Consider the following 144,179-nt stretch of genomic DNA (forward strand, 5'->3'; position numbering starts at 1 on the left):
CTGGGTGTGCTAGCTCTGGGGCAAGGTCTGCCACTGCCTGTATTCTATCTGGGGCCACCCAGCATAAAGTGATCTTCAGATGGCTGCTTCTTGTGCTGGGATTGGAGGTGCCCAGGCAAAGCCAAGTTGTGAACCGGGGCTGGCTGTTTCTAGTGCCAGGCCTAGGGCTACTTAACAAGAGGTATGGGGCTCACCATATGCTGCTTGTTTGAGAGATTTTAGGAAACTCTGAAGCAGGATCCAAAACAGGCAAATCCTGTGGTAAAGCCTTTGGAAACAGCTTGGGTGGGCCCGAATGTTGGTTGGGGCGGGGCCTCAGGGAATCAGTGGGGCAGGGAAAATAGTGCAAGCCAGATTGCTGGAGTTCCAGATATGGCACTGTCTGCTGCCCAGGGAATGGGCTCACCAAAAGAACAAAGGCCTCTGCCAGCGCTCTGTCCAGGAGAAAACTGCCTCTCCAGCCCTCATCCCAAGGCCAAATAGCTCAGTTCTTCCCCGTATGTCTCTGGAGCCCCTCAAGCTGCCTTCCCTCAACGCTTAGAGGGAGCAAGTCTGAGTAAGTTCATGCGGGCCCTTTAAGAGGAACTGTCTGGGGCTCCAGAAGCCTCAGTTTCCCTCAGCCTCTGTTCCTGCTGGTTTTATAGCCAGAAGTTATGGAGACTTCTCTTCCTGGCACTGGAACCCTGAGCTTGGTGTCTAGTGTGGGATAGGGACCCCTCACTCCTTGGGAAGGACCTTCCCAGCAGAGCAAAGTGTCCTCCTGATTTTTATCCACCACACGTGGGTGTGGGATTAGCACGTCCATGCCTCTGCCCCTCCTACCAGTCTTGATTTGCTTCTTTACTTTTATTTTTATTTTTTTCCTCACCCAAGGACATTTTTTGCATTTATCTTCAGATAGAGCGAGAGGGAGAGAGGAGGGAAGAGAGAGAGAGAAACATTGATGTGAGAGGGACACATTGACTGGTTGCCACCCACATGACCCCAACCGGGGCGGGGGACAAACTGCAATCGAGGAACATGCCCTTAGCGGGAACCGAACTCTGCTACCCACATGACCCCAACTGGGGCGGGGGACAAACTGCAACCGAGGAACGTGCCCTTAGTGGGAACCGAACTCGGGACTCTCTGGTCCGCAGGCCGACTCTCTAACTGCTGAGCCAAACTGGCCAAGGCTGTGGCTGTTTCTTTCTTTTTTTTTTTTTTATCCTCACCCGAGGACACCCTTCCATTCTTTGTTCAGATAGAGTGGGAGGGAGAGAGAGGAAGAGAGAGAGAGAGAAACATCGATATGAAAGGGACACATCGAGTGGCTGCCACCCGCACGACCAACCAGGGCCGGGGACAAACTGCAACCGAGGTACATGCCCTTAGCGGGAACCGAACCCGGGTCTCTCTGTACCGCAGGCCTACGCTCCAACCGCTGAGCCAAACCGGCCAGGGCTGTGGCTGTTTCTTTAATTTGTAGTTGTAGGACTTCCATTCAGCTCAATTTCAGGCGGTTCTGAATGATGGTTGTGCTGTAGTTTAGTTGTAAGTTTGATGTGGTTGTGGGAGGAGGCGATATTGTATTTACATATGCCGCCATCTTGACCCAAAGTCTTGTTACCCTCATTTTATAGATGAAACAACCAAGGCACAGAGAGTTTATGAAACTGTCCAGGGTTACACATACGGTATGTGCAGAGCTGTGAGTCAAGACCAGGCAGTTCGGCTCCTGAGTCTGTTCTCTTGACTACTACATTGTTCACTGTGGGACCCAGCTGGGCTGGTGTTCTCTCTAAAACCTTTCTCCTTTTAATGTTTTATGAGATTGTACACTGATGTTTCCTATGTGTTAAAGAAGATCTGCCCTCAATGTTTGTCCCCCTGAAAACTTCATGTGTGGGATGGGGTGGGACATAAAGTTGTCTCTGAGCTCTGGTGGGAACTTTGGGGATGGGGGTGTCATAGAACATTTCCTTCTCATATCTGTGTGCTTAAAAGTTGAGGGCCAAGGTGAGGGGATCACAGGGTTGGTTTGTGTGCACTGCAGAGGTACATTATGGAAACAGTGAGCTTGAGTGGGCATGAAGAATGGGGTGGCAGCATATATTAATAACCTCAAATTTTGAGGTGGGGCCCTATTTTGCATACCCTTACTTCCCTTCTCACTCTCTATACCTATCCCAGGGCTACTTTCTGGAGAGTATCTGGGAGCTTCTCTGATCAATGGAAACCAAAATAAGGCACCAGTGGCTAAATTGGGCATACACCCTTCTGCATTTGGCTTTCCCCTCAACCCACCTGGGCTTTCATTCTTGCCACCACCTTTCCTCTTAGCCTTAGATCTAACAATGTGGGGGTCACTGATGGTTTTAGGTAGCATCTGTCCCCTTCTCTTTTCTGTTTCACATGCCTCTCCTTTGCCACCCTGTAGTAAAAAACTTTATCCTTTCCCTTTCTGTTTGGGCAGTTCCCTGAAATTATATTTTGCATTTTCTTTATCAATGGTTTATAATACAATTATATTCTGAGTCCTACCAAACCCAATTCTCAGTATATAAAGGGGAACAATGTAAAGTTTAGATAACCTTAGTCTTTCAAAACTATTTTATTCTTGGAACACAAAAAGCCTATTTTGAAAGGCCAGAGTTGAATAGTTGAATGTTGACTCCTTTTTTGTTGTTGTTAATCTTCACCTGAGGATATTTTTTCCATTAATTTCTAGAGAAAGTGGAAAGGAGGGGAGAGGGAGAGAAAAACATCGATGTGAAAGAGACATATCAGTTCGTTGCTTCCTGCACCCCCCAACTAGGTCTGGGAATCGAACCTGTAATCCTTCGGTGCATAGGCCAAACTCTAACAACTGAGCCACACCAGCCAGGGTGACTCCTTCTTTTTCTTTACTTCCAATAATAATAATAATAATAATAATAATAATAATAATACTAATAATGTCTTTCTCTTCCAAAGCATTATTTGGTGACTGGATGAAAGGGATAGTTCACATAGAATGAAATGCAATAAAGAAAAAGGGTCAAATGGCAGTTCAATTTTTAAATTTTTGAGGTAACACCATATTGTTTTCCATAGTGGCTGCACCAGTCTGCATTCCCACCAGCAGTGTATTAGAGTCCCCTTTTCTCCACACCCTCGCCAACACTTGTTGCTTGATGATTTGTTGATGGTGGCCATTCTGACAGGTGTGAGGTGATACCTCATTGTTGTTTTAATTTGCATCTCTCTGATGATTAGTGATGTTGAGCATTTCTTCATATGTCTCTTAGCCATTTGTATGTCCTGTTTGGAGAAGTGTCTATTTAGGTCCTCTGCCCATTTTTTAATTGGGTTCTTTGTGTTCCTTTTGTTGAGTTGTATGAGCACTCTCTCTCTATATATTTTGAAAATTAACCTCTTATCTGATGTATCATTGGCAATGATGCTCTCCCATACAGTGGGTTGCCTTTCCATTTTGATGATTGTATCTTTTGCTGTGCAGAAGCTTTTGAATTTGATGTAGTCCCATGTATTTATTTTTTCCTTTGTTTCTGTTGCCTTAGGTGATGTATCAGTGAAAATTCTGCTGTGTGTGATTTCTGAAATTTTGTTGCCTACATTTTTTTTCTAGGATTTTTATGGATTCACGGGTCACATTTAAGCCTTTTATCCATTTTGAGTTTATTCTTCAATAAACTGAACTGCCATTTGACCCAGTGATCCCACTTCTAGGAATATACCCTAAGAAGCCTGAAACACCAATCAGAAAGAATATATGTACCCCCATGTTTGTAGCAGCACCATTTACAATAGCTAAGATCTGGAAACAGCCCAAATGTCCATCAGTAGACAAATGGATAAAAAAGCAGTGGTACATGTACATGATGGAGTACTATGCAGCTGTATGAAAGAAAGATCTCTTATCATTTGAGACGATGACATGTAGGGACCTGGAGAGTATTATCCTAAGCGAAACAAGCCAAGCAGAGAGAGACAAATATCACATGATCTCACTTATTTGTGGAATGTAATGAACATAACAGTCTGAGGAACGGGGAGTCCCAGAGACATGGAAGTGGGATACAGACTGACAATCCCCAGAAGGGCAGGGGGTAGAGATAAACCACAGAACTTATATGCATGTATGCATGAACAATGGACATGGACAACAAAGCTGGGGACAGGGCAGGGAAGGAGGGAATCGGGGGGAGAAAAAGGAGAAACATCTATAACAAAAATAAATTAATTAATAAAAAAAGAAAAAAGAATTTAGCATATTTAAAAAGCCCATTACATAGCTATTGATCCTTCTATTTATCTATCTATATATCAACATTACCACCATCATCAATTTATAATTCCATCTATCTGATTTATTTCTTTAGTGTTTATATTTCTGTTTTCATTAACTGATCTCATAGTTCAAACAATGAAGCTGTAATATATTACTCAGTAGACCATTCTAGGATGTTTACAGATAAAATTGATCTTAATTGTAATTTTAAAAAAGCATACAACTAATTAAATTTTACTTGGCTCCTTTAACTTTTAGGAATTCATCATTCCCAGTTCTGGTATTTTGTGGCAATCCTATAAACTGCACATTTGCAACTGGAACCTCTGATCTCAGACAAGCAGCACCCATGTACAGGCTGATCCTTTCACACATTAGACACGTCCACTGATGCAGTGAGAGGATTACATTTTGACCCTGAACTTTCTTTGTAAAAATCAATCATTTAAGTATTTGGAATTCAGAAATATAGAACTCATCAAGGACTATGTAAAGATCCCATGCCTACGTTAGCTGAGGGCTGGTAGTCAGTGCTACTAATGAGCAAGGGAGAGTTGGGGGAAGTCATCAGCACACAAGCCTCCTTTACCCTGAGCACTCCCCACTCCAGCCACTCGGGAAGAGATAGTTACCTAGACCTGGAGTGGTATGAAGGAGATAGGTTTATTTTTTTTCTTTTCTCTTTCTTCAAGAAGGTTGAGTGACTCAGAGAAAAATGGATAGATTTCCAGGTACAGTACTACATGGCAATATAGTAAAAAGACTTAATATTTTTGCCATTTGACTACTAATAAACTACTTTTTTTTTTTTTATCCTCACCCAAGGATATTTTTCCATTTTTTGTACAGATAGAATGGGAGGGAGAGAGAGGAAGGGAGAGAGAGTGAGAAACATCGACGTGAAGGGACACATCGAGTGGCTGCCACCCGCACAACCGACCAGGGCCAGGGACAAACTGCAACCGAAGTACGTGCCCTTAGCGGGAACCGAACCCGGGTCTCTCCGGACCGCAGGCCAACGCTCTAACCGCTGAGCCAAACTGGCCAGGGCTGACTACTAATAAACTTCTTTTCTGCATATGTAATAACAATTCCCTCTCTGGATATCTAGCACAAGTAAGTAATCTGAACTGCAGACAAAATTTATGTGAAAATATGTATATATTAAAAAATTTTTTTTTAAATCCTCACCTGAGGACATTTCTGCATAGAGCGAGAGGGGGAGAGAGAGGAAGAGAGAGAGAGAGAAACATTTATGTGGGAGAGACACATCGACTGGTTTCCACCCACATGACCCCAACCAGAGCCGGGGACAAACTGCAATCAAGGTACATGCCCTTAGCGGGAACCAAACCCAGGTCTCTCTGGTCTGTGGGCCAACGATCTAACTGCTGAGCCAAACTGGCCTATGTGAAAATATTTTTATGTTAACATTAATTATATATGAAGATGAAGATATGGAATTTTCCTTTCTACCTTTCTCCCTATCCTCATTCTTTTCTTCTTTTTCCTCTATGATAATTATTGATAACTTATTATCATTAAGAAAGCTAACTGTTAATATATATGTTCTTAGTTTCAAAAGAATATGAGATGTCTGCTGATTGCAACTTTTCAGAAAACAATTTAAAATTTAAATCAGAATACCATTTAAAAATGTATTTATTGATTTTTTTAGAGAGAGAGAGAGATAGAAATATTGATGTGAGAGAGAAACATCAATTGGCTGCCTCCTGCATGTGCCCCCCCCCTCCCCCCCCGCACTGGGGACTGAGCCTACAACCCAGGCATATACCCTGAATGGAAATTGAATCAGGACTACTTAGTCCATGGGACAATGCTCAATCCACTGAGCCACATGGGCTGGGCCAGAGTACCATTTAAAAAATGTTTTTATTGATTTTAGAGAGAGCGGAAGGAAGAGGGAGAGAGGGAGAAAAACATCGATGTGAGATAAGAACATGACTGATTGCCATTCTAGGTACCCCAACTGGAGATCAAACCACAACCTGATGTGCCCTGACTGGGAACAAAACTGTGGGCACAGGATGACGCTCAACCAACTGAGCCACACCAGCCGGGGCAGAGAATACCATTTTTATTCATTTACACTGGGAAATACAATTGTCAGATGGGTTGGATATTACTTGAATATAACCAAAGTATCTTTTAATTATAACCCACAAAGGTGATGGAGGAAATGACTGAAAACCTACTTAATAAACAGGCAAAGTTGGATATTTAGTTGGAAGGTTTAATGGCCTTGAACTCTGTAAGCTGATAAGCCCATCCTTGGATGTACCTTCCATTCCAATGAGACACTATCATATGCCTTTCAGGATTCCAGATCATCATATTGGCTAGAAAGGGCATTTTCTGGCTTAAACAATGCTTGCATAGACAGTTTCACTCTTTGTCTTTATAGCTCTTTTATCTTTCTGGAGTATAATGTTAAAACTGAAGTTTCCACCAAGATATCAAAATGTAATAGATATGAAATTCTGAAGCCAGAATAGTAAATACAGAATTTGCAAAGGAAATATGTTAGTCTTGGTTTCATGGCACTTGGCCCCTTTAAACAGATTATGTATATAAAGGGATCATAATATCAAAAGAGGAGGATTTTTTTTCTTTTTAATTTTTAATTTTTTTTGTTCCAGATGTTTCTCTTTTTTTACCCCATTGGCACCCCCCCTCCCCATCTCCCCGCCCCATCCCCGGCTTTGTTGTCCATGTCCATTGGTTATGCATACATGCATATTAAGTTCTGTGGTTTATCTCTTCCCACCCCCTCTTCTGAGGGATGTCAGTCTGTGCCCTACTTCAATGTTTTTGGGTCTACCGTATTGAGGAGGATTTTTTAATTGTTTTTTCCCACTTATTTATTTATTTTTTAATTAATTTATTTTTGTTACAGACGCTTCTCCTCCCCCCCCAAACCCTTCTCCCTATCCTGCCCCCCCCTCCCAACTGCAAGCATTGTTGTCTATGTCCACTGGTTATGCATACATGCATATAAGTTCTTTGTTTTATCTCATCCCTCCTTCCCTTTTTTATTGATATTAGAGAGAGAGAGAGAGAAAGATAGAACATCGATTGGCCATCTCCTCGCATGCCCCCCACTGGGAAGCAGGCCCACAACCTGGGCATGTGCCCTGACCGGAAATCGAACTGGCGACCTCTCGGTAACATGGGCCACTGAGCCACACTGGCCGGGTGAGAGGAGGATTTTTATAAAGGAGATTTGGACACTTTTTGTACCTGAGCGTGAAGCCAGATATTTATCCTCATGTTACTCAGTTCAAGGTAGGTAATTTCTGCCCAGAAATCACTCCAATCCCCTATCGCCTCAGAGAAACTTGAGGTGATGGCTAGGTTTAGAATGTGGCCTTGCTGGGGAGAGCCAGCCTGAGGTCTGCCCTTCTACCCTTCCCATTCCCATACCTTCCACACAGCAAGAGGCCTGGCCTGTAAGCCTGTGTGGCAACCCAGCCTATACGCCCCTGCTCCACATAAGCCAGCACTTCTCAAACCTTGCTGTGCATAAGAGTAACCTGGATAATTTATGACAACACTGATTCAGATTTAGGAGGTCTGGGGTATGACCTGAGAATTTTCATTTCTAACAAGCTTCCAGTTGCTGCTGTCTGTGGATGTACCATGTTTTGAGAAGCCCTGGTCTAAGCCATATTCCTATTTCCACAGAGACAGCAGGCCCTTGGTCACCCTCACCCTGTCCACTGTCAGGAGGTGTGTTGGGAAGATATTTTCAACTTACACTGGGTTTATCTGGATGTAACACCACCATAAAAGGAGGAGCATCTGTATTTGGTCTTTATGCACAGCTCCTGGCTCACAGCTCCCCAAGCTCTTGGGATTTCCTTAGTGTTGAAAGTGATAAAGATGTCCTGTATGTTAATGAGGTGACTTTGAGAAAGCACCAAAGGATGGGGACTGGCTGCCAGTGGAGCCAACCGAGATTAGAGGGACTTTCAGTAATCTACCCCTCTTTCCTACTTCTGAGAAGGAACTGAAGGTTGAATCAATAGCCGATGGCCAATGGTTTAATAAATTATGCCTATGTATTGAAGACTCTATAAAAACCCTAAAGGACTGGGTTCAGAGAACTTCAGGGTTGGCGAACAAGTGGAGGTGCTGGGAGATAGGCCTGCTGTAAGACAGCAGAGAAGCTCTGTACCCCTTCCTCATATTTTGCCTTATGCATCTCTTCCATCTGGCTATTCCTAAAATACTCTTTTATAACAAACTAGTAATCTAGTACATAAAATGTTTTTCTGAGCTGCTCTAGCAGATTAACCAAACCCAAGGAGAAGGTAACCTTCAATCTGTTGCTGGTTGGTCAGAAGCACACAAACAAGTGGGTTTAGGACTGGCATCTAAAGTGTGCATGTGTGTAGGCCCTGGCTGGCTTTGCTCAGTGGTTAGAACATCGGCCTGTGGAACAAAGAGTCCTGGGTTTGATTCTGGCCAAGGGCATGTACCTTGGTTGCGGTTCATCCTGGCCCCTCTTGGGGTTGTGCGGGAGGCAACCAATCGATGTGTCTCTCACATCGATGTCTCTCTCTCTCTCTCTCTTTCTCTCTCTCTCTCCCCCCCCCTCTCCCTCTCCCTTCCTCTCTCCCCACCTCCCACTCTATCTGAAGATAAATGAAAAAATATCCTCAGGTGAGGATTAAAGTGTGTGTGTGTGTGTGTGTGTGTGTGTGTGGGAAGTCTTGTAGGAATTAATCCTTAACCTGTGCAATCTGATGCTATCTCCACGTAGATAGTGTCAGAAGAGCAGAATTCTTGAACACTCTGCTGATGTCAGAGAATTGGTTGGTGTTGAGTGGGAAGACCCCCACCCACTGCACATTGAAATTGGGTTCAGGAGTTCAAAAGGATAACAATATTATTGTGCATAGAATGATCCTGTCCACCCTCTTGTCATTTATTACTACTCTTAACTTGTGGTAATATACTCCAGACTCTGAACACCTGACGCAGGCTCAGCCATACAGAGCAGCTCGTCGTTCTGAGCATAGTTCCTGGTCCAGGGATGGGCACAAGACTCAAGCCAGGCCAGACAGTGTCCTCTTCTGGATTTGTCAATCTGCAGCTAAAAGGAGAGACTCCCCTTTGCCTCTTGGGTGAGAAGGGAATAGAAATGGTCTGCAGTTGAAAAGAATGGAGCTGGGCAAGAACAAAGACAGATGGGGGCACCATTGCAGAGACTCCTGGAAATGGTTGGTCCTAGCTTTCCAACCAAGAAGCTCTTCCTTTGGTTTAATATTTCAATAAATTGCCCCAGGTCTTTCCAATAAATTTTGTATTTGACTGTTTACAGGTGGGTTTTGGGGTTTCTAACTCTGGAAACTCAGACTTCTAACAGATACATTGAATAATGCAATATGGCCCTGGCCGGTTTGGCTCAGCGGTTAGAGCGTCCGCCTGCGGTCCAGAGAGACCCAGGTTCGGTTCCCGCTAAGGGCATGTACCTCGGTTGCAGTTTGTCCCCAGCCCTGGTTGGTCGTGTGGGTGGCAGCCACTCGATGTGTCCCTTTCACATCGATGTTTCCCTTTCTCTCTCTTCCTCTCTCTCCCTCCTACTCTATCTGTACAAAAAATGGAAAAATGTCCTCGGATGAGGATTAAAAAAAAAAAATAATGCAATATGATTTTGTCTCTCATTTCCATCAGGGGAAATTGCAAACTTTGCTTCTTTCTTCGAAGCCTTTATTAATGATTAACTTTTGTATAGTGTCTTTGCCTTATATTTCACTGAGAAGTAAAATTATTAGACAATGATTTAGTAAATTATCTTCTCCCTTCACTACAAAAGCGTTTGCCGCAGCATCAGTACATATTCATCCCTCTCATCCCTGAGAACAATGAATTGTTTTCTTCTAGCTCAAGGCCTGTCTCTCCACTCCCATTTTAGATCTCAATCCTTTGAGTAACTAAATGAGAAAATAGGCCTTACTCAATACCATAAACTCCACAAAAGTAAAGATAGGGCTGTGTGGACTCTATCCCATCGAAGGTGTGGACTGACTCTTTTTTTTTTATCCTCACCTGAGGACATTTTTGCATTTATCTTCAGATAGAGCAGAAGGGAGGGGGGTAAGAGAGAGAGAAACATCAATGTGAGAGAGACACATCGACTGTTTGCCACCCACATGACCCCAACCGGGGCAGGGACAAACTGCAACTGAGGTAGCAGGAACCGAACCTGGGACTCTCTGGTCTTCAGGCTCACGCTCTAACCACTGAACGACCGGCCAGGGCTGGACTGACTCCTAACAGAAATAGTTACAAAGTCCTAAAAACTTTCTTTCTTTCTTTCTTTCTTTCTTTCTTTCTTTCTTTCTTTCTTTCTTTCTTTCTTTCTTTCTTTCTTTCTTTCTTTCTTTCTCTTTTACCACAAAACCTGATGTGGTAGCCTTATCATTTCCCTCTTCTGATTGGATGTGGAGAAAATGACTGCTGAGGAAAAATGGCTGAAGCATGGAAGTGAGTAATTGAAATGTTCTCTGCCTGATGGAAGTGAAGGCCTTAGGGTCCACCCTAAAACTCTGTGAATCAGAGGGAAAGAAAAGGCTATAAAATTGCTGCCTGATTGTCCACGGGGTCTTTCTGCCTTTGACCCATGCTTAAAGCTGGAGTGGGACTGCAGCAGTAGTGGTGCAGGAAGTAACTCCAATTAATCCAGGAAGACGTAGGCTGGGTCTCTGCATTCATCTTCAGATACTGGAGCACAAGAGAACCATCAATGGAGCCCAAGGTTTATAGCTACCTGTGTAGGGGGTACTGAGCTAATGAAACTTGGGACTGAATGTTAAGAGGACTCTGAACAGAATAGATACAATGTCAAGATCCCATGCCTTCACTTCCATCAGGCAGAGAACATTCCAATTACTCTGTGGGTGACAATGAGGACGAAACAATCAATGAAGGGTGAGCTAGAGTAAGAAGCTTGTGTTGTCACCCTGGCCGGTTTGGCTCAGTGGTTAGAGCGTCGGCCTGCGGTCTGGAGAGACCGGGTTCGGTTCCCGCTAAGGGCATGTACCTTGGTTGCAGTTTGTCCCCGGCCCTGGTCGGTCGTGTGGGTGTCAGCCACTCGATGTGTCCCTTCACGTCGATGTTTCTCTCTCTCTCTCTCTGTTCCTCTCTCTCCCTCCCACTCTACCTGAACAAAAAAATGGGAAAATGTCCTGCGGTGAGGATTAAAAAAAAAAAAAAAAAAAGAAGGTTGTGTTGTCAATCTGTTGGCTGGAGGACAAAGATTCTGTGTGATTTTGAAATAGCATCAAATAATCCTGAAAGGAAGAGAAACAGTGAATTTGAAACTTTGCTTGACAGAGAGCTTCCCTTTTTTTTTTTTTTTTTTTTTTTTGATGCCTGCTAAGTGGACAAAGGGACAGCTTCTCGTAATAGTGCACCTATTGACAATGGAAGGTGTCAGTGAATCAGCTTGACCGAGTTCATTCTACTCTTAGTCTACCAGTTGAATAGAGGTAGTGTTTGCAATTTTTCTTCCATCAGATAGATTTCCACTGGTTATGTATTTTTTTTCCTGGTTGGATTGTACAATTTTTATAGCTGTCTTTGTCCTCTGTAGTAGTTTCTGTCTCAACCTGAGAATTTCATGTGTTTTCTCCCTTTTTTTGAGGCTCCTACTGTGTGGAACTTTCTGAATCTCCACTCCCATTACTGCACCAAAGCACTGGTCTATGAGAAGTCATGAATCACAGTGAAAAATGGAAACAGTAGTGATAAAGTAGCACCACTTGTAGCATTTTACATGTGGACGGTGAAGAAGATGGTAGTTTCCCTGTCCCTCTTGCTCACCATTCCCAATAAATTCAACAATGTCAACTCAGTTATTTCAAGCTCTAGACCCTGCCTGAGGGTTGGCTCTAGATAGTTATACCCCAGTGAACTCAAATACATCTCTTGATAACCTAATCTTTATTTCTTTCTTCAATTTTTAGTGCATTCTATCTCAAGCATAGCAAGGGATCCAAGGGAGTACAGGCATTGAAAAGTTGAAGAATAGGTATGGTTAAAATAAGAGAGAGAAGTAGAACAATAGAATTTCAGTATGTAAAAATTTAGAAAAGGAGTTCTTACCAGGGCCTAGGGAGGGGCCATGGTGTGAGTTCATGGTCTTGAGTTTCCTGGTAAACTCCAATTCCATCAGTTATCAGTTTCAATATCCCTTCTCAGAGAAGCCTCCCCTGGCGGGGTTCAACCTCCTTGCAATTTCCCTTCATATTATAACCTCTCTTACTCTTGGTATCTTTTCTTTATAGCCTTTTCATATATGTTGTTAAATATATATATAGTCTTTCACCAGCAGCTAGACTGTGAAATCCATGAGCCCAGGGATATTGTCTGTCTTGCTCACTGTTTTATTTCCAACCATGGCACAGTGCTTAGAGCAATGATGTAGAGAAGATGCTTAGTAAATGCTAGCTGATTGTGTGTTATAAGCTAAGCACAGTAACTCACAAATTTTACTTTAGTAAAATTTATATCTTATGAGCATTTGGTATTTCTATCTCCCCTTGTTCCTTTCTCTGGTGTGACTCACAGTAAAACCATTAATAATGAAAAGAGAATTAGTACATATATCAGGGATAGCAAGAGTAAGATGAACTTCGGGTTAAAATGTATACTACACCAAGCTATGAATTAAGAGAGGTTCCAAACGTGTGGGAGGGTGGATGCAGGAAGAAAAATGGTACAAGTAGATTATCCGATTGGCTGATGAACTCTGACTCCTGAGCACCAGCTCTCAGGGAAGGACTGCAGAGAGAGGAGGAGATCTGTAAATACCCTGTAGACTATAGCTCCTCCTTATCCCTGAGAAGGAAAATTTAGCCCCAGGTGACATGTGTGGGCTAGACAGAGTGGTCTTAGGGGTTAAGAAAGATCTCTGAGGAGGAAAAGTCAGATTCTGTTGAAGCCTCGTTGTCATTATGAGCCCCTCTGTTCCAGGTTCCTAGTCTCCAGATCATTATGAGAAAAAAGAGAGACCAATAATAACCTCCCCCCATTTGATGCTTCCCCCCTTACCCGCTCCACATTCACCTGTGAATACCTGCTGGTCCTCATTTTCTACTGGCCTGATAATTATTCTCATATTTCAAGTCTCCTTGTGGTTCTCTGCTTCAGCCATGAGCTCAGTTGCAGGGAAGAACAACGCTGATTACAACAAAGACATCCTCCCACAGGCCAAAAGGTAACTGATCGAAGCACTATGACCCTGAAAGATCTCACAGTAGGCAGTGATCAGCCAGGACTATTGATGGAAAGAGAGCCACTCATGCTTTCTGATGCAACTTTTCTACCCTAGCGGTGATCACGGGGGCCTGGTTCTCAGGGACCTAAGGAAACATGATGTCAAAGGACCATGTTGCTCATATAAGGAGATACTGAAAATTCAGAATCTAATTGGTGTTTGAGCTTCAGAAGGTGGCAGAAAAAGTCTCCGATAGCATCTGAAATGGTAAAAGCTATCTCTATTGGCTCTCAGTAGAGAGGATGTCAGTATATTTTTCCTCCTTGTTGAAAACCTTTGTCGGTATGCTGATGCCTCCTCACAGGGTTATTTTGCAGCTGGGATTGTGACCTTGATGACATAGGAGTCAAGATGCCTTCGAATGGACATCTCTGTCTTCAGGGAATCTGCTTTCTCCTCCTCAGCACTGTGCTGGATTCTCAAAGTAAGGGTTGCCTTTCTTTCCTGGTATCAACAGTAGTGGACACCTTGGCAAAGGAAAGATCCCAGGAGTTATGGAGCCAAAGCCTCAGGGTAGACCACGTTTTTGACCAAAAAAGGAACCACAGTGATTGTGAATATCAGTTCTCTTGTGGGGTTTCAACTGGTCATAGAGGCAGGTTTTTCAAAGAAATGATACCCAATTGCAGACAGGTGAGTTGGTTTTAGTCCTCTTCTATGTCTCCTTGTTTTTAAGGAGCATCTGTTTTGTCCCATTGGCAACTGACCAGTGTGTGGGAAGGACCAGCAATTAACCTCGGCTGGGTCTCTGGGCTGTTTCTTGGCATACTTCATTTGCCAACTTTGTCTGACTGCCCCATTTGACTGACTGCCCCATGAGGATTTCAGTGTTTTATGTATTTATGCTCTTTTAGGCTGTGCGTGTGTGTGTAGTAGATGTGATGGATGTGTAAGGAGTGCAGAAAGGCTGTCTGTGTGAGAGGAACAGGGATCTGAGAAGTGATTAAGTCAGTTGGTCTGTGGAATACACAGTGCCCACACTTTTGGGGTGTCATGTAAACTCTATGTAACCAGATCATAGATAATCTTGCACCTGCTTGCTTCTCTCTGGCTGCTCTCTTTCAGTCCCACAGCCTCCTCTCTGTTTGACTACAGAGTTTGCCCAGCACTGAGCTCTGTGAGAGGCTTTGCCTCCTGGCTCACCTATTCTTACCAGGTGTCTGATGTAGAGCAGAGGACTCTGCAGCCATGAGAGGGGATCTCTTGTTTATAGAGATTAACTGATACACAGCATCGGTTATATAAAGTTTCCTAAGTTTCTGCTCCAGTTCTTGTGAATTGTTCCCTGCCTTGTTGAGGTCCTGACCGGTCCTTTCCACTCCCTAGGATCTGTTGTGAATTCTGTAGGGTGCCTTTTCTCTCTCATGTGTTCTTTAGTTCCTCCCTGAAAATTGGCTTCCACTGAGCCAGAGGACTGCAGGCATCAGGGATAGGGTTGCAGAAAATGTAGCCTTCAGTGTGGAGGAGGCAGCTCTTTCAAATTTGGGTACTGCTGCAGGTTGAGATGAAATACAGCCCCGTCTTCTCTCAATGCTCATTGTCTTCCTCCCAGAGCTTAGTTTCTTGGTTCTATAACTCTCCTTGGGAAACCTCATCCTTCTAAGTTTCTGCTCCATGAGTGTTGGCCGATGCTAAGATTATTCTCTTGCTGTCTCTGAAGTGCAGAGGTGGGTTTTGGTCCCATGAAGAGGAGACAATGGGTGTTTCAATAAAAGGCCCCCTCTTCTTGCTAGAAGAACTGTAGGAGATTTCCTCAGTGGTTACTTAAGAAGCAAGAACATTTTGCCAAAGGAAGCATTACTTCTTATTTTCCCTGAAACAACATGTTCAGTGCTATTCTACTAACATTTTATTCTTCTACTTTGTATAGCATTGGACTTGCTCTTTGTAAAACAGTAGTCCTGCCTTCTGAGCATTTGATGATTTCTGAGCTGGGCATACTTTACAGGAGTCTCCACAGTGAAATCCATGATGGGCGCTGGCAAACATCTCTTCAAACACACTTTGTGCCATTATACACAAAAACATACACTCTCAAAGACTGGGTAATTTTGTTTACCCCATTTTATAACCTGTTTTTAAAAATTAACAAAATATTTTGGATATTTTTCTATATCGTTAACTATTCTTTGTTTACACAGTAACACATTTTATTGTATTACAAATATAGAATATTACATTTTATTATATTATGAAAATATAGAATATTATAAGGATAATATGGAAAATTTAATTGTTTTCAATTATTTCATTATATCCTGGCTGATTTGGCTCAGCAGTTGGAGCTTCAGCCTGCAGACCAGAGTCCCAAGTTTGGTTCCCGCTAGGGGCACATACCAAAAAAAAAAAAAATTATTTTATTATATGACCAACATGCAATATATCTACCTAATCACTTGTGTTGGGCATTTAGTTGTTTTTGCTATTATGAAAAAAGTTGTTCAACTTCCTTGTATTTAAATATAAGGACTATCCATGATTGTTTCTCTTAATAACATTCTAAAAGTAGAATTGCTGTTCTCTAGGCTGTGAATACCTTGAAGGCTTTTTGATACATAGAGATTAATTGCCTGCCAGAAATGTTTGCACTACATATTAGTCCCACTAATGTTGGATGAGAATGTTAGTTTCCACATACTTTCACCAGAATTGGCTTGTTACCATGTTTTTAAATCTTAGCTCAACTGGCATATGTTAGGCAAAAATTGGTGTATATTAGCTAATTACTGTGAATTACTTGTCATGACATTTGGTCTTTTTATCTTGGGATGTTGGGTCATTTTGGTCACAATTTCTTTCTTTTTTTTTTATCCTCACCCGAGGACATTTTTCCATTTTTTGTACAGATAGAATGGGAGGGAGAGAGAGGAAGGGAGAGTGAGAAACATCGGCGTGAAGGGACACATCGAGTGGCTGCCACCCGCACGACCAACCAGGGCCGGGGACAAACTGCAACCGAAGTACGTGCCCTTAGCGGGAACCAAACCCGGGTCTCTCCGGACCGCAGGCCGACGCTCTAACCGCTGAGCCAAACTGGCCAGGGCTTGGTCACAATTTCTATCAAAGCTCTTTATACTACTACAACTACAGCTACTACCGTCAGATACTTATGCTGCATTCACTTATATGAACTCATTTGAGTGTACAACAATCCTTCAAGTTGGAAACTATATATTTATTTATATAATATATATTTATATTTGACTTGAGCAGATTTTATTTTGAAGTCAAGAATGCAGGAGAGAACATAAGGGTAATCTTAAAACTGAGTTCTCAGTGGTGAGGTGACTCTGGTCTGGAAGAGGTTTGAGGCAACTGAAATTTCAAGAAGTCCAAGTTTAGGTCTTAGAAGGTGTATGTGGTGCAGTCATGATGCTGCTTTAAAAATTCTCTCTTTGTCTTTGATGAAACACTGTTTTAGTATAATGTAATTTGTTGCATAGCAATATATGAATAATTTAGGAGTTCCCTCCAAAGCCAGAAAACAGAAGTTTGGACAAGCTGGAAATTTATATGAGTAGCTTAATTGCTTGATCTAAATAAGACTTCTTCCTGAGTGACCAATTCTGCAACCTTGATTCTACCTGAAACTGGTACCCAAACCATCTCTGTTTTGTCATATCTGTTTCTCATTCAGTAGCTTAGGTTCCTGCTGAACTTGAAAAGAATCCTGGTATATTAGTCTGCTCAGGTGGGCTGCCATAACAAAAAACTATAGACTAGGTGGCAACAAATTACTGCCAAACTTGGCAGCTTAACACAGCAAACAGCTAGAATCTCATAGCTTCTGTGGGCTAGGAATCTAGACATGGCTTATCTGGGTTCTCTGACTTATGCTTTCTCAAGAGGCTACCTTAAGGGTAGACTGTGTATGAATACCACCCAGACTTACTCACCTAGTTAATTGGCAGCATTTAGACCTTGGTGGACAGTTTAATAGTCTCAGTCCCTTGCTGGCTATTGGCTGGAAGCCTTCCTCAGTTCCTTGTCATGTGGGTTTCTCCATACACAGCTCACAGTATGGCAGCTGGCTTCATCACAGCAAGTGAGAGAGCAAGATAGGTCAACAAGAGAGAAACCAGAGTCTTCTTGAAACCTAATTTTTTAAGTGATAGCTCATCACTTTTGTCAAATTCTACTTGTTGAATGCATGTAACTAGGCTCAGCCCACAATCAAGTGTGAGGGAGATTATGTAAGGGTGTGGATACAAGAAAATAGGAATAATCAGGACGTTTTAGAGGCTGCTTAACACAATCCTTTGTTCCAAAGCTAGATGAGAGTGCTCCATATGGGCCAGAGGAGAAGGAAGATTCCTCCAATGGCCTCATGGGCCATGAACTGTAATTGAAATAATGAAGGTTGGCCACTATCAACCTTAGGTATTATCTACTGAGGCAGCAGCATCCTGAGTCCTCTGAAGTCCTGTCCTCATTGGGGTGCCTGGAGCTGGGTACTAGTTTGTGAGAAAAAATTGTGTGCATCTCTTTCCAACTCTGATTTAGTAATGCCCCGTTGATAGCTTAAAATTGGTCACAGTGGGAAGACAGGGTGTGGCTAAAGTAGGTCTACAGTTATGAGTATGCTCAACAGAGTTTATTGTTGTCTTATTATTTATTAATACAAATAACTGTAAACCTACTTTTGCCTCACTCTGTATTTAGAACACAGAAATAAACAAATGCTATACATAGGGATATATTTTTTTGAACCACAGATAACCACTGTTTTTTTTTTTTTCTTAAAATGATTAATTAATTTTTGTTACAGATGTTTCTCCTTTTCCCCCCACTGATTACCCCCTCTCCCTCCCTCACCACCCTGTCCCCAGTTTTGTTGTCCATGACCTTTGTTCATGCATACATGCATATAAGTTCTGTGGTTTATCTTTCCCACACCATCCCCTGTTCTGGGGATTGTCAGTCTGTACCCCACTTCCACGTATCTGGGACTACCCCATTATTCAGACTGTTATGTTAATTATATTCCACAAATAAGTGAGATCATATGATACTTGTCCTTCTCTGTTTGGCTTACCTCACTCAGGATGATACTCTCCAGGTCCCTCCATGTCGTTTCAAAGGATAAGAGATCTTTCTTTCTTACAGCTGCATAGTACTCCATTGTGTATATGTACCACAGCTTTTTTTTTTTATCCTCACCCGAGGATATTTTTCCATTTTTTGTACAGATAGAGTGGGAGGGAGAGAGAGAGAGAGAGAGAAACATCGACATGAAGGGACACATCGAGTGGCTGCCACCCGCACGACCAACCAGGGCCGGGGACAAACTGCAACCGAAGTACGTGCCCTTAGCGGGAACCGAACCCGGGTCTCTCCGGACCGCAGGCCGACGCTCTAACCGCTGAGCCAAACTGGCCAGGGCAGTACCACAGCTTTTTTTAACCATTCGTCAACTGATGGACATTTGGGCTGTTTCCAGATCTTAGCTATTATAAATAGTGCTGCTACGAACATGGGGGTACATATATTCTATCTGATTGGCGTTTGAGGTTTCTTAGGGTATATTCCTAGAAGTGGGATCACTGGGTAAAATGGCAGTTCAATTTTTAATTTTTTGAGGTAACACCATATTGTTTTCTATAGTGGAGGCATCAGTCTGCATTCCCACCAGCAGTGTACTAGAGTACCCTTTTCTCCACACCCTCACCAACACTTGTTGCTTGATAATTTGTTGATGGCGGCCATTCTGACAGGTGTGAGGTGATACCACATTGTTTTTTTTTTTAATTTTTTATACTCACCTGAGGACATATTTCCATTTTTTGTTCAGGTAGAGTGGGAGGGAGAAAGAGGAACAGAGAGAGAGAGAGAGAGAGAGAGAGAAAGAGAAACATCGATGTGAAAGGGACACATTGAGTAGCTGCCACCCGCACGACCAATCAGGGCCGGGGACAAACAGCAACCGAGGTATGTGCCCTTAGCAGGAACCCAACTGGGTCTCTCTGGACCGCAGGCCAACTTTTTAACCGCTGAGCCAAACCAGCCAGGGCCCTCATTGTTGTTTTAATTTACATCTCTCTGATGATTAGTGATGTTGAGCATTTCTTCATATGTCTCTTGGCCATTTGTATGTCCTGTTTGGAGAGGTGTCTATAGATGAGTCAGGCTTTCTTATCCAATCAGCTACTCTGTGTCTTTTTATGGGAGCATTCAATCCATTTACATTTAAGGTGATAATTGATATGTACTTATTTATTGCCATTTTTGTTTAGTGTGGTTCTATTTTTCTTCCCATTTCTCCTGCTAATTACAGCAGTCCTTTTAACAATTCTTGCAGTGCTGGTTCCCTTAGCCTTTTTTTTTTTTTTTTTTTTTTTGTCTGGGAAGCTCTTTATTTGACCTTCTATTTTGAATGATAGTCTTGCTGGGTAGAGTAGTCTTGGATTCAGATCCTTGTTTTTCATGACCTTGATTACTTCATGCCATTCCCTTCTGGCCTGTAGTGTTTCTTGTGAGAAGTCAGCTGAGAGCCTTATGGGGTTTCCTTTGTAGGTAACCTGTTGCTTATCTCTTGCTGCCTAGGATTCTCTCTTTGTCTTTAATTTTTGGCAGTTTGATTACTATGTGTCTTGGTGTGGGCCTGTTTGGGTTCTTCTTACTTGGGGCTCTCTGTTCTTTTTGAACTTGAATACCTTCTTCCTTCACCAAATTAGGAAATTTTTCTGTCACTATTTCTTTGAATATATTCTCTAACCCTTGCTCGTTTTCTTCTTCTTTGGGGACTCCTATGATGGGAATATTATTAGGTTTCCAGTTGTCCCACAGTTCTCTTAAGCCGTCTTCCTGTTTTTTAATCGTTTTTTCCTTTTGGTTTTCTGATTGGTTGATTTTTTTCTACCCTGTCTTCTAATTCATTGATCCAGTCCTCAGCTTCCTCTACTCTGCTTTTTAAACCTTCCAATGTGTTTTTCATTTCTGATATGTCGTTTTTAATTTCCAACTGGTTGATTTTCAACATTTCTATGTCTTTACTCATGGTGCTCATGTCCTTACACATGCTGTTGAGCTTCCTCAAGATCATGGCTCTGAATTCTAGTTCTGTTAACTTGCTTAACTGCACCTCATTTATCTCATCTTTGGTAGAGGTCTCTTGTTTTTTCATTTGGCTTTTGTTTCTGTTTTTTACCATTTTGGCTATCACAGTGGGCTTTGGAGTCTGCCAAATTTTCCCTGTGGGTGTTGGTGTTCTGCTGTTTGTGGCTCCCTCTCCTGGGTTTGGATGAGGTAGGGAGGACCTACTTTAACCACCACTGTCAAGTCTTAACTTTCCTCTAGCTTTTTTTTGCCTGGAGGCTATTAGTAGAGGTCACCTGAAGAACTTTGGTTTCTGAGTTGCCTGAAAAACTCCCTCAGGTGCTCAGTGTAAGAGGATTTCCTGAGGGTGGGGCAGCTGCTGATTGTTAATGGGACTCAATTAGCATTTCAATTGCCACCAGGTGTGGTTGAATCTCTGAGGGAGGGTCCACCCCCTCTCCCCAGGGCCCTGGGAAGGAGTAAGATGACCACAGTCCTGCATGGCTGCACTCAGCAAAAGCTCTGAGCACCCTCCAAATCCTGAGTGTCCCCACACAGTTCTAGTTCAGTCTGCCTTCCCTCTGCCGGAGCCCAAGGTGAGTGGCTGCTGCCAATTTAGCCTCTGTCTAGACTCTGAGTCATGGAGCCACCTGGGACTTTTAACCTGAGGGCTCTGCTCCCAGCTAAGGGCGGCCGAGTCTGCAGCACCAGTCGAGGGCATAGCACTCAGCAGACTTAGCCATGGACTATCACCTCGCAGGACTTAGCCATGGTCGCAGCCAAGGCGGCAGCAGCTTCCTGCTGAGTCCCCTGGTCTCAGCTGAGTCTGTGCGGCACCAGCCGAGGGCTTTGCACGCAGCCGAGGTGGCAGCAGCTTCCCGCCGAGCCCCCTGGTCCCAACTGAGTTTGCTGGTCCCAGCCCAGGCCGCTGGGGACAGTGGGCTCCCAGCCCTCTCTCATGTCCTTGAAAGCCTACCAGGATTGAATCAGTGTGCCTGGTTACGTGGTCCTCCTGGCTGCCTTTCGGTTGCTCCTTCCTGACGATTTGTCTTTATTTTTGTTGTAAATCCATTTTGGTTCTGGGAGATGATCTGTGTAGCTCCATTCACTCTGCCGCCATTTTTTCTGATCCTTTTTTTTTTTTTTTTTTTTAAATCTTTATTGTTGTATGTAGAATGTATTACAGATGTTCCACATTTTTCTCCCATTGACCCCCTCCTCCCCACTCCCGCCCCCCTCCCGCCTTTTCCCACACTATTGTCTGTGTCCATTGGTTATGCATACAAGTTCTTTGGTTTATTTCTTCCCACCCCCCAACCCCTTTCCCTTTGAGGTTTGTCAGTCTAGCAATGAATTTGTACTGCTTAATCCCTTCACCTTTTTCAACCATTCTCCCAACCCCCTCCCATCTGGCAACCAACAAAATGTTCTCTGTATCTATGAGAATGTTTTTGATCCACCTGTTCATTTTGTTTGGAGATTCCATTGTCGATAGATATGTATTCATTGCCATTTGGTTTGTTCATATATTTTATCTTTTTCTTCAAAAAGACCCTTCATCATTTCATATAATAACAGTTTGGTGGTGATGAACTCCTTTAACTTTTCCTTGTCTGGGAAAGTCTTTATATGGCCATCGATTCTAAATGACAGCTTGGGAGGATAGAGTAATCTTGGTTGTAGGTTCTTGCTTTTCATCACTCTGAATATTTCTTGCCACTCCCTTCTGGCCTGCAAAGTTTCTTTTGAGAAATCAGCTGACAGCCTTATGGGAAATCCCTTGTATGTAACTAGCTGCCTTTCTCTTGCTGCTTTTAAGATTCTCTCTTTGTCTTGAACCTTTTGCATTTTGATGATGATGTGTCTTGGTGTGGGCCTCTTGGGGTTCATCTTGTTTGGGACTCTCTGTGCTTCCTGGACTTGTATGTCTGTTTCCTTCACCAAGTTAGGAAAGTTTTCTGCCATTATTGTTTCAAACAGGTTTTCGATTTCTTGTTCTCTCTCTTCTCCTTCGGGCACCCCCAAGATGCGAATGTTGGCACGCTTGAAGTTGTCCCACAGACTCCTTACACTATCCCCATTTTTTTGGATTCTTTTTTCTTTTTGCTGTTCTGATTGGGCATTTTTTTGCTTCCTTATATTTCAAATCGATGGATTTATGCACTCTAGTATTGAAGCTGTGTAAATTATTCTTTATTTCACTTAATGCTTCCTTTAATTCTGACTGGTCCTTTTTATGCTCTTGAGGCCCTCACTAAGTTCACTGAGGTTCTCACTGAGTTCATTGAGTATCCTTATAAGCAGTATTTTGAACTCGGCATCTGTTAGGTTGCTAATCTCCATTTTGCTTAGTTCTTTTCTTGCGGTTTTGTTCTGTTCTTTCATTTGGGACCTATTTCTTTGTCTCCTCATTTTGGCTGCCTCCCTGTGTTTGTTTCTGTGTATTACTTAATGAGCGGTATGGGGCTAGCTGAGACCAGATGCTGCTCGTTTAAAGAATTTAGGAAAAACCTGAAGCAGGATCCAAGACAGGTCAATCCTGTGGTTAAGCAACTGGCAACATCTTGGGCGGGCCTGAAAATTGGGTGGGGCGGGGTGGGGCGGGGCCTCAGGGAGTCACCAGCGCGGGGCTACCACTGTGAGCCAGGTGGCTGGAGTCCCAGATATGGTGGTTGTCTGCCGCCCCAGGGAAGGGCTCACCAAAGGAACAAAGGCCTCTGACAGCACGTTTGTCCAGGAGAAAACCCCCTCTCCAGCCCTCACTCCAGTGCCAAACAGCTCAGTTCTTCTCTGTATGTCTCTGGTGCCCCTTGAGCTGCCCCTCCAGGCTTAGAGGGAGAGAGTCTGATAAGTTCGTGCACAGGCCCTTTAAGGAGCTGCCTGGGGCTCCAGCCGCGTCAGCTTCCCTGAGCCTCAGTTCCTGCTGGTTTTTCCAGTCAGAAGTTATGTGGACTTCTCTTCCTGGCACTGGAACCCTGAGCGGGGCATCTGGTGTGCAACGGGGACCCCTCAGTCCTCAGGAAGGACCTTCCCAGCCGAGGTAGCCTCCTGATTTTTATCCGCCACACATGGGTGTGGGACCAGCCTGTCTCACCACCAGCCCTCACGCCTCCGCCCCTTTTACCAGTCTCGATGTGGCTGCTGCTTTAATTCCGTAGTTGTAGGAGTTCCATTCGGCTTAATTTCAGGCGGTTTTGAATGATGGTTGTTCTGTAGTTTAGTTGTAACTTTGATGTGGTTGTGGGAGGACGAGATACCGCGTTTACCTACGCTGCCATCTTGACCGAGTGCTGATGTCCTTACTCATACTGCTTAGCTTCCTCAAGATTATGGATCTGAACTCTACCTCTGATAATTTGCTTAGCTGCATTTCATTGATTCTAATCTTCGATAGAGTTCTCTTGTTCTTTCATTTGGGATTTGTTTCTTTGTTTCACCATTTTGGCTATCTCAGCGGGTTTTGGAGCCTGCCAAATTTTCCCTGAGGGTGTTGGTGTTCTGCCGTTTGTGGCTCCCTCTACTGGGTTTGGATGAGCCTAGGTGGGCCCATGTTAAACACCACTCTCATGTCTCACTTTTCTGGGTAGATTTACAAGCCCAGTAAAGGTTCAGTTATCCTCTAGTATTTTCCTGGTGACTAGTAGTCTCAGTTACTCAGTGCCTTCTAATGTAGCCCTGGTTCTGCTTAAGAGGATTTCCAGAGGGTGGGTTAGATGCTGGTTATTAATGAGCCTCAATTTGGATTTCTTTGCCTCATGCGGGAAAGGCTGAATCTTCGAGGCGGGGGTGGGTGCTGCTGCTTTTCCCCACAGCTCTGAAAAGGAGCACACTGTTCACTGTCCTTTGTGGCCACAACTCAGGAAAAACTCTGAGTGCCCTCCAAATCCCAGGTGTCCACACAGAGTTCCAGCCTAGTCTGTTCTTCTGCCGTAGCCCCCAGGTGAGTGGCTGTGGTTATTTTAGTGCTCTGTCCTGGCTCTCTGGGCTGTGGAGTGGGCTTGGTCTTTATTTCTCAAGGGTGCTGCACACAGCTAAGACTGTTGCTGTTCTTGGGCTCCCAGTCCACTACCCTCTCGTGCCTCCACAGATCCTACTGGTGTCCCTGGCTATGTGGACCTTTTCTGCTGCTTTTCTGTTGCTTTTTTCCCCAAGGATCTGTCTTTATTTTAGTTGTAATTTCCATTTGGTCCTGGGAGATCGTCTGCGTGGCTTCTATTCACTCTGCCTCCTTTTTCACATCCTCTAAGCCTATCTTGTGCATAGCTGGGTCACCCAGGCCTTTCTGGTTCCCCCACACCCTGCAGGTCCCGTGGGTAACTGGATCGCATAGTCCCTTTGGGGACCCGGCTTTATGCCTATGTTGTGGGCTGCTGGGTCGCACAGGCCTCTCTGGTGCTTCAGCATCCCGCAGGTCCTGTGGGTAACTGGATAGCACAGTCCCTGCTGGGTCGCACAGGCCTCTCTGGTGCTTTAGCACCCCACAGGTCCCATATATAATTGGATGGCACAGTTACTGCTGGGTCACACAGGTCTCTCTGGTGTCCCTGCACCCTGCAGTTCCCATGGGCAGGCAGCTGGATTGCACCAGTCTCTCTAGGGCTGGGGCTTCCCACTGCACTTGTGAGCTACTGGACTGCACAGGCCTCTATGGAGCCCCAGGTCCCGCCGCTGGTGGCTGGGGAGTGCTGCTGCCCAGTGGGGCTTAACTCCTACTCAGCTTTAGCTTTAGCTTTTGGGGATGGGTCTCATCTGCTGGTCTGTGCTTCTGTTGCCTGGGGATGGATTTCTACTCTCCAGCCTCAGTTGCTGGGGTTATATCTGGACTCTGATTGGGCTGCTACCATGGGGGATGGTGCTGGGCTCCAGGCTGTCTGTGGCTGCCCCAACCCAGTGCCTTGGGAGCTCCACTACTGTGAACTGGTCTGTGTTGACACAGAGTGTCCACTGGTCCGATGGTGCCAGGTGTGCTGGTGGGCTCAGGTTGCTGGGCCCTAGCCGCTCCCACTGCCTCCTCCCAGTGAAGACCTGATATCTTCCAAAATGGTGGGACCTCCCCATGGAGCAGGGAGAAGCACCCTGAAGGGCTGTTACCTTGGTAGCCGGCTGCTCTCATCCATAGCACAGGCACTTTCTGCTCCACATTTCTGCTCCAAACTGCAGGGGTTTAGTCGTCCACCTTCACGTCCACTCACACTTTCTCACACACTCGCTCACTCTCTCAGTCACCCTCCCTCCAGTCCTGCCTGCCACCATCTTTTTCTCCCATAACCATTTTTTTCTTGTGAATAATTCTACTTTTATTTAATTTCATATTTTATTTTATTTTTGAATTACTGTTAATATTCAATATTCATTTATATTAGTTTCAAGTGTCTTTAATATCAGTTTCAAGTGTACAGCATAGTGTTTAGACATTTATATAATTTATGAAGTGATGCTCCCAATAATTCGAGTACCCATCTGGCACCATACATAATTATTACAATATTATTGACTATATTTCATGTGCTGTATTTTACATCCCTGTAACTATTTTGTAACTACCATTATGACCTTTTTTTTTTTTTTAATCTTCACCTGAGTATATGTTTACTGATTTTTAGAGAGAGGAAGTGGGGGAGAGAGAGAGAGAAACATTGATTGGTTGCCTTTGTATGCACCTGACTGGGGATTGAACCTGGAACCTAGGTATGTGCCCTGACTGGGAATTGAACCCAAACTTTTTGGTGTACAGGATGACACTCCAACCAACTAGTCACTCAGCCAGGGCATGAACTTTTTAATATCTTCACATTTTCCACCTAGCTCACTTAATAATTTCCCTTCCATCTGGCCACCATCAACTTGTAATCTGTATCTATCAGTGTGTTTCTGTTTTGTTTATTGGTTAGTTTTGTTCTTTTGATTCCACATATAAGTGAAATCACATGGTATTTGTCTTTCTAACTTACTTATTTCACTTAGCATAGTACCCTCTAGGTCCATCCATGTTGTCCCAAATGGCAAGATTGCATTCTTTTCCATGGCTGAGTAATATTCCATTGTATGTATGTGCCACTTTTTATCCAGTTGTCTATTGATAGGCTCTTTGGGTGCTTCCATAGCTTGGCTATTGTAACTAAAGCTGCAGTGAACATAGGGATGCATATATTATTTTAAATTAGTGTTTTGGATTTCTTTGAATAAATACCCAGAATTGTAATTGCTGGATCGTAAGGTAGTTCTATTTTTAATTTTCCTAGCAACCTCCATATTTTTTCCATAGTGGCTGTACCAATTTGCATTCCCATCAACAGTGCACAAGGGATCCTTTCTTTCCACATCCTCACCAACCCTTGTTGTTTGTTCATTAATTGATAATAGCCATTCTGACAGGTGGGAGGTGACATCTTATTGTGGTTTTAATTGGCATTTCTTTAATGATTAATGACATTGAGCATCTTTTCATATGTCTCAGCCATCTGTATATTCTCTTTGGAGAAATGTCTATTCAGGTCCTTTGACAGTTTTTAAATTAGATTGTTTTTTTTTTTTTTTTTTTTTTTTGGTGAGTTGTGAGTTTTTAAAAAAATGTTTTTATTGATTTAGAGAGAGGAAGGGGGGGAGAGAGAAACATTGACATGAGAGAGAAATATCTATCTGTTGCCTCCCATATGTACCTGACTGGGAATCAAACCTGCAACCAGGGCATGTGTCCTGACCAGGAATCGAACCAGTGACCTTTCAGTGCATGGAAATTTGCTCAACCAACTGAGCCACACAGGCCAGGGCAAGTTGTATGAGTTCTTTATAAATTTTGGATATTAAGCCCTTATCAGATATATCATTGGTAAATATTATCTCCCAATCAAAAGGTGTCTCTGTTTCGTTGATAGTTTTCTTTGTTGTGAAAAATTTTTTTAGTTTAATGTAGTCTGATTTGTCAATATTTTCTTTTGTTTCCCCTGCATGAGATGATATATCAGAAAAAATATTACTAAGAGAAATGTCAGAGAGTTTACTGCCTCTTTATGTTTTCTTCTAGGAATTTTATGGTTTTAGGTCTTACATTTAAGTCTTCAATCCATTTTGAGTTTATTCTTGTATATGGTATAGGAGGATGGTCTAATTTCATTTATTTGGCATGTATCTGTCCAGTTTTCCCAACACCATTTATTGAATAGACTGTTTTTATCCTATAGTATATTCTTACTTCCTTTGCTGTAGATTAACTGACCATTTAGGCATGGGTTTATTTCTGGGCTCTATATTCTGTTCCATTGATCTACATATGTGTTTTTATGCCATTACCACGCTGTTTTATTTACTATAGCCTTGTAGTATAGGTTGATATTAGGTAATGTTACACCTCCAAGTATGTTCTTCTTTCTCAAGATTGCTTTGGCTATTTGGGGGTCTTTTGTTTTTCCATATAAATTTTAGGATTATATGTTCTACCTCTATAAATAATTTTATTGGTATTTTGATAGGGATGCATTGAACCTATAGATTGCTTTGAGTAGTATGGACATTTTAACAATGTAAATTCTTTTTATCCATGAACACAGTATAGGCTTCCATCTATTTGTATCTTCTTTAATTTTTTTCTTCAATGTCTTATAATTTTTTTTTATTTCTTTATTTTTTTTAAATTTTATTTTTGTTATAGATGTTTCTCCTTTTTTACCCCATTGACATCCTCCTCCCCATCCCCCCTCACCCCATCTCCGACTTTGTTGTCCATGTCCATTGGTTATGCATACATGCATATATGTTCTGTGGTTTATCTCTCCTACCACCCCCTCTTCTGAGTCTGTACCCTACTTCCATGTTTCTGGGTCTACCCTATTCCTCAGACTGTTATGTTCATTATATTCCATATATAAGTGAGATCATGTGGTATTTGTCTTTTTCTGCTTGGCTTATTTCACTTAGGATAATACTTTCCAGGTCCCTCCATGTCATCTCAAAGATAAGAGATCTTTTTTTCTTACAGCTGCATAGTACTCCATTGTGTATATGTACCACAGCTCTTATAATTTTTTTAAGTACAGGTTTCTTATCTCCTTGGTTAAATTTACTTCTAGCTATTTTATTTTATATTTTGATGTAATTGTAAATGGGATTGTTTCTTAATTTATTTTTCTGATAGTTCATTATAGGTTTATAAAAATGCAATAAATTTCTGAAGATTAATTTTGTATCCTACTGCTTTACTGAATTCCTTTATCAGTTCTAGTAGTTTTTTTGGTGGTAGTTTTAGAGTTCTCTACACAAAGCATCGTATAATTTGCAAATAATGACAGTTTTACTTCCTTTCCAATTAGGAAACATTTTATTTCTTTTAATTGTCTGATTACTGTGGTTAGGACTTTCCATACTATGCTGAATAGAAGTGGTGAAAATGGACAACCTTATCTTGTTCCTGATCTTAAGAAAAATGCTTTTACCCTTTCTCCATTTAGTATAATGTTAGCTGTGGGTTTGTTATATATTGTTTTTATTATATTAAGGCATGTTCCCTTTTCCCCCTTTTGGTGAGAGTTTTTATCATAAATGGATGCTGGATTTTGTCAAATGCTTTTCCCACATCTATTAGTATAATCATATGTTTTATATCCATTTTATTTATGTGGTATATCATGTTAATTGATTCATGAATATAGAGCCAAACTTCCATGCCAGGAATAAATCCTAATTGAGCACAGTGTATAATCTTCTAAATGAATTTATTGCTAATGTGATTTGCTAATTTTTTTTTTGCTTTCAGGAATTTATTTATTTATTTATTTTCATTTTATTTTTGTTACACATGTTTCTCCCTTTTTTCCCCATTGACACCCTCTTCCCCCATCCTGCCTCCCCTCCTGCCTTTCCCACACTATTGTTTGTACCCATTTGTTATGCATATAAGTTCTTTGGTTTATCTCTTCCCAACCTCCCCCCCCCCCCTTACCTCTGAGGTTTGTCAGTTTGTTCTCTACTTTCATGTCTCTGGATCTATTTTGATCATCAGCTTATTTTGTTCATGATATTCCATAAATAAGTGAGATCATGTGCTATTTTTCTTTCCCAAAGCGTGGGATTCAACCTTGATGCCTGCTGAGACCACCCTTTGGGTGTGCCATTATTTAATTGGGTGATGCCTGTTGTGGTCTGAAACTGCCATTATATGTGTTGGTTCTGGGGCCTTACAGGAGGAGCTCTGGTGCAGGCCAAGGTCAGCTGCTGCCTATAACCTGCCCAGGTCTACCTGGTAGGAGTTGCAAAATGATCATGGTTGGTAGCTGCCTGTGTTGGGCCTAGAGGCAAGTGGGAGAGGCCACACTGTGAACCAAGGCTGCTGCCACCAGTATTGGGCCTGGGGTGCTTAGCATAAGAACAGGGCACCCCAAGGCCTGTCACTGCCTGCTGGCTACCCATAGATTTATCCTGAAAGATGCTTAGATAGTACAAAAATTGGGTTAGATGGGGTCTCAGTGAGTCACTAGAGTGGGGAAAATTGTGCTCACCAGGTTAATGCAGGTACCACTCAGCAAAAGGCACAGGGTACACCAAGGCCAGCTGCCACCTGCCTGAGCCCTGCAGACCTTTGAGAGTTATTAAGAAAGATTGCAGCCTGGCCAAGGCTGGCTTTCTGCCACTAAAAGAGCCACTGGTGATGTTTGAGTTGGGTGGGATCTCAGGGATTTGTCAGGGTGGAGTGTTCACCTGTCTAATGCAGATTTAGATTTGGCTTTGTGGGAGGAGCACTCAACACAGGGACAATGGCAGCTGTTCCTCCAATCATCACTCTGAAGCCACACGCCTCATTTTCTCCCTGTATGTCTCTGATGCCCCCTGAGCTGATGTCCCTCTGCTGGAGCCCAGGGTTAGTAGCTGCAAGCAAGTCTGTGAGTGGACCCTTTTAGAGGACACCTAGGCATCTGTCCATCATTCCTCCATCTCATCCAGACAAACTGAATCCCCACTAATTTTATACAGCCAGATGTTATGGGAGTTTCTCTTCCTGGCACTGGTGATTTGAGTTGGGAAGCCAGTGTAGGGCTGGGGCCTTTCGCTTCTTAGGGGGAAATCTCTGCAGAGAAATATCTCTCCCAATTCTTAACTACCATGCCATGGGTGTGGGACTAGCTTGTCACGTGTCTCCACCCCTCCTATCAGTCACAATGTGGCTTCTCTTTATGTCCTTAGTTATAGGACTTCTGTTCAGATAGTCTTCATATGGTTATCCAGGTTGATTATTCTACAATTTAATTGTAATTTTGATGTTGTCATGGGAGCTGGTAAGAATAGCATTTACACACTCTGCCATCTTGACCTTTGGAACCCTCCCACAGGCCTAGTTTTTAAATGCTTAACTGTGTACCACTGTATGGTCTCCTAAAATCTCTCCTGTGTTATGTGTTCTGTCTATGTCTCTCTTGCAGTTCTAGGCCCGAGGCTGAAGAATGGAGGCCACCGCTGTGAGGGGAGAGTGGAAGTGAAGTTCCAAGGAGTATGGGGCACAGTGCATGCTTTTGACTGGGGCTTGGAGGATGCAGCTGTGGTGTGCAGACAGCTGGAATGTGGAGTTGCTACTGATATTTCCATAGGGGCTTATTTTGGCTCACAGGCTGAACCCATTTGGATTTCATATCTTTATTGCGAAGGGACAGAATTGACAATCAATGACTGTAGGTATTCTGCGGTTGAAAACTATCATAATCTTGGCTTTTCCCATAACTTTGATGCTGGAGTAATCTGCTCAGGTAAGGCCTGAACAGGGGATCCCCAGTAGGAATAGCCCCAGTCTCATTCCCAGAATAACTGAGAATACAGAATCACAATCTTTAGATCATATATGGATGAAGACTCCAGTTGCACAGTGATTCATAGAGCATTAGGCATTCAAGGAAGCATAAGGATCCATACCTATGGACCACTGAACTTTTCATCTCTATGGTGTGTTATGGGAGGTAGGGAGGTGGGGTCAAAAGATTCATATAGGTACAACTGCTGCGTTGTACTTGTATGAATTCATTTTATCATGGTAGCTGTTTGTATTCTTTCATGAGATGGTCAGTCAGATGCAGCCACAAGAGGGGACATGCAAGAGGCACAGGAAAACAGTTTATCATACTTATAAGTCTTAAAGAGACAGAGTCATTTAATTCCATAAGAGGGCCGCATGGGAAAAATACCAAGGAAATCGGCTGGCTAAACAGATGGGGAGTGGAGAGAGAGAAGACCTGTAGACAAATGACTTATATTGGGAGTCAGGGTGGAGTACACAAGCAAAAGGCATAAGGGGATTTCATTGGTGCCTTTGAATGTTACTAGGTCACAATCAGGGGAGGGCAAAAAGGGAGACCTGTGGCAAGGATTAGCCTTATCATGTTGGTGCACCTGGTCACCAGGGTGGGGTGCTCACAGCCTGTTTGTGGGGATGTTGAGGCAACAGGAAAATATCAAGTTTTAAAACTTACAATACAGTAGTTGGAATGAAGCAAGTAATAGACAGTGAGGCCAAGAGACCTTGAAGTGGCACATAAGAAGTGTTCAGTACTAAGTGTATTTGACCGGCCAGGTTGCTAATCAACTATTTTGTATTATACATGGGGAAGATCAGTGGAAAAGTAGTCTTTTTAAATTTCACCTTCAGCAGATTTTTGATGACACTAACCAGGCCTCGAAAAACACACACAATTATTTTCATTTTAAAAGCTACATTTTTGTATGATTGACATACAAAAAGATATACATGTTTAATGCATACAAATTGATGACTTTAAACCATTACCACAATCTATGTTATAAACCTATCTATTATCTCAAAAGAACTGGCTTCAACAACTAACTTCCAACCTCCAACCACTATGGAGGATCAGCTGTGCTTGGGCCCACCCTACATAGCAGGACTTACTTCAGTGGGGCTCTGGTGCCCACTGCGTCTACTCCTGAAATGTATCATTTATGGAGGTGGTTGGGTGGTGATACTTTGACATTGTCTGAAGCTGTCTACTGGGTGCACTGGCTCTGGGTCCTCCTGGGAAGTGCAGGTCAAGGTCAGCTGCTGCCTGTGTTCTGCCTGGGGCCACCTGGCATGAGCTACAAATCAATCTGCAGATGGTTACTACCTGTGCTGAGCTTGAAGGTGCTCAGGCAAGGTGAAGTTGTGAACCAAGGCTGGCTGCTGCTAGTGCTGGGCCTGGGGTCACTTAGTGAGAGGTATGGAGCTCGCTGAGGCCAGATGCTACTTGTTTGATAGATTTTAGGAAAATCTGAAGCAAAAGATAAGACAGGCCATTCATATGGAAAAGTCACCAGAAACAGCTTGGGTTGTCCTAAAAGTTGGATGAGGTGAGGCCACAGGGAATCACCAGGGTGGGGCAGTGTGAACCAGGTTGATGAAGTCTCAGATATGGTGAATGTCTGCCAGTTTTGCGGGGAGAGGGCTCATCAAAGAAACAATGGCCTTAAATATTAATTGTGGAGGCAAGAGCATACAATGGAGAAAAGACAGTCTCTTCAATAAATGGTGTTAGGAAAATTGGATAGCTATATGCAAACAAATGAAACTAGACCACTAGCTTACACCATACACAAGAATAAACTCAAAATGGATAAAAGACTTAAATATAACTCATGAAACCATAAAAATTCTAGAAGAAAATGTACAGTCGTCCCTCACCACTTTGAGCTTCGACTTTCACAACTTCACTCTATTGCGGTTTTTTCAAATATATTCATTAAAAAGTTGATCGAGATAGCGAAAATGATACAGCACCCACTCGGTTGTCTCAGTCAATTATACACCCTTGTATTACAATTACAATTAAAAGTATATATGGACTGTAGGCCTATGTATTTCAGCACCCCTGCAAATCCTTCAACACCAGGTGCAACCACTCGACCACTCCTTGTATGTGGGCAATAACTTTTAAAAAAATTATTTATTTATTTATTAAAAAATTTTAATATTCATTTTAATATCTATACACAATGTGGATTTTCTTCTTCCTATTTTTAAAATTAATTTATTTTTGTTATAGATGTTTCTCTTTTTTCTCCCCCCGACTCCCCCCTCTGCCTCCTTCCCCGCCCTGTCCCCAGCTTTGTTGTCCATGTCCATTGTTCATGCATACATGCATATAAGTTCTGTGGTTTATCTCTACCTCCTGCCCTTCTGGGGATTGTCAGTCTGTATCCCACTTCCATGTCTCTGGGACTCCTCGTTCCTCAGACTGTTATGTTCATTACATTCCACAAATAAGTGAGATCATGTGATATTTGTCTTTATCTGCTTGGCTTGTTTTGCATAGGATAATACTCTCCAGGTCCCTCCATGTTGTCTCAAAGGATAAGAGATCTTTCTTTCTTACAGCTGCATAGTACTCCATTGTGTATATGTACCACTGCTTTTTTATCCATGTATCTACTGATGGACACTTGGCGTGTTTCCAGATCTTAGCTATTGTAAATAGTGCTGCTGCTATAAACATGGGGGTACATATATTCTTTCTGATTGGTGTTTCAGGCTTCTTACGGTATATTCCTAGGAGTGGGATCACTGGGTCAAATGGCAGATCAATTTTTAATTTTTTGAGGTAACACCATATTGTTTTCCATAGTGGCGGCACCAGTCTGCATTCCCACCAGCAGTGTACTAGAGTCCCCTTTTCTCCACAACCTCACCAACACTTGTTTGATGATTTGTTGATGGCGGCCATTCTGACAGGTGTGAGGTAATACCTCATTGTTGTTTTAATTTGCATCTCTCTGATGATTAGTGATGTTGAGCATTTTTTCATCTGTCTCTTGGCCATTTGTATGTCCTGTTTGGAGAGGTGTCTATTCAGCTCCTCTGCCCATTTTTTAATTGGGTTCTTTGTCTTTCTTTTGTTGAACTGTATGGGCACTTTATATATATATTGGAAATTAACCCCTTATCTGATATATCATTGGCAATTATGCTCTCCCATAGAGTGGGTTGTCTTTCCAGTTTGGTGGTGGTTTCTTTTGCTGTGCAGAAGCTTTTGAGTTTGAAATAGTCCCATGTGTTCATTTTTTCCTTTGTTTCTGTTGCTTTAGGTGATGTATCAGTGAAAATTTTGCTGCGTATGATGTCCAAAATTTTGTTGCCTACATTTTCTTCTAGGATTTTTATGGATTCATGAGTCACATTTAAGTTTTTGTTTTTTATCTATCTTCACGCAGGGACATTTTTTCCCCCATTTTTTTGTTCCGATAGAGCAGAAGAAAGAGAGAGGAAGAGAGAGAGAGAAACATCGACGTGAAAGAGACACATTGAATGGCTGCCACCTGCACGACCAACCAGGGCTGGGGTCAAACTGCATCCAAGGTATGCGCCCCCAGTGGGAAACAAACCCAGGTCTCTCTGGACCACAGGCCAACGCTCTAACCACCGAGTCAAACTGGTCAGGGCTCATTTAAGTCTTTTATGCATTTTGAGTTTATTCTTGTGTTTGTTGTAAATTGATGGTCTAGTTTCATTTTTTTTTTTTGCATGTAGCTGTCCAATTTCCCCAACACCATTTATTAAAGAGGTTGTCCTTACTCCACTGTATGCTCTTGCCCCCTTTGTCAAATATTAATTGAGTGTATTGTCTTGGGTCCATTTCTGGGTTCTCTATTCTATTTCATTGATCTGTCTGCCTGTTCTTGTGCCAGGACCAGGCTGTTTTGATTACAGTGGCTTTGTAGTATAACCTGAAATCTGGTAATGTGATCCCTCCAATTTTGTTCTTCTTTTTCAAGATTGCTGTGGCTATTCGGGGTCTTTTTTGGTTCCATGTGAACTTTTGAAGTATTTGTTTTAGTTTTGTGAAGAATGTCATTGGTATTTTGATGGGGATTGCCTTGAATCTATAGATTGCTTTGGGTAGTATGGACATTTTAAGGATGTTAATTCTTTTAGTCCATGAACAAGGTATGTGCTTCCACTTTTCTATATCTTCCTCTAATTTTTTTTTCAATGAGAAATAACTTTTGTTCCAAAAAATCGAGTGTGGTGAAACCAAGTCAATCAGAGTGTGCTGTTCATTGATTGGCTATCCTATAGTCTTCCTATCCTGCCTACTGATTGGCTCAGCCTTATGCAAGTTTGTTTCTCTCATACATGCTTCTACACTGCTGCATATCTGAAACATCTTTGCTCTTGTGTTTGCAATTTTTGAGAACTTTTATCTAAGCTCCACGATGGATCATAAACATGCTGCTTCTTCTAAGCCTCTGATGATGAAACTAAGCACCGGAGAAAGATGCTTACCATCCAGGAAAAGGTGAAACTCTTGGACATGATCAAAGATGGCAAGAAAATCATGGAGTTTGTCCACCATTACAACTTGAATGAGTCTACCGTTTGCTCTATCCATAGAGATGAAAAGAACATCCGTGCAATGGCTACTGTCTCTTTCAACAGTAGCAAAGTGCGTTGTGACAAGTCATAATAAGTTCATAGTGAAAACAGAGTCTGCCCTAACCATTTGGATCAGTGACAGCCACAAGAAAAACATTCCATTGGATTCTCTAGCCATCTAGGAGAAGGCACAGTAGCTCTATCAGTACTTTACAGCAGACAAACCTCAACCAGGACCCTTTTCTGCAATGTTCATGGATTTCACAGCAAGCAAGGGTTGGTTTGAGAAGTTCCAGAAGAGGTATCATCTGAAGAGTGTTGTTCTCCACGAAGAAGCTGCCTCTGCTGATCAGCCTGCAGCAGAGGATTATGTAAACAACATGTTTGAGAAGATCCTTGAGGAGGGTATCATCCAGAACAGGTGTCCTTAACTGATGAGGGTCTGGTGGAGATGACTAAGTCTGCAAGTAAGGAGGAGGAAGAGTAGCCAGAGGCTCTTGGGGGTTAGGAGGAGGAAGTTGGCCTTATATTTGAGCATCTCTCGCAAGTCATGAGAAATATTAAAGTAGTACAGGACATGATTGGTGAATGAAACCCACATTTGATGTGTGGATTGCAGTTCCGGAATGCACTTGATGGAGTGATATAACCCTACAAAAGCCTCCTCATGCATATGAAAAGACAGCACCAGAAACTTTCTATCATGATGATCTTCAGCTGCGCACCCAGACACCCACTGCCTACTCCTAGTACTCCTTCAGCAGAGATGACAATGTACCTGCTGAAGATACTGCACTACCTGAAGACTCTCCTACTGAGGTTATGCCTTCAGAAGAGCAGTAACCTTGCTCTTCTTTGCTGTGCAGTACATCTCGTCATCTTCATTGCTTCATCATCAAACAAGTTGCACTATTTTCATAGGTTAGTGGTTGTGTGTAAGAACTGTGTGTGTGTTAATGGAGTACTACGCAGCTGTAAGAGAGAAAGATCTCTTATCCTTTGAGACTACATGGAGGGACCTGGAAAGTATCATCCTAAGTGAAACAAGCCAAACAGAGAAAGACAAGTTTCATATGATCTCACTTATTTGTGGAATATAATGAACATAACAGTCTGAGGAAGGGGGTAGTCCCAGAGACGCGGAAGTGGGATACAGACTGACAATCCCCTAAATAGGGGGGTGGTGGGGAAGAGATAAACCACAGAATTTGTATGCATGTATGCATGAACTGTGGACATGGACAACAAACTGGGGTAAGGGCAGGGAGGGAGGGGGAGGGGGGAATCAGTGGGGGAAAAAGGAGAAACTTCTGTAACAAAAATTAATTAATAAAAAATAAAAAAACAAACAAACAAACAAACAAAAGAACTGTGTGTGTGTGTAATTAAACATACAATAATATGATATTTGTAATGTCTAATATGTCTTATTTTCCCTTATTTTGTCGAATATATTGGGTAATATGAGTGTAATGGTGACTAAAGGGTGTTATTTCAAGTCTAGAGGATGCTAATAATGTTAAAAAACATGTTTAGAAGGTTGTAAACAGGTTTTCTATGCTGTAACTGTGAAAATATTTCAGTTATCAATAAAGAATCCTACTTTTCAGAAATTCATTTATTGCGGTAGATTCTGGAACTGATTAACCATGATAAATGAGGGCCGACTCTACATCAAACTTAGAAGTTTATGCACAGCAAAAGAAACCAGCATCAAAATGAAAGTGTAACCCACTCTCTGGGAGAACATATTTGCCAAAGATACATTGAATAAGGGGCTAATATCCAAAATATATAAAGTACTCATACAACTCAACAAAAGGAAGACTAATAATCCAATTAAAAGTAGGCGGAGGACCTGAATAGACATTTCTCCAAACATATAAATGGCCAGACGCCATGAAAAAATATTCAACATCTCTAATCATTAGAGAGATGCAAATTAAAATGACCATGAAGTATTACCTTTCATCTCCCAGAATGGCTGCCATCAACAAATCCTCAAACAACAAGTGCTGTCAAGGATGTGGAGAAAAGGATAGCCTTGCACATTGCTGGTGGGAATGCAGACTGGTGCAGCCACTATGGAACACAATACAGTGTTTCCCCAAACAATTAAAAATAGAACTGCCATTTGACCCAGTGATCCCATTTCTGGGAATATATCCTAAGAAGCCTGAAACACCAATCAGGAAGAATATATGCAACCCAAAGATTCCTAAATGGTGGTGGAGTGAATGGAAGCTAAACAAACTGTTTCCCAGGACCAAATTGGAATTATAACTAAAATAAGAACAAATCGTCGGGAAAAAGCAAAAAAAAAAAAAGTAGCTTGCAAAGATCATATAACCAGGGACACTGACTTGATCCTGGTAGAATTGTGGAGGTGCGAGAGAGGGGGGCTTGGAGCCCACAGACAGCAGTGGCCTTAGCTGTGAGCAGTGCCATGGGTTTAAACTTCCAAGCAGCTCCATAGCGCAGAGCTGGGACAGATGCTAATATAGCCACAGCCCCTCACCCCGGGCATGGCAGAGGGAGGGTGGACTGAACTGGAACTGTGTGGGGACACTCGGGATTGGGAGGGCGCTCAGAGCTTTTGCTGAGTTGCAGCCACGCAGGACAGTGGCCATCTTACACCTTCTCAGGGCTCTGGGGAGAGGCAGCAACACCTCCCTGGGAGATTCAACCACACCAAGGTAGGCCACTGAAATGCAAATTGAGGCTCATTAACAACCAACATCAGCCCCACGCTGCGGAAATTCCTTTATGCTGAGCACCGGAGGGAGTTTTTCATTCAAGTTGTCACCCAAGGTGCTTCAAGTAACTGCTACTGGGAGCCTCCAGGCAAAAAGCTAGAGGATAACTGAACCATTCCTGGGCTAGCAACTCTAACCAGGAAAGTAAAACTTGACAGTGGTGTTTAACTGAGGTCCTTCCTTGCTCATTTAAACCCAGGAGAGGGAGTCACAAATAGCAGAATAGCAACATCCACAGAAAAAATTTGGCAGGCTCCAAAACTCATTGTGATAGCCAAAATGGTGAAACAAAGAAACAAAAGCCAAAAGAAAGAACAAAAGACCTCTACAAAAGATGACTATGTGGATCAGTTAAACAAGTTAACAGAGCTAGAATTCAGAGCCATGATCTTGAGGAAGCTCAACAGCATGAGTAAGGACATCAACACCATGAGTAAAGACATAGAAATGTGAATAATCAACCAATTGGAAATCAAAAACCACTCAGAAGAAATGAAGAATGACATATCAGAAATAAAGAACACATTGGAAGGTCTAAACAGCAGAGTAGAGGAAGCTGAGGACTGGATCAGTGAATTAGAAGACAGGGTAGAAAAAAATCAACCAATAAGAAAACCAAAAGGAAACAATTAAAAAACAGGAAGACAGCTTAAGAGAACTGTGAGAGAACCAAAAATGTAATAATATTCGCATCATAGGAGTCCCTGAAGAAGAAGAAAATGAGCAAGGGTTAGAGAATATATTTGAAGAAATAGTGACAGAAAACTTCCCTAATTTGGTGAAGGAAGAAGGCATTCATGTTCAAGAAGCACAGAGAGCCCCAAGTAAGAAGAACACAGAAAGGCCCACATCAAGACACATAGCAATTAAAATGCCAAAAATTAAAGACAGAGAGAATCCTAAAAGCAGCAAGAGATAAGCAGCAGGTTACCTACAAAGAAAACCCCATAAGGCCCTCAGCTGACTTCTCAACAGAAACACTACAGGCCAGAAGGGAATGGCACAAAGAAATCAAGGTTATGAAAAACAAGGATCTGAATCCAAGACTACTCTACCCAGCAAGGCTATCATTCAAAATAGAAGGTCAAATAAAGAGCTTCTCAGACGAAAAAAGGCAAGGGAATACATTAGCACCAAACCAGCACTGCAAGAAATGTTAAAAGGACTGCTGTAATTAGTAGAAGAAATAGGAAGAAAAATAGAACCACACTAAACAAAAATGGCAATAACTAAGTACATATCAATAATCACCTTAAATGTAAATGGATTGAATGCTCCTATAAAAAGACAGAGTAACTGATTGGATAAGAAAGCATGACTCATCTATATGTTGTTTACAAGAGACCCACCTCACAACAAGACTCACATAGGTTGAAAGTGAAAGGATGGAAAAAAATCTTGCAAGCAAATGTAAAGGGAAAAAAAAAAAGCTGGGGTAGCAATACTCATATCTGATAAAATAGCTTTCAAAGTGAAGGCAATACAAAGAGCAAAGAAGGCCACTACATAATATTAAAAGAATCTATCCAACAGAAGATATAACCTTGATAAACATATATGCAACCAATATAGGAGCACCAAAATATATTTTGAAGTCTGGAGGACTTCAAAAGAGAAATCGACAGCAATACAATCATAGCAGGGGACTTCAACACCCCGCTGACATCATGGGATAGATCCTCTAGACAAAAATTTAGCAAGGAAACAGAGACTCTAGACACTAGACCAAATGAATTTAATAGATATCTACAGAGAATTACACCCCAAAACTACAGAATACACATTCTTCTCAAGTGCACATGGGACATTCTCAAAGACAGACCACATGATAGGACACAAACTAAATCTCTACAAGTTCAAGAAGACTGAAATCATATCAAGCATCTTCTCAGATCACAATGGCATAAAACTAGAAATGAATTGCAACAAGAACATGCAAAGACATTTCAACACATGGAGGCTAAGTAGCATGTTATTAAACAATGAATGGGTTACCTAGGAGATCAAGGATGAAATTAAAAACTTCCTGGAAACCAATAAAAATGAACACACAACAACACAAAATCTATGGGATGCAGCGAAAGCAGTTCTGAGAGGGAAGTTCATAGCAATACAGGCCTACCTCAAGAAACAAGAAAAATTTCTAATTGACTGTCTAGCCTCACAACTTAAAGAATTAGAAAGCAAACAAAAATAAAACCTCAGAGCAAGTAGAAGGAAGGAAATAGTAAAGATCAGAGCAGAAATAAATGACATAGAGACCAAAAAAAACAATTCAAAGGATCAATGAAACAAAGAGCTGGTTTTTCGAAAAGATAAACAAGATTGATGGACCCTTAGCTAGACTCACCAAGAAACAAAGAGAGAGAACCCAAATGCACAAAATCAGAAATGAAAGAGGAGAAGTAATAACCGACACCACTGAAATACAAAAGATTGTTAACAGCTACTATGAACAACTATATGGCAACAAATTCGACAATTAAGCGAAATGGACAAATTTCTAGAAACACACAGTCTCCCAAAACTGGACCAGGAAGAGATAGAAAACTTGAACAGACCAATAACAACTAAGGAAATTGAATAGGTAATCAAGACTCTCCCAGCAAACAAAAGCGCAGGCCCAGATGGCTTCACGGGGGAGTTTTGCCGAACATTCAAAAAAGAACTAACACCCATTCTCCACAACTATTTCAAAAAATTGAAGAAGAAGGAAGACTTCCAAACATGTTCTATGAAGCCAGCATAATTCTAATTCCAAAACCAGAAAAAGACACTACAAAGAAAGAAAACTACAGGCCAATATCTCTGATGAACATAGACGCCAAAATCCTGATTAAAATACTAGCAAATCGGATCCGGCAATACATCAAAAAAATTATTCACCATGACCAAGTGGGATTCATTCCAGGGATGCAAGGCTGGTACAATATTCGCAAATCAATAAATGTGGTACACCACATAAACAAAATGAAGAATAAAAACCACATGATCATATCAATAGATGCTGAAAAAGCATTCGACAAAATCCAGCATCCATTTCTGATAAAAACGCTGAGCAATGTGGGAATAGAGGGATCATATCTCAACATAATAAAGGCCATATATGAAAGACCTACAGCCAACATCATACTTAATGGGCAGAAACTAAAAACATTTCCATTAATAACAGGAACAAGACAGGGATGTCCACTTTCGCCACTCCTATTTAACACAGTACTGGAAGTCTTAGCCACAGCAATCAGACATGAGGAAAAAATAAAAGGAATCCAAATTTGAAAGGAGGAAGTGAAACTGTCATTATTTGCAGATGACATGATATTGTACATAGAAAACCCTAAAGACTCCATCAAATATCTACTAGACTTAATAAATGAATTTGGAAAAGTAGCAGGATACAAAATTAACGTCAAGAAATCGATGACATTCTTATACACCAATGATGAACTCACAGAAAGAGAAACTAAGAAAGCAATCCCATTTACCATTGCAGCAAAAAAAATTAAGATACCTAGGAATAAACTTAACCAAAGAAATAAGGGATCTCTTTGCAGAAAACTACAGGTCATTGAAAAAAGAAATAGAGGAAGATATAAAAAAGTGGAAGCACTCATGGATTGGGAGAAATAACATCATTAAAATGTCCATATTACCCAAAGCAATCTATAGATTCAACGCAATCCCCATCAAAATACCAACGGCATACTTCACAGAATTAGAACAGTTATTTCAAAAGTTCATATGGAACCAAAAAAGCCCTTGAATAGCCACAGCAATCTTGAAAAGGAAGAACAAAGTTGGAGGGATCACAATACCAGATTTTAGGTTATACTACAAAGCCACTGTAATCAAAACAGTCTGGTACTGGCACAAGAACAGGCATATAGACCAGTGGAACAGAACTGAGAACCCAGAAATAGACCCAAGGCAATATGCTCAATTAATATTTGACAAAGGTGGCAAGAGCATACAGTGGAGTAAGGACAGCCTCATTAATAAATGGTGTTGGGAAAATTGGACAGCTACTTGCAGAAAAATGAAACTAGACCATCAACTTACACCCTACACGAGAATAAACTCAAAATGGATAAAAGACTTAAATGTGACTCATGAATCCATAAACATCCTAGAAGAGACTGTAGGCAACAAAATTTCAGACATCATACGCAGCAGAATTTTTACTGACACATCACCTAAGACAATAGAAACAAATGAGAAAATGAACACATGGGACTACATCAAACTCAAAAGCTTCTGCACAGCGAAAGATACAATCATCAAAAGGGAAAGGCTACCCACTGTATGGGAGAGCATAATTGCCAATGATATATCAGATAAGGGGTTAATTTCCAATACATATAGAGTGCTCATAGAACTCAACAAAAGGAAGACAAAGAATCCAATTAAAAAATGGGCAGAGGAACTAAATAGACACCTCTCCAAACAGGACATACAGATGGCTAAGAACATATGAAGAAATGCTCAACATCACTAAACATCAGAGAGATGCAAATTAAAACAACAATGAGGTATCACCTCACACCTGTCAGAATGGCCACCATCGACAAATCATCAAACAATAAGTGTTGGCGAGGGTGTGGAGAAAAGGGGACTCTAGTGCACTGCTGGTGGGAATGCAGACTGGTGCAGCCAGTATGGAAAACTATATGGTGTTACCTCAAAAAATTAAAAATTGAACTTCCATTTGACCCAGTGATCCCGCTCTAGGAATATACCCTGAGAAGCCTGAAACACCAATCAGAAAGAATATATGTACCCCCATGTTTGTAGCAGCACTATTTACAATAGCTAAGATCTGGAAACAGGCCAAGTGTCCATCAGTAGATACATGGATAAAAAAGCAGTGGTACATATACACAGTGGAGTACTATGCAGCTGTAAGAAAGAAAGATCTCTTATCCTTTGAGATGACATGGAGGGACCTGGGAAGTATTATCCTAAGTGAAATAAGCCAAGCAGAAAAAGACAAATATCACATAATCTCTCTTATATATGGAATATAATGAACATAACAGTCTGAGGAATACGGTAGACCCAGAAACATGGAAGTAGGGTACAGACTGACATCCATCAGAAGAGGGGGTAGGGGTGGGCAAAGAGATTAACCACAGAATTTATATGCATGTATACATAACCGATAGACATGGACAACAAAGCCGGGGACAAGGCTGGTGTTGGGTGGGGAGGGGGATGCCAATGGGGTAAAAAAGGCGAAACATCTGTAACAAAAAAATAAAAAATAAATAAAAGAAAAGAGATTTATGTGTTGTCATTACAGTACTACAATATTCTGTATTTATCTTCATGTTTACCTTTACCAGTGAGATTTATACTTTCATACATGGAAGTATATACTTTCTTGTTGTTTAGCATCTTTTCATTCCATCTTGAAGGTTTAGCATCTTTTCATTTCAACTTGAAGAACTCCTTTCAGCTCTTCTATTTGGGAATGCTTGTCAGGGAAATTTTGAACTTCTCCTTAATTCATTTAAATATATATTAAAATACATTTTTTATTGATCTTTTTAGAGAGAGAGGAGGGGGGAGAGAGAGAGAGAGAAACATTGATGTGAGAGAGATACATCAATTGGCTGCCTCCTGCCTCCCACTCAATGGGGATTGAGCCTGCAACCTGGGCATATGCTCTGACCAGGACTCAAACTAGGACATTTCAGTTCATGGGATGATGCTCAATCTACTGAGCCACACTGGCTAGGCTATTTCTCCTTAATTCTTAAAGGACAGTTTTGTTGTTCATGGTTGGCAGTTTTTTCTTTCAGTACTCTGACTACATTATGTTGCTCTCTTCTAGCCTGCAAGGCTTCTCCTGAGAAATCCTCTATTAATCTTGTAGGGACTCCCTTGCATGTTACAGGTTCCTTTTCTTTTGCTACTTCCAAAATTATCACCTTGTCTATGAATTTTGATAATTGAATTATAATGTGTCTTGGTGTAGACCCCTTTGATTCTATCTATTTGTGAACTTTTGGGCTTCATAAATTAATATATTTATTTCTATCTTTAAATTTGAGAAGTTCTCAACCATTATTTGTTTATTTGACTTTTCTGTTCCTTTCTTTTTCTCTTTCCCTTCTGGGATTCTCAAATGCATATATTATTTTGCTGGACTGTGGCCTGTATGCTTTCCTCTCTTTTTCATTCTTTTTTCTTTTTGTCCCTCTACCATGATAATGTCAAAATGACCTGTCTTTGAGTTTGTTGATTTATTTCTTCTGCATAATCAAGTCTTGTTGGAAGCTCTCTATTACTTTTTTTTTTTCATTTTAGTCATTGTATCCTTGAGCTCCAGAATTTTTGTTTTGTTCTTTTTCTATTTCTTTATTAAACTTTTCATTTTGTTCATGTATTGTTTTTATTATTTTGGTTAGTTGTCTATCTATGCTCTCTTGTAGCTCATTGAGCCTCATTAAGACAATTATATTGAATTATTTGTTCATAGATATTCTTTTCTTTAGTGTCAGTTACTGGAGCATTATTATTTTCCTTTGATGACATCATCTTTGCCAGATTCTTCATGGATACAGCCTTCATGATTTTTCATGATCTGTGCCTGCATTTGAAGGCACAGGCACCTGCTCCAGTCTTTCTGATTGTTTTTTTTTTTTTTAGAGGTGAAGATCTTCTACTACATCCCTTGACTGCTAGGGCTACTGTAGGGGTCTGTGGTCAGTGGGCCTGGTAGCAGGGCATGGTTAGATATATTTTCTGCTGGGCTACTGTGTGGGCAGGACTGCCTCCTGAATGTGGTAGAATGGGGCTGGAGCCAGGTCATAGGGATGCTGCAGGTCTATAGTCAGGTTCACATTTGGCCTTCATGTTACTTGGGCATGGTTCCTTTTGGGTCCCTGAGTGGACAGGTTTCCTCCAGGACCACAGTGGTGCAGGGTTGTATCCAGGTGATGGAGCTGCTTCTGGGTTCACAGTCATGTCTATGGTTGTCAGACCTCTTACTGGGGGCATGTATTTTCTGGGGTTCTTTGGTGGATGAGATGGGAGCAGGATCATGGACAAGCTAGGCTGAAGCCAAATCTACAGGTGGATGGAGCTGCTTTCAGGTCTGTAGCTGGGAGCACAGTCAGAAGGCCTGCCACTGGGGCTGGGGCATGACTTCTCTTATTGGCCCTCCTCAGTCTTTGGCTTCACCAGGGTTTTGCTACCTCTCATCTGGATCCTAAGACTTCCACAAGGGCACCTGTGTGTATAGATGGTTGCCGATTCATTGTTTCTGTGAGAAAGCAAAGGTTAAGAACCTGTTATTCTGCCATATTGTTTATGCCATATAGGAATAGAGTTAGCATAATGACAGGATAAAAATCAGTTATATCTCCCCTTTAACATTTTCTAAGACTCCTGAATCTCAGAAGAAAAACCTCTAGTAGGACGTGATCACACACTGTAAACTCGCCCTAAGAACTCACTCTCACCCAAGCTAATCAACAAATCCTAGGGTTTCAAGAGATATGGCTAAGACCAGCCCCTCCCTCTGCTATGACTCTCTGACCTTTCTTTATATATATATATAAAATTTAAAAAATCCTCAACCAATGAATATTTTTCCATTGATTTTCAAATACAGTGGGAGGGAGGGAGGGAGAAAGAGAGAGAGAAACATTAATGTGAGAGAGACACATCAATTGGTTGCCTCCTGCACAACCCCTACCAGGGTCAGGGAATCAAACAGCAACCGAGGTACGTGCCCTTGATCAGGATCGAACCCGTTGATGCTTTGGTCCATGGGCTAATTCTCTAACCACTGAGCCAAACCAGCCAGGGCTCTTTGAGCTTTCTTTCTTTTTTATTTTTTATAATTTTTTTCTTTTTTATTGATTTTAGAGGGAGAGAAAGTGAGAGGGAGAGAGAGATAGAAGCATCAATGAGAGAGAACATTGATTGGTCGCCTCCTGCATGCCCCCCAACTGGGGATTTGGCCTACAACCTGGACATGTGCCCTGACCAGGAATTGAACCGGCGACCTCTTGGTGCATGGGTTGACGCTCAACTGCTGAGCCACACTGGCCGGGTTCTTTGAGCTTTCTTAACATCCAAATTTATCTTTCCCATTAAGATATTTTTGAAAATTTTTGCTATAAAAATTATCAGAAAAATAAAATGTGAAACCATATAGTGGATTTATTATAATGTCTAACTTTCTAATCTTCAGCCATCAGTGTGTGTATAGGTTGACATTGCATTCATGGATACAACCCTCATGATTTTTCCTCTACTCAGTCATTTGAGGATTGGCTTCTGAGAAAGAAGCTAATCAGAGTTTGAGCCCCACAAGTCTCAGGGTGGCTTTATTTTTTTTATCCTCACCCGAGGATATTTTTCCATTTTTTGTACAGATAGAGTGGGAGGGAGAGAGAGGGAGAAACATCGATGTGAAGGGACACATCGAGTGGCTGCCACCCGCACGACCAACCAGGGCCGGGAACAAACTGCAACCAAAGTACATGCCCTTAGCGGGAACTGAACCCGGGTCTCTCCGGACCGCAGGCCGACGCTCTAACCGCTGAGCCAAACTGGCCAGGGCTCAGGGTGGCTTTATATTCTTTTTTGACTGATAGGTCTCTACCCTTTCATAGCCCTTGTTCCTTTAGATTGGTTCTCTTTGTCATAGTTTTTCACAAAATTTTGAATACTTATGTGTTGTGCAGTTTCCTTGGATGCTATAGTTCCAAGTCCCTTAGATGAGGACTTCACTTCTCTAATCAACCCCAAAATATATGTTTCAGCTATTACAAATGATTTGTGTTCAGAAAAACACACATGGAGGTCCAATTCTGACACTGATTGTTAAATCCTCTCCCCATTTCCCATTCCTTGGAAAAGGAAAACTTTAACACCACTGTTTATGACACATCACTTGCAATTGTCAACCTGTGATTATGAACACTCACTGGGTTTGTTTTTTTCTCTTAGGATTCGTGCGTCTGGCTGGAGGAAATGGACCCTGCTCAGGGAGAGTAGAGGTGAATTCAGGAAGAGACTGGAATTCAGTGTCTGGTGGGAATTTTACATTCCGCACTGCCCAAGTCATCTGTACAGAGCTGGGGTGTGGCAAAGCTGTGTCTCTTATGGTGGATGTGCCCTTTAGAGAGTCAGATAGACAGGTCTGGGCTGAAGAGTTCTGGTGTGAGGGGCAGGAGCCTGAGCTCAGGGTTTGCCCCAGAGTTCCCTGTCCAGGAGGCATTTGCCAGCACAATGGGGCTGTTCAAGTTGTCTGTTCAGGTGAGTTGCAGAGTAGGACTTTAACATCCCTACATACTCTGCTGGGGTGAGAAAAACATGAGATTTTGCTAAATTCCTGTTTTCTCCTACCAGCATACACAGAAGTGCGGCTCATGAAAAATGGCACCTCTCAGTGTGAAGGACAAGTGGAAATGAATATTTCTGGAGAATGGAGAATGCTCTGTGCCTCCCACTGGGATATGGCCAATGCCAATGTTGTCTGTCATCATATTGGCTGTGGAGTTGCCATCTCAACCCCAAAAGGAGCATACTTTGTGGAAAGAGATGATCAGATCTGGAAAGCCCAATTTCACTGCTCAGGGACTGAGTCCTTCTTATGGAATTGCCCTATGACTGCCTTGGGCATTCCTGACTGTACCCATGGAAACATAGCCTCTGTGATCTGCTCAGGTAAGAGAAAGGGAAGGCCTAACTGGTACTAAGGATGTTTTTTGAGTAATGTCCCCAAGAGCAGAAAGTATGGAAAAACTGTCTTAAAAATAAGGTATTTTGCTCTGGCCAGTTTGGCTCAGCGGTTGGAGCGTAGGCCAGTGGACCAGAGAATCCTGGGTTTGTTTCCTGCTAAGGGCACGTACCTTGGTTGCAGTTTGTCCCCAGCACCAGTTGGGGTGGTGTGGGTGGCGGCCACTCAGTGTGTCTCCTCACATCGATCTCTCTCTCTCTCTCTTCCTCCCTCTATCCCTCCTGCTGTATCTGAAGATAAATGCAAAAAAAAAAAAAAAATGTCCTCAGGTGAGGATAAAAAAAAAAATAAGGTATATTGTTTTTCTCATTCTTTATTCATTTTTCAGGTCAGGGCAAGAAGTGTTGATAAATAATATTTTTAAAGTAAACAATATAAGCATAATCATAGAGAACAATGTGTAAGTAATAAGTGTATACTTCAGTCATGTACCCCAACCCAGATTAATAAAGAGAATATTAATTGCACCCAAGAAGTCATCTTCCCTTCTCACCAATCACTGTGCCCTCCCTCCTCTCCAAAGAACTAGAAAAGGAAGAACAAACTAAGCCCAAAATTAGTAGAAGGAAGTAACAATGATCAGAGCAGAAAGAAATGAAATAGAGCCTAAAAATGATAATAGAAAATATTAATGAAACTATGAGCTGTTTTTTTTAAAAATATGTTTTTATTGATTTTCCAGAGAGAGAGAAAGGGAGAGAGAGATAGAAACATCAATGTGAGAGAGTAACATTGATTGGCTGCCTCCTGCACACCCCCCACTGGGGATGAACCCACAACCTGGGCACGTGCCCTGACAAGAAATAGAACTGGGACCTTTCAGTCCTTGGGATGGCGCTCAATCCACTGAGCCACACTCACTAGGCAAGAGCTGTTTTATTTTTAATTCTAACTTGTGGATATGTTTTTTAAAATTGATTTTTAGAGAGTGGAAGTGTGTGTGTGTGTGTGTGTGTGTGTGTGTGTGTGTGTGTGTGGTGGGGGAATGAGAGAGGGAGAGAGAGGGAGAGAGAGAGAAACATTGATATAAGAGAGAAACGCCAATCAATTGCCTCCCATATGTACACCCCCCTGATCAGAGATTGAACCCAAAATCTAGGTATGTGCCCTGACTGGGAATCTATTCATGTACAGGATGACATACCAACAAACCGAGCCACCTGGACAGGGCAAGGGCTGGTTTTTTATTTTTATATTTTAATTATTTTTTTATCCTAACCCAAGGACATTTTTGCATTTATCTTCAGATAGTGCGGGAGGGAGAGAGGGGGGAAGAGAGAAAAACATCAATGTGAGAGAGACACATCGACTGGCTGCCACCCACACGACCCAATCAGGGTGGGGACAAACTGCAACCGAGGTAGTGTCCTTAGCCGGAACCGACCCTGAGACTCTCTGGTCCGCAGGCTGACCCTCTAACCACTGAGCCAAACCGGCCAGGGGGCTTTTTAGACAAGATAAACAAAATAGAAAAACTTTTAGCTAGACTAAAAGTGAGAAAAAACAAACAAACAAAAAGGGCTCAAATATAATAAAAAAATGAAAGAAGAGACATTACAGCAGATACAACAGAAATACAAAGGATCGTAAGAGACCATTATAAATAATTATATGCCAACAAATTGAATAACATAGGTGAAATGGATTAATTGCTAGAAACACTACCTACCAAGACCGAATCATGAAAAAATAGAAAATCTGAACAGACCAATAACAAGTAAGGAGGTTAAATCAATTCTCAAAAAACTTCCAACATAGAAAAGTCCAGGAGAGGTAATTTCATTTGTGAATTCTACCAGAAACCTAAGGACAATTAACACCAGTCTTTTTCAGTCTCTTTCAAAAAATAGAAGAGGAGAAAAATACTTTCAAATTTATCTGATAAGGCCAGCATTAACCTGGTAGTAAAGCCAGATAATGACACTAAAAGAAAACTATAAACCCTTATCCTTGATGAATAAAGATGCAAAGTTTATCAATAAAATAATAGCAAATTGAATTCAACAACACATTCAAAATATCATACCCCATGACCAAGTGGGATTTATCCTTGGGATGTAAAGATGGTTCAACACATGTAAATTAATATGTGATGCACCACATTACTAGAATAAAAGATAAAAATCATATGATTATCTCCATTAATGCATAAAAAGCATTTGACAGAATACAACATCCTTTCATTATAAAACACTCAACAAACTGGGAATAGAAGGAACATAAAAAACAACAACCATATATTACAGATGCATAACTATCATTATATTCAAGTGTGAACAGTTGAAAGATTTTCCTCTAAGATCAGAAAAACTACAAGGGTGCCTACTTTTACCATTTTTATTCAGCATAGTACTGTAAGTTCTAACTAGAGCAATCAGAGAAGATAAAGAAATAAAAACATCCAAATGGGAAATAAAGAAGTAAAATTGTCATTATTTGCATATGCTATGATGTTATATATTGGAAATCCTAAAGACTACTCAAAACAGAAGTACTCAACAAATTAAGTTGAACTGTAGGATATAAAATCAACCACCCCATTCATAATAGTATCAAAAGATCAAAATACTGTAGAGTAAATTTAACCAAGGGTATGAAAGATCTGTACAATAAAAACTATAAGAGTTTGATGAAAGAATTTGAATAAGACCCAAATAAATGTAAAGAGACCACATGTTTATGGATCAGAAAATTTTTATGGAACTATGAAAAACCCAATTAGCCAAAGCAATCTTGGGAAAGAATAAAGCTGTAAGCATCACTCTTCTTGATTTCAAAGTATATTACAAAGCTATGGAAATCAAAACAGCATTATATTGTTATAAATACAGACACATAGATAAATGGAACAGAATAGAGAGGCCAGAACAAAACCCATGCATATATGGTCAATTAGTTTACAAAAAAAGAGCCAAGAATATATGGAAAGGATAATCTCTTTTTCTTTATTGACTTTAGAGAGAAAGGAAAAGAGAGGGAGAGAGAGATGGAAAGGAAGGGGGAGGGAGAGAGAGATGGAAACATTGATAAGAGAGAACATTGATTGGCCACCTCCTACATGCCTTACACTGGGAATTTGGCCCACAACTTGGGCATATGCCCTGATTGGGAATCGAACCAGCGACCTCTTGGTGCATGGGTAAATGCTCAAACACTGAGCCACACTGGCCAGGCAGAGACAATTCTAAGTTTTGACAAGGATGTAGATTAACTAGAGATCTCATATATTGTTGGTGGTAATGTAAAAGAAAATGATCTATTGAAAAATTAGTTTTTTAAAATAAGGTTAACATACACTTACTAGGCTACCCCAAAATTCTACTACTAGGTATTTGCCAAAGAGAAATGAAAACATATATCCACAAAAAATCTAGGCAAGAAAGTTTATAGCATTTTTATTCATTAGAGCAAAAATTTATACACCAAACGAATATTCATTAACAGAAGAATAGATAAACAAATTATGGCATATTCATACAATGGAAGACTTTTTAGCAATAAGAAGAGTAAACTACTAGTAAATAAAACTACACAGATAAACCTTAAAACATGTTGAGTGAAAGAAGCCGTACAAAAAGGAGTGCATATTGTATGATTTTATTAAATTCTAGAAAACATAAAACTAATTTATTGTGATAGAAGCTGTCAATGTTTGTCTGGGGCTGGGTTTGTAGGGGTTTTTATTGGCTGCAAAAGGCACATGGAAACTTTTTAGGGTCATGCATCTATTTTATATTTTAGTTGTGCTGACAGTTGTTAAAACTTATGAAAATATACTCTTAAAATTTTTTTTTTCTTTACTGATTTTAGAGAGAGAGGAAGGGAGAGAGATAGAAACATCGATGAGAGAGAGAACATCAATTGACCACCACCTGTATGTCCCCTCACCAGGAATCAAACTGGCGACCTCTTAGTGCATGGGGTGATACTCAATCATTGAGCCACACCAGTTGGGCAAAAATATACATTTTTAAAAATTTTGAATTATAGTTTACATTTAATATTATTTTCTATTAGTTTTAGGTGTACAGCATAGTGATTAGACAATTATATACTTTACAAAGTGTTCCTTTTGATGTTTCTAGTACTCACCTTGCACCATAAATAGACATTACTATATTACTGACTGTATTCCCTATGCTGTAGTTTATATCCCTGTGACTATTTTGTAAACACCAATTTATACTTTTATTTATTAAAATTTTTTTTCTTTATTGATTTTTATTTATTTTTTATCCTCACCTGAGGACATTTTTCCATTTTTTGTTCAGATAGAATGGGAAGGAGAGAGAGAGAGAGCGAAAGAGAGAAACATTGACGTGAAAGGGACACGCCGAGTGGCTGCCACCTGCATGACCCAACTAGGGCCGGGGACAAACTGCAACCAAGGTACATGCCCTTAGCGGGAACCAAACCTGGGTCTTCCTGGACTGCAGGTCAGCGCTCTAACTGCTGAGACAAATCGGCCAGGGCTCTTTATTGATTTTTAGAGAGAGAAAAAGAGATGGAGAGAGAGAGAGAGAGAGAGAGAGAGAGTGAGAGAGAGAGAGAGAGAGAGAGAGAGAAACATCAATGAGAGAGAACATTGACTAGCTGCCTCCTTCATGCCCCCACTGGGGACTGGGCCCACAACCTGGGCATGTGCCCTGACTAGGAATCAAAATGGCAAACTCTTGGTGCATGGATTGATGCTCAGCCATTGAGCCACATCAGTCACGCCCATTTTTAGTTGTTTGAGGACCCTCCATACTGTTTGCCATAGTGCTGTACCAATCTGCATTCCCACCAGCAGTGCATGAGGGTTTCCTTTTCTCCATATACTTGCCAGAATTTGTTGCATGTGGATTTATTGATGATAGTCATTCTGACAGGTGTGAGGTGATATCTAATTGTGGTTTTAATTGTCATTTTTCTGGTGATTAATGACATAGAACATATTTTTATTTATTTTTTTAAATCCTCACCTGAGGTTATTTTTCCACTTATCTTCAGATAGAGCAGGAGAGATATAGAGAGGAAGAGAGAGAGAGAAACATCGTTGTGAGAGAGACACATCAATTGGTTGCCACCCACACGACCCCAACTGGGGCTGGGGACAAACCGCAACGGAGGTACACGCCCTGAGCTGGAATCGAACCTGGGACTCTTTGGTCCACGGGCTGATGTAGAGCATCTTTTTATATGTCTATCGCCATCTGTACGTCCTCTTTAGAGAAGTGTGTATTCAAGTCCTCTGCCCATTTTTTAATCAGATAGTTTGTTTCTCTGGTGTTAAGTTGTGTGTGTTATTTATACTTTTTGGATACTAAGTCTTTATCAGATTTATCACTGGTGAATATTTTTTCCATTTAGTAAGTTGTCTTTTCATTTTGTTGATCATTTCCTTTGGTTTGCTAAAACGTTTTAGTTTGATGTAGTCGCATTTGTTTATTTTTTTTTCTTTTGTTTTCGTTGGCTGAAGAGGCATATCAGACAAAAAGAAATATTGTTACAAGAAATGTCTGAGCCCTGGCCGGTTTGGCTCAGTGGTTGGAGCGTCGGCCTGTGGACCAGAAAGTCCCGGGTTCGGTTCCCACTAGGGGTATGTACCAAAAAAAACCAAAAAACAAAAAAAACAAAAAACAAAAAAACAAAAAAAAAAAAAAAAAAAAAACAAAAAAAAAAAAAAGAAAAGAAAAGAAAAGAAGAGAAATGTCTGAGATTTTATTGCTTATGTTTTCCTCTAGGAGTTTTATGGTTTTAAGTTTTACATTTAAGTCTTTAATTCATTTTGAGTTTATTGTACATGGTGTAAGAAGGTGGTCTAGTTTCATTTTTTTTTAATTGTATGTCTAATTTTCTCAACAGTATTTATTGAATAGATAGTCTTTACCCCATTGTATGTTCTTGCCTCCTTTGACAAATATTAATTGATCATATAGGCATGATTTTATTCCTGGGCTCTTTATTCTGTTCTATTGATCTACATGTCTGTTTTTATGCCTTGCTGTTTTGATTATAATGGCCTTATAATATAGTTTTATATCAGGTAGCATGATTCTTCCAATTTTGTTCTTATTTTTCAAGATTGCTATGGCTCTTTGGGGTCTTTTGTGGTTCCATATAAACTTGTTCTACCTCTGTGATATATGCCATTTTTATACTAATAGGAAATGTGCTGAATCTATATTGCTTTGAATAGTATGGACATTTTTTTTTTTTTTTGTTAATCCTCACCTGAGGATTTTTCCCCCCCATTGATTCTTAGAGAGGTTGGAATGGAGGGAGGAAAGGAGAGAGAGGTAGAGAGAAACATCAGTGTAGGAGAGACACATCAATTGGTTATCTGTATGCCCCTGACCATGGCCAGGGATCTAACATGCAACCCAGGTAAGTGCCCTTGACCAGAATCAAACCTGCAACCATCTGGTGCATGGGCTGATGCTCTAACCATTGAGAAACGCTGGCCAGGGCAATAGTATGGACATTTTAATGATGTTAATTGTTCCTATCCATGAACACAGAATATGCTTCTACTTATTTTATCTTCTTCAATTTCTTTCTTTAGGGTCTTATAATTTTCTGAGTACACATCTTTTACATCCTTGGTTATATTTATTTTTAGGTATTTTATTTTATTGATACAATTGTAAAATGAGATTTTTTTTTTTTTAGTTTCGCCTCTGATAGTTCATTATTGGTGTATAAAAATCAAACTATTTCTGGATATTTATTTTGTACCCTGCTACTTTTCTGAATTCATTTATCAGTTCTAGTAGTTTTGGGGGGAATCTTTAGGGTTCTTTATATACAGTATCATGTCATCTGTAACTAATGACAGTTTTACTTCTTTCTTTTCAATTTGGATGCCTTTTAATTCTTTTTCTTGTCTGATTCTTGTGCTAGGACTGCAGTCCTATATTGAATAAGACTGGTAAAAGCTGAAATCCCTGTTGTATTCCTGATCTTAAGGGAAACACTGTTAGTTTTTGCTTATTGAGCATCAGTTTGGCCGTATGTTTGTCATATGTGGCCTTTATTATGTTGATATGTTCCCTGTTCCTACTTTGCTGAGAGTTTTTATCATAAATTGGTACTGAATGTTATCAAATGCTTTTTCTGTATCTGTTGATGTGGATTGTGTGATTAAAAAGATGTATTTTTAATCCTCACCTGAGGATATTTTTCCATTTATCTTCAGATAGAGTGGGAGGGAGGAAGAGAGAGAAACATTGACATGATAGGGACACATTGACTGGTTGCCTCCCACACGACCTGGACCAGGGCCGGGCACCGAACCACAACCAAGGTATGTGACCTTGACCAGAATTGAACTGACGACTCACTGGTCCGGGGGCCAACGCTCTAACCAATGAGCCAAACTGACCAGGGTTGAATCATGTGATTTATATCCTTGATTTTGTTTATGTAGTGTATCACATTTAATGATTTGTGGATGTGCCAACCTTGCATCCCAGGAATAAATTCCACTTGTTCATGGTGTATAATCTTTTTCATCTATTGCTGGATTCAGTTTGCTAATATTTTGTTGAGGATTTATGCATATATGTTCATCAGGGATAATGGCCTATAATTTTCTTTCTTTCTATGTCTTTATCTGGGTTTAGAGTTAGGATAATGCTGGTATTTTAAAATGAGCTTGGAACTCTTTCCTGTACTTAATTTTTTTGTAATAATTTGAGAAAAATAGGTGTCAGTTCTTTTTTGAATGTCTGGTGAAATTTACCTGCGAAGTCATCTGGTCCAGAATTTCTATTCGTTGGGAATTTTATACTCACTGCTTTGATTTCATTAGTTTTAATGTCTTTTTAGATTTTCTGATTTTTCCCAATTCAGTTTTGGAATATTATGTGTTTCTAGGAATTCATCTATTTTCTCCAGATTGTCTAATTTGTTGGCATATAGTTGTTCACAATATTTTCTTACAATCCTTTATATTTCTGTGGTGTCAGTTGTTAATTCTCCTCTTTCATATCTGATTTTATCTATTTGGATTTTATATCTTTTTCTTAATGAGTGTGGTTAGTATGTCAATCTTGTTTATTATTTTTAAAAAACAGCTCTTGGTTTTATTAATCTTTTGTAATATTTTTAGACTATTTTCTTTATTTCTGTCTTGATTTTTAAAAATTTTTATTATTCTTATTTTTTTTATTTTCACCTGAGGACATTTTTTTTTTCACTTTTTGTTCAGATAGAGTGGGAGGGAGAGAGAGGAAGAGAGAGAGAGAGAGAAAGACATTGATGTGAAAGGGACACATTGAGTGGCTGCCACCTGCACGACCCAACCAGGGCCGGGGACAAACTGCAACTTAGATATGTGCCCTTAGTGGGACTGAACCCTGGTCTTTCTGGACCACAGGCTCTAACCACTGAGCAAAAAAGGCCAGGGCGATTTCTGCCTTGACCTTTATTATTTTATTTCTTCTATTCACTTTGGGTTTTGTTTGACGTTCTTTTTCTAGTTCCTTTAAGTGTAAAGTTAGATTGTTTATTTGAGATCTTTCTTGTTTTTTTTTGAAGTAGACTGTAATGCTATGAATTTCCCTCTTAGGACTGCTTTTGTTGTGTCTCATAGATTTTGGGTTGTTGTGTTCTAATTTTTTTTTTTTGTCTCAAAGCATCCTTTGATTTCTTCCTTGCTCTTATTGTTAACCCATTGATTAGAAACATACTGTTTAGCTTCCACGTGTTTGTCTGTTGTTTTTTTTTCTCTTGTGACTGATTTCTAGTTTCATACCATTATGGTGAGAGACGTTGCTTTATATGATTTTAATCTTCTGAAGTTTATTGAGACTTGTTCCAGGTAATAACATAAGATCTATCCTAGAAAATTTTCTATGTGCACTCAAAAAGGATGTATAGGCTGCTGTTTTGGGTAAAATGTTCTGAAGGTATCAATTAAAACCATCTGAGCTGGTGTGTCATATAAGGCTGTTTTCTTACTGATTTTCTGTCTGGATGATCTATCATTGATGTCAGTGGGGTGTTAAAATCCCCTACGATACCTGGTTGATGTGCTCAGTTGGTTGAGCAACATCCCATGTACCAAGAGGTCATCATTATGATTCCTGGTCAGGGCACATGCCTGGGTTGCTGGCTTAATCTCCAGTAGAGGGTGTGCAGGAGGCAGCCAATTGATGTTTCTCTCTCATTGATGTTTCTATCTATCTCTCCATCTCCTGTTCTCTCTCTCTCTCTCTCAAATAAATAAAAAAAAATTATAAAAAAAACCTACCATGACTGTATTACTGTCAGTTTCTTTCTTTATGTTCATCAATATTTGCTTTGTATATTTAGGTGCTCCTATGTTGGCTACATAAATATTTACAAGGGTTGCATCTGTTGCTGGATTGCTCTTTTTATTATTATGCAGTGTCCTTCTTTGTCTCTTATTATAGCCTTGTTTTACAGTCTATTTTATCTGATATAAGTATTGCTACCCTAGCTTTTTAAAAATTTCCATTGGCATGAAATATTTTTTTTTTGTCCCTTTACTTTTAGTCTGTGTGTATCTTTCATTCTCAAGTGGATGTCTTGTAGATAATGTATATAGGTCTTTTTATTTTATTTATTTAAAAATGTTTTTTTAAAAAATTTTTAAGAGAGAGAGAAAGGGAGAGGTAATTGAAACATCAATGTAAGAGAGAAACATCGATCAGCTGTCTCCTGCATGCCCTCTACTGCAGATTGAGCCCACAACCCAGGCATGTGCCTTGACTGGGAATTGAACCAGGACCTCTCAGTCCATGGGACAATGCTTAATCCACTGGACTTTACCAACTGGGCTATATGGGTCTTTAAAAAAATCTATTCAGCTACCCTATGTCTTTTTATTTATTTATTTTTTATTATTGATAGTATTATAGATGTCTCCCATTTTCTCCCTTTTTACCCCCCTCCACCCAAACCCTATCCCACCCCAGGCCTTCCCCATGCTATTGTCTGTGTTCATGGGTTATTCATATATACATATATGTTCTTTGGTTAATCTTTTTCTGTTCCCTTCCCCCCCCCCCAAGATCTGTTATTCTATTCCATGCATCCATAATCCATACCTCTGGACATATTTTGTTCATTATTTTGTTCTTTAGATATCACTTATAAGTGAGATTATTTGGTATTTGTTTTTCTCTAACTGGCTTAGTTCATGTAGCATAATTGTCCATCCATGCTGTTTCAACGGGTAAGAGATTTTTCTTTCTTCTCTTTTTAAAAAAATTCTCACTCAAGGATATTTTTCCATTTATTTTCAGACAGAGTGTGAGGAAGGGAGGGAGGGAGAAAGGGAGAGAGAGAGAGAGAGAGAGAGAGAGAGAGAGAGAGAAACAGAGAAACATCTATATGAAAGAGATACATTGACTGGTTGCTTCCTGCACAACTCCAACCAGGGCTGGGAACCGAACTGCAACTAAGGTATCTTCCCTTGACCCAAATCAAACCTGTGACTCTTTGGTCTGCAGGCCCATGCTCTAACTGCTGAGCCAAACTGGCCAGGATGCATTTTAAGTCTTTTAATCTTCAGGTTCCCTCTCAATCGTCTTCTTTTCCTTAGAGTGTATCTAGTGCAGAGCCAGGCAGATTTAAACTATAGAGTTTCCCACAGTCTAAGTTTTTGCTGACTGCATATTCAACATTCAACTCACATTCAGCATGTTCCTCTGTCTTTTCTCTTTCATGCAAATTGTCACCTGTATCTAGAGACTTGATCAGACACAGGTTTAGATCCCTTTGACAAGACGAGATGGTAGTGTGCTCTCTCAACAGAGGGTGTCTGGTTGTCTTAGTATGGTTTTAGTAGCCAATTATATATAATGCCTATATCTGTTTACTGTAAGGTGCAGCTTTTTTACAGTTGTGACCCTACGTTTTTTGATTGGAGCATTTAAGCCTTTTACATTTAAAGTGTCTATTGACAGGTATATATTTATTGCCATTTAATTTTTTTTTATAACTATGTTTCTCTGTTTTTTTTTTTTTTTTTCTTCTTAGAGAAGTCCATTAACATTTAATGTAATATTGGTTTGGTGGTAATGTACTCTTTTAGCTTTTTCTTGTCTGGGAAGCTCTTTATTTCTCCTTCAATTATTTTTTATTTTTTAATTTTTTATCCTCACCCGAGGACATTTTTCCACTTTTTTTGTTAAGATAGAGTGGGAGGGAGAAAGAAGAAGAAGAGAGAGAGAGAAACATCGATGTGAAAGGGACACATGGAGTGGCTGCCACCCGCACGACCAGCCAGGGCTGGGGACAAACTGCAACCGAGGTACGTGCCCTTAGCGGAAACCGAACCCGGGTCTCTCTGGACCGCAGGCCGACGCTCTAACCACTGAGCAAAACCGGCCAGGGCTCCTTCAATTTTATTTATTTAAAATATATTTTTAATTGTGGTAAATGTACAGAATATAAAATTTACCCCCTAATCATTTTTCTTTTCCTTTTTTTTTATTTATCCTGAGGACATTTTTTTTGATATTTTGTTCAGATAGAGTGGGAGGGAAAGAGAGAGAGAGAAACATTGGCATGAAAGGGACACATTGAGTGGTTGCCACCTGCATGACCCAACCAGGGCTGGGAACAAACTGCAACCAAAGTATGTGCCCTTAGCAGGAACCGAACCCGTGTTTCTCCAGACTGCAGGCCGACGCTCTAACCACTGAGCCAAACCGGCCAGGGCTCTTTTCCTTTTTCTTTAATGAAGCTTAATGTTTACTAGTCTTATAATCTTTAAAAAAATTTTATTTATTGTTTGATTTTAGAGAGAGAGAGAGAGAGAGAGAGAGAGAGAGAGAGAGAGAGACATCAATTTGTTGTTCCACTTATTCATGCATTTATTGGTTGCTTCTTGTATGTGCTCTGACTAGAGATCAAACCCCACCTTAACCATTTTTTAAATGTATGGTTCTGTAGTGTTAAGTATATTCAAATTCCTTCTGTCTTTTAAAATTACTTGAATCTCGCACTAGTGAGATTTGGGCAGTACAAATGATATTTTGGTGACTCTGGAAAAGAGTTCTAAGATGACTATACTATTATTTTTTATTTTTGAAAATCTTTATTGTTGAAAGTATTATAGATGTGTCCCCACCCCATTGACCTCCTCCTTCCCATTACCAACCCCTTCCTGCTTTGCCCTAAGTATTATTTGTGTCTATTGGTTATGCATATATGCATATAAGTTCTTTGGTTTATCTATTCCCACCCTCCTACCCTTTGCTGTGTAAAGTAGTCTTAATTGTAGGTCTTTGCTTTTCATCAATATGAATATTTTATGCCAATTTCTTCTGGATTGAAATATTTTTGTTGAGATTTCAGCTGACAGTCTTAGTTGAGCTCCCTTGCAGGTAACTAATTAACTGTCCTTATTTTGCTGCTTATAAGATTTCTTCTTTGTCTTTAACTTTTGCCATTTTAATTATGATATGTCTTAGTTTGGGCCTCTTTGCATTCAGCATTCATCTTGTTTGGGACTCTCTGTGCTTCCTTGACTTGTGTTTCTTTTTCCTTCACCAGGTTAGTGAAGTTTTTAGTCATTATTTTAAATAGGTTCTTGATTCCTTGCTTTCTCTCTTCTCCTTTTGGTACCCATATGATGCGGATGTTGTTATGCTTCATGTTATCCCCAAGGTTCCTTAAATTTCCTCATTTAAAATAATTCTTTTTACTTTTTGTTGTTCTGAATAGGTGTTTTCTGCTACCTTGTCTTTCAGATCACTGATTTGATCCTCTGCCTCATCTAATCTGCTATTGATTCTTTCTAGTGTATTCTTTATTTCAGTTATTGTATTTTTTATTTCAGACTGGTACTTTTTTATGGGTTCTGTGTCATTTTTTATGCTGTTGAAGTTCTCACTAAGTTCCTTGAAGTTCTTACTAAGTTCTTTAGTAACAATATTTTGGAACTCTATATCAGGTAAATTGCTTGCCTCCATTTCATTTAGTTCTTTTTCTGAATATTTCTCCTATTCTTTCATTTGGGTCCTATTTTTTTTTTTATCCTCACCCAAGAACATTTTTTTTTGCATTTATCTTCAGATAGAGTAGGAGGAAGAGAGGGAGGAAAAGAAAGAGAGAAACATTGATGTGAGAGATACACATCAACTGATTGCCACCTACACAACCCCAACCGGGGCCGGAGACAAACTGCAACCTAGGTATATGCCCTTAGAGGGAACCAAACCTGGGACTCTCTGGTCCGTGGGCCAATGCTCTAATTGCTGAGCCAAACTGGCCAGGTTTGGGTCTTGTTTATTTATCTCCCCATTTTGTCTGCCTCTTTGTGTTTGTTTCTATGTATTAGGTAGATCTGCTATGTATTCCAGTCTTGATAGGGTGGCCTTATGTAGTAGGTGTCCTGTGGAACATCTAATCACCTGAGCTGGGTGCTCCAGGAATGTCTCTTGTGTGGGTTATGTGAGCCCTTCTGTTGTAATTGAGTATTGATTGGTATTGGCTTCTCTGTGTGTGGGGTTGACCCTGAGGCTGTCTGATTATGAGGTTCAACTCTGACCACAGTGCATGAGCTGCTGTATAGGTACTGACCACATGAAGAGGCGTTTACCTCCACAGGGTCTGGTGCCTACTGTAATCTGCCTTTTCCACTGGTAATCTGTAATATGCCACTTGTGAAGGTAATTGGAAACTACTCTGATGTTTTCTGAAGCTGGCCACAGGATGTGTTTGTTCTGGGATCTCTTGGGAGGGACTCTGGTATGAGTCAATGTCATACGCTCTCTGTGACTGGCTCTGGGCAACCTGTTTGGAGCTACAGAGAAATCCAGTTTGTACCTGCCTCTGATGGGCCTGTGTGTGTGTGTGGGAAGGACAAAATTTTGCACCAAGGCCAGCTTCCACCAGCACCAAGCCAGGGGCAGGTCAGCAAAAACCTGAAGACATCCTGAGATCTGCCTCCATCTGCCTCCACCTACCAGTTGCCTGTTTGGCTCAGTCAGTAAAAGAGCTTCTGGCAGTATGCAGGTTGCATGAGGTAAGTTCTCAGTGAGTCACCATGTAGGGGCATGTGGTGTTCACTGGATATATATAATTTGAATTCAGTGCCAGACTGGTCTGAAGCCACTTAGAGAAGGTCCCAGGATATACCAATGCAATCTTTCATCTGCTGGGTTCTTGAAGACCATTGTGGTGGGGTGGGTCTCAGGGAATCATCAGGAGGAAGCCAGCAGATTTTATCAGGCCCATACAGACCACAATTTGTCCATGTGAAGGGAAGGCTCTGCAACAGTTGGGCTTTTGAGAGAAAAAATGGCCACCATCCTAGAGCCACACAACTCAGTCTGTCATAGATTCTGCCCAGACTTCCTATATAGCCAGCATTCAGCGGGGCAGGGCCACCAGGAGTCAGGAGGATGGGGCCGCCATGAGCCCAGGTGTGGGCCTATTGGATCTCTGGTGAGGGAAAGGCGCTGGTTAGGCTCACAAGATGGTGGGGGAAACTGGTACCTGCTCCAGGGCCACACAATTTAGTCACTTATACCCCCTGTGTTTGTCCAGATGTCTAGCCCCTGTGACCATGCAGCTAATGTCTCCTCAGGATGTGATCTCCACAGCATTTTGTAACAGGGACTCTAGAAGTTTAGGCTTTTGCATTTCCTCAGGCTTATGCCCCAAAGAGGGGAGTGCTCCATCCAAGAAATATTGCACCTTTGGTATGGGAGAGGCACTCAATACAAGGATACTGGTGGCTGTCCTTTCAGTTCTTTCCTTGTAGCCACAAACCCCAGTTTCTCTTTACATGACTCTAGTCCACTCCATCCTTCCTCCACTATAGCCCAGGGTGAGCAGCTATGATCAAGATTTTGTGTGCTGGCCCTTAAAGAGTATGCCTGTATCTCTAGCAGACTCCTATCTCTCTCTGAAAGACAGAATCCCCACTGATTTTCACAGCCAGATGTAATATGGGTACCTCTTTTTGGCTTCAGTGCTCTGGGCTGGGGAACCTGCCATGGGGTTGAGACCCCATGCTCCTTAGGGGGAACATTTGCAGCTGAGATATCCCTCCAAAGTCGCAGTCAGAATCTTAGCCACCCTTGTAGGAGGGGGTAGCCCTTTTTGCATTTTCACCCTTCCTACCAGTCTTGATGTGGCTTCTTCTGTAAGTCCTTGGTTATAAGACTTTCTGTTTAGCTAGTTTTCAGGTTGATTGTGCTATAATTTAGTTTTAATTCCAGTTTGGACTTAGGAGTAGTGAATATAACTTCCACTTACTCTAACGCCATCTTGGATCCCTATAAAATATATTCTTAAATTCATGTATTTTATTGTGTGAAAATTATACATCAGTATATTTGATTTTATTGCTTGTCTTTTGTTTGTTTTTAGTTTAATTATATTTGGTCAAAAAGACTTTTAGTAATTTTAGTCCTTTGAAAAAGTTTTTGATATCACACTTTACATAACATACAATTGTTTTGGTAAATGACCTGTATGCCTTTGGAGTTATGTATTCTGTAGTTTTGAGGTGCATATTTGTTAAGTTACACCATTCAAATATTCTAAGTATTTACTGAGTAGTTTTGCTAGTTTGATCTATCAGTTACTGAGACTGATAGAAAGTGTTTTCTGGCTGCTATTGCTGCATAACAAATTACTTCACAATCTAGACATAAAGCAACCATTTTATTTTACACAACACTGATTATTTTATTTTTTCTCCAGCTTCCAATTACAATTTTCTTACTTCTGTTATGTGTTCATTGATAGCATTGTCCAAGCCTCAGGTTTTTGCTAATAGTACCTTTGAGCCCTTCCAAGTTCTGCCTGTTATTTTGTCCCAAAAGCCATGTCGCATGTTTTAGATAGCATCCCAGTTTTGAACTATTACAGATAAGGATGCTATGAATATGCATGTACATGTTCTTCTGAAGACAAACATTTTCAGTTGTCTTTAGTAAACACTTAGTAACTTGGTAAATGTAAATATTCTGATTCCTATTGCTGCAAAATAACAACTTTCCCCAAACTTTAGCAGTTTAAAACTTTATTTTGCTCATGATTTCCTGAACTAGGAATTTAGGAAGGGCTTAGTGTGGCAGTTCTCTGGAGGTCTCTCATGAGGTTACCAGGGCTGATGTCATCTGAAGACTCATTTAGGCTGAGAATCCAGGATGGTTCACTAAAATGGCTGGCAGCTGGAAGTTCAGCTGGTTATCGGACCAGAGCACCTGCATATGATATTTTCTCCAGCATGTAGTCTCAACAGGTGAACATTCCCTAAAGAAAATGTCCTAAGCTAATTTTGGGGAGACTGCATGACTTTTCTGACCAGGTGTTTAAAGACAAGTAGTGTTACCGTCACTGTGTTCTATTGCTTATAAGCAATTCATGAAGGGCAACCAAGATTCCAGGGAAGAAGGTATAGATCCCACCTCTTGAATGATGCAGTATCAAAGATTTTGTGGATATGTTAAAAATCACCATAGATATATTAACTATCCTACTGTGATTATAGATTTTTAAATTTCTATTTTTAGTTTTGTCAATTGTGGCTTTCTGTAAGTAGGACTCAGTATATAAGAATGTTATATTTTCCATTGTTTGTCTTCCTGTGCTTCAGTCTGTGTATTTTCTTTTTTTTTATCCCCACCCGAGGACATTTTTTGATATTTTGTTCAGATAAAGTGGGGAGGGAGAGAGAGAGAAACATCGATGTGAAAGGGACACATCAAGTGTTTGCCACCCTCACGACCCAACCAGGGCCGGGGACAAACTGCAACCAAGAAGGTATATGCCCTTAGCGGGAACTGAACCTGGTTCTCTCTGGACCGCAGGCCGACACTCTACCACTGAACCAAACCGGCCAGGGCAGTTTGTGTATTTTCTTGTGGTCGCTCATGTTACGATTTCTATCTTGTGCTGATCTTGTGTGCTGTTACACTTATCCTTTGAGTTCTTATTTCAAATATTGACTTTTTAGCCGTAGAATTTTTGTTTGATTCTGTTAGTATTTCTCTGCCATAATATCTTGTTTAATTCCTTGAGCATTTCAATTATGGTACTGTAAACTCTCTGTCAGGCAATTCCAATAGCTGGATGCCCTCCAAATTTGTTTCTAATGCTTCCTTTATTCTTCTGGTTTTCCTTAAATCTCTTTTTTTTGTGTCTCTGTATTTTGGATTGACAGACATTATAGGTGAAAAACTGTAGAAATCCTTTAGAAAGCATTTTATTTTGCTTTCTCCAGGCACCTGATTTAGGGTTGGATTACCTTAATGTTTTTCTATTTTGTTTGTTTATTTATTTTGTTCTTTAAATTCCACATATAAATGATAGCATATGGTATTTGTCTTTTTCTGTCTGGCTAATTTCACTTAGCATAATACCCTCTATGTCCATCCATGTTGTTGCAGATGTTAAGATTTTTTTTTTTAATGGCTGAATAGTATTTCATTGTATGTACCAGAGCCTTTTATCCACTCATCTATTGATGGGCACTTGGGTTGCTTCCATATCCTGGCTACTGTAAATAATGTTGTAATGAACATGAGGGTGCATATATTCTTTTGAACTAGTGTTTTTAGTTTCTTTGGGTATACCCAGAAGTGTATTTGCTGGGTCATAAGGCAGTTAGATCACCTTATTTAAAAGGAAGTGAAGTGATTTGAAGCTGGGTATCCATCCTGTGAGGAACATTCTATTTTTAGTTCAGTATTCCATGTATGGTATAAGAGTTCTGGTTAATAGGGTTTCTGTCCTCTGTGTCTGACCCTGAATTATACTTTGTGTTCCTCACGCCTGGTAAGTCTGGCAAAATGTTTGTTGAGCTTTTCAGAGTCTCAGCTATAACCTTTGAATTGACAAAGGCCTCAAGGGAAAGTAACTCACCTTTGCTTTTCACTCTTCTCTGTGAGCTTAGCTCCAAAAATTCTCACTGTCGCAGTAGTTCTACAGTATTTTTAGATAGTATTGACATAGCCCTGCTTTTCTAAACTTAGTTTTTATGCAACACTTGGCTTAAAACAGAAATTTTGTTTCCCTGTCTTGAATATTGTGAATAATGTTGCAATGAACATAGGGGTACATATATCTTTACAAATGTTTTCAAGTTTTTCAGGTAGATACCCAGAGGATGGATTACTGGGTCATATTGTAGCTCCATTCTTAATTTTTTTGAGGAATCTCCATAGTGGCTGTACTAATTTACAGTCCTACCAGCATGTGTGAGGGTTATCTTTTCTCCATGTCTTCTTCAACACTTGTCATTTTTTGTCTTATTATAATAGCCATCCTAACAGGTGTAAGGTGGTATCTTATTGTAGTTTTTTTTTTTTATCCTCATGTGAGGACATTTTTTTCCTTCCATTTATTTGTTCAGATAAAGTAGGAGGGAGAGAGAGGGAGAGAGAGGGAGAAACATCGATGTGAAAGGGAAACATTGAGTGGCTGCCTCCAGCAGACCCAACCAGGGCCGGGGACAAACTGCAACTGAGGTACCTGCCCTTAGCAGGAACTGAACCTGGGTCTCTCTGGACCACAGGCTGATGCTCTAACCGCTGAGCCAAACTGGCCAGGGCCTTATTGTAGTTTTGATTCGCATTTCTCTTATAACTATAATGTTGAGCATCTTTAGGTATATCTGTTGGCTATCTGTATATTTTCCTTGGAAAATAATATATTAATGTTCTCTGACCATTTTAATAATTTTTGTTGTTGTTGAGTTTTTTTTTATCCTCACCATAGGACATTCTGCCATTTTTTTGTTCAGATAGAGTGGGAGGGAGAGAGAGGAAGAGAGAGAGAGAAACATTGATGTGAAAGGGTCACATCGAGTGGCTGCCACCCACATGACCCAACCAGTGCCAGAGACAAACTGCAACCGAGGTACATGCCCTTAGTGGGAACCGAACCTGGGTCTCTCTGGACCGCAGGCCGACACGCTAACCGCTGAGCCAACTGGTCAGGGCTTGTATGAGTTCTTTATATATTTTGGATATTAGTCCCTTTTTAGTGGTATAATTTGCAAATATCTTCTCCCAGTCAGTTGGTTGCCTTTTTGTTTTGTTGGTGGTTTCTTTTGCTGTGCAGAAGCTTTTTAGTTTGATGTAGTCCCATTCATTTATTTTTTTCTTTTACTTCCCTTGCCTTTGGGGTCAGGTTCATAAACATCCCTCTGGAACCAGGGTCAATAAGTTTAGTGACTGTTTTCTTTTATGTATTTTATTGTTTCAGGTCTTAATCCATTTTGTATTTAATCCATTTTGAATCAGTATTTTTCTATGGTGTGAATTAGCAGCCTGGTTTCATTCTTTTGCATATGGCTTTCTAGTTTTCTCAACAACATTTATCAAAAAGACTCCCCTTTCTCCACTGTATGTTTTTGGCTTCTTTGTCAAATATCAGGACCTGGAAGCACCTAAATGTCCTTTGATAGATTATTGGGTCAAGAAGACATGGTACAGCCCTAGCCGGTTTGGCTCAGCGGTTAGAGCGTCGGCCTGCGGTCCGGAGAGACCCGGGTTCGGTTCCCACTAAGGGCACGTACTTCGGTTGCAGTTTGTCCCCGGCCCTGGTTGGTCGTGCAGGTGGCAGCCACTCGATGTGTCCCTTCACGTCGATGTTTCTCTCTCTCTCTCCCTTCCTCTCTCTCCCTCCCACTCTATCTGTACAAAAAATGGAAAAATGTCCTCGGGTGAGGATAAAAAAAAAAAAAAAAAAAAAAAAAAAAAAAAAAAAGAAGACATGGTACATATATACTATAGAATACTAGTGAACCATAAAAAAGATGAAATATTGCCACTTGTTACAACATGGAGAGATCTTGAGAGTATTGTGCTAGGTAAAATAAGTCAGATGGAAAAGATAAGAACCATTCAATTTCACTCATACAAGGGATATAAAACAAAAATCAACAAATAAATAAAACAATACAAAGAAGTAAACTCATAAATACAGACAACAGAATGGTGGTTAGCAGTAGATAAGGGGAATGGGGGAGGGCAATGAGGGTAAAGGGGATCAAATACTTGGTGACAAAAGGAGTCTAGTTTTCGGGTGATGAGCATTTAATAGAGTATACATGTGTTGTACACCTGAAATTTATACAATGTTATTATCCAATGTTGCCTCAATACACAATGAAGAACAAGGGTTTTTGGCATTGTTGGAAGCAGAACTCTCCACAAAGATGAACTCTGATAGTATGATAACATTACTCATATTTTACAGCTTTCATCTCAGACCCCATCACTAGGTTATTATTTAGTTTAATTCAGTTTCCTGTTCTTCAACCCTGCTAACCCTCTGACTACTGTTGTTTCTGTAGGAAACCAGACTCAGGTGCTGCCCCAGTTTGACTCCATGTCTGAACCAGCAGGCTCTGCAGCCTCAGAGGAGAGTGCTGACAGCTGCTCAGGTGAGGGTTCCCACAGGACCAGAAAGCCCTTCTCTTTCCCTGTGTAAATGCCCCATTGGCCTGCCTCTCTCTCCTCAGACACTGCACAGCTCCGCCTGGTGGACGGGGACGGTCCCTGTGCCGGCAGAGTGGAGATCCTCCACCAGGGCTCCTGGGGCACCATCTGTGATGACAGCTGGGACCTGAACGATGCCCAGGTGGTGTGCAGACAGCTGGGCTGTGGAGAAGCCCTCAATGCCACGGTCTCTGCTCACTTCGGGGAGGGATCAGGCCAGATCTGGCTGGATGACGTGAACTGCACAGGAAAGGAGTCCCACGTGTGGAAGTGCCCTTCCCGTGGCTGGGGACGGAACGACTGCTGGCACAAGGAGGACGCGGGGGTCATCTGCTCAGGTCTGCACTGCACATCATCCATAGGCTGGGGGAGGAGGTGGGAGCCCTCCAGGATGGGAGTCTGAGCCCTGACTGAGGGGCTGTTGCTGAAAGGACTAGAGGAGAAGGAAGCTTCCTTCCACTGTGTCTTTCTAGTAGGTATGAAGATTGGTGCTTTCTTTTCCTCCTGCAGCAGCTGAGGCTCTGGTCCTTCCTTCTCAGCAATTTCTCCTGACAAAGTCGTTTCCTACAGAGTTTCCATTGAAAGCAGGGCTCGCTCTTCAGTTACCTCTGATGGTAAAACCTTTAGACCCACTGTACTATTTTTTTTTTTTTTTATCCTCACCCGAGGACATTTTTCCATTTTTTGTTCAGGTAGAGTGGGAGGGAGAGAGAGGAACAGAGAGAGAGAAACATCGACGTGAAAGGGACACATCGAGTGGCTGCCACCCGCACGACCAACCAGGGCCGGGGACAAACTGCAACCGAGGTACATGCCCTTAGCGGGAACCGAACCCGGGTCTCTCCAGACCGCAGGCCGACGCTCTAACCGCTGAGCCAAACCGGCCAGGGCAGACCCACTGTACTATTTTCCAGTTGTTGCTGTAACAAATTATCACATAATTAGTGATTAAAATCAGCTGGTATTTATTACCCTACAGTTCTGTAAGTTAGATGTCCAACATGGATCTCACTGGACTGAAATCAAGGTGTCAGCAGGACTGCATTCATTTTGACTGTGGGGAAGAATTTACCTTTTGTCTTTTCAAACTCTAGAAACTTGCATACATTCCTTGGTTTATAGCCCCTTCCTTCATCCTCAGACCAGCAATGTTTCATATCCCTAACCATCATTTCATAGTTGCATCTCCCTCTAACCAAAGCCAGGAAATGTATTTTATATTTAGGGAGAGTGGATCTAAGGATGTGATTAGACTGAGCTCACCAGGTTAATCCACAATATTCCAGGTTAATCTCACCATTCCAAGCTCATTATCTCAGTAACATCTGTAAAGTCCATTTCACCATGAAAGGTAACATTTCACAGGTTCCAGGAGGTAGTATGTAGACATCTTTGGGGGTCCATTATCCTGCCTTACCACCCACTCTCCCACTCCCTTTCACATACTCTATCAGAAGTTTTGTCAGGAAGCAGCATTCAGCTCTCCCTCCCTGCAGGGGGTCCAGGTTGATGTTCCTCTCTATTCATATTCCACTACATCATTGAGGTAGAGATAGACAGACACAAATGGACAAAGTCAGGGAAAAGGGACACATTGCTGTCTTGCCACTTAGTGGGTGTCTCCTCGGCAGAGTCAGCGATGAGTGTTCACAAGCTCTGGGAGAGAGAAAACACAGAGCGTTGAGTGAAATGCTCACTGTGCCGTTTTCCCTTCTTTCATTTAGAGTTCCTGGCCCTCAGGATGGTGAGCGAGGACCAGGAGTGTGCTGGATGGCTGGAAGTTTTCTATAACGGGACCTGGGGCAGCGTCTGCCGCAGCCCCATGGAAGCCATGACCTTGTCCATGATCTGCAGACAGCTTGGATGTGGGGACAGTGGGACCCTTAACTCTTCTGTTGATTTTAGGGAAGGTTCTAGACCCCAGTGGGTAGATGGAATCCAGTGTCGGAAAACTGATATGTCTCTTTGGCAGTGTCCTTCTGACCCTTGGAAATACAGGTCATGCCATCCAAGAGATGAAGCTTATATCACGTGTGCAGGTGAATTACTATCTGTTTCTATGTGTCTGTGCCACCCCTGTAGGGTTAAGTGAGACCTTATATTTTCAAGTGTAAGGGATGACTTTAAGATGAGTCTACAGATGAAGTTGGATGAAGATAATTTAATCCACACATTGAAATTTAGTTTCAAAAGAAAAAATAAGAATACTTGTGTTTATAGCAATTTATGTAAAAAATATAGGAGAGATTGGAAAAAAAACCATGTGGGGAGCATGAATAACACTCTGATACACTTTCTAAGGAATTGTTAAAAATTTTTAAGTAGTTAAAACATATGCCCAGCACCTTGAAGTAAGTAAGGGCAGAGCAGAGAATCAGTCTTGATTGCTCTGTCTTTTAAACTCATTGTATTTTACTCTGAAATGCATCTATACCACTTAGACTACTTTTCAAGTTTGTTGATTGATAGTAATTGAGTGCCTGTAGGTACAAATTTATACTGTAGGTAAGAGGACAGAGAAGTGAAGAAAATATAGTCATTGTTGTCATAGAACTTACAATCCAGTACTGAAAACTCTTATGAGGCAGAAATTTCAAGTGTCATGAAGAATGAGAATGTGCTTGGAAGTGTGTAATTGGGGCAAGAAAAGAGATTATATTTAGTTGTAGAACTGATGAATGAGTAAGAGTTTCTTAAAGGAAGAATGTGGAAAGATCATTTTGGTCATTGTAAATACTGAGTTGGGAGGAGACATGGTATATTTGAAGTACCAAGAAAATTCCATCATGGCCAGAGCAGAAAGAGGGTAAAGGAGAGGGATACAGGATTAGCCTGGAATGGTAAGCAGAGCAAAGTTCTCTATTAGACAGGACCCAAGGAAATAATTCGGTTAAAGAGAAATTTGTTTTACTTCTTGGCGGTCACATCATGGAGAACAGCTGGGAGATCAGTGACTTCAGGTCCCCAGAGCTTTCTGCTTGAATTCGTCTCTTCTAAGAGGCTCTCAGTGTATTGGTCTTCTTGACTGATCCTTCATCCTCTGGGCCTTTCTCCTTTATTCTCTGCTGCCTACTTTCATTCTCCCAGTCTTCTACAGAGCCTGCTGGAATTTGGAGCCCATTATCTGCAAATTCTCCTCTACCCTCAATACTGCCTTCCCTTAAAAAGTTTTTTCTTTATTGATATTTAGAGAGAGAGGAAGGGAAGAGGGAGAGAGAGATGGAAACATCGATGAGAGAGAACATTGATTGGGCGCCTCCTGCATGCCCCACACTGGGGATTGGGCCCACAACCTGGGCATGTACCCTGACTGGAAATTAAACCGGTGACCTATTGGTACATGGGTCAACACTCAACCACTGAACCACACCGGCCGGGCCTGCCTTTACTTTTTTTTTTATCCTCACGGGAGGACATTTTTCCACCTTTTGTTCAGAGAGAGTGGGAGGGAGAGAAAGGAAGAGAGAGAGAGAGAGAAACATTGACGTAAAAGAGACACATCAAGTGGCTGCCACCCGCACGACCAACCAGGGCCAGCGACAAACTGCAACCGAGGTACACGCCCTTAGCGGGAACCGAACCCGGGTCTCGCTGGATTGCAGGCCGATGTTCTAACCACTGAGCAAAACTGGCCAGGGCCTGCCTTTACTTTTATGTTCAGATCAAAACCTGACTTTTCTCTGACAACATTGATTTCCCTATCAGTTGGATGTGTTTCCCTTTCAACACACTTTCCTCTGGGATGAGAGTTGAACTATTGGTACATGGGTCAACACTCAACCACTGAACCACACCGGCCGGGCCTGCCTTTACTTTTTTTTTTTATCCTCACCGGATATCTTTAAGTATGCTCCTTGCTCAGTTGTCATGTTCAACAATTCCTCTTTTGTGTTTCTTATCAATGTCCAGTTACTTTGAAATTTATACCATGATTCAGTACCATCTGCTACTTCTCTTTTTTGCTGTCATCATCCCACCTTCTGGTGGCTCTTCCTCATCCACTGAAGACAGCAGCACCAGGCTTATCAGGTTCTTCATCTATGTCTTACTCCTGGAACCATTGGTAATTACTTCAACATACTCAAATGCAACTAAAACAATGCTGGCCTCTTAGTTCATTTAAGTTCCTGTTTTCTAAGCACCTTTCTTCTATCCCACCTCTGGCTATGCATACGTGATTGACTACCAGTAACTGTGCACCTTAAAATCTTGATTTCCTCATTCCATTCTTTGATTGTTGGTTTTTATCCTGTGGCTCACAAACTGATGACCCTTTTCCTGTAATTTCTTACCCTCATGGAGATTCCCAATTTTTCCCCTATCGCCTTTTCTTACTTTCCTCATGTCTTCACACTTTTTCTTAGCCAGATTAGATAATACGATCCAACATTATAATTACTTTCCTTTAACTACACTGAACTCCCTTGCCTCTTCTGTTTCAGTCTTAACTGGCACATATGAGGATGGGTACATTCAACTACCTAACTACCCCTTGCCTATACTAGACCAATAAAAAGGCATGAAAAGAACACACAGTCTGTTGTTAGTCTATTTTTGAATTCATGGACACAATCTCTATGGGCATTCCACACTGCCCCTAAGTTCTACTGTACTTCTGTAGTATGTGCTCTTGCTCTATCTTTAAAATTATTTTTCACAGGTGATCTGTTCTCACACTGTCAAAATCTGATTTCTACTATCAGTTTTGAAAATCATAATCTTGTGTCTTACCTCACTAAGAAATTAGAACAGAAACTTCTCCTCATCTTCTTTCAACAGATCTATTGACTTGTGGTCTGTGCACAGGCTCTCTACTTGGCTCCAAGATCAGTGACCTCAGTCTTTATCCTAGGCCAGCTCTTCTTCTCAAGGAATAGATTCTAATAATACTCACCTCATCAAAGTCTTCATTTCTTCAGTTATGCCCTCTTTCTCAGCACCATCAACTTCTCCCTATATCTTTGTGTAGCCTTAAGTGTCTCACATCTTGAAAAATACCCAAACGAACAACTTTCTTTTTCAACCTCACTTCTCTCCCGAGCTACTCCCTCATCCATCTTTTCTCTGCTCCACAGCCACGTTTTCAAAAGTTTGGTCATTAATCACTTGCTATATCCACCCTTTTGTGTCTCACACTATTCTGAACACATCTATTTATGTTTTAGGCTCCATCATTCCTCAGAATCAGTAAGAAAATAAAATACAACAAACATTTTTATCTCCATTATTTTTTACCTTTCAGCAGCATTTAGCAGGTTGACTTCTCTCTCTCTCTCTCTCTCTCTCTCTCTCTCTCTCTCTCTCTCTCCTCTCTCTTTGCCTTTTGATGGTCACTCTATCTTATTGATTGTTCTCTTTATTCTATCTCATTAATTGTTACTCTCATTCCTACAGGCTTGCAACTCCTGTGCTCAACCTCTAGATTTTAGGTACTCTTAGGTCTCAGTATCAGACTCTTTCCTCTTCCTTAGCTATACTCCTTTCCCAAGGCCCGTGGCCTAAATGACTTCTATATACTGACAGCTAACTCCACAGATCCTCTTTGCCATTAACTCCAAACTCATATTTCTCATTGCTACCTGACATCTCCACTTGAATATCAATGGACACCACATTTAGTCCAAAGCAGGATATTTGGTTCTACCTACTCAATCTCTGTGACTAACTTTTTCCTCTTTACTCAATTTCTCATTTTAGTTATCACTACCATTACTTAGGTTCAATATATAGGCATTAGCCTTCATTTCTTCCCTTTCCTTTTCCTCTATTCCAGTATAATAGCAACTTCTGTTGACTCTCTTCAAATGTATCCTCAATCCTTCTACTCTTTCTATTTTTATTATCTTCTAAGTCCAGAAAAGAATACCTCTTGTCTGGATTACCCAACAGTTGCTAGTGGTCAACTCTTTCTCTTCCATAATATATATATATATATATATATATATATATATATATATATATATTTCTGTCAACCAAAGAGAAGTTTTAAAATTTAGTATGTAATGTTCTTTTTCCTCTCTTCTCTTTATTATTATTATTATTATTATTATTATTTTCTTATAAGCCTCCAGTGGCTTTCTGTTGAACTTAAGATAAAACTCAGATTTCTTACACTGGTTGACAAAGCCATATATCTCTCTTCCCCTACCCACCACCCAATCCTTTCTTCTATCACTCTTCCACTCAGTGAGTATGTATATTGTCTCTCTTTGTATTCATAAAATAGAAAGCATAAGGGAACTAAGGGAAGGCAGGCTGGCTATCCTGTAATGCCTTAGTATTCTTTTATCAGACCAGTGGTATAATTCATTTTATGACCTTGCACTAGCTGCCCTATTTGCTTTGCTTGCTTGTCAACTTCTCATCATTCAGTTCTCACTTTATTATTTACATGGTGAAGCCCCTCATATGAATTTATTTATTTATTTATTTATTTATTTATTTATTTATTTATTTATATATTTATTTATTTATTTTTCTTTTCTTTTTTAATTCTTCACTTGAGGATATATATCCATTTATCATTAAATAGAATGGGAGGAAGGGAGAGAGAGAGAGAGAGAGAGACAGAGATAAACATGGATGTGATAGAGACACATTGACTGGTTACCACCTGCATAACCTTACCAGGTCCAGGGATGAACCGCAACCATGGTATGTGCCCTTGACCAGAATTGAACCCATGACTCATTGGTCTGTGGGCTTACACTCTAACCACTGAACCAAACTGGCCAGAGCTCTTTTATTTCTATTTATTTATTTATTTATTTATTTTTGTTTCTGTTTTTCTTTTTAAAGTTATCTTTATCGTTGAGTGTATTAGAAATGTCCCCCCCTTTTTCCCCATTGACCCCCTCTTCCCCAATCCCGCCCCCCCTCCTGCCTTTCCCACACTATTGTTTGTGTCCATTTGTTATGCATATATGCAAAGAAGTTCTTTGGTTAATCTCTTCCCCCTCCCCCTCCCCCCTTCCCTTTGAGGTTTATCAGTCTAACAACCAATTTGTACTTCTTAAATTCCTTCATCTTCTTCACCTATCCCCCCAACAAAAAGTTCTCTGTATCTATGAGTCTGTTTCTGTTCTGCTTGCTCACTTTGTTTGTAGATTCAATTGTTGATAGATATGTATTTATTGCTATTTTATTGTTCATATTTTTGTTCTTCTTCTCCTTCAAGAAGACCCTTCAACATTTCATATAAAACTGGTTTGGTGGTGATGAACTCCTTTAGCTTTTTCTGGGAAACTCTTGATATGTCCATCAATTCTAAATGATAGCTTTGCAGGATGGAATAATCTTGGTTGCTTTTCATCACTTTGAATATCTCTTCCCACTACTTTCTGGCCTGCAAAATTTCTTTTGAAATTTGGCTGGTAGTCTTATGGGAGCTCCTTTGTAGGTAATGAACTGCTTTTTCTTGCTGCTTTTAAGATTCTCTCTTTGTCTTTAACCTTTGACATTTTGATGATGATGTGTCTTGATGTGGATCTCTTTGGGTTCATCTTGTTTGGAACTCTCTGTACTTCCTGGACTTATATGTTTGTTTCCTTCACCAAGTTAGGGAAGTTTTCTGTCATTATTTTTTCAAATAAGTTTTCAATTTCTTGATGGTGTCTTGTTATTAGTTTTTACAAAATTGAGTTTTAATCATACACAGTATTATTAAATTGGCTCTTATCACTCAACAATATATCACAAATATATCTTCAGGTAGATATAACTCATTTAAACAATGAAAAATATTTTATTCATGAGAAGTTGATACTACAGTTCATATAACCATTTGCTTATTTATTGGTAGTCCAATTATTTAAACATTTTCCCCTATAGAAATTTGCGATACATATTTTTGTCATGAGTCTCTACATACTAATGAGTTTATTGATGTAGGGTTACTCCCAATGTTAATATTATTAGATCAAAGAATAAGCAGGGGAGCATACACATAAATGTTAGGATATTATCAAATTACTTTTAATTGGTTAATTATTTTTAATTGTCTCCTTCATATCTAGATAGAAGATGCTGGAATTTTTCAAGAACTTTACTATTAAACTAAAGCCAAATCACATAGACACTCCAAATAATAAGCTTACAAAACCTGCAAATCTCATTCTAAGATATTTGAAATCTGAAAAACAGTTGCTTTGCTTTTATTTTTGTTTCCTTCCTTCACTTCTCCCTCTTTCCTTCCCTATCTTCTTTCCTTTCCTTCCTTCTTTTGCATTTTCACAGTGTTTTCTCTTTCCTCAACATTTTTCTTCTTCTGCCTCTTGGTTTATTTTTTCTTCCCCACCTTCTGTCACACCTCATTCATATATACCTTGAACACTATGCTGGGAGTTGCCTGAAATCCACAGCTGTGGGAAATACATGTTTTAAAGACAGAGGAGAAGTTCACTCCCTTTCTTACCTCTTTCTTACTCTTGTAAAAAACTAAAGGGATATTAAACTATAAGATGATATTGATGATATCATTGATGATAATTTTCTTATATTGATGATAATTTTCTACATTCAAACCTGATAATCATGAGGTAGTGAAGTTTGCAATGCTGAAATGAACAACCACTCAAGAGAGGCCCTGCCATCATTTTCAAAGATGTTCTCTCCATAGAGTAGAAGGTTTGATAGATGATATGGAAAGACAATGCCAATTCTGACATTTTATGGCAAGTACTGTGTATACTTCTATTTTCTTGTGTTGTTTTGAATTTATGTCTATTTCCTTAGGTTTTAATTCTTTTTTTAAAAAATTAAAATTTATCTTCTTTGTTGAAAGTATTACGTGTGTGTGTGTGTGTGTGTGTGTGTTTGGTCCTGTGTGTCTTATTTATTTATTTATTTATTTATTTATTTATTTATTTATTTATTTATTTATTTTTGTTATGGATGTTTCACCTTTTAACCTCCATTGAAACCCTTCTCCCCATCCCCTTTGTTTCCAGCTTTGTTGTCCATGTCCATTGGTTATGCATACATGCATATAAGTTCTGTGGTTTATCTCTTCCCCCTAACCCTGTCTTCTGGGGATTGTCAGTCTGTACCCTACTTCCATGTCTCTGGGACTACCCTGTTCTTCAGACTGTTATGTTTATTATATTCCACAAATAGGTGAGATCAAGTGATACTTATCTTTCTCTGCTTGGCTTGTTTCACTTAGGATGATACTTTCCAGTTTCCTCCATGTCATCTCAAAGGATAAGAGCTCTTTATTTCTTATAGCTACATAGTACTCCATTGTGTACCACAGCTTTTTTACCCATTTGTCTACCAATGGACACTTGGGCTGTTCCCAGATCTTAGCTATTGTAAATAGTGCTGCTATGAAAATGGAGGTACATATATTCTTTCTGATTGGTGTTTCAAGCTTCTTAGGGTATATTGCTAGAAGTGGGATCACTGGGTCAAATGGCAATTAAATTTTTAATTTTTTGAGGTAACATCATAGTGTTTTCCACAGTGGCTGCACCAGTCTGCATTCCCAACCAGCAGTGTAGTAGAGTCTCCCTTTCTCCACACCCTCACCAACACTTGTTTGATGATTTGTTGATGGCGGCCATTCTGACAGGTGTGAGGTGATACCTCATTGTTTTATTTGCATCTCTCTGATGATTAGTGATGTTGAACATTTCTTCATATGTCTCTTGGCCATTTGTATGTCCTGTTTGTAGAGGTGTCTATTTAGTTATTCTGCTCTTTTTTAAATTGGGTTCTTTGTCTTCCTTTTGTTGAGCTGTATTTGGAAAATTAATGCCTTATCTGATGTATCATTGGCAATTATGCTTTCTCATACAGTGGGTTGCCTTTCCATTTTGGTGGTTGTTTCTTTTGCTGAGCAGAAGTTTTTGAGTTTGATGTAGTCCTATGTGTTCATTTTCTCCTTTGTTTCTGTTGCCTTAGGTGATGTATCAGTGAAAATTCTGCTGCGTATGATGTCTGAGATTTTGTTGCCTACATTTTCTTCTAGGATTTTTATGGATTCATGAGTCACATTTAAGTCTTTTATCCATTTACAGTTTATTCTTGTGTAGGGTGTAAGTTGATGGCCTAGCTTCATTTTTTTTTGCATGTAGCTGTCCAATTTTCTCAACACCATTTATTAAAGAGGCTGCCTTTACTCCATTGTATGCTCTTGCCACATTTGTTGTATATTAATTGAGTATATTGCCTTGGGTCCATTTCTGGGTTCTCTGTTCTGTTTCACTAGTCTATATGCCTGTTCTTGTGCCAGTACCAGACTGTTTTGATTACAGTAGCTTTGTAGTATAACCTGATATCTAGTATTGTGATCCCACCTACTATGTCCTTCTTTTTCAAGATTGCCGTGGCTATTCGGGGTCTTTATTGGTTCCATATGAACTTTTGAAGTATTTGTTTTAGTTCTGTGAAGTATGTTGTTGGTATTTTGATGGGGACTCCATTGAATCTATAGATTGCTTTTGGTAGAATGGACATTTTAATGATGTTAATTCTTCCAATCCATGAACAAGGTATGTGCTTCCACTTTTTTATATCTTCCTCTATTTCTTTTTTCAATGTCCTGTAGTTTTCTGCAAATAAGTCTTTTATTTCTTTGGTTAAGTTTATTCCTAGGTATCTTAATTTTTTTGCCGCAATGGTAAATGGGATTCTTAGTTTCTCTTTCTGTGAGTTCATCATTGGTGTATAAGAACGCCATCAATTTCTTGATGTTAATTTTGTATCCTGCTACTTTGCAAATACATTTATTAAGTCTAGTAGATTTTTTTTAATTTTTTTATCCTCACCCGAGGACATTTTTCCATTTTTTGTTCAGGTAGAGTGGGAGGGAGAGAGAAGAACAGAGAGAGAGAGAGAAACATCGATGTGAAAGGAACACATCGAGTGGCTGCCACCCGCACAACCGACCAGGGCCGGGGACAAACTGCAACCGAGGCACGCGCCCTTAGTGGGAACCGAACCCGGGTCTCTCAGGACCGCAGGCCGACGCTCTAACCACTGAGCCAAACTGGCCAGGGCAAAGTCTAGTAGATTTTTGATGGAGTCTTTAGGGTTTTCTATGTATAATATCATGTCATCTGCAAATAATGACAGTTTTACTTCCTCCTTTCCAATTTGGATCCCTTTTATTTTTTCCTCATGTCTGATTGCTGTGACTAAGACTTCCATTACTGTGTTAAATAAGAGTAGCGAAAGTGGGCATCCCTGTCTTGTATTTGTTTTTAAGGGAAATGCTTTTGTTTCCGCCCATTGAGTATGATGTTGGCTGTAGGTCTTTCATATATGGCCTTTATTGTGTCGAGATATGATCCCTCTATTCCCACATTGCTGAGCATTTTTATTAGAAATGAGTGTTGGATTTTGTCGAATGCTTTTTTAGCATCTATTGATATGATCATATGGTTTTTATTCTTCATTTTATTTATGTGGTGTATCACATTCACTGATTTACAAGTATTGTACCAGCCTTGCATCATTGGAATGAATCCAACTTTTTCATCGTGAATAATTTTTTTTGATGTATTGCTGGATCCGATTTGCTAGTATTTTGTTCAGGATTTTGGCATCTATGTTCATCAGTGTTATTGGTCTGTAGTTTTCTTTCTTTGCAGTGTCTTTTTCTCTTTTTGAATTAGAATTATGCTGGCCTTCTAAAATGAGTTTTGAAGTCTTTCTTTTCTTTTCTTTTCTTTTTTATCCTCACTCAAGGACATTTTTCCATTTTTTGTTCAGATAGAGTGGGGAAGGAGGGAGTGAGAGAGAAAAACATTGACATGAAAGGGACACATCAAGTGGTTGCCACCTGCATGACCCAACCAGGGCCGGGGACAAACTGCAACCAAGGTACATGCCCTTAACGGGAACCGAACCCGGGTCTCTCTGGACCACAGGCCGACGCTCTACCACTGAGCCAAACTGGCCAGGGCTGAAGTCTTCCTTCTTCTTGAATTTTCTGAAATAGTTTGAGGAGAATGGGTATTCGTTCTTTTTTGAATGTTCAGTAGAATTCCCTCGTCAAGCCATCTGGGTCTGGTCTTTTGTTTGCTGGAAGAGTCTTGATTATATCTTCAATTTCTTCTGTTCTTATTGGTCTGTTCAAGTTTTTTATCTCTTCCCGGTTCAGTTTTAGGAGAGTATGTGTCTCGAAATTTGTCCTTTTCACTTAGATTGTTATATGTGTTGTCATATAATTGTTCACAATATTTGTAAACAATCTTTTGTATTTCTGTGGTGTCATTTATTATATCCTCTCCTTCATTTCTGATTGTGTATTTGGGTTCTCTCTCTTTGTTTTTTGGTGAGTCTAGTTAAGGGTCCATCAATCTTGTTTATCTTTCCAAAGAACCAGCTCTTTGTTTCATTGATCCTTTGAATTGTTTTTTGGTCTGTATGTCATTTATTTCTGCTCTGAAATTTACTAGTTCCTTCCTTCTACTTGCTCTGGGGTTTTCTTTTTGTTTGCTTTCTAGTTCCTTAGTTGAGAGGTTAGATCGTCTATTAGAAAACTTTCTTGCTTCTTGAGATAGGCCTGTAGTGCTATGAACTTCCCTCTCAGAACTGCTTTTGCTGCATCCCATAGATTTTGTGTTGTTGTGTGTTCATTTTCATTGGTTTCCAGGAAGTTTTAATTTCATCCTTGATCTCAATGGTAACCCATTTATTGTTCATAACATGCTATTTAGCCTCCATGTGTTCCAATGTCTTTGCATGTTCTTGTTGCAATTGATTTCTAGTTGCAAGCCATTGTGATCTTAGAAGATGCCTGATATGATTTCAACATTCTTGAACTTGTAGAGACTTAGTTTGTGCCCTAAAATGTGGTCTATCTTTGAGAATCTCCCATGTGCACTTGAAAAGAATGTGAATTCTGCAGTTTTAGGGTGTAATTCTCTGTAGATATCTATTAAATCTATTTGATCTAGTGCTTCATTTAGAGTCTGTGTTTTCTTGTTAATTTTTTGTCTAGAAAATCTATCCAGTGATGTCAGTGGGGTATTGAAGTCTTCTGCTATGATTGCATTGCAGTTGATTTCTCCATTGAGGTCCTGCAGAAGATTTTTAATATATGTTGGTGTTTCTATATTGGGTGCATGCATGTTTATCAAGGTTATATCTTCATGTTGGATAGATCCTTTCAATGTTATGTAGTCAGCCTTCTTTGTCTCTAGTTATGGTCTTCATTTTGAAATCTAATTTATCAGATATGAGTATTGCCACACCACCTTTTTTTGCTTTCCATTTGCTTGAAAGATTTTTTTCCATCCCTTCACTTTCAACCTATGTGAGTCTTTTGTTGTGAGGTGGGTCTCTTGTAAACAACATATATGTGAGTCATACTTTCATATCCAGACAGCTACTCTGTGTCTTTTTATCAAAGCATTCAATTCATTTACAGTAAGGTGATTATTGATATGTACTTGTTTATTACCATTTTTTTTTTTTTAGTGTGGTTATATTTTTCTTTCTGTTTCTTCTACTAGTTACAGCAGTCTTTCTAGCATATCTTGTAGTGCTGGTTTGTTGATAATATATTCTCTTAATCTTTTTTTCTTGCCTGGAAAGCTCTTTATTTGATCTTCCATTTGAATGACAGCCTTGCTGGATAGAGTAGTCTTGGATTCAGATCCTTGTTTTTCTTGACCTTGATTACCTCATGCCATTCCCTTCTGGCCTGTAGTGTTTCTGTTCAGAAGTCAGCTGAGAGCCTTATGGGTGTTCCTTTGTTGGTAACTTGTTGCTCACCTTGCTGCCTTTAGGATTCTTTTTGTCTTTAATTATTGTCATTTTAATTACTATGTGTCTTGGTGTAGGTCTGTTTGGATTCTTCCTACTTGGGGCTCTCTGTGCTTCATGAACTTGAATGCCTTTTTCCTTCACCAAATTAGGTACGTTTTCTGTCACTATTTCTTCAAACATATTTTCTAACCCTTGCTCATTTTCTTCTTCTTTGGGGATTCCTATGATGCAAATATTATTATGTTTCCAGTTGTCCCACAGTTCTCTTAAGCTGTCTTTCTGTTATTTATTTAATTTAATTAAATTTTATTTTTTAATTTTATTTTTGTTACAGATGTTTCTTCTTTTTTACACGATTGACACACTCCTCTCCACCCCCCGCCCCTGCCCCATCCCTGGCTTTGTTGTCCATGTCCATTGGTTATGCATACATGCATATGAGTTCTGTGGTTTATCTCTTCCCACCCCCACTACCCCCTCTTCTGAGGGTTGTCAGTCTGTACACTACTTCTGTTTTTCTGGGTCTACCCTATTCCTCAGACTGTTATATTCATTATATTCCATATATAAGTGAGACCATGTGGTATTTGTATTTTTCTGCTTGGCTTGTTTCACTTAGGATAATATTTTCCAGGTCCCTCCATGTCATGTCAAAGTATAAGAGATCTTTCTTTCTTACAGCTGCATAGTACTCCATTGTGTATATGTACCACATCTTTTGTATCTACTTGTCTACTGATGGACACTTAGGCTGTTTCCAGATCTTAGCTATAGTAAATAGTGCTGCTATGAACATGGGGGTACATGTATTATTTCTGATTGGTGCTTCAGGCTTCTTAGAATATATTCCTGGAAGTGGAATCACTGGGTCACATGGCAGTTCAATTTTTAATTTTTTGAGGTAACACCATACTGTTTTCTGTAGTGGCTGCACCAGTCTGCATTCCCACCAGCAGTGTACTAGAGTACTCTTTTCTCTACACCCTTGCCAACACCTAGTTGATGATTTGTTGATGTCAGCCATTCTGACATGTGTGAGATGATACCTCATTGTTGTTTTAATTTGCATCTCTATGATGATTAGTGACATTGAGCATTTTTTCATATGTTTCTTGGCCATTTATATGTCCTGTTTGGAGAGGTGTTTATTTAGTTCCTCTGCCCATTTTTTAATTGGGTTCTTTGTCTTCCTTTTGTTGAGTTGTATGAGTACTCTATATATTTTGAAAATTAACCCCTTATCTGATGTATCATTGGCAATGATGTTCTCCCATAGAGTGGGTTGCCTTTCCATTTTGATGGTTGTTACTTTTGCTGTGCAGAAGCTTTTGAGTTTGATGTAGTTTCATGTGTTCATTTTTTCCTGTAGTCTTAGGTGATGTATCAGTGAAAATTCTGCTGTGTATGATGTCTGAAATTTTGTTGCCTACATTTTCTTTTAGAATTTTTATGGATTCACAGGTCACATTTAAGTCTTTTATCCATTTTCAGTTTATTTTTGTGTATGGTGTAAGTTGGTGGTCTAGTTTTATTTTTTTGCATGTAGCTGTTCAATTCTTCCAACACCATTTATTAAAAAGGCCGTCTTTACTCCACAGTATGCTCTTGCCACCTTTGTAAAATATTAATTGAGTATATTGCCTTGGGTCCATTTATGGGTTCTCTATTCTGTTCCACTAGTCTATATGCCTGTTCTTGTGCCAGTACCAGACTGTTTTGATTACAGTCGCTTTGTAGTATAACCTGATATCTGGTATTGTGATCCCACCTACTTTGTCCTTCTTTTTCAAAATTGCTGTGGCTAATCGGAGTCTTTTTTGGTTCCATATGAACTTTTGAAATATTTGTTCTAGTTCTGTGAAATATGTTGTTGGTATTTTGATGGGGATTGCATTGAATGTATAGATTGCTTTGGGTAATATGGACATTTTAAGGATGTTAATTTTTCCAATCCATGAACAAGGTATGTGCTTCCACTTTATTATATCTTTCTCTATTTCTTTTTTCAATGTCCTGTAGGTTGCCTTGGTTAAGTTATTCCTAGGTATCTTAATTTTTTTCCTGTGATGGTAAATGGGATTGTTTTTTCAGTTTCTCTTTCTGAGAGTTCGTCATTGGTGTATAAGAATGCCCTCGATTTCTTGACGTTAATTTTGTATCCTGATGCTTTGCAAAATTCATTTATTAAGTCTAGTAGATTTTTGATGGAGTTTTTAGAGTTTTTTTTTTTTATGTATAATATCATGTCATCTGCAAATAATCACAGTTTCACTTTCTTCTTTCCAATTTGGATCTTTTTTTTATTTTTCCTTCATATCTTCTTGCTGTGTCTAAGACTTCCAGTACAATGTTAAATAAGAGTGGTGAAAGTGGACATCCCTGTGTTGTTCCTGTTCTTAAGGGAAATGTTTTTAGTTTCTGCACATTGAGTATGATGTTAGCTGTAGGTCTTTCATATATGGCATTTATTATGTTGACATATGATCCCTCTATTTCGGAGCGTTTTTATCAGAAATGGATGCTGGATTTTGTTGAATGCTTATTTAGCGTCTATTGATACGATCATGTGGTTTTTATTCTTCATTTTGTTTATGTGGTGTATCACATTTATTGATTTGCGATTATTGTACCAGCCTTGCATTGCTGGGATAAATCCCACTTGGTCATGGTGAATAACTTTTTTGATGTATTGCTGGATCCAATTTGCTAGTATTTTGTTCAGGATTTTGGCCTCTATGTTCATCAGGGATATTGACCTGTAATTTTCTTTCTTTGTAGTGTCTTTGTCTGGTTTTGGGATTATAATTATGCTGGCCTCATAAAACAAGTTTTGAAGTCTTCCTTCTTCTTGAATTTTTTGAAATAGTTTGAGGAGAATTGGTGTTAGTTCTTCTTTGAATGTTCGGTAAAACTTCCCCGTGAAGCCATCTGGGCTTGTGCTTTTGTTTGCTGGGAGAGTCTTGATTGCATCTTCAATTTTCTTAGTTGTTATTGGTCTGTTTAAGTTTTTTATCTCTTCCCAGTCCAGTTTTGGGAGACTGTGTGTTTCTAGAAATTTGTCCATTTCACTTAGATTGTCAAATTTGTTGCCATATATTTGATCATAGTAGCTGTTAACAATCTTTTGTATTTTTGTGGTGTCAGTTGTTATTTCTCCTCTTTCATATCTGATTTTGTGCATTTGGGTTCTCTCTCTTTGTTTTTTGGTGAGTCTAGCTAAGAGTCCATCAATCATGTTTATCTTTTTGAAAAACCAGCTCTTTGTTTCATTGATACTTTGAATTGTTTTTTTGGTCTTTATGTCATTTAATTCTGCTCTGATTTTTTTTTTTATCCTCACCTGAGGACATTTTTCCATTTTTTGTTCAGGTAGAGTGGAAGGGAGAGAGAGGAACAGAGAGAGGGAGAGAAACATCAATGTGAAAGGAACACATCAAGTGGCTGCCACCCACACAACCGACCAGGGCCGGGGACAAACTGCAACTGAGGTACATGCCCTTAGCGGGAACCGAACCCGGGTCTCTCAGGACCGCAGGCCGACGCTCTAACTGCTGAGCCAAACCGGCCAGGGCTGCTCTGATCTTTACTAGTTCCTTTCTTCTACTTGCTCTGTGGTTTTCTTTTTGTTTGCTTTCTAATTCTTTAAGTTGTGAGGTTAGTCAATTAGAAATTTTTCTCATTTCTTGATGTAGACCTGTAGTGCTATGAACTTTTCTCTCAGAACTGCTTTTGCTGCATCCCATAGATTTTGTGTTGTTGTATATTCATTTTCATTGGTCTCCAGGAAGTTTTTAATTTCATCCTTGATTTCCTCAGTAACCCATTCATTTTTAATAACATGCTATTTAGCCTCCATGTGTTGAAATGTCTTTGCATGTTTTTGTTTTTTTTTTGCAATTGATTTCTAGTTTGATGCCATTGTGATCTGAGAAGAACATGATTTCAATGATTTTGAACTTGTGGAGATTTAGTTTGTGTCCTATTATGTGGTTTATCTTTGAGAATGTCCCATGTGCACTTGAGAAGAATGTGAATTCTACCGGTTTGCGTTGTAATTATCTCTAAATATCTATGAAATCCATTTGATCTAGTGCTTCATTTAGAGTCTCTGTTTCCTTGCTAATTATTTTTGTCTAGAGGATCTATCCAGTGGTGCCAACAGGGTGTTAAAGTTCCCTGCTACGATTGTATTGCTATCAATTTCTTTTTTTGAAGTCCTCCAGAAGATTTTTAATATATTTTGGTGCTCCTATATTGGGTGCATATATGTTTATCATTGTTATATCTTCCTGTTGGATAGATCCTTTCAATATTATGTAGTGGCCTTCTTTGTCTCTAGTTATGGTCTTCATTTTGAAATCTATTTTATCAGATATGAGCATTTCTAACCCAGCTTTTTTTTTTTGCTTTCCATTTGCTTCCCAGCTTTTTTTTTTTTTTTTGCTTTCCATTTGCTTAAAAGATTTTTTTCCATCCCTTCACTTTCAACCTATGTGAGTCTTTTGTTGGGAGGTGGGTCTCTTGTAAACAACATAGAGATGAGTCATGCTTTCTTATGTAGACAGCTACTCTGTGTCTTTTTATCGGAGCATTCAGTCCATTTACATTGAAGGTGATTATTGATATGTACTTATTTATAACAATTTTTGTTTAGTTTGGTTATGTTTTTCTTCTTATTTTTTCTACTATTTACAGCAGTTTTTTTTTTTTTTTAAATTTTAATTATTTCCTGCAGTGCTGGTTTTGTGCTAATGTATTCCCTTAGCTTTTTTTTTTTTGTCTAGGAAGCTCTTTATTTGACCTTCTATTTTGAATGACAGCCTTGCTGGGTAGAGTAGTCTTGGATTCAGATCCTTGTTTTTCATGACCTTTATTATTTCATGCCATTCCCTTCTGGCCTGTAGTGTTTCTTGTGAGAAGTCAGCTGAAAGCCTTATGGGGTTTCCTTTGTAGGTAACCTATTGCTTATCTCTTGCTTCTTTTAGGATTCTCTCTTTGTTTTTAATTTTTGGCATTTTAATTACTGTGTGTCTTGGTGTGGGCCTGTTTGGGTTCTTTTTACTTGGGGCTCTCTGTGCTTCATGAACTTGAATACCTTCTTCCTTCACCAAATTAGGGAAGTTTTCTGTCACTATTTCTTCAAACATATTCTTTAACCCTTGCTCATTTTCTTTTTCTTTGGGGACTCCTATAATGCGAATATTATGATGTTTCCAGTTGTCCCACAGTTCTCTTAAGCTGTCTTTCTGTTTTATAATTGTTTTTTTCTTTTGGTTTTCTGATTAGTTGATTTGTTTCTCCCCTGTCTTCTAATTCGCTGATCCGGTCCTCAGATTCCTCCACTCTGTTCTTCAGACCTTCCAATGTGTTCTTTATTTGTGATATGTCACTCTTGATCTCTTTCTGGGGATTTTAAATTTCCAATTGGTTTATTTTCAGCATCTCTATGTCTTTCCTCATGCTGTTGAGCTTCCTCACGATCATGGCTCTGAATTCCAGCTCTGTTAACATGCCTAACTCCTCCACATTGATATCATCTTCAGTGTAGGTCTCTTGTTCTTTCATTTGGCTTTTGTTTCTGTGTTTCACCATTTTGGCTGTCACAGTGGGTTTTTGAGCCTGCCAAGTTTTTCCTGTGGGTATTGGTGTTCTGCTGTTTGCGGCTCCCTCTTCTGGGTCTAGGTGAGTGAGGGAGGACCCACATTAAACACCACTGTCTAGTCTTACTTTCCTGGTTAGAGTTGCTAGCTCAGGAATAGTACTATTATCCTCTAGCTTTTTGCCTGGAGACTAGCATTCTAGGTTACTTAAGAGTTTTGGGTTGTCAGTTGATTGAAAAACTCCCTCAGGTGCTCTGCATAAGGGGATTTCCCAAGGGTGGGGCAGATGCTTGTTGTTAATGGGCCTCAATTTCCATTTCAGTGGTCCACAGGGTGGGGTTGAATCTCTGAGGGAGGGGCTAGTGCCTCCCCCCCCCCCCCCCCAAGCCCTGGGATGGAGCAATATGGCCACTGTCCTGCATGGTCGCAACTCAGCAAAAGCTCTGAGCGCTCTCCAAATCCTGAATGTCCCCACACAGCTCCAGTCCAGTCTGTCCTCCCTCTGCTGTAGCCCAAGGTGAGTGGCTGTGGCTGTTTTAGCCTCCGTCCCGGCTCTGTGCTGTGGAGCTGCTTAGGAGTTTAACCCGAGGGCGCTGCTCACAGCTAAGGCCACTGCCGAGCTGCCGACCATGGGCTCCCAGCCTCCATCTCGCGCCTTCGCAATCCTACCAAGATGGAATCAGTGTCCCTGGTTATATGGTCCTCGCAAGCTGCTTTTCTGTTGCTTTTCCCCATCGATTTGTCTGTGTTTTAGCTGTAATTCCAGTTTGGTCCTGGGAGATGGTCTGTGTAGCTTTTGTTCACTCCACTGCCATTTTGGAAAATCCATCTGTCTTCCTGTTTTTTAATTGTTTTTTTTCTTTTGGCTTTCTGATTGGTTGATTTTTTCTACCATCTTCTAATTCACTGATATGGTCCTCAGCTTTCTCTACTCTGCTGTTTAGTCCTTCCAGAGTGTTCTTTATTTCTGCTATGTCATTCTTCATTTCTTCTTGGTGGTTTTTAATGTCTAATTGGTTGATTTTCAATATTTCTATGTCTTTACTCATGGTGTTTATGTCCCTACTCATGCTGTTGAGCTTCCTCAAAATCATGGCTCTGAATTCTAGCTCTGTTAACTTGCTTAACTGCATTTCATTTATCTGATCTTCGGTAGAGGTCTCTTGTTCTTTCATTTGTGGTTTGTTTCTTTGTTTCACCATTTTGGCTATCTCAGTGGGCTTTGGAGCCTGCCAAATGTTCTCTGTGGGTGTTGGGGTTCTGCTGTTTGTGGCTCCCTCTACTGGGTTTGGATGAGCGTGGGTGGACCCACGTTAAACACCACTGTCAAGTCTTCCTTTCCTGGATAGAATTGCAAGCCCAGGAATGGTTCAGCTATCCTCTAGCTTTTTGCCTGGAGGCTATTAGTCATGGTTATTTGAAGAGCCTTGGCTTCTCAGTTAAATGAAAACTCCCTCAGGTGTTCAGCCGTAAGGTGATTTCCCGAGGGTGGGGCAGATGCTGGTTGTTAATGAGCCTCAATTTGCATTTCAATGACCCACTGGGTGGGGTTAAATCTTCAAGGGAAGGGCCACCACCTCTCTGCAGAGCCCTGGGAAGGAGCAAGATAACCACCATTCTGTGGGGCCGAAACTCAGCAAAAGCTCTGAGCAAAAGCCCTCCAAATCCCGAATGTCCCCACACAGCTCCAGTCCAATTTGCCCTCCCTCTGCTGGAGCCCAAGGTGAGTGGCTGTGGCTATTTTAGAGCTCTGTCCCAGGTCTCTATGCTGTGGAGCTGCTGGGAATTTAACCCTGAGGGTGCTGCTCACAGATAAGACCGCTGCTGTCAGTGGGCTTTCAGCCCCCTTCTCACGCCTCTGCAATTTTACCAGAATCGGTTCAGTGTCCCTGTTTATAAGGTTCTTGCAAGCTGCTTTTCTGTTGCTTTTTCCCAATGATTTTTCTTTATTTTAGTTGTAATTCCCATTTGGTCCTGGGAGATTATCTGTGTAGCTTCCATTCACTCTACCACTGTTTTCTCAGTCAAGAATCTTGATTACATCTTCAATTTACATAGCTGTTATTGTTTGGTTTAAGTTTTCTATCTCTTCCTTGTCCAGTTTTGGGAGACTATGTGTTTTTAGAAAATTGTCCATTTAGCTGAGTTTGTCAAATTTGTTGCCATATAATTATTCATAGTATTTGTTAATGATTCTTTGTATTTCTGTGGTGTCAGTTGTTACTTCTTCTCTTTCATTTCTGATTTTGTGTATTTGAGTTCTCTCTCTTTGTTTCTTGATCAGTCTAGCTAAGGGTCCATCAGTCTTATTTATCTTTTCAAAAAAACAGTTCTTTGTTTCATTGATCCTTTGAATTATTTTTTTGGTCTGTATGTCATTTATTTCTGCTCTGTTCTTTACTATTTTCTTCCTTCTACTTGCTCTGGGGTTTTCTTTTTGTTTGCTTTCTAGTTCTTTAAGTTGTGAGGTTAGTCTATTAGAAATTTTTCTTGTTTCTTGAGGTAAGCCTGTAGTGTTGTGAACTTCCCTCTGAGAACTGGTTTCACTGCATCCCATAGATTTTGTGTTGTTGTGTCATTTTCATTGGTTCCCAGTAAGTTTTAATTTCTTTCTTGATCTCCTTGGTGACCCATTCATTGTTTAATAACATGCTATTTAGCCTGCATGTGTTGAAATGTCTTTGCATGTTCTTGTTGCAATTGATTTCTAGTTTCATGCCATTTGATCTGAGAAGATGCTAATTTGATTTCAATCTTCTTGAACTTGTAGAGATTTAGTTTGTGTTCTAACATGTGGTATATCTCTGAGAAAGTCCCATGTGCCCTTGAGAAGAATGTGAATTTTGTGGTTTTGGGCTGTAATTCTCTGTAGATATCTATTAAACTCATTTGGTCTAGTGCTTCATTTAGAGTTTCTGTTTCCTTGTTAATGTTTTGTCTGGAGGATCTATCCAATGATGTTAGCAGGGTGTTGAAGTCCCCTGCTCTGATTGTATTGCTGTCGATTTCTCCTTTGAAGTCCTCCAGAAGATTTTAAATAAATTTTGGTGCTCCTCTATTGGGTGCATATATGTTTATCATTGTTATATCTTCCTGTTGGATAGATCCTTTCAATATTATGTAGTGACCTTCTTTGCCTCTAGTTATGGCCTTCATTTTAAAATCTATTTCATCAGATATGAATATTGCTACCCCATTTTATTTATTTTTTATTATTTGCTTGGAAGATTTTTTTCATTTCTTTACTTTCAACCTATGTGAGTCTTTTATTGTGAGGTGGGTCTCTTGTAAACCACATATATGTGAGTCATGCTTTCTTATCTAGTAAGCTACTCTGTGTCTTTTTATCAGAGCATTCAAACAATTTACATTTACGATGAATATTGATATCTACTTATTCATTGCCATTTTTGTTTAGTGTGGTTATATTTTACGTCCTATTTTTCTACTAATTACAGCAGTCCTTTTAACATTTCTTGTAATGCTGGCTTGGTGCTAATGCATTTCCTTAGCCTTTTTTTTTTTTGTCTGGGAAGATCTTTATTGACCTTCTATTTTGAATGATAGCCTTGCTGGGTAGAGTAGTCTTGGATTCAGATCCTTGTTTTTCATGACCTTGATTACTTTTTGCCATTCCCTCCTGACCTGTAGTGTTTCTGTTAAGTCAGCTGAGAGCCTTATGGAAGTTCCTTTGTAGGTAACCTGTTGCTTATCTTTTGCGGCCTTTAGGATTCTCTCTTTGTTTTATTTTTTGTCATTTTAATTGCTATGTGTCTTGGTGTGGGCCCATTTGGGTTCTTTTTACTTGGGGCTCTCTGTGCTTCTTGAACTTGAATGCCTTCTTTCTTCACCAAATTAGGAACGTTTTCTGTCAGTATTTCTTCAAATATATTCTCCAACCTTTGGTTATATTCTTCTTCTTTGGTGAGTCCTGTGATCTGAATATTATTACATTTCCAGTTGTCCCACAGTTCTTTTAAGTTGTCTTTTTGTTTTTTATTTTTTTATTTTTTCTGATGGGTTGATTTTTCTACCCTGTCTTCTAATTCACTAATTTGGTCCTCTACTTCCTCTATTCTGCTGTTTAGTCCTTCCAATGTATTCTTTATTTCTGCTATGTCATTCTTCATTTTTACTCGGTGTTTTAAAATTTCTAATTGGTTGACTTTTAATGTTTCTATGTCTTTATTCATGGTGTTGATGTCCTTACTCATGCTGTTTGGCTTCCTCAAGATCATGGCTGTAAACTCTACCTCTGATAACTTGCTTAACTGCATTTCATTTATCTAATCTTTGATAGCTATTTGCCTGGAAGCTATTAGTCTTGGTTCCTTGAAGAGCCTTGGGTATTCAGTTAAATGATAAATTCCCTCATGTGTTCAGTGTAAAAGGATTTCCCGAGGATGGGGCAGATGCTGGTTGTTAATGAGCCTCAATTTGCATTTTTTGGCCCACCTGGGTGTGGTAAATTTTTGAGGGAGGGGCCTCTACCTCTTGCCAGAGCCCTGGAAAGGAGTACAATGGCCATCATTTTGTGTGGCCACAACTCAGCCAAAGCTCTGAGCCCCCTCACACAGTTCCAGTCCAGTCCGCCCTCCTTTTGCCAGAGCCCCAGCTGAGTGTCTGTAGCCAATCTAGTGCTCTGTCCCACCTCTGCACTGTGGAGCTGGCAGCGATTTTAACCCTGAGGGTGCTGCTCACAGCTAAAACTGCTGCTGTTTGTGGGTTCCCAGTCCCTGTCTCACATCTTTGCAATAATACCAGGATTGATTCAGTATCCCTGGTTATATGGTCCTCACAAGTTACTTTTCTGTTGACATTTTCTGATGATTTGCCTTTATTTTAGTTGTAATTCCAGTTTGGTCCTGGGAGATGGTCTGTATAGCTTCCATTCACTCCACTGCCATTTTGGAATCCCTTTGTGTTCTTGCCATAATTTTTCTTAGTGTGTTTATTTGAGTCTTATGCCAACATTTGTGTCTAATTAACTAGCTACTTATCTATCTTTCTCTAAATTTTATTTGTTCTAGTCCTTTAAAAAGTATCCTGTCCCTTTGGTAATTTTCTTTTGCTTGTCCATATCTCGCACTGAAAAATAGGTAAGTTTACAATCTGTTGTATAACTTCCCTTTAAAAAGCATCATTGGGCCCTGGCTGGTTTGGCTCAGCAATTAGAGTGTTGGTCTGCAGACCAATGAGTCATGGGTTTGATTCTGGTCAAGGGCACATACCTCATTTGTGGTTTGTCCCTAGCCCTGGTCAGGGTCGTGCAGGAGGCAACCAATTGTCCCTCTTACATCAATGTTTCTCTCTCCCCCTCCCACTCTATCTGATGATAAATAGAAAAAAAAGTGTCCTCAGGTGAGGATTAAAACAAATAAAAAGCTTAAGTGAAGTATTGAATATAAATTACTTCCGCGCTTCTGGACTTACTTTTTAATATCCACTATCTATTTCTTTTTTATTTTACTGATTAGTAAGAATATAAGTGAATTATATTTCACTGGATTTTATTCTCTGGTTGATTCATTCAATAAATGTTGATCAAATGCCTATACATAGTATATATAGAAGATTCTTAATGAATACTCATTGAATGAATGCATATAATGTGCCAGACACTATCTTAATAGTAGAGACACAGAGCTGAATAAGATATGCAAGGTCCTTCCTCTGGGTGAGCTTTCATATAGGTATTTATGTTTTATTTGTGTGTGTGTGTGTGTTTGTGTTGTGAAATGTGGAGAGTGATAAACAAGTAAACAGGTAAAGCAGTTTCAGCTGGTGATAGAGAGTAGGATCCAGTGACTGTCTCAGTAACTCGGCCCATTTATGATGAAGCCTGTGTTTTCACTTGTCATTGGACTGAACCAAGGACCTTAAATAATCTGTTGAGGGCAAGAACATGCCCAGCTGTCCCTGATCCAGTACTTCCCTGTTGTCTGTTTCTGCAGGGAGACCGAACGACTGTCCTACTGCTGCCCCCTGCACAGGTACATCAGCCTCTCCTTCCTCCCCTGTTGGATCCCAGGGCTCCTTTCTTCCCACCAGGGGTGGTAAAAGGAGGTGCTGCTGTCTTTTCAGACAAAGACAAGCTCCGACTCAAGGATGGAGACACCGAGTGCTCAGGGCGAGTGGAGGTTTGGCACAATGGCTTCTGGGGCACAGTGTGTGATGACTCCTGGAGCCTGGCAGAGGCTGAGGTGGTGTGTCAGCAGCTGGGCTGTGGCTCTGCCCTGGAAGCCCTGCAGGAGGCGGCATTTGGCCCAGGAAATGGGATCATCTGGCTGGATGAGGTGCATTGCAGGGGCGGGGTGTCCTCCCTGTGGACCTGTGCTTCAGAGCCCTGGGGGCAGAGCAACTGCAAGCATGAGGAGGATGCTGGCGTGAGGTGCTCTGGTGAGTGGAGGAGTGTGGGTCTGGCTCTGGTTGAGCTGCGGCAAGATGGGTAATTTGTATTCAGAAAGCATCCAGGCACTGTAGTCCTGGATCCAGGAGAGGGGGTGCTGGGAGGACTCAATATTGATATTGTGGTAACTAAGGGGTGATTTCAGGGTTCAGGTGGGAAAAGTGGGTTACCCTGTGTTCTGGCCAATTCCTGTGCTCCAAACTCCTGTTTTTCTCTCTAGGTCAGCAGTTCTCATCCTGTGGGTCGCGATCCCTTTGGGGTTTGAATGACCCTTTCACAGGGGTCACCTAAGACCATCGAAAAACACATATTTCTGATGGTGATTCATAACAGTAGCAAAATTACAGTTATGAAATAGCAACAAAAATAATTTTATGGTTGGGGGTCACCACAGCGTGAGGAACTGTAGTAAAGGGTCGCGGCATTAGGAAGGTTGAGAACCACTGCTCTAGGTGAAAGAACATTGCTCACCACTACAGCAGGTACAGTGCCACCATCCATGTGTGGAGGAGAATGTTTAAATTCTTGGGACACATTTTATAGAATCTCTGAGAGAATTAGCCAACTCAAGAAAGGAAATCCTGAGGAGTGTAGGAGTGGTGGAGAGGTACAGGGTATTTTCCTTGGAGAGACTTCTCCTTCCTTGTTTCACTGTGCCAGAAGTTTCTCATGCCCTCAGACCATAGGAGTCTGGCTATTATGAATAAAATTGAAGATTTTTTTCACCTGCTCATGAGTGTTGCCCCTCAGCAGCAGACACTTACACCAAGGTTGTTTGATTCATCTCTGGTCTGGTGAAGCCCAAGAGAAGGGGCCAAAACTGTGCCCTGGACCTCAGAGGTTGCTGTAGTCCTGGAGCTGCCCTGCTGATCCCCAGCACTCCCTTGGACCACAGTGGAGTGAAGTTGAATTTATTTTAGGACACTGCCTGGGGGAGTGCCCACCAAGGTCCTAGTCAACCTCATTATGTTGGAAACCGAGACTTCACTGTTCTGAGCTCCCTGGAAATGCTGGCATAAGTGAGTTTCCCTGTATATATGCCTGTCTCCATATTCTCTTGGCTTTTTTCTTTTTAGGGACCAGATCTGGCCCAAGCATTTTCTCCTTGCCTGAGATCCTTTGCCTCATCTTGGGGGCCCTTCTCTTCCTGGTCATCATCATCCTGGTGATTCTTCTGCACAGATGGAGAGTGGAGTGCAGAGGTGGGCTGTCGTGGGTCCTGGGTAACAAGAAAGTGTATGGAGGCAGGAAATGGGGCCAGGGGTGACAAGGGAAAAACTGGACAAGGATCCATTCTTACCCCATTAGTTTGCAAATCCATCTGCCCCATGTTAGCTGCTAAGGGCTAAATGTACAAACGTTCTTAAGAGTAGAGTGTGAGCATTCATAAATCATGGCTTTTCATGTGAGACAAGAAGAGTAGGAGCTGATCTTTGGATACAGGGTCAGACAAAGGTAGAAGGTGCAGACATGGTGCATGGGATTAAGACTGTACTGGTCCTGGAAGCCATGAGGGTTTTTCCATGTGTGAGCATTGGGGACAATGAAGGGCCAGCCTGTTAGTTCAGGGGTGACTCAGGAGGCAATCTCTGACCTGCTGGTGAATTTGCTCAGCTTTATCCAGTTTCGAAGATGCTCTTGACGAGGCCACATATGAGGAGATTGGTTATTATGTAACACCAAAGAAAGAGGCTCTACTGAGCAGACCAGGTGAGTGTCCCTGCCTTACCTTCCTAGGACCTCTACTTCTCAGCCATCTGCTGGCTATAAACTAGGTGTTCTCAGCATCTGCAGACCCCACATATACCCCAGGCTCACAGAGGCAGGATGGGCCTCTCCAGAGCTCCCGTGAACTCTGAGCTTCCCTTGACGTCACCAGAGCTATGCTAGCCCTGGCATTTCTTCTCAGCCTTACTGTGGAGCCTACGGATGTGGTAAAGGTTGTTTTATTTGTTTTTGTGATGTTTGTCTCCACATTAGGGTTCCTGTCAGATGACTCAGTGACAAAACTGCTATATTATGCCAGAGATGATGAGGTGAACAGTAATTATAAATCTGTCTAGATAGTAAATGTGGGTCTGTCTGCCTGGATAGTGGGGGCAGAGGTACTTCCTTCAGAGAGGAGAGCTAAGGGAAACAGTTTTTCTCTGACCAAGATTAGAGGGGTCTCTCATCTCGCTGGGGTCCAGTCTTTCTCTTCTCTGGTGGCTCTGAAGTGCCTTATGTTGGGGCCAGGCTCTCAGTGTCCAGAACCACCACCATTCAGTCAAAACAGGCACAAACTCTTTAAAAATATAACATCTGGAAAGTATAATCTGATAAAACATTCTAGTAATACTTTTTCATGTAAGCGTTGCTTTGAAAATGGAGGGACCTGGAGAGTATTATGCTAAGCAAAATAAGCCTATCAGAGAAAGATAAATACCACATGATCTCATTTGTGGAATATAATGAACAAAAAGAGCTGAGGAACAAAATAGACCCAGAGACATAGAAAGGAGTACAGTTCAACTGACAAACTTCAGAGGAAGGGGGCAGGGAGCAGGGAAGAGATAAACCAAAGAACTTATATGCATGTATGTGTAAACAATGGACATAGACAACAATGCTGGGGGGGGGGGTGGGGCGGGGATGGGGAGGGCGGTGTCAATAGAGGAAAGGAGAAATATCTGTAACAAAAATAAATTAAAACATTGGGTAATTAAAAAAATGTAATTTTAATCAATACATATTGAGATATTTGGGTAATTGTCTGGTTTATTGGCACATAAAAATGAAATATATAGCCTTGGAAAAAAAACCGTTTACTCATGGGATGAATGGTGCCTCTGTTTAGCAGCCATCAGAATCTCTGGGTCAGAAAGGACTTTAGATATTACCTAAATCAACCCATTTACTGTGGTTTCACCTGACCCCCTTGTCTGCCCTTGGAACCCCCAGCTCAGAGGACTGATGCCTTTAGTGAAGTTTACGATGATGTTGAAGAGGTACCAGGGCCCAAGGCTCCTTCTGCCTCTCAGATGAGCGAGGGGGAAGTGCCCCCAGAAGAGAATGGAGTGGGAGCTTCTCAGACAGGTAAGTGGGATTCGTTGATCCCTGTCATATTTTGTCTCTGGCCTGGAAAGGACGATTTGATCTTCTCAATGCCCATTCTTCTTGTAGATTCAAAATTTGGATGGCCTCATATGTTTGATAGCATTAGACTATATTCCTTTCTTTAATGTTTTCAGATTCCTTGGGAGGGAGGAAGCAAGCTGTAGTCTTTGTATTTTGTCCTCGATGCGCCTGCATTAACACTTGTAGATTAATTGAGCGTATTCATCAAATCCAAAAATGAAAAACTGTTCTGGTAAAATTTTTGTATTGTCTCATACAAGAAAAGCAGTTAGAGATTTAAAAATATTACACTATTGGAATTTGTGAGACATTTTGATAATTTGAGATGCACTATTATCATATGTTAGCACTAATATGTACGAGGTCTATGATATATGGTGGCCTTAAAAATGAAAGCCACTATGGTAGATTATAGACTCATAATTTGTAGGCAGCTAAGGTCTAATGTGCTCCAGACATTTCAGTGGCCAAATGAAGACACTCATTCTCCAGAGAAGAGTGTTTGTCCATCTGAGGGCTCAAGTGATCCCATGGAGAAGGGGAAACTGTGCAAGAATCTTGTGATTGTTTTTGTTGGCATCTGAGAACACAAGTCAAGGCCACCAAGAGCAGAGTTAGATTTTCAGTGAAGAACTGAGATGTGGTCTCTTGTCTCCTTCTCCTTGTGAACTCAGACATGACAATTGTGAAATGAGAAATATTTACATCCTATCATATGATTTTACCATTCTTGAACTATCTCCCTGCTGATTGTGTAGCCAGGAAAGTCTTCAGATAGCACTTTTGTGTTGGTCACAGATCTCCCATGAGCCAATGTTTCCCAGATAAGCTGTAGCCCAGAGACCCATGAAGACTGGATTCTGATAGGATAGCCCTAGTACACCTTTGCTGTAACTAATATTAAGTAGTCTGAGCCTACTTGAGCATTAATGGGTTTGCAGAGATGTATTATTTTATTACCATTTACTAGATTTGCTTCTACCACGGGGCACTGTTCTGTTCTTTCACAGTTCTAATTAAACTTCTCTTTACTGTTGCAGGCTCCCCTCTGCACTTCCCTACAGGGGCAGCTCATCCTGGGAAAGAAGACCAGGGGCAAAAAGAGGACCCTGGGTATGATGACATTGAACTAAGTGTTCCTGGAACAGCTGCAGTGGCTTTTCATGGTGTTGTATTATAAAAGAGATGAAGCCTCAGATATTCTAACTGCCTGTATTCCAACAGAGTAGTGCTGACTTATAATTGTATGATATGGAAATTGCTCAAATTAAATATTCTGAATAAAGTACTGTTTGCTTTGTTGATAATTTATAAAGTTTGGTCCAGTTGCTCCTAGAGGATTGGTTCTCAGTCAGTTTCCCTAAGAGGAAATCCAGAACTTACCTGTTTTCTCATCTCCCCTGTAAGTTATTCAAGGCATTACTTTGCCCAGGCTCACAGATGGTCCAAGTCACTCTTGCTTAGACAAGGGAGTCTAAACTTGGTCCATACCTCATTCCTAGCAAGATGAACTCATGAAAAAAAAAAAATCCTGAATGTTCATGTATGCTCTTTCCTGAAATGTGATGTCATCTGTGTTTAAACAATTTCTAAAAATCAGACTTGGGTGTGATTTTCAAAGATGAGAGTGAAAGTTTGGCTAGTAAGAGAATGAATATGGCTTTCCCTATCCTACCCAAACTTTCATGGAACAATTAAAAATGTAATTCTATATAACAGTTTCTCCTCCTCCTCCTCCTCCTCCTCCTCCTCCTCCTCCTCCTTCTTCATCTCTAATTTCCTAGGCTTCTTTATCATGAGTTGCTCAAGCTCATAGAGTCTTCTCACTCTTTTCTCACATCTAGATGGTTATCACATCCGTTTAATTTCAGACCTTCCTCTCAATTACTTTCTCTTCTTTCTTTCGTTTTTAAAAAATTCCTCACCGGAAGATACTTTTCTCTTTATTATCACATAGAGTGGGGGGGAGGAAGGGAGGGAGAGAGAGATAGAGAGAAACATCCATGTGATAGAGCCACATGGACTGGTTGCCTTCCGCATGACCCGACCAGGGCTGGGGACGAACTGCAACCAAGGTATGTGCCCTTGACAGAATCAAACCTGCAACTCATTGGTCCACAGACCGATGCTCTAACCGCTGAGCCAAACCAACCAGGGTATACTTTCTCTTATTTCTTCAGGACATTGCCATTTCTTGTCTGTTTAATTATAAAGCCTTCTAAGTAATTATATTAACTAATCTCTCTTTACTGCAAATTGATAGAGGACCTGCATCCAGAGGGCAAGAAAACAAGGAAGAGAAGGCCTAGACAGAGGAGATTCAGAAGGAATACATACAACAAAAGCCAGAAAACTTCTCTGCTTAGTAGCAATAGTGACAAAGCAGTCAGAATGTCATGATAAATGAAAACTGAAAATATTTATTATTAACAGACTTTCACTACAAAAAATGCTAAAGGAAATTCTTCAGGCTGGAAATAACAGTAGATTTAAATAGTTCTACAGGAACTAATTATTAGAACTGTAACTGGCAAACATACAAGAAACTATAAAAGATCGTATTTTCTTAATTTCTAAAAACATATATGACTATTTGAGGCAAAAATCATGAAGATGTAGTATAGTCATCAAAATCCATGCGAGATGTAATACATATGACAGCAACAGCACCAAGGATGAAAGTAAATAGAACCATATTGTTGCAAAGTTCTTATATTTTGCCTGCTGTAGTACAATATTACCTCTGAGGAGACTGTGATAAGATAATGGTGCATGTTCTAATGCTTAGAGAAACTACTAAAAATTGATGTAAAGATATATAGCTAAAAATCCAGTAGAGGAACTAAAAAAGAATATTACATATATTCAATTTACTTAAAAGAAGGCAGAAAAAAAGATAAACCAAAGAAAGATAGTACAAATAGAAAGTAGAGAGCAAAATGGTAATGCTAAATCCAACCATATTATAATTATATTAGATGTAAATGGGCCAAATGAGCCAATTAAAAGGCACAGGTTGACTACTATACACCTATTAGAGCAGCTTAGATGAACAGTAGTGATCATATCAAACGCTGATGAAACACAGAGAAACTGGTTCTCATACATTGCTGGTGGGACTATAGCCACTCTGGAAAGCAGTTTGGCAGTTTCTTCAAACTAAACTTGCCTTACCATATGATGTAATCATTACATTCTTGGGCATTTATCCCAGAGAAATAAAAATTTATGTTCACACAAAACTTGTACACACATATTCTTTGCAGTTTTATTTGTAATAACAAAATATTGGATACAGTCCAAATGTCTTCAATGGATCAATGGTTGAACAAACTCTGATACATCCATACAATGGAATACTTTTCAGCAATAAAAGAGAAATGACTTACTGATACAAACAACAATACAAATGGGCTTCAAGAATATTATGCTTAGTGAAAAGAGTCAATTGTAAAAGGTTATATCCAAAGGTTATATGATTCCATTTATATAACATTAAAATAACAAAACAATAGAGATGGAGAACAGATTAGCAGTTGCCAGGTGATAGGGAGAGGGGTGAAGTGGGGTCGAAGGTGAGAGTGAATACAAAGAGGTAGCATAAAGGAGTTCTTTTGTGGTGATTGGTTCATTCTATATTTTAATTTTGGTCACTTTAGCCTTTTCTTATATTTGTACAATTTTTCAAGTTTAATTTTTACTGCTTCCATGTAAACATAAACTCAGTACTTTGCCCTTAATAACAGAGGAGATAACTGGGTAGTAAAGTGTATTAACCTTCCCTATTGTTTATATCTACAAATGTATATAATCATTTTTTTATTTCTTTGCTTTGTTTCTTCCACCTCACACTGATTTCATAGTGGTGAGGAGGTTTTCTATTTTATTTACATAATAGTTCACATTTTTCAATGCATATGAGCTCTTTATCTTACCCACAAGTGCCCATCCCTTTGGTAGTCATTAAGACACCAAAACAAACTCTCCATTTAATGTGCTCATTTCTCTGTAGTCCCTCTGCTCTTTCTACTCTGATCACATTACATAATTTTCACAGCCTCTTGTGAAAGGTGCTAGGCATTTATTTCTGAATGAGTCTTTTCTGGATTGACAGAGAGTAGAAGTGCAAGAATTTTATCCTGCAGATCTTCACTTTATTTCCTATGCTGTCATTTGGATACTGATTTAGATTTGTAAATTATATTCCTGGGTTTATATCTAAATGAAAAAATATATTTCTCAACTGTCCCAGATCCACCTACTTGACTCTAGCACAGTGCTGGCACTGGGATTAATGAGTTGATATACACCTAGATCCGAGGGGATAGTGACAGGAAAGTAGTCCTTATGAGGCTGGTGCAAAGTAAATCTCGCAAACTCTCTTTTGAACAAGAGGATCTTCAGGTTCTCAATCACATCTCAGTCTCAGGCTTCTCTGCTTTATGCTGCTTTTCAGAGTTTGATTCTGATTTAGTAAACAGATCTTACTTTTCTTTCATCTATTGCCTCTCAGTGGGAGCCGAGTCTTCTTTAACTGGGTAATTTATTTAATATTGTATAGTTAGGACAATTACTGAGATATTAAAAGTCGGATTGGGTTTGGAAATTATTACCACTTGGAGAGATCCAGGCAAATTTTTCTAGCAGGAAAATTGCAAAATGACTGGGATCATCAATTAATGAATTTGTCCTAGTGCTTATTTGATGTTGGAATGAAATCAGAGATTTTAGAAGTTTATTGTTGGTTAGCTAGAGTGAATGTTGCTTCTGTTTGTCCTCAGTATTTGAAATATGGGTCACACAGGGACAGAATCAACTCAAGTTTTACCATTTCTGGAAAAAGGATTTTTTTTTTTTTTGTATAAGGAGTTTTTGAAAAATAAATGTATATATAGTTTGTGAACTTCAGAAAATTTTCTATTATTTATAGATATTTTTGTTAATGATATGTATTATGTATTTTACTTTTTAACAATTTTTTTACATTAAAAGGATAGTAAATGTAAAGACAATTTTGATTATATAATTATACAGTTAGAATGCATCTATGGGAATATTCATTATACTGGCATGGAAATAACTGAATTTTGGAAACTAGTATGACTAATAATAAATCAGTAGTGTTATTTAGGCAGGAGAATTGCATTCTTTGGCTTGCCTATCCTCTTCTCCCAGTTATTTCTCTCTCTCTAAAATGTTTTATTTTTATTTTTGGCAGTATTACAGATGTCCCCCATTTCACACCCCCCTTAACCCCCTCCACCTAACCCTCATCCCACCCCAGGCCTTCACCATGCCTTCATGGGCTATGCATATATGCATGTATGTTCTTTGACTAATCTATTCCAGTCCCCTCCACAACCCTTCCCTCTGAGATCTGTCAGTCTGTTCCATGCATCCATGTCTCTGGACCTATTTTGTTTGTCAGTTTACTTTCCACAGAGAAGTGAGATCATGTGATATTGTCTTTCTCTGACTGGCTTATTTCTCTTAGCATAATAATCTCCAGGTCCATTCATGCAGTTTCAAAAGGTAAGCTTTTCTTCCTTTTTTTCAGCTGCATAGTATTTCATTGTGTATATGTACCACAGCTTTTTTTCCCTATTTTTTAATCTTTATTGTTGAATGTATTACAGATGTTCCTCATTTTTCCCCCATTGACCCCCTCCTCCCCACTCCTGCCCCCCTCCCACCTTTTCTCACACTGTTTTCTGTGTCCATTGGTTATGCATATAAGTTCTTTGGCTTATTTCTTCCCACCACCCAACCCCCTTCTCTTTGAGGTTTGTCAGTCTAGCAACCAATTTGTTCTTAGTCCCTTCACCTTTTCACCCATTCCCCCAAGACCCCTCCCATCTGGCAACCAACAAAATGTTCTCTGTGTCTATGAGAATGTTTTTGTTCTGCCTGTTCATTTTGTTTGTAGATTCCATTGTCGATAGATATGTATTCATTGACATTTTGTTTGTTCATATATTTTATCTTTTTCTTCAAAAAGACCCTTCATCATTTCATATAATAACGGTTTGGTGGTGATGAACTCCTTTAACTTTTTCTTGTCTGGGAAAGTCTTTATATGGCCATTGATTCTAAATGACAGCTTTGCAGGATAGAGTAATTTTGGTTGTAAGTTCTTGCTTTTCATCACTCTGAATATTTCTTGCCACTCCCTTCTGACCTGCAAAGTTTTTTTTTGAGAAATCAGCTGACAGTTTTATGGGAACTCCCTTGTAGGTAACTAACTGCTTTTCTCTTGCTGCTTTTAAGATTCTCTCTTTGTCTTGAACCTTTTGCATTTTGATGATGATGTGTCTTGGTGTGGGCCTCTTGGGGTTCATCTTGTTTGGGACTCTCTGTGCTTCCTGGACTTGTATGTCTTTTTCCTTCACCAAGTTAGGGAAGATTTTTTGCCATTATTATTTCTAATAGGTTTTCGATTTCTTGTTCTCCTTTTTTTTCCTTCTGGCACCCCCAAGATGCGAATGTTGGCATGCTTGAAGTTGTCCCAGAGGCTCCTTACACTAGCCTCATTTTTTTGGATTCTTTTTTCTTTTTGCTGTTCTGATTGGGCGTCTTTTGCTTCCTTATATTCCAAATCGATGGTTTGCTTCTTGGCTTTACCTACTCTACTATTGAATTTGTGTAAATTATTCTTTATTTCAGTTAGTGCCTCCTTCATTTCTGACTGTGCATCGATCATTTCTGACTGGTCCTTTTTTATGCTCTTGAGGCCCTCACTAAGTTTGCTGAGGTTTTCACTAAGTACATTGAGCATCCTTATAAGCAGTATTTTGAACTCAGCATCTGTTAGGTTGCTTATCTCCATTTTGCTTAGTTCTTTTTTTTATCCTCACCTGAGGACATTTTCTCATTTTTTGTTTAGATAGAGTGGGAGGGAGAGAGAGGAAGGGAGAGAGAGAAACATCGATGTGAAAGGGACACATCAAGTGGCTGCCACCCACATGATTCAACCAGAGCCGGGGACAAACTGCAACTGAGGTACATGCCCTTAGCAGGAACCAAACTCAGGTCTCTCTGGACCCTGGGCCAATGCTCTAACCGCTGAGCCAAACTGGTCAGGGCTCACTTAGTTCTTTTCCTGGAGATTTTTTTCTGTTCTTTCATTTGGCACCTGTTTCTTTGTCTTCTCATTTTGGCTGCCTCCCTGTGTTTGTTTCTATGTATTACTTAACGAGAGGTATGGGGCTAGCTGAAACCAGATGCTGCTTGTTTGAAAGGATTTAGGAAAACCTGAAGCAAGATCCAAGACAGGCCAATCCTATGGTGAAGCAACTGGCAACAGCTTGGGTGGGCCTGAAAGTTGGGTGGGGCGGGGCCTCAGGGAATCACCAGGGTGGGGCAACCAGTATGAGCCAGGTTGTTGGAGTCCCAGAAACGGCAGCTGTCTGCTGCCCCAGGGAAAGGCTCACCAAAGGAACAAAGGCCTCTGACAGCACGTCTGTCCCAGAGAAAGCCCCCTCTTCAGCTCCAGTGCCAAACAGCTCAGTTCTTCCCTGTATTTCTCTGGCGCCCCTTGAGCTGCCTCCCCTCCAAGCTTAGAGGGAGAGAGTCTGAGTAAGTCCATGTGTGGGCTCTTTAAGAGGAGCTGTCTGGGGCTCCAGCTGCCTCAGCCTCCCTGAGCCTCAGTTCCTGCTGATTTTTCCAGCCAGAAGTTATGGGGATTCTCTTCCTGGCAGTGGAACCCTGGGTGGGGCACCTGGTGTGGGACGGAAACCCCTCAGTCCTCAGAGAGGACCTTCCCAGCCGAGGTATCCTCCTGATTTGTAACTGCCACATGTGGGTGTGGGACCAGCCCGTCCACCTCTGCCCCTCCTACCAGCCTCAATGTGGCTGCTTCTTTAATTCCGTAGTTATAGGACTTCCATTCAGCTCGATTTCAGGCCATTTTAATGATGGTTGTTCTGTAGTTTAGTTGTAACTTTGATGTGGTTGTGGGAGGACACGATACCGCATTTACCTACATTTCCATCTTGACTGGAAGTCCTTCCACAGATTTTTATCCAATCATCTACTGATGGACACTTGGGCTGTTTCCAGATCTTAGCTATTGTAAATAGTGCTGCTATGAACACAGATTATCTCTATCTCTATCTCTATCTCTATCTCTATCTCTATCTCTATCTCTATCTCTATCATCTCTATCTCTATCTCTATCTCTATCTCTATCTCTATCTCTATCTCTATCTCTATCTCTATCTCTATCTCTATCTATCTCTATCTCTCTCTAATCTCTATCATCTTCAGTAATATGTGAGGATGGTTTGGGATGGGAAAAGTTCAAAGTAAGTACAGCCACTTAAAAAGCTCTTGCAATTGGGGAGGTTAGAATTGTTGGGTATCTAAACAAATACAGTCTGAGAACAGAATGGAAAAGAGATACTGTTTAAAAAGGATACCTAATGAAATTCTATGTAGCCATAAGAAAGAAAAATCTCTTATCCTTTGAGATGACATGGAAGGACCTGGAGAGTATTATCCTAAGTGAAATAAGCCAATCAGAGAAAGACAAATATCACATGATCTCACTTATTTGTGGAATATAATGAACAAAACAATCTGAGGAACAAAATAGACCCAGAGACATGGAAGTGGGGTTCAGACTGACAAACCTCAGAAGAGGTGGGTGTGAGGGAGGCAAGACATAAACCACAGAACTTTTATGCAAGTATGTGTAAACAAGGACATAGACAATGATGCTGGGGGGTGGGGGTTGTAAGGAGGGTGTCAATGGGGGAAAAAAAGAAACATCTGTAACAAAAATAAATAAGTTAAAAAATGAAAAGGATGGAAAACAATAGGATTTATGAACAACAGAATGTACAGTTTGGTGGAGAAGGTAGAGATTTAGGATGATGGGGAATAACTAGAAAAGGTAAAAGGAAGTTAGTGTAAAATATAGTTATGTAGTGGTAGACTTTTTAAAAAATTAGTATTCCACAAAATTAGAAGAGCTGCAACCATTTCCCTTCTACCTGACCAACCCTCACTTTGAATCTCACTTCTAGGTATTAGAGAAAGGTAGAATATTTTGGAATATTGTTATGTGTTTCTGAGTTTATCTTCCTAAAATCAAGCACTTAGTTCAGGGCCAGATTTTTTATGCTATTCAAGAAAAGTGCAAACTTCTTTGTACCTAAAGGAAGGCAAGACTGTAGTCTGAGGGAAGGTGATAACACTGATTTTTTTAAAACTAAGATTTCACTTGAGGACAAAAAGAATGTTTGAAGACTGAATTTTCCAAGGTTAGTGGGGGTGAAAATACTTAGATATTGAAAAGAATAGCATTTGTATATGAAGCTCAGAATATTTATTATGAATAATTTCCTTTTATCGTAGGTACATGTAAAAACTTTGCAGTAATGAAGAAGACAGGACTCTCATTTATTTGAAAAACAATATTACAAAGGATTCTTTAAAGAGTTACTTGCTCCAAGAATGGCACTACATGGTGCTAAGCTCAACATCATCATACCCAGGGTCTAATTGCCTCAGGACCAATGAGGAAGCTTCCTCTTTCATGCCAGAGTTGACAGTTTCTCTAGAAGGCTGTAGAGAGATGCCTGAAACAGTAAGGAGAATTTTGATTTCAATGGTGACAAAAAGACAAGACAGAGTTCTCTGGTGGTTGGAGACTAGTACAAAGTGGCTACAAAGTATCTGTGGGGGCCCAGTGCTTGTCTGAAAGGCTAGATAGAGCTATGTCAGACTGATTCGCTGCTCTGTGTAGTCTTGTCTTGATCTCAACAGTTTGAAAGGAGGTGGACAAATAATGGCAAGGAGTGGAAAAGAGACTTGAATGCTCTCTTTTGGATTTCTTAAGGAATGGAGACGGGAGATGACCTCTATAGAGCATCTCAGATGACCTTTCCTCAACACCTTAATAACAGATTATATCTGTTCATGAGAACAATCTGGATCCTCTTGCAGATGCTGCAAAGGAGCAGCTCAACCAAATCCCCTTGATCCCCAGGGACCAAATGCTCCTATATAAAAAGAAAGCTTAGTCTGAGGGAATGAGGGTCTTTATCTGTCAATTAAACACTGAGAAAATTGTATCTTAGTTTCCTTCTTGTGCCGAGATTTTATTACTCTCTGATTAAGGCTACTGAATATTCTATATTATTATTAGGCAATATCAACTTAAAACATTTGGTTACATGGTTCTCCCTAAACAAATTTTTATAGCTCACAAATTTAATTTACATTGATATTAGGAAACTTTCCAGATTGCTTTTCACAATCTGAAAGAGCCCCCAAATTTATTGTCAGAACATATATTTCAATTCAGGGTATAAAAATGGAAACAAAGCCTCTGCAACTCATAGACATGTCTACATCAATTGATGGTGAACATGGACACAAGAGGACACAGTATGTTTCTCTTCTCAGAAGAGATGAAATGACTACAGTATACCTGGGATAAAGAAGGCTGATCTTTTAAAAAAAAATTGATTTGTTCACTCATTTACTTATTTATTTTTATCATTGTTACAGATGTTTCTCCCTTTTCCCCCATTGACACCCTCCTCCCAATCCCACCCCCGTTCCCAGCATTATTGTCTATGCCCATGGTTACACATACATGCATATAAGTAAGAAGAGCTGATCTTTTCTAGGTATACAAAGCTACCCAGATTCAGATAGTAAATAAAAACTGACTATTGATAGATCCAAACTCATTTACTCCATAAAGAGGAAGTAAAGCTACTGGAGACCAAGATGTCCACTTACCTCTTTGGGAATACTTGGCACCATCTCCCTCTTTTGGGAAAAACAATTCTCAGTCATCTCAGGAGAAGAAGGAATTTCAGAAACAGATAACTCTGTATCATCATAATCATTTTCTGTGGCATTGACATGTTGTCTTGGAGGTTCTGAAAACAGATAGGGGCTTAGGTAGAATAAAATATGGGTTGGACTAGGTGATAAGTCCCTTCTAATGCATAGATTCTAATAGCTAATAAATATAGACACCATATTCTATGATTATCTCAAAAGTATAGTATATTTGACCTCAATATTCTCAGAAATTATTTAAATCATCTAAATATTCAAATTTATCAAGGTCAATAATATTTTTCTAACATGGCATCTCAATCAACAAAATTAATTTTGCTATGAGTTTAAGGTACTATTTTAAAACATATGTACAGAGTTGTAACATTTAATATGCACATATCAGTGACTGAGGGAGGATGAAGCTGGACCAAGAGAACGCAGACTATCTATGTGCCTTCTGAAGCTGTGGGAGACACAGAATTGGCAGGGAGAGGGAAGTCTGGATAGCTATCATTCAAAGACAGGAGATCCCACCATTCCTAATCACAGGAGGTCTTGGTTTTAATCCCCTCTAGTGTTCAGTTGAACGCAGGATATAATTTCCAGAAACCTTTCTGGACATGCCTCATCCTAAGGAGCTGTTCATCTTTTTTATCTGGAGAAGATCTATAGGACATTCTCCTCGCTTAGGTCTCTTGTAAATAAGAGCTTCTGATCATTCATAAGTACAAGCATCAACTATTCTGTGTGTTCTAGGATTTATTAAAATCAATTTAAAATATCTCAGTAAACCCATAATCCACTAAATGACCCAAATATCACCTGATCTCAGGATCCAACCATATTTCCCAATGTTCTCTCTGGACACAGAGTTTTTGAGATGACCAATAACAGATGTTTATTTATTTATTTATTTTTATTATTAATTATTTTTGTTACAGATGTTTCTCCTTTTCCCCCCACTGATTCCTCCTTCCCCCTCCCTCCCTGCCCTGTCCCCAGCTTTGTTGTCCATGTCCATTGTTCATGCATAAATGTATATAAGTTCTGTGGTTTATCTCTTTCCCACCACCCGCTCTTCTGGGGATTGTCAGTCTGTACCCCACTTCCACGTCTCTGGGACTATCCATTCCTCAGACTGTTATGTTCATTATATTCCACAAATAAGTGAGATCATATGATACTTGTCTTTCTCTGTTTGGCTTGTTTCGCTTAGGATAATATTTTCCAGGTCCCTCCATGCTGTCTCAAAGGATAAGAGATCTTGCTTTCTTACAACTGCATAGTACTCCATTGTATATATGTACCACAGCTTTTTTATCCACTCGTCTACTGATGGACATTTGGGCTGTTTCCAGATCTTAGCTGTTGTAAATAGTGCTGCTACAAACATGGGGGTACATATATTCTTTCTGATTGGAGTTTCAGGCTTCTTAGGGTATATTCCTAGATGTGGGATCACTGGGTCAATAGGCAGTTCAATTTTTAATATTTTGAGGTAACACCATATTGTTTTCCATAGTGGCTGCACCAGTCTGCATTCCCACCAGCAGTGTACTAGGGTCCCCTTTTCTCCACACCCTCGCCAACACTTGTTGTTTGATGATTTGTTGATGGCGGCCATTCTGACAGGTGTGAGGTGATACCTCATTGTTTTTTTAATTTGCATCTTTCTGATGATTAGTGATGATGAGCATTTCTTCATATGTCTCTTGGCCATTTGTATGTCCTGTTTGGAGAGGTGTCTATTTAGTTCCTCTGCCCATTTTTGAATTGGGTTCTTTGTCTTCTTTTTGTGGAGTTGTATGAGCACTCTATATATATTGAAAATTAACCCCTTATCTGATATATCATTGGCAGTTATGCTTTCCCATACAGTGGGTAGCCTTTTTGTTTGGATGATTGTATCATTTGCTGTGCAGAAGCTTTTGAGTTTGATGTAGTCCCATGTGTTCATTTTCTCCTTTGTTTCTGTTGCCTTAGGTGATGTATCAGTGAAAATTCTGCTGCGTATGATGTTTGAAATTTTGTTGCCTACAGTTTCTTCTAGGATTTTTATGGATTCATGAGTCACATTTAAGTCTTTTATCCATTTTGAGTTTATTCTTGTGTAGGGTGTAAGTTGATGGTCTAGTTTCATTTTTTTGCATGTAGCTGTCCAATTTTCCCAACACCATTCATTAAAGAGGCTGTCTTTACTCCACTGTATGCTCTTGCCACCTTTGTCAAATATTAATTGAGCATATTGCCTTAGGTCCATTTCTGGGTTCTCTGTTCTGTTCCACTAGTCTATATGCCTGTTCTTGTTCAGGCTGTTTTGATTACAGTGGCTTTGTAGTATAACCTGAAATCTGGTAATGTGATCCTTCCTACTTTGTTCTTCTTTTTCAAGATTGCTGTGGCTATTTGAGGTCTTTTTTGGTTCCATATGCACTTTTGAGGTATTTGTTCTAGTTATGTGAAGTATGTCATTGGTATTTTGAAGAGAATTGCATTGAATCTATAGATTGCTTTGCATAGTATGGACATTTTAATGATGTTAATTCTTCCAATCCATTAACAAGGTATATGCTTCCACTTTTTTTATATCTTCCTCTATTTTTTTTTTCAATAACCTGTAGTTTTCTATGAATAGTTCCTTTATTCCTTTGGTTAAGTTTATTTCTAGGTATCTCAATTTATTTTCTGTGATGGTAAATGGGATTGTTTATTTAGTTTCACTTTCTGTGAGTTCATCCTTGGTGTATAAGAATGCCATCAATTTCTTGACATTAATTTTTTGTATCCTGCTACTTTGCCAAATTCATTTATTAAGTCTAGTAAATTTTTTATGGAGTCTTTGGGGTTTTCTATATATAGTATCATGTCATCGGTGAATAATGACAGTTTCACTTCCTCCTTTCCAATTTTGATCCCTTTTATTTTTTCTTTTTTTCTGATTGCTGTGGCTAAGACTTCCAATACTATGTTAAATAAGAGTGGTAAAAGTGGGCATCCTTGTCTTGTTCCTGTTCTTAATGGAAATGCTTTTAGTTTCTGCCCATTGAGTATGATGTTGGCCGTATGTCCTTCATGTATGACCTTTATTATGTTGAGATATGATCCCTCTATTCCCAGATTGCTGATCATTTTTATCAGAAATGGGTATTGGATTTTGTTGAATACTTTTTTAGTGTCTAGTGATATGATCATATGATTTTTATCTTTCATTTTGTTCATGTCATGTATCACATTTATTTATTTGCGAATATTTTACCAGCCTTGCATCCCTGGGATGAATCCCACTTTGTTATGGTGAATATTTTTTTTTATGCATTGCTGGATTTGATTTGCTAGTATTTTGTTAAGGATTTTGGCATCTATGTTCATCAGGGATATTGGCCTGTAGTTTTCTTTCTTTGTAGTGTCTCCTTCTGTTTTTGGAATTAGAATTATGCTGGCTTCCTAAAATGAGTTTGGAAGTCTTCCTTCTTTTTGAATTTTTTGAAATAGTTTGAGGAGAATGGGTGTTAGTTCTTCTTTGAATGTTCGGTAAAATTTCCCCATGAAGCTGTCTGGGCCTGGCATTTTGTTTGCTGGGAGAGTCTTGATTACATCTTCAATTTCTTTTATTTTTATTGATCTGTTCAAGTTTTGTGTCTCTTCCTGGTTCAGTTTCGGGAGACTATGTGTTTCTAGAAATTTGTTTATTTTGCTTAGATTGTCAAATTTGTGGCCATATAATTGTTCACAATATTTGTTAACAATCCTTTGTTTTTCTGTGGTGTCATTTATTATTTCTCCTCTTTCATTTCTGATTTTGTGTATTTGGGTTCTCTCTCTTTGTTTCTTGGTAAGTCTGGCTAAGGGTCTATCAATCTTGTTTATCTTTTTAAGGAACCAGCTCTTTGTTTCATTGATCCTTTGAATTGTTGGTTTTTTTTTGGTCTCCATGTCATTTATTTCTGCTCTGATCTTTACTATTTTTTTCCTTCTACTTGCTCTGGGGTTTTCTTTTGTTTGCTTTCTAGTTCTTTAAGTTGTGAGGTTAGATAATCAATTAGAAATCTTTTCTTGATTCTTGAGGTAGGCCTGTAGTACTGTGAACTCCCCTCTCAGAACGGCTTTCGCTGCATCCCATAGATTTTGTGTTGTGTGTTCATTTTCATTGGTTTCCAGGAAGTTTTAATTTCTTCCTTGATCTCCATGGTAACCCATTCATTGTTCAATGACATGCTATTTAGCCTCCATGGTTTCAAATGTCTTTGCATGTTTTTGTTGCAATTGATTTCTAGTTTGATGCCATTGTGATCTGAGAAGATGCTTGATATGATTTCAATCTTCTTGAACTTGTAGAGACTTAGTTTGTGCCCTAACATGTGGTCTATCATTGAGAATGTCCCATGTGTACTTGAGAAGAATGTGAATTCTGCCGGTTTGCGTTGTAATTATCTCTAGATATCTATGAAATCCATTTGATCTAGTGCTTCATTTAGAGTCTCTGTTTTCTTGTTAATTTTTGTCTAGAAGATTTATCCAGTGACGTCAGCGAGGTATTAAAGTCCCCTGCTATGATTGTATTGCTGTTGATTTCTCCTTTGAAGTCTTCCAAAAGTTTTAAAATATATGTTGCTGCTCTAAATTGGGTGCATATATGTTTACCATGGTTATATCTTCTTGTTGGACAGATCCTTTCAATATTATGTAGTGGCCTTCTTTGTCTCTAGTTATGGCCTTTATTTTGAAGTCTATTGTATTGCTACCCCAGCTTTTTTTGCTTTTTGTTTGCTTGAAAGATTTTTTTCCATCCTTTCACTTTCAACCTTTTGTTGTGAGGTGGGTTTCTTGTAAACAACATACATGTGATTCCTGCTTTCTTATCCAGGCAGCTACTCTGTGTCTTTTTATTGGAGCATTCAAACCATTCACATTTAAGGTGATAATTGATATGTATTTATTTATCACCTTTTTCATTTAGTGTGGTTCTATTTTTCTTCCTATTTCTTCTACTAATTACAGCAGTCCTTTTAGCATATCTCACAGTGCGGTTTGGTATTAATATATTCCCTTAGCCTGTTTTCTCTGGAAAGCTCTTTCTTTGACATTCTTTTTTGAATGATAGTCTTGATGGATAGAGTAGTCTTGGATTGAGGTCTTTGTTTTTCATGACCTTGATTACTTCATGTCACTCTCTTCTGGCCTATAGTGTTTCTGTTGAGAAGTCAGCTGACAGCCTTATGGGGTTTCCTTTGTAGGTGACCTGTTGCTTATCTCCTGCTGCCTTTAGGATTCTCTATTTGTCTTTAATTTTTGGCATTTTAATTACTATGTGTCTTGGTGTGGGCCTGTTTGGGTTCTTCTTACTTGGGGCTCTCTGTGCTTCTTGAACTTGAATGCCTTCTTTCTTTCTTTTTTTTTTTTATCCTCACCCGAGGATATTTTTCCATTTTTTGTACAGATTGAGTGGGAGGGAGAGAGAGGAAGAGAGAGGGAGTGAGAGAAACATCGATGTGAAGGGACACATCGAGTGGCTGCCACCCGCACGACCAACCAGGGCCGGGAACAAATTGCAACCTCAGTACGTGCCCTTAGCGGGAACCGAACCCGGGCCTCTCCGGACCGCAGGCCGACGCTCTAACTGCTGAGCCAAACCGGCCAGGGTGAATGCCTTCTTTCTTTACCAAGTTAGGAATGTTTTTTGTCTCTAACCTTTGCCCATTTTCTTCCTCTTCAGGGAATCCTATGATGCAAATGTTACTACGTTTCCAGTTGTCCCACAGTTCTCTTAAGCTGTCTTCCTGTTTTTTAATTGTTTTTTCCTTTTGGTTTTCTGATTGGTTGATTTTTTTCTACCCTGTCTTCTAAATCACTGATCCGGTCCTCAGCTTCCTCTCCTCCACTATTTAGTCCTCCCACTGTGTTCTTAATTTCTGCCATGTCATTCTTCATTTCCACTTGGTTGTTTTCAATGTTTCTATATCTTTAGTTATGGTGTTGATGTCCTTACTAATGCTATTGAGCTTCCTCAAGATCATGGCTCTGAACTCTACCTCTGATAATTTGCTTAGCTGCATTTCATTGATCTCATCTTTGATAGAGTTCTCTTGTTATTTTATTTGGAGTTTGTTTCTTTGTTTCACCATTTTGGCTATCTCAGTGGGTTTTGGAGCCTGCCAAATTTTCCCTGTGGGTGTTGGTGTTCTGCTGTTTGTGGCTCCCTCTACTGGGTTTGGATGAGTCTGGGTGGGCCCACCTTAAACACCACTGTGAAGTCTCACTTTCCTGGGTAAATTTGCAAGCCCAGGAAAGGTTCAGTTATCCTGTAGCTTTTTCCTGGTGGCTAGTAGTCCCAGTTACTCAGTGCCTTGGAATATAGCCCTGGTGTTCTGCATAAGTGGATTTACAGAGGGTGGGATAGATGCTGGTTATTAATGAGCCTCAATTTGGATTTCTTTGCCTCATCTGGGAAAGGCTGACATTCTGAGGGGGGGGGGGATGCTGCTTTCCCCCACAGCTCTGGCCAGGAGCACACTGGCCACCATTTTTTGTGGCTGCAATTCAGCAAAAATTCTGAGTGCCCTCCAAATCCTGGGTGTCCCCACAGAATTCCAGCCCAGTCTGCCCTCTCTCTGCAGTAGCCCCCAGGTGAGTGGCTGTGGCTATTTTAGTGCTCTGTCTCGGCTCTCTGCACTGGGGAGCAGGCTTGGTTTTTATTCCCCAATGGTGCTGCTCACAGCTAAGACTGCTGCTGTTCGTTGGCTCCCAGCCTCCTACCCTCTCATGCCTCTGCAGATCCAACCTGTGTCCTTGGTTATACGGTCCTGTTCTGCTGCTTTTCTGTTGCTTTTTTCTAAGTATATGTCTTTATTTTAGTTGTAATTTCCATTTGGTCCTGGGAGATCGTCTGTGTAGCTTCTATTCACTCCACCTCTATTTTCACATCCTCTAAGCTTATCTTGTACACAGCTGAGTTGCACTGGCCTTCCTGGTGCCCCTGCACCCTGCAGGTCCTGCAGGTAACTGGATTGCACAGTCCCTTTGGAGACCCGGCTCTATGCCTATGTTATGGGCTGCTGGGTTGCACAGGCCTCTCTGGTGCTTCAGCAACCCGCAGATTCTGTTGGTAAGTGGATGGCACCATCCCCGCTGGGTCACACAGGCCTCTCTGGTGCTTCAAGCACCCCACAGACCTTGTGAGTAACTAGATCATGCAGTCCCTGCTGGGTTGTACAGGCCTCTCTGGTGCTTCAGCACCCAGCTGGTCCCGCGGGTAACAGGATGGCACAGTTTCTGCTGGGTTGCACAGGCCTCTCTGGTGTTTCAGCACCCCACAGGTCCTGGGGATAACTAGATCGCACAGTCCCTGCTGGGTCACACACAGGCCTCTCTGGTATTTCAGCACCCAGCAGGTCCTGGGGGTAACTGGATGGCACAGGCCTGGTACCTCTGCACCCTGCAGTTTCTGCAGGCGGGCAGCTGGATTGCACCAGTCTCTCCGGGCTTTGCCTTCCCACTGCTCTTGTGAGCAGCTGGACTGCACAAGCCTCATTGGAGCCCCAGGTCCCTTCACTGGTGGCTGGGGAGTGCTGCTGCCCCATGGGGCTCAACTCCTGCTCAGCTTTTGCTGTAGTTTTTGGGGATGGGTCTCAGCAGCTGGTTTGTGCTTCTGCTGCCCATGGATGTCTGCTTCCCAGCCTCTGTTACTGGGTGTATATCTGGACTCTGATCGGGCTACTACTATGGGGGATGGTGCTGGGCTCCTGGCTGTCTGTGGCTTCCGCGACCGGCAGCTTGGGAGCTCCACTACTGTGCCCCAGTCTGCATTGACACAGAGTGTCCACTGGTTTGATAGTGCCAGGTGTGCTGGTGGGCTCAGGTTGCTGGGCCCTAGTCGCTCCCACTGTCTTCTCCCAGGGAAGATCCAGGATCTTCCAAAATGGTGGGACCTCCCCATGGAGCAGGGAGAAGCACCCTGAAGGGCTGGTTACCATGGTAGCCGGCTGGTCCTGTGCACAGCACAGAAACCTTCTGCTCTGCAGGTCTGCACTGCTAGGGTTTGGTCATCCATCTTCACATCCACTCACACTTTCTTACACACTCACTCACTCACACACTCACCCTCCCTCCAGTCTTGCCCACTGCCATCTTCCCTTTAAATATATTTTCTGCCTCTTTCTCCCCTTCTGGAATCCCTATTTTTTTTTCATAGAATCTCATAAATCACATAAGCCTTTTTCACTGTTATACATTCTTTAATGTTTGTTGTCCTTTGACTCGATATTTCAAAATTCCTGTCCTTTAGATAACTTATTTTGTCTTTCATTTGCAGAGTACTGTTGCAGATGTTCTTTATTACATTTTTTAAATTTCATTTATTGAATTCTTCAGTTAAGCTCTTTATCAACTAGCTGAAAATATTACATGACTTTGAACTTGGGTATTGAAGAATTGTTATCTTTTGCTGATGATGTACCCTTGATTTTTCATGTTTCTTGTTTTTTTTTTTCATTGCTGCTTTTTCATTTAAAACATCAGACACTTGCGTAAATCTTTACTAGTTGCCTTCAGATAGGGTATTCCGTTGATTGGTGTTACTTTATTTGGGGTATTCTCCATCTGTATGGACACAGTGCTCCACTTTTTTTGCACTCTCTTGTGGCAGATTTCTTAAACTTTTATGTTTTCTTTTGTTCTTTCAACTTACCAGGCCGACTACTGGAAACTCTCTTTTGTTTTCCTGCTGAAGTCTTGATCACAATCATCAAGAATTATGTCCTTTAATGTTCTCTATTTTTATCTACTTCTTTCTTAATCTCCTTATTCCCACCAGTAATGGTGATCCTGCATCAGTATTTTAGGTGTTGCTGGAGAGAAATGGGATTCTCTACCTGTGTCCTGTACAACTAAGGTAGCTGAACATTCATCACTGCCTACCTTTACCCCTACAGGAGAGGTTGCTGCTGGTGGATAGCTCAGTTCTGTGCAGCGTTTCCTTGAAAGATGGGTCCTTGCAGTGTTCATCTTACTAACCCCATTTCTTCCAAATGGGCACACCAACTAAACTGACTTTTGATTATAATGCACATAATTATGCTGGAAAAAACAAAGTTCCAGAGATGCAGAGGTTTTTCCAACTGAAATGAGGCCTGCCTGACTAAATACTTTATGGAACCACCATGGCACTGATAGTGGGAGGGACCATCTGTTGCCTGATCACCCTCTGCATGGCTTTACAACCCAGAAACAAGTGAGTTAGACTGCAAAAGACTTTTTTTTTTTTTTTTTATAGAATAAACTCTTTGAAACTTTATTGTTTCTGTGAAATTTTTTTAAAAAAAGTTGAATGCCTACTTAACATTTTGCAAGAAAAAATGGAAAGATAATAAGACAATATTTTGGTTTATGAAATGCACATGATCTGTCAGAGCTCATTCAACATTTTAAACTATTGTTCAAAGAAATGCTGCTACTTTTCAGTTCTGAGTTCTTGATTTCCCTAGAGGTTCTGAATAAAGGTTGTAAACAGGCTCATTAACAGAAGTCTGCACTGAGGTCCTTTGAGACTTACAGTTGCGTTTTTGTGTATGGGGTGCAGAAGCCATTCTAGATATGGATGTGTCTGAGGAACACAGACAAAATCCTAGGCCAGGTGCATGAAATGCACTAGAAGCAGCCAGACTTGGTTCACAACTTGGCTTTTCCTGGGCGCCTCCAAGCCCAGCACAAGAAACAGCTATTTGAAGGTCACTTTGTAGCTTATGCTGGGTGGCCCCAGATAGAACAGGGGCAGTGGCCGATCTTGCCCTAGAGCCAGCACACCCAGTGGATAGCTTCAGACCACATTGAAACACCACTACCCAACCACCTCCACAAGTGACACATTCAATGAGCAGACTCAGTGGGTACCAGAGCCCTGATGAAGTAAGTCTTGCTTTGTGTGGGTGGCCCCTACAAAGCTGACCCTCCAAGGTAGTCAGAGGCCAGTGGTCAGTGGGCATAGCCATTTCTTGCAGCTGATCAACCTGAGTAAATTCCTCCCATGTGCCAACAGTAATCAAGACTCAATTACACAAAATGATGGCGGCAGGCAGGACCAGAGGGAGAGTGAGTGTGTGAGAGAGTGAACTAGTGTGTGAGAGAGTGTGAGTGGACTACCAGACTAGTGCAGTGCAGAGACATGGAGCAGAAGGTTCCTGTGCTGTGGACAGGAGCAGCCAACTACTGTGGTAAGCAACTCTCCAGGGCACTTCTCCCTGTACCATGGGGAGGTCCCACCATTTTGGAAGATCCCGGGTCTTCCCTGGGAGGAGGCAGTGGGAGTAGCTAGGGCCCAGCAACCTGAGCCCACCAGTGCACCTGGCACCATCGGACCAGCGGACACCCTGTGTCAACACAGACCAGTGCACAATACTGGAGCTGCCAAGGTGCTAGTTGTGGAAGCCACAAATGGCTGGGAGCCTATCAGAGTTGATATATACCCCCAGCAACAGAGGCTCAAAAGCAGAATCCATCCCCAGGCAACAGAAGCACAGACCAGCGGCTGAGATCAATCCCCCAAAACTACAGCAAAAGTTGAGCAGGAGTTGAGCCCCATGGGGCAGCAGCACTCCCCAGCCACCAGCGGTGGGACCTGGGGCTCCAAAGAGGCCTGTGCTACCCAGCAGCCCATAAGAATGGTGGGAATCCAGAGCCTGAGAGGGACTGGTGCAATTCAGCTGCCCGCGGGACCTGTAGAGTGCATGGGCACCAGAGAGGCCTGTGCAACCTGGATACCCACAAGATAGGTGTAAAGTTGGTTCTCCAAAGGGACTGTGCAATCTAGCTGCCCATGGTATGGCAGGAAGCACGGCTCCAACAGGGCCTGAGCTATACGGCTACAGGTGGCACCAGTGACCAGCTGGGAAAACAGCTCCAGAGGGATCTGTGATCCAGCAGCAGCACCTACCAGGACACACTAATACCAGCCCCCAGTAGTCAATCCTCCAGGATCCACAGCAGGCAAGAGGTGACACACAACAAGATAGTCTTGGAGGAACAGTAGCCTTATTTGATATACAGTGAGCTGCATACACATCTCAACATCCCTCAGCAGGTCTAGAGCTACCAGACAGCTAAAACGGAGAGACAAAGAAACAATACCCAAAGGAAAGAAAAAAGAATCACCAGAAAAGGAACTACAGGAAATGGAAGACAGCAACTTGTCAGATAAAGAATTCAAAGCAATGATTTTAAGGGTGCTCAAACAATTTGGTGAGAACTACAAGCAACTTAATAAGAATTATGAAGAGCTCACTGGGAACTACGTCAGCTTAAAAAAAGAGGTAGAAGCTATACATAAAAATCAAGAGGAAATAAAGAATGACATAGCTGTTATGAAAAATACCTTAGAAGGATTTAATAGTAGATTAGAAGAAGCTGAAGACCGAATCAGTGACTTAGAAGACAAGGTAGAGAAAAGCACTCAAATTGAGCAGCAAATGGAAAAATAATTTAAAAAGCAGGAGGAAAGTTTAAGGGAGCTGTGGGAAAATACAAAACATAACAACATTTGCATTATAGGGATACCGGAAGGAGAAGAATCAGAGAAAGGAATAGATAACCTGTTTGAAGAAGTAATGACAGAAAACTTCCCTAAACTGGTGAAGGAAAAAGTCACTCAATTCCAGGAAACACAGAGAGTCCCAAGCAAGATGAACCCCATAAGACCCACAGCTAGACACATTATAATAAAAATGGCAAACATTATAAACAAAGATAGAATCTTAAAGGAAGCAAGAGAAAGACAGAAAATTACCTACATGGAAGCTCCAATTAGACTGTTAGCTGATTTCTTAATAGACACGATGCAGGCCAAAAGGAAGTGGCATGAAGTGTACAAAGTAATGCAAAGCAAGGATCTGAATCCAAGACTACTCTATCCAGCAAGGCTTTCATTCAAAATTGAAGGAGAAATAAAGAACTTCATGTATAAAAAAAAAGCTAAAGGAATTTACCACCACCAAACCAGCACTGCAAGAAATGCTGGAGGGACTGTTGTAAGAAGAAGAAGAAACAGAGAGAGGGAGAGAGAGAGGGGAAAACACAGGCATAAAATTAAAATGGCAACTAATAACTATTTACCAATAATTACCTTAAATGTAAATGGCTTGAATGCTCCAATCAAAAGACACAGGGTAGCTGACTGGATTAAAAAAACAACAACATGGCCCATGTATATGCTGTCTACAAGAGACTCACCTCATAACAAAAGATTCACACAGGATGAAAGTGAAGGGATGGAAAAAATTTTTCCAAGCAAATGGAAATTTAATAAAAGCTGGTGTAGCAATATTCATATCTGATAAGATAGACTTAAAAACAAGAGCCATAATAAGTGACAGAGAAGATCACTACATAATATTAAAAGGATCAATCCAACAAAAGGATATAACCCTGGTAAACATATACACAAAATACGGGAGCACCAAAATATATTTAAAAACTTCTAGAGGACTTCAAGGGAGAGATCAATAGCAACATGATCATAGTGGGTGAATTTAACATGCCACGGACACCACTGGATAGATCTTCTAGACAAAAAATTAACAAGGACATAGAGTCCTTACAAGACAAACTAGATCAGTTGGACTTAATTGATATTTACAGAATATTTCACCCCAAAGCTGCAGAGTATACATTCTTCTCAAGTGCACATGGGACATTTTCAAAGACAGACCACATGTTAGGACACAAAGCAAGTCTCTACAAAGTCAAGAAAATTGAAATCATATTAAGCATCTTCTCAGATCACAGTGGCATAAAACTGGAACTCAATTACAATAAAAACAAACAAAAACATTCAAACACTTAGAGGCTAAATAGCATGTTATTAAACAACAAATGGGTTACTAACGAGATCAAGGGAGAAATTTAAAAAATTACTAGAAACCAATGAAAATGAATACACAACAACACAAAATTTATGAGACATGGCGAAAGCAGTCCTGAGAGGGAAGTTCATAGCACCACAGGCCTACCTCAAGAAACAAGAAAAAATTCTAATAGACTTTCTAACCCTACAACTTAACGAACTAGAAAGTAAACAAAAAGAAAAACCCAGAGCTAGTAGGAGGAACGAAATAGTAAAGGTCAGAGCAGAAATAAATGACATAGAGACTAAAAAAACAATTCAAAAGATCAATGAAACAAAAAGCTGGTTCTTTGAAAAGATAAACAAGATCAATGGACCTTTAGTCAGACTCACCAAGAAACAAAAAGAGAGAAATCAAATACACAAAATCAGAAATGAAAGAGGAGAAGTAACAACTGACACCACAGAAATACAAAGGATCATCGAAACATACTATGAACAATTATACACCAATAAATTGGACAATCTAGGAGAAATGGACAAATTTCTAGAAATACACAGCCTCCCAAAACTGAACCAGGAAGAGATAAAAAACTTGAACAGCCCTGGCTGGTTTGGCTCAGCGGTTAGAGCGTCAGCCTGCGGTCCAGGGAGACTTGGGTTCAGTTCCCGCTAAGGACGTGTACCTCTGTTGCAGTTTATCCCCGGCCCTGGTTGGTTGTGCGGGTGGCAGCCACTCAATGTGTCCCTTTCACATAGATGTTTCTCTCTCTCTCTCTCTCTCTCTCTCTCTCTCTCTCTCTCTCTCTCTCTCCCTTTCACTCTATCTGAACAAAAAATAGAAAAAAAATGTCCTCAGGTGAGGATAAAAAAACAAACAAACAAAAACTTAAACAGACCACTAACAACAAAGAAAATTGAGGATGTAATCAAGAAACTCCCAGCAAACAAAAGCCCAGGCCCTGATGGCTTCATGGGGGAGTTTTACTGAAAATTCAAAGAAGATCTAACACCCATTCTCCTCAAACTATTCCAAAAAATTCAAAAAGAAGGAAGACTTCCAAACTCATTTTATGAGGCCAGCATAATCTTAAATCCCAAACTGGATAAAGACACTACAAAGAAAGAAAACTACAGGCCAATATCCCTGATGAACACAGATACCAAAATCCTTAACAAAATATAAGCAAATTGGATCCAGCAATACATCAAAAAAATTATTCATCATGACCAACTGGGATTCATCCCAGGCATGCAAGGCTGGTACAATATTTGTAAATCAATAAATGTGATACACCACATAAACAAAATGAAGGATAAAAACCACTTGATCATATCCATAGATGCTGAAAAAACATTAGACAAAATCCAGCACCTATTTTTGATCAAAACTCTCAGCAATGTGAGGATAGAGGGATCATATCTCAACATGATAAAGGCCATATATGAAAAACCTACAGCCAACATCATACTCAATGGGCAAAAACTAAAAGCATTCCCTTTAAGAATGGGAACAAGACAGGGATGCCCACTTTCATCACTCTAATTTAACATAGCACTGAAAGTCTTAGCCACAGCAATTACACATGAAGAAAAAGTAAAGGGGATCCAAATTGGAAAGGAGGAAGTGAAACTGTCATTATTTGCAGATGACATAATACTCCACATAGAAAACCCTCAAGACTCATCAAAATCTCCTAGACTTAATAAATGAATTTGGCAAAGTAGCAGGATACAAAATTAACGTCAAGAAATTGACGCCATTCTTCTACACCAATGATGAAATCACAGAAAGAGAAACTAAAAAGACAATCCCATTTACCATCGCAGCAAAAAAATTAAGATACCAAGGAATAAACTTAACCAAAGAAGTAAACGACCTCTTCACAGAAAACTACAGGTCATTGAAAAAAAAAATAAAGGAAGATATAAAAAAGTAGAAGCACATACCTTGTTCATAGACTGGAAGAATTAACATCATTAAAATGTCCATACTACCCAAAGCAATCTATAGATTCAATGCAATCCCCATCAAAATACCAATGACATACTACACAGAACTAGAACAAATACTTCAAAAGTTTATATGGAACCCAAAGAGACCCCGAATAGCCACAGCAATCTTGAAAAAGAAGAACAAAGTAGGAGGAATCACATTAACAGATTTCAGGTTATACTACAAAGCCTGAATCAAAATAAAACAGCCTGGTACTGACACAAGAACTGGCACATAGACCCGTGGAACAGAACAGAGAACCCAGAAATTCACCCAAGACAAATTGGTCAATTAATATTTGACAAAGGAGGCAAGAGAATACAGTGGAGTAAAGACAGCCTCTTTAATAAATGGTGCTGGGAAAACTAGACAGCTACTTTCAAAAAAATGAAGCTAGACCACCAACTTACACCATACATGAGAATAAACTCAAAATGGATAAAAGACTTGAATGTAACTCATGAATCTATAAAAATTCTAAAAGAAAATGTAGGCAACAAAATCTCAGACATCATACACAGCAGAATTTTCACTGATACAACACCTAAGGCAAGAGAAACAAAGGAAAAAATGAACACATGGGACTACATCAAACTAAAAAGCTTCTGCACAGCAAAAGAAACAACCATCAAAACAGAAAGGCATCCCACTATATGGGAGACCATAATCGCCAATGATGCATCAGATAACAGGTTAATTTCCAAAATATATAGAGTGCTCATACAACTAAATAAAAGGAAGACAAAGAACCCAAATAAAAAATGGGCAGAGGACCTAAATAGACACCTTTCCAAAAAGGACATACAAATGGCTAAGAGACATATGAAGAAATGCTCAACATCATTAATCATCAGAGAGATGCAAATTAAAACAACTATGAGGTATCACCTCACACCTGTCAGAATGGCCGCCATCAACAAATCATCAAACAAGTGTTGGCAAGGGTGTGGAGAAAGGTACTCTAGTACACTGCTGGTGGGAACGCAGACTGGTGCAGCCACTGTGGAAAACAATATGGTGTTACCTCAAAAAATTAAAAATTGAACTGCCATTTGACCCAGCGATCCCACTTCTTGGAATATATCCTAAGAAGCCTGAAACACCAATTAGGATGAATATATGCACCTCTATATTCATAGCAGCCCTATTTACAATAGCTAGGATGTGGAAACAGCCCAAGTGCCCATCAGTAGAAAAAATCTGTGGTACATTTACACAATAGTATACTATGTAATTGTAAGAAAGAAAGATCTACTCTTTGAGATGACATGGAGGGATCTGGAGAGTATTATGCTAAGCAAAATAAGCCTGTCAGAGAAAGACAAGTACCACATGATTTCACTTATTTGTGGAATATACAGAACAAAATAAGCTGTTGACCAAAAAGGATCCAGAATCATGGAAGCAGAGAACAGACTGACAAACCTCAGAGGGATGGGAGGTGGGAGGGGAGGAAAGAGATAAACCAAATAACTTATATTCATGAATGCACAACCAATCTACATGGACATTAGGCTGGGGAAGGCAGGCAGGGTTGGATGCCGGAAGGAGGTTGTCAATGGTAAAAATGGGGGACATCTGTAACACTTTCAACAACTAAAAAAAGCAGAAAGAAAAGGTAGTTCTTGGTCCTTATTTTGGCACAACAATATGAAGCATTGGAGGATTCAGCTCAGAGTTTACTTTTCTGTGCATTTCTATACCTCTAATGATATTGATATGCTGAAATGTGGATCACTGCTGATCACAGACATTTAGTACCAGCTTTACTGGGAATAAAAATAAAGGATGGAGCATAGTTTGTTTTGACTATACAACTCATTAGGCTTTCCAGAATGTGTTCACACAAACTGGTGAATGCCTGAAGGTATGGTTCCTTTCTTTTGTATCTATCACAATGTGTATGTTTCTGCACTGGCTGCTTGGGGAAATTGTGTTTGGTCTGGGGAATGGGAATATCTGGCTGGTTGAGGTTTTGTACAGGGTCAAACAGTCATTCCCAGCATGTGTAGTCAATGCAAGAAGACTACAAGGGTGAAAAGGGTGCTGGAGTGAGGTGTTCTGGTGAGTGGAGAGGCCTGGGCTTTGGACTAAAACTCTGTAAAGGAGAATTAGTTTCAATGGCTTTCAAGGTGAGGTATGTACTGAGTTGAAGAGTGTCATTACACAATTCACATCCACTCAGAACTTCAGAATGTGACCTTATTTAGAAACAAGGTCTTTGTAGATGTAATCAAGTGAGGATGAGATCTTACTGGATCGGAGTGGTCCCTAATCCAATATGTACTATTCTTCTTTTTTTAATTCTCACCTGAGGACATTTCTCCAACTTTTGTTCAGACAGAGTGGGAGAGAGAGAGAGAGAGAGAGAGAGAGAGAGAGAGAGAGAGAGAGAAACATGGACGTGAAAGGGACACATCGAGTGGCTGCCACCCGTACAACCCAACCAGGGTCGGGGACAAACTGCAACCGAGGCACAAGCCCTTAGTGGGAACTGAACCTGGGTCTCTCTGGACCACAGGCTGACGCTCTAACCTCTGAGCCAAACTGGCCAGGGGTGTACTGTTCTTCTAAAAGAACATTAAACACAGACGAACACCATGTGAAAATGAGAGACACCCAAGGAGAATGACATGTGATGATAAAGGCAGAGATCAGAGTTATACGTTTATAAGCTAAGGTGCACCAAGGATTGCCAACAAGCACCAGCAGCTAGAAAGAGGCAAGGGAGGATTCTCTCCAAAGAGAGTATGGCTCTGTTGACACTGGATTTTGAAATTTAGCCTCCAGAATGTGAGAGAATATTTCTGTTTTGAGTCACCCAGTTTGTGGCAATTTGTTATGGCAGCCATGGGAAACAAGGTAAGAATGTAAACATGTTATTTCAAAAAGTGCTTCCATGAACTGTATGTGTTCATACACTAGGTGAGCCTATGGCCTGAACTGATGGATTTCTCCAGGCACTTTGGAGGAGGGGAAACCAGGGCCTCCCAAGAATATAGAGTGAAAGGGTCAGGGACTATGTCCTGGTGATGGTTGGACATCTCTATTTTCTTCCTTGCCGTCCAGGTGATAGGGAAAATTTTCATTCCATTTTAAGTAGATGTGGTGTTCTCTTCCTTCTGCCCCCCCACTCCCCATGTGACAGGAGAGCTAGTCTAAGATTCTCACTTCACACAGGACTGCATGTGCTCTGAGGGACACTTGGCCCCTCAGAAAAGAATAAGAGGTCCCTCCTCAAAAAATTATTTTTTCTTGGGTTGAATTGGGGCAGAAAAGTTGGGAAAACAGATCACTTGCCATGCACATGGGTGCTGTTTTCTTTGGGGATAATCTCATCCTGACCAGGAGTCCTCTGAACTTTCTCCCTGCTCTGATGTGGATGAGCTCTGTACCCGGAAAGGGGGCTAGATATGATGTTTCTGAACCACACGTCTGTGGCAGTTGTGAAACTTCCTGATATACTTAGAATTCTCTTATGTAAATTTTCCAGGTAGTATAGGATGAGGCTGAGGTCTGCAAAGGAGAGGGGCTGGGCCAGTCCCTGCCAGGCTCTCACAATCTCCCATTGTGTCTGAAGCTGTGACTTCACCATCCTGAGCATCTGACAGGTGACAGTGAGGGGCAGGATTTCCCCATGTCCTTTTCCACCCTGAGGATATGTTTTCTTTAAGGACCCATTCAGGCTCAAATGCTGACAGTAGGATCTTACTTGTGACTGCCGTCTTCGGTTTCATCTTGGGACCCTGCCTGTTTCTTTTCCTCATTTTAGTGGCAATTCAGCAATGCAGAAAGAAAATAAAATATCAAGGTAGGCTCTAAAAGAGAGATGAGGATGAGGAGAGCTTGTGGGCAGTGGATGAGAAGGGGCCTATTGTGATGTAGGATGTTGAATCTGCATCTTGTCCTTATTACATTCTGGAAGATGATACCCATTCTTTTGTGGACACTAAGCCTCAGTGACTTTGGACAAGAGGGCCAATGAAACATGGCATCATATAGGACAGCAGCAACTCCAGTACCAGAGCTGGGGACACAGGACTGGGTCAGAAATTCTGGGTATCTTCATGAAGAGAATGGGGCTCTGATGAGCTGAGTGTGGCCCCAGAGACTTCAAAGGCAGTTCTATATAAAGGTGGTTCAAGATGTGGCCTTCTGATTTAGAACCTTTCTATCTATCTTGCCTCCATGTAAACATGGATGTGAGGCTGCATGTGAGGGCATCAGTGATGACCATGAGACTGGGGAGGAGAAACAGCTGGAGTCAGGTGGATGTCTTTTGCCCTCTCTCTCATGTTCTTCTGACCACAAACCATCATCTGGGGTGACTTGCAGAATCTGCTGGCACAGCATCTGCACATGGCATTCCTGTGCCCCACCTCAGAACCATAGCTTTCTGCAAATATCAGCTTCTCTCTCTAATCCCCAGGGAACACAGTCTTCCATTTAGATAAAAAATATTTTAAGTCTGAGAATATGTTCTAAAAGCTTATCTAGTTTTCACACGTGCAAATTTATCTTATCATGTCTGTTTTTAGAATATTTTTTACTTGTCAGATGATTCTGTGGCCAAGCTGCCACTGTGTGCCAATGAGTGTGAAGACCAAGTTGGTTTTGGACATATTTCAGGCAAGGCAGGCCAATGTACACTTGGGAATGGAGATCGAGGGTAGGAAGGTCTTGTGTGGAGGAGGCAATGAAGGAAATAGACTTTGGGAAATTACAACCTCAGTCCTCTGAAAAGGAAAGTCTGGTTTTCTAGGGACCATTCTCTGAGAACCAAAGGACCATTTCTCCAGCTGGTTTAAACACTGTTTTTTTTCTGGTACCTCAGTGATTGCTACATGCCCTCAGAGAGGAAGAAATAGACTGAGTTCTCCATGTGCATAGTTGCTCTAGTAGTTTTAGATATGTGTTCATATATAGATTTATCATATCAAGATAAATTGGTTGGAGAAAAAAAAAAGTAAAATCTTTTCAAAGAATGTTTTATTTTATTGTTCAATTATAGTTGGCATACACTATTATATTAGTGATTAGACATTTATGTAACTTATGAAGTGACCACCCCAGTAAGTCTAGTACCCATCTGTTACCATAGTTATTGCAATATTATTCATTACATTCCCTAGCTGTACTTTACATCCTTGTGATATTTTTATAACTGGCAATTTGTATATCTTAATTAATTCCTCTAAAAATTATAAACCTTTAGGATAGGAGACAACTGAGAAATATCATTTTACTGAAATATATTGGACTCTGTTGAACATTTTTGTGTCTTATGGGGATAATGCTATAAAATTTTAAGCTGGTGTATCTATCAATTATCCAGAGTGTCTTTAACTAAAGACTCTGGAATTCAGTACTGGAAGGAATCATAGGGATTATATGGTCAAATACTACTCCATAAGTAAAATAACTTAAAATAGATAATGTAACTTTCTCAAGGTCACACAAAAAGGTTTCTATTAGGTACAGAATAACCCTTTCCTCATTCCTAGGGATAGGTTCATTCTACCTACATGCTTTCTATCAGAGAAAGATATTGCTATTAGAGGACAAAAGACAGGTAATCTAGAATGTAATTACAAAAATGAAGGGTTTTCTGTCCCTGAACTTCTTCCTGAGGTTTATTTATGTGAAATGGATGAGATGGAGATGCTCAAGGACACCTTCATGGGAATGAGACCTGTACAATTGTAACAGGTCACAATACTAAGAAGGAACCGACCTCACACTTAGTTTTTTGCTCTCCTATCACATCTTGAACTTCTTGATAGATTTTGAACAAGAGACTCTGCATTTTTATTTTGTACCAGGCTCCACAAATTGTAGCCCAGAGAATAGTCCCTCATAAACAAGTAAAATGAAAATTCACTCTTTCGTAGTCTTATTCTTATTTCCTGGGAAGATGAGTTTGAATCATTAATTGCCAATTCTTCCTGCAAGGACAATTTTTGAGTGGGCCCATATTTCTTAAGTATAACCAGTTATCTTCCCAAGTCATTTCTGTTACTTTAGCTATCTCTAGGGAGAATGGAAATTACTGGATTTCATGATAGGTACCTTTCTGTAGTTACAGCCACACATATATTTTTGATACTGTGACCTTATTTTCTCAATCACAACAACCACATATTATTAAAACTTTTTTTGGGTTACTTTAAGGTGTGACAAAGTGAGAAATATAGTTATAATGGCAAGACATTGTTATTGGGCTATATTTTAATACTCTATAATTACTAATATTTTAAAATTACTCTGATAAGTATATGTTTTTATGGGGCAGGATTTGGGTGAAAAGTGGGAATTACTCAATATTTTCTTAAGACCCATAGCAGGACTAGTTTCATAATTTCAGGGAACAATGCAAAATAAAAATGTGTGATTCCTTGTTAAAAATTATTAAGACTTTGAAGATGGTGACAGTATGCGGTTCTGCACAGCTGCATCGGCTGCATGTCCATGGAGCTTGCCCTGATGCACAGAATTTCAGAGCTCGAAGGCCCAATAAAACATCTGTTGCCATAGATCACTCACCTAGGGTTTTACCATGTAAAGTGGTGGGTCCTTTGGAAGGAGAAAAACTGTAGAAACTGAAGCATCTATATCCTTTTACAGACTTTCAGAAAAGGTTGGGATTATCCTGGAGAACATCTGGGAAGTCAAGATCTGATTCTTAAAGTGTCCTCACAGAAAAGATGGTAATAGAATTTACTTTCCCATCACCAAATTCCTAGGATTTAGCCCAATCTCATACCCTTGGGAAAAGTAGGATATTCACAATTGTTTCTTCCTCCAATTTCATGTCCTTGCTTTTGTATAGACTGCAAAATAGTTCTTCACAGAGGTCTTAAGTCTCTATTATAGGTATTTCTTAGACAACCATCTGAAGACAACAGTTTGATTCTAAACTGATTATATTTTATATTGTGCAGAAATTATCTAAATCGAAGGCCCCAGGAGTGCTGTTTTTACCTTCCCCATGATTCTGCCACCTCTAGAGGGCTCTGTTTAGTCTCCAAATTATAACCTGGCCTAAATTTGCTATTGCAGGTTACCGTGTACCTTTCTCAAGGAAAAAAGATCTTGAAAAGGAGAAACTCCTGACAGAAGAAGACAAGGTTGGAACTGAGGATGCTGAGCTTGGAGATGGTGGAATGACATCTGAACAAATATGTCTCTATTGAAACTCGTTATATTTTAGTTCATACTAGAAGTTCAGAAAATATTGTCTATGTCCAGATAGGATAATGCTGACTTGTGTTCCATTTTCAAATAAATTACCCAATAATAAATACCTTGGTCTTTTAAGATCAGTTCTGTGTTATTAAGAAAATCTTTGAGACTACCTAGAACTTTACCACAACTGTTTTTACAGTATTCATACTTTAGTCATTCTAATCAAAAATATATTTTCTTTACTGGGGTAAAACCCTAGGTGAATGGTCTGTGGTCAGACTGAGGGAGATGCTGAGTCTAGATCCAAAGTTGAGGTGTTTGTTCTCCCAAGATGACCTCACAGTAAACACACCTGAGTATTCCAGACATGTTCTATTCTACTGACATCATTTTTTTCTTACATAATTTTGGCTTCTTCTCCTATAGACTCTGGAATTTGATTTTTCGGACATAGAAGTAAATGTGGTAGAACTTTCTTAATAAAAATATATCTTCCTTTTCAGAGGCATAATTGGAATAGGGAAGTACAGAGTAACTTGGAAGCAGAATAATTTTATGTTAACTTTGTAATTTCAGCTCTGAAGATACTTAGTCTTCAACTTATTTCCAAATCCAATTCTGTTCTTTTATGGTTGAGTTACTGGCTGTAGCATATAATGTGCACTGCATTGTCAATTAAAATGAAGATAATATCTTATATCCTCAACTACAGTGACTTTTTAAAATGTAAATCAATTCAAGTTACTCCATAGTATAGTTAGATTTTAGTTGGGAAAATAATTTTCAGTTTTCTGTTCTCACTTCCTCTGGTTATAAAGAAAGATCAGAAAGCACATGTCTCTTGGTGGGTAAGAGGAGTGCTGGAAACTGGGTCAGGGTCAGGGTTAGTGATAACTTCTTAGGAGTTGGGCCATTCTTGTTCCCTCAGCATGGCCATAGTGAATGTGGGTAGTCTTCTCAATTCATATCCTAGAAAAGACTGGTGCATGACATCCTGGAAAATAGCTGTATTATAAGTAGTTACACTTTTTCTGTAAAATTACTCTCTATTCTATTATCTCTTGGTTGCTTGCTTATTTTGAAGAAATAGTCAACTAGATCTAAGCTAGGAGTACAGGAAAGTCAAATGATAAACCTACTAGGGATCGAGCCCGCAACCTGGGCATGTGCCCTGACCAGGAACTGAACTGGGACCTCTCAGCCCATGGGACGTCACTTAATCCACTGAGCCACACTGGCTGGGCTGACCTAATCTTAATATCTTACTGCTGTTCTCTCCCACACTTCTGCTCAAGGGAATTTCTCTTTCCATTTTAACCCACTGTCACAATTACTTGGTACCTACTCTTTCCTCTCTGTATTGACCTTTCCTAATTTCTCTCTCACAAGTTTTGAAATGCCTCCCATAGGTCTCTTGAAATTGACCTTCTTGTCTCAGGTATAGGGAGGTAAGGGGAGAGTAAGCCAACAAAACATTCTTCCTCCAATTAAGACAAAGTAGAAGAATTGTGTTCACTTGATTCATGGGCAGGAAATCAGAGAAAAGGTTTATTCTTCTAGCAGACAATGCCTGGCCAGATTTTGGTCCCCTGATTCTCATATTTGAGGTATCATTGTATACAAGCTAACCCTAGTAAAGAGAATTTGCTCATTGTTCTATTCGGAGTTCAGGTCAGCTTTGTGCTTTGGTCTAGCATGGACTGCCTAAATTTGTGTATAAGAAAATGACAGAGTTTCAGCATATAAACAGATTAGTCTAGTTAGTAGGTACACACAGACATATTTTCCACATAGTAGACTTACTGTAAAGAATATGAACCCAATTACAATCTTTGGGCACTGGCAAACCTCCTATAATAAGATACACACACAGAACATTAATGTTTACTACCATTACCCACAATCCACCTTCCTTTTCCTGAATGCAAAAGCATCTGCTATTATTTATTTATTTTTTAAATGGAAAATTTTTTTTTTCCTGTTGCATACCACAATGGTTACAATCACAAATGGGCCTGATGATGAACAGAAAAACATCCTGCATCTTTGGTAATATCTGATTCACGGAATGTCAGAGCCCTTGCTGATCTCTACTTGGCAGACATTGTATGTCTTAGATTGCTTTAAAAGATCTACAGTTATCTATAGAAGTTTCTAAAATAGCAGCCTTACTGAGGCAAGATAGTAAGAAGCTAGGAAAATTCCTGGGCAAGTGAAATGGGAAAACTGAGACAAGATAATTAAACAAGGCCAAATAATTTGAACAACTTATAGCCAGCTAGTGAATTGCAAGAAATCTTCCCTAAACAAGAACACTTAAGAGCAAATGGTTTGTAACTTTCTTCCCTAACCAGAGAACACATAGATTAAATCACCCTGGTCAGGGACATTGAGGACAGAGACCCAATTGATGCCATTCATGCTAGCTAAATTCAAGAACAGATCAAGTCAGGGGAACAAATAACAAAAACCCAATTAAAGCCAGACAGACCCAAGATAAAAGTAAAACAATAAAGCAGACCAAAGAATAATCCCAAACTCCCCTATACGCTCATTTGGATGTGTAAGCATATTAAAAATGCACCTGGAAAGTTGATGAATATTCTACAAAAGCCCTCCCCTAAGACTCTTGCCTGCAGAAAAAAATATAAAAACCTTTAAGACAGCTCTGGTTGGTATAGACCAGTTGGTTGAACATCATCCTATGAACTGAGAGGTCATTGGTTTGATTCCTGGTTAGGGTACATATCCGGGTTGTTGACTCAATCCCTAGTAGGGGGCCACCCATAGATGATTCTCTCTCTTCCTCTCCCTCTCCCTTCCTGTCTCTAAAACAATCAATGAAAAAATATTTATTTTTTCAAACTTTTTTTTTTTTTTTAATTTTAGAGAGAGACGAAGGGAGAGGGAAAGAGAGATAGAAACATTAATGAGAGAGAATATCGATTGGCTGCCTCCTACATACTTCCCACGAGGGACTGGGCCCAACCTGGGCATGTGCCCTGGCCAGGAATTGAATCGGTGACCTCTTGGGTCAATGCTCAACCATTGAACCACACTGGCCGAGCAATGAAAACATATTTAAAAAAACAAACAAACCCTCAAGACAAAGATGTGGTGTGGTCTTGATCTAGAGCACACCCATGTTCTTTCCTGGGCATGAATCTTTTATTTCCTTTTAAACTCTAAGGGCCCCATGAGTCTTGCAACCAAGGGAGCAGCAGGCCATTGAATTTGTCCCAGGTTTACTCCTGGATCCTGTCTCCAAGGCCTCCTTTTCTCTGTCTAATGAGCTAAAAGCAGCCCCACCTTAGCTCACTTCTGTCACTGGACCGACCTATACTTCTCAGTGAGCTGACAGCAGTTCTGCCCTGGCTCCCTTCTTTTCTATAACATTTCTAGGGAGCCAAAGCAGAGCACTGCCTAGGGTCTCTCCTCTTGCTTCTTCTACCTTAAGTCATTCTTTTATTTCATTGTCCCCGCTTTAATAAACGTATTCTCAAAATCACCTGGACTCTGATTGTGAAATCTTTCCTACACAAAGTCAAGAACCCACACACTACAGGACTGAAGCAGACCCACTTCATCACCAATGATCAATCATAATGTTAAAGAGGTAATTCATTTTAGAAATTTGAATTTGATGTATTAATTGATAATATTTATGTAGTTGGCTCAAACATGACAAGTATTTATATAATGTTCTCAAAATATTTTTTTTTTCAATGGGATAATTTGCTTTATATGTAATGACAACCTATTCTTGCTAAAATGGGGGAACCAACAAGGACTGCCAATTGCCAAAACCAACTCTGGAGATATAACAGAGATCAAAGGGCAATAAGTATCTGAAGAATGAACCATATCAGAGTGAGACCATTCCATGAGTAGGTTGAATCCTAGATTGAACTGGTGTGTGGAGAGTGGTGGGCCAGGCAGAGGCTGATGAAAGGCAGCAACCTGGTAAGAGAACTGAAAGGGGAGAAAATGAAAATGCAGACCAGAGGAAAGTTCTGATCTTGCACTCCCCCCAATTTATTTTATCACTTGTTTTATAGCCACAGAAATCTGTGGTAACACTCTAAGCTACTCACTGTGTCCATGATTAATATGACATTTCTAAAGGGCTACTGAGCTGAGAAGTTAAAGAAATAAATTAAGAAATATGTAGTAGGATAAATGTAGATGAAGAACAAATTGGTGAATTAGAATATCAACTTAATTTTCCAAGAAGGCAAGAGAAAAGAGTAATGATGTAGAAAATATAAAATACTAAGGAATATAGAATACAGAAGGAAAGCACCAGCATATACGTAGCAGGATTCCCAGAACTAAAAAACATAAAACTAGAGAAGAAGAGTTGAAGAACCAATAAATAGGAATTTCACAGAATTAACAAAAGAGTATGTAAGGTCTCATTTTGGAAGGACTTGTAGATGGTCACTTAAGTAAGATAAGGAAAAGAATTTATACCTGGACAAACTATAGAGAAAGTAACAAAAATACCAAGTATCCAGAAAAATAAGCACATCCTCTGCCAAGAAAGAAGAATCAGATTGACTCTATACTTCTCAGTTCCAACATTTCTTTTTTAAAAAAATACTCACCTGAAGACATTTTTCTATTTATCTTCAGATAGAATGGGAGGGAGAGAGAGAGAGAGAAACATCGATGTGAGAGGGACTCATTGACTGGTTGCCTCCTGCTTGACCCCAACCAGGGCCGGGGATGAACCACAACCAAGGTATGTGCCCTTGACTGGAATAGAACTCACGACTCATTGGTCCGTGGGCTGATGCTCTAACCAATGAGCAACCAGCCAGGGCACATTTCTTTCTTTCTTTTTTTTTAAGTTGAATTTATTGGGCATGGCATTGGTTAATAAAATTATATAGGTTTCAAGTGTACAAGTCTAAAATATAGTATTTTTATATTGCATTGTGTGTTCATTTCTTCTAAGAAGACAAAGTAATATCTTAAAAGAAACAAGAACACTGTACTTAGAATTATATGTAGAATAAAAATATCATTCCTAAGTTAGAGGGAAATATGTTATATAAGCCACAATTTTATAAAACATATATAATGCTGCTGTTAACATAAGAAGAAACAGTGGAATTGAATTTAATAAGTATAATGGAATTTAAGGGCTATTCAAATATCAATCTTCTTGTTAAAAAAAGGCCTAGATGGTTTTATTGATAAGTTTCATCAAACTCTCAAGCAATAATTACTATTTTAGACCAAAAAAAAAAAAAAAAAAAAAATAGAAGCCTCGGGAAATAGAAGAAAAAAGTCCCAGCTCATTTAAAAAATCTAGTATAATACTAATATTACCTTTTTATAGAGTTATATATTTACATAAGAGTAAACTTCACAACTCAAGAATTATTACAAATCAATATACATATACATATACATATACATATACATATACATATACACATACTCTAGATAAAGAATATTTTCTGTGGCACTGAAGTCTCTCATGCCTGCCTCCCCTATCATTACCTTGATTTCTTATTATCCTAGATTAGTTTTGCCTGTTTTTGAGCTGTTTAGACAATGAGAATTCTTTTCTGCCTGGCTTGTTTTATAACACAGTATGCTTGTGAGATTCCAGTATTGTGTTATATGTAATAATAATTTTCTGACAGTAAATTGCTGTCTAATATCCTAATGCAAGACTATATCACAATTTATTTATTTGTTCTAGTGTGTTTTAGACATTGAATTATTTCTAGCTTTTGGCTATTATAAGTATAGCTGATGTTAGAGATAATAGGAAAGCAAAACAATGATTTTCTCTATCTACCAGAACATATATAAAGATATTACCTAAAATTTATGAAAAATTTGCTTAGGAATACACTCAGAAGAGGAACTGCTGAGTTATAGGCCTTTATAACTATAGTATGATAGTATGTATATGTTTTGTAGACCTCAACAGATCATTTAAAAAGTAGTTTACAAATTTCTACACCTACTGGCATGCTATTGCTGGGCCTTTTATGTTCATTCTACTGGAAATATGTTCTTTTACAAGTGTACAAAGTAGGTTTCTAGAGGGTGTATGATGTGTGAGATCATAACAGACTGGGAGAAGAAAATATGAGAGTCTATCTGTATTTTATTAGACCAGACAATAAAGGAATTTGTCAAAATGTAAAACAATGCCATTCATAATTTTTGTTTTGAAAAATATAGTTATGTCAAAACTAAAATATGCCATTTATGTCAACATGTAATGGGATTACTATTTCTAAATAAATTAATAATTAAATATTTAAAAGTTTATTTTAATTTAGTATAAATATTGATTTTAATATAAGTATTTCTTTTTAAATTGAATTTATTGAAGTGACATTGGTTCACAAAATCATGCAGGTTTCAATGTATAAAACATCATTTTCACACTGAATCATGTGCCCATTGCCCCCAGGAAAGTCCCTTTCTGTCCCCATTCCCCCCCAACTCCCGCTGTTGCCTATCTCCACCTACCCCCCACCCTCTTTTCCCTCCGGCTAATACCATATTGTTGTCTATGTCTCTATATGTATGTTTTTGTCTAATCCCTTCACCTTCTTTCATCCAGTCCCCTCCCCTACCCCATCCCCTCTGACAGCTGTCGGTCATGTATTTATGCCTCTGTTTCTATTCTTTTGTCAGTTTACTTTGTTGATTAGATTCCAAATATAAGTAAGATCATATGGTATTTATCTTACTCTGACTTGCTTATAAATTTGATAGATACAATCTACATTAATAGAGTTTTGGGGCAGTCCTCCATAATTTTTAAGCATGTACAGGGGTCCTCAGACCAAACATCTGAGAATGCTGTTTTATGTGGCATTGGAATCTCAATTTATTTATTTTTTTTTGAAGACTTTCTTTAATAGGCTCCATTTTGTAGAGCGGTTTTTGGTTCACAGCAAAACTGACTGGGGGTTACAGACATTGATTGAATTTTTAAATGTTAAATCACTCTTGCATTCCTGGAACAAAATTTTACTTGGTTGTGGTATATTATCCTTCAAGAATACTACTGAATTTGGTTAGTGAATATTTTGCTTAGCCTTTTAACAACTATGCCCATGAGAGGGTTTGATATAAAATTTTTCTCAGTTTTTGTATCAGGGTTATACTGGCCTAGTAAAACATGTTCTATACCATGGAAGCGTTTCTTTAAAGGTACTTTTATTGCTGATTTAAATACTTGGGGAAAGTAGTTGATGAAGTTATGTGAGCCTGGAGTTTACTTTGTGGGGATGTTTTGAAAAATAGATTGATTTTTTAGAATACATATAAAACAATCCAGCTTTCTTAATTCTTCCTGTGCCAGTTTTAGTAGTGTGATTTTTTTGAGAAATTACCCATTTCATCGATATTAATAGAATGTTTCTTATATCTTCACTATTTTAAGATGTGTAAAAAATCGTAGTGGTGTACCTTTTTTCATTCCTGATATTGGCAACTTGTATTTTCTTCTATCCTGTATCAGTCTTGCTAGAGGCTTTTCAGTTTCATTAATTTTTATAAAGAACTAGTTTTTGGCCTTAATGATTTACTCTATTGTAGGTATGTTTTCTGTTTTAACTTTACTAACTTTGTCTCCATATCTTTTTCATTTTTTTACTTTCTTTAGATTCATTTTGTTGTGATGAAAGACAATGTAATTATATCTATACATTTCCTTCTATAGGTTACTTTATTGTCTTCCCACAAATTTTATATGTTTGCATTATTTTCTAGTTAAAATATTTTATAATTTTCATTGTAATTTCTCCACTTCGGTTAGCAAATTTATCTGAATATTGCAGTCATCTGAAATGACTAAGACTTGTTTTGTAATAAAAAAAATTAAACCTACATTTACCATATTACCCAGCTACCCATATTACCCATATTATCCTGGACATTTATTGTTGAGAAATAAAAATGTATGTCTATACAAAAATCTTTATATGGTTGGTCATAGAAGTTTTATTTGTCATAGCCAAAAACTGGAAACAACCAAAACATATTATCTCTGCAACTTTCTGTAAAGCTATAATTATTTCAAAATAAAAAAGTTTTAAAAAAGACAATTTATGTGTAATGATATTCTGAATACATATAATAAAGAATATAAATTTTTATAACCCAATTTCTGGAACCGAAAGTCATATTCAAGAAAGCCCAAGAATTTTCTTTCTTTTTTTTTTTTGGTAGGTGCCCCTAGCAGGAACAGAACCCGGGACTTTCTGGTCCGCAGGCCGATGCTCCAACCGCTGAGCCAAACAAGCCAGGGCAAAGCCCAAGAATTTTCTACATGAACATTGGGTGGTTTATTCTCTTTATCTAAATGGAAAACTCTTCATGGTGAATTTCCCAAATACGTAAAAGGAAGCCATCCTTTATGCTAATTATGTCATAGAATAAAACTTCCAGAAATCCTCAATTGCCATTTACTTGTTAAAGAAAGTTCTAGACTGCTGAGCAAGATGACAGTATATAGAAATTTCTAGTGCTCGTCCCCTGCCAGTAAAGTTAATTTAAACAACTATCCGCACATAAAACTACCTTCAAAAGAGCTAAGGATTGCAGGTGAGGGATTAAAGCACCTGGTTGGAGCACAGAAATAAGAAGACATATCGAAGAGGATAGAAAAGACATTTTCACATTACCTCTGTCACCCACTCCAGCCAAACATGGAATGAGACAACCTCTCCATGGAGGATAGGGAGTAAAGTGTACTCCTGGAGATGGTATGCAACAAATCCTGGAAGATAACAAAGACTCTGGAGGCACATTAACACCTTGTCATTGGGTCTGCACTGATCACCTTAGAGAAGGTTGAGTTTATTTTTAATTTTTTTTTATCCTCACCCGAGGACATTTTTCCATTTTTTGTACAGATAGAGTGGGAGGGAGGGAGAGAGAGAGAGAGAGAGAGAAACATCGACGTGAAAGGGACACATCGAGTGGCTGCCACCTGCACAACCAACCAGGGCCGGGGACAAACTGCAACCGAAGTACATGCCCTTAGCGGGCACGAACCTGGGTCTCACCGGATCATAGGCCGATGCTCTAACCGCTGAGCCAAATTGGCCAGGGCGAGAAGGTTGAGTTTAGACCAAAAACTGAGGGCGCTGTGTGTCCTGGGGAGTGGTGGTGGGACAGAGTGTTCGCTGTGGCAGTGGGCTGGGAATCCCTGGGGAAACTGATTTGAAACATGGGACAAATTCTGTCAGGTATACTTTTGAATGGGGGAGAATCTATTGATCTAAATTCTTTGAAAAATGTCAGATGGGTTTGTGTAGTAGGTTAGAAATAAGGAGTTATTCAGACAACAGTGATATCTAGAACAACTCCACTGCCTAAAGTTCTGTTTAGTTTAGAAGACAACATAACCCCCATCTTAGAAAAGAAACTGTTCCCTCCCCATTGACATATGTGACTGGGGATATATTCCATGATCTATGGTACACATTCCTGATATGAATAAGCACACAAAGGAAAGGTTTTTCCACAGCTTCCAAGGGAGGATCTGAAATCTTTCCTCAGGAAAATCTGTCTGTTTTGGACCTCAACTTAGATATCATTTTGTTTAATAAGACTGGCTCCAGGGCTGTGAAGTCAAGAGAAATCAGCCTTTCATTTTGTGAATGAATGATTCCAATGAGGTGAGATGCACATTCTAAAAATGTGTGTAGTAATCTACCCTCTTACTGGTCTGACATGCTGGCTTAGCATTTTTGGTTCAAAGGAGCTGTGGCAGAAGTAAAGCTCCCCTGTTCCTGTATAGCATGTACGGAATGAAGCTTGGCCAATCCTCACCCAGACCTTCATCACTCCTATTGTGGCTGAAACTGTGACGTCATCACTCTGATCACCTAGGCGATGAAATAGCTGCGGCACAGAATTCCACATCCAGTCTTGATCTTGATGGCGGAGGTTGTACCAGGGGCCGGTTTATTCCCAAATGGCGTTCCTTGGCTCTCTGTCCTCTTTGCTCTGCTCTTTGTATTTTTTCTTTTTGTCATGTTCTCTCCCTTTTTACTTGCGATAGACCAACATGTAAAGAAATGTAAGTGCCATGGTGGACCTTGGGGTCCTATAATGAGAGAATGGGTACATGGAGGGAGGAGATAGTATACATTCTAATGTGGGGAACATGAAAACAATGTCTGCTCTTTTCTGCTCTCTAAGGTCTTGATCCAGGGCTAAGAGGTCTTAGAAATCATGATCTTATATATGATAGAAATACCTGAAAGACACAGGTCAGAACTGGGTATACCCGTGGGACATGAGGAAATATCTGGGGCCCTGCTTGAGTTGGCATAATGCCCAGGTATAAGAATAAAGGGAACCCTGTAGAATATGAGACTATATGAAGGGATTTCCAGATGACTGTCTCTGAGCCACTATGCCTTGTCTTAGTCTTGATCAGATGTAGGTATTCGCTGCGTAATGCTGTGCATAAGAATACAGACGATGACACACAGATGGACCATCTGGGAAGACCAGGTGAGTATTCTTTGCCTTTCACCTAGGGTTCATATGGCCATAAGCTGGCAGCTCTAGTTACTTCCATGGTCTATGTGTAAGATAGCTGAGAACCCCCTATCAAATCTGGTCTCAGTGAGATAGCCTCCTCATGTTCTGTTTAGCCTAAGACCTTGAGTCTTCTAAGGAGAATATTTTTCAAGCAGAAGTTTGTGGAATACTCATTAACTCCACAATAAACAGAGGTGTATTATCCAGTGCCTCCTCTAGCTGGAAAAGTTTCTTTTTTTTTTTTTCATTTATCCTTGTGATGTTTCTCTTCCAATCAAGGTTCTCTCTCAGGTGACTCAGTGACTAAACTACCAGTTTTTCATGCTAGACAATAAAAAGTAAGGTGACTCTTCTCCAGGCATTTGTAATGTTGCCTTTGTGATAGAGATAGGTGCAGAGGGACTTTGTGGAGATGAGATCACCATGCAAACAGCCTGTGGGGACTGAAAGTCCATTTTTCTGGGGAACATTCTGACCATGTGTTGCTCATAATTCCTGCAAACTGTGTTTATGAGGTGACTTGCCTGTCTAGTTAAGGTCATATCTGCCTTTTTTTGAGTTATTCTATGGCTCCCTTATGACATCACAGGGAGGGACATGCTAGATTCTTGGGTTCTCTGTGCCCACAACATCATTATCTCTTCATGAATATATTCTACAGATAGTCTGACCAGGTTTCTCTCACACAAAATAGAAAAGCCTTGTTATTATGTTGCTCTGAGGTAGGTAAAATAAAGTGTACATGGTTTTATTGTTAACAACCAGAATGTAAAGCCCAACATTACAATTACAAAAATAAGTATATGTAATTTAAAATGAGAATAGTTCATTATTATAGTTGGAAAAGTGAAGTGAATTGTTCCAAATTTCACACAAAGTCACTGTAACTCATAGTCATTTGTACAAATGTCTTCACTTTCCCAATTCATGTTACATTCACCTCTGTTACTGCTCTGGAGACCTTTGTTTTCTCTTAGAGCTAAAGTCACAACAATACCCTAAGTGATGACTTCAAAGCGGTCAAATGGTGGCTTGTCTGAAAATTTCCTATTCCTCATGGATGGGTAAAGAGACACAAGCTCATCCTAGGGCTTCTTGTAAGTGGCCAACAAAGTTGAATTTTTTTCCCGAGAGTTCAGAATATGAGTGGGCTCTGATCTCCCTCATATAGCACCATTGCCCATTTTTAAGGCATTTCTGTTATTTCTCTATATCTTCCCAGAGGCTGGATAAATCTTGGGTCTGTGGTTATCTGTTCCTCCCACCCCATTCTCAGTCACTGATGCACACATATTGTGCTACTATGACCATTTTTCTCAAATTTGAAAATTAGTCAAGTGATTTTTGCACTTATTCTGCATCTGTACCAAAGTGTAGGGAGTCTGGCAAGATGCTAAAATACAAACTTTTTTTTGACATTTTCTACCTTATGATGATCATTGTTCCTAACATACTAGATTGACTTTCCTTACCGATATATACCTTCTGGAGTTAGATGGGGAGAGCATTATTCCAGATTTCCTTATAAACTCAGGAGCTTAGAGATAGAAGTATTAATGCTAATGTAGGAAATATCAGCTAAAATATTTTTGATTACCAGATGAGAACACTTGATTTCTTTTTGCTGTGTAAGGTCAAAATTGTGGGCCCTTCAGTGAAGACTCACTTTTATAGCTCATGTAACAACTCCCATGGTACAAAAACTATTATAAAAGTTGGGATTATCTGCACAGATATTTTGGGAATTAGGACAAAGTCACAAAGAAAAGATTGGCCTGTCACTGAAAAATGAATGTTTTGAAGCTTAAAACATTTCTTGCATATTCATCTTAAGAAATAGTAATCTCTTGTGACAAGTATTTCCCAGACTAGTGGTTGAGAGTCATATAGTCCTGTCCTGATGGGATTGTTCTGAGAGTTTAATGATATACAGAAATTTTAAATTATTTGTATGTTTTCCATTGTTTCTGCTGTGTAAAATAGATGTTGTGATTCTGCTAAGTCATAGGTATAATCAAGCAATTTTCTTCTTGTTTCAGGCTGTCCCCTGGAGTCACCAAGGAGAGAAGTTCTGGGAGGGAAGAAAGATGGGATGGGGAAAGACCCCTCATTATTTGTGAGGATAGCAAGAGAGTCCAGGGTGTCTGAGACATGTACCCCTGGGTCATCGGTTTGAGAGTGGCTGTAAACTATCACCTATGACATCATATCCCATACAGGAGAGAGCTTTTGAGATCCTCATTATCAATGTTTATACAAAAAAAAAAAAAAAAAAAGATAATAAATATTCTGAGACTCTCAGAAAAGTAATGTTACCAGAATATTTTTGTTTAACTTGTGGCTTCGTAAACACAATTGAATTTATTTTTCAATTACAGTTAACATTTAATACTATATTATTTCTGGGTATATAGCACAGTGGCTAGGCATCCATATAATTTAAGGGGTGATCTCCCCAATAAGTCTAGCACCCACCTGGCACCTACATAGTACAATGTTATTGCAAATTCCATTGTTTGTAGCAAATCCAAATCTCAAACAAATATCATACAGGTAGAATCCTAGAGGAATGACTTATGCTTTTTCATTCTCCTAAAGCAATGTGTAGTCACTTATTTTAAAAAATTATTTTTTATTAATTTGTTTTTGTTACAGATGTTTCACCTTTTCCCCCCATTGACACCCACCTCCCCATCCCCCCTGCCCCATCCCCAGCTTTGTTGTCTATGTCCATTGGTTATGCATACATGCATATACGTTTTGTGGTTCATCTTGTCCCCCGCAACACCCCCTCTTCTGAGTCTGTACCCTACCTCTATGTCTCTGGGTCAGTTTTGTTCATCAGTTAGTTTAGTTCATTATATTCCACAAATAAGTGAGATCATGTGATATTTGTCTTTCTCTGCTTGGCTTGTTTTGCTTAGCATAATGCTCTTCGGGTCCCTCCATGTCCTCTCAAATGATGAGATCGTTCTTTCTTACAGCTGCATAGTATTTCATTGTGTACATGTACCACAGCTTTTTTATCTACTCATCTACTGATGGACATTTGGGTTTCCAGATCTTAGATATTGCAAATAGTGCTGCTATGAAC

General features: G+C 40.0%; 1 protein-coding gene across 1 annotated transcript; it reads left to right on the forward strand.

Annotated features, from left to right (window-relative positions):
• The first annotated feature begins 13,911 nt into the window (after positions 1-13,911).
• On the forward strand, positions 13,912-98,964 carry LOC118624328 (antigen WC1.1-like). Its single transcript, XM_036252499.1, has 14 exons — positions 13,912-14,004; positions 31,025-31,345; positions 47,676-47,984; positions 48,078-48,395; positions 68,747-68,836; positions 68,915-69,229; positions 70,616-70,930; positions 94,165-94,203; positions 94,295-94,609; positions 95,072-95,120; positions 95,703-95,821; positions 96,234-96,329; positions 97,560-97,694; positions 98,777-98,964. Exons 1-14 carry the CDS (start codon positions 13,932-13,934, stop codon positions 98,914-98,916), a joined length of 2,634 nt encoding a protein of 877 aa, XP_036108392.1. The 5' UTR covers positions 13,912-13,931; the 3' UTR covers positions 98,917-98,964.
• The last annotated feature ends 45,215 nt before the right edge of the window (positions 98,965-144,179 follow it).

Source organism: Molossus molossus, unplaced genomic scaffold, assembly GCF_014108415.1.
Source record: "Molossus molossus isolate mMolMol1 unplaced genomic scaffold, mMolMol1.p scaffold_m16_p_10, whole genome shotgun sequence".
Lineage (NCBI taxonomy): Eukaryota > Metazoa > Chordata > Mammalia > Chiroptera > Molossidae > Molossus > Molossus molossus.

Excerpts from the sequence above, each read along its gene's own strand:
- LOC118624328 (XM_036252499.1), top strand. The coding sequence starts at position 13,932 with ATGCCTTCGAATGGACATCTCTGTCTTCAGGGAATCTGCTTTCTCCTC. Across the intron at positions 94,204-94,294 it reads TACTGCTGCCCCCTGCACAG|ACAAAGACAAGCTCCGACTC; the intron begins GTACATCAGCCT and ends CTGTCTTTTCAG. Across the intron at positions 95,121-95,702 it reads GGTACAGTGCCACCATCCAT|ATCTGGCCCAAGCATTTTCT; the intron begins GTGTGGAGGAGA and ends TTTAGGGACCAG.